At 34.3% G+C, this 114594-nt stretch overlaps 1 protein-coding gene across 1 annotated transcript; it reads right to left on the bottom strand.

Moving 5' to 3' along the window:
- Nucleotides 1-1649: 1649 nt before the first annotated feature.
- Nucleotides 1650-103055, bottom strand: LOC118189104 (uncharacterized). Its single transcript, XM_035359651.2, has 7 exons — nt 102853-103055; nt 64364-64430; nt 52888-52959; nt 50075-50140; nt 23342-23419; nt 6291-6374; nt 1650-2124 (listed from the first exon to the last, which is right to left on the bottom strand). The coding sequence occupies exons 2-7, from the start codon at nt 64428-64430 to the stop codon at nt 1919-1921; spliced, it is 573 nt and encodes a 190-aa protein (XP_035215542.1). The 5' UTR covers nt 102853-103055; the 3' UTR covers nt 1650-1918.
- Nucleotides 103056-114594: the final 11539 nt, after the last annotated feature.

The following is a 114594-nucleotide window of genomic DNA, read 5'->3' as shown; positions in this document are numbered from 1 at the left end:
AAAAAGAAGCGGAAAAGCAGATTCAGAAGATCCAGGAAGAAAATCGAAAGTCCTTGATAATAAAATTACCGACTCTGATGATTCGTGATTTAGACTTTTTCCCGACTTGACAAATTTCTCCCGATTTGACTAGTGGACTGTTGTGTTAAAAACGTTAACTATTTAAGAAAAATGAAGATGATGCCTATGGATGAAATGTATCAAGAAAGACAGCTTAAAAAAGACTATTTTAAGAAGATGGATTCGAATGATGGATCTTGAGGGCATCTAAGACGTATTCAGAAGACGTATCCAGACGATATCTAAGAAGATGCATTCAGAAGACGTATCCAGACCGTATTCACAGCTTTTTCGGATCCTTTTTCAGAACCACTTTGATTGCAATGATAATTTTTCTACTCTTCAAAATCACTCTCAGATTTCTTGTTTTCTTTGATAACTTAAATATTTGATCTAAATAATGAACCATAAATTTCGAATTCACCTTCAAATTTCCCTATAGGCTTAATTTTCTCATTGCCAAATCCTGTTAACTGTAGATTCGCCGGCTGAGGTTCAGGAGAACCTGTCTTCTTACGTACATCTTCTCTAATTAACATCACTTGACTACCAGTATCTATTAAAGCCTCAATTCGCAAGGTTTGAGAAGGCGTATGTACAGAGACAAATCCAGACAACATAGAAGAAGAGATTCCACGACGATGACGTTCTAAGATGACCATGACGACGACGACAGAGGCAAAACACAGCAAAAAACCCAATCCCCCCTTTTTTTTTTAAATTTTATTTTTCAGATCCGCAGTGATTGACGGTATTACCACCCGAATGCGAGGCCGCATTCCATAAGGATGGACGAGCAGATGTAGGATGGTATTTTCGGTAATAATCGGATGACGCGACAAGCTGTGAAAATAAATCTTTTCCTTCCGATGGAAAAACACAGACGATTCTGCAATTGTAAGACGATGACGCGATTAAAAGATGTTTGCATGTAAAAGGCGGTTACTTCTCTTCATCTCTAAATAATCTCATCTGTTTCCTTCTATGCATGTTATAATTTTGTGGCTTGTAGCAACTATTCATGTTTCCATTAAATATTCAAGTTATTTGTAAATCAGACTAGTTTATTAGCCCTTAGACAGCCACCTCAGACGTAAGTATACACACATCATATTCCTAGACAGTAAGTACCGATTCTACACATGTTATATTTTATAATTGTATGAACAAAACAAAGATCCACTCCTGTGCCACGTGTACAATTGTAACCAATGTTAAAAAACATCAGTTGTTCAAAACTTATGCTCAAAATAGATAAACACCTGAAGCAGCACTCTTAGCGCCTCTAGCTGGTGTTGCTGTGGATAGGACAGATTTTGTGACTTTCACCTGTTTATATATGTTAGACATCAGGTGTCCCCGCTTACCGTCACCACTCACCAGTTTCGGGTTAGCGGTTAAGAGTTTTCTAACAACGATAATGTTCAGCGCGATGGTTTATTATTAATTGACACAGCTGATAGCATGTGGAGTTTCTCCTCTTTTAATAAAACGTGAAATAATCCAGTGAAAAAAAGTTTAATTAAAGAAAGATATTAATTTGAAAGTGGTTGTGAATGAAGGTAATTTTTAGTACTGAACTATGAATTGCTGGAAAATTTTAAGAGAAAAATTTTATTCTTAAAAGAAATTTTAAGAAATCTGTAAATCATGACTGCCAGGCCCACAGGTTTCGTTTTCCATCAATATGTACCCTTCCAATGTGGCGTGCTTCTTCATTTTTGTTTCTTGACATATTTGTCTCGAGATCAGTAAATGTCTTCCTACTGTCACTGATAAGAAAAGAATAAGTCTTTATTCTTTGATTATCATAGTACAAACATTTATCGGTATTTCCATGTACGTAAAATTTCAAGTATTACACAAGCCTTGTTTGCGAACTGCAAGTTGCAACTTTCAGTTTGCTTACAGTTTGCTTGCAAACTACTTGTTTTATACATTTAACGAATATGAAAAGAATGACATTCAAAAATATTGGAAGTACTGCAACTAAAACGAAAACGAGTATCCTTCTTGTTAAGCTGTTTCTTGTTACAGTGATTTGAACATCAAAAATACTAGAATCTGGAAAAAAAAGTATAAATTACATGATTAGAAAAGATAAGACGAAAGCCGATATAAATATTTGTAAACTCTTAAAAACCAATAACAATTAAGTGCTCATATTTTTAATACGAGTTTTAAATCTTTCATAGTTAGGCAATAATTTCAAATCCTTGAGAATAGGCACACGTATACCTTGTTATTATTTTGTTAAATTACTCATCCTTTCTCACAGATCATGAACGGAACTTCTCTGGCGGCACATATTTGTAAATATCAACTTTCTAGAAACTAAGATGCGGCGTTTGTTTTTCCAGCAATGCTATAGTTCTTAAATTGCTCCTTTGCTCACCGTAGTCTAGATTCTTTACTGCTCACTTTTGGGGATAAAACATAATTATTACCAGAGCGCACCAAAAAACTCAAGAGAATCTCTGGAACAGAAAATTCTTTTGTTTTCATAACATTTTATAAGTAGACTAAGATACTAATTTCTGAACGCATGGCGTATCGTTATCTCAGAAATAAATCCATGGCTTGTAATAGAACATTTTTGTCAAGAAAAGCCTCTAGAGGCAAGAATATATATGAAAATTGTAAATTTCGAGCTCCCGAAAATACTTGTGGCCACGCCGGTGCATCCGCTGATTTGGTTTTTATCTTTTATGCTTTTAATGTGAGCCAAATAGCAACAAGACTCACATAGTGAAATACTAAGATAAACAGCTCAGACTTGTGCAACACTAATTACATCCACCCCCCCCCCAAAAAAAAAGAATCAACTGCGAGCTTTTCAGACAAATGTTACCAAATATTAGGGAACGGACTAAAAACTTGCTTGGAATAAGGACTGCTTGGAACAGTTGTTTATTTGATTATCAGAAAATATATAAAAGCTGCCTGCCAGAGAAGTATAATGCCTTTGTGAAAGATTCTCGAAAGAAACTGGTTCAAGCATTTACACATGAGAAAAAAGACGAAAACACTAATGCAACTGACTCATTGACCGGCATTTGAGATTGCGTATACGGCAGGATAATCCACTCCCCCACCTATATCGAATTCTCAATGGAAAGCCTCTGCTGCTACATCTAATAATATCTTTTCATTTGCGAAAGAATCGGTACATATCCTTTGGCACTCCTACCCAGAATAACAGCACTGTCTTTTTGAGTGGTTTTTGTAATTCCGTAATTTAAGATGCCAAATTTTAATACAGTTTGACCAAGGAAATTTTCTTACAATAACGGCAGAATAGTCACCTTTGACTTCACACTTAATATAAAATTTTGATATTTCGAATTCAGAATTTTTAATTCTAGCCGTATGCAAATTATTCTCACATTAAGGCAAAAGATTAGAGGCAATTGACTTAAAGATAGATAATAGCAACAACATCAAATTTTCTAAACAATGCATGCAAGTTATCAAATTTTGAAAACCGTGATATAAATTAGGTTAAATACTTAAACACGTTTCTCTATTAAGAGTAAGTTGAGACTTTATATTAAAAGCATGTATGCAAGGCATTCTTCCTAAGCGTTTGAACTCATACAACTATAATCTGTTATTAAGCTTAGTCCGCAGGTGCTTCAGAATTCCGTTCGGAAGAATGGAAGTTAATGATAACAGGTAGAGGCCTTAAAAACAGTAAAGATATAAACTGAATCGGAGCATCTGAAATTACGGGGATGTGATATATGTCTTGAAGTTCGCAAAATTAAGCAGATACATGTTGTTTCGGCCTTCGTCACATCTGTTAACTTGAACGACATTATTAATTCCACGCCTAAAGAATTCTCATGAAATTGCTGTGATTTCCAAGAATTCGTTAACTGCCTAACAGACACTGCTGTGATTTTGATAACTACGACAGGAAAATTCTTTAACAGTCGAAATAATTGGTAATCTCTTAGGGACTGGTCCGTCGAATATAGTTTGGAATGTAAGGAAAGATTTTGTAACCGAACTCTTATAATGTTAGAGGGTTTTCTTTGTGACAAGAGCTTGGCTGAGCGCTTTTACACAATACAAGGATATCATGTCTCTTCACAATTGTTTACTGCTTCAAGCGAAGTTACCCGTCCATACCGAGAGGAACGACGGTGGTCCGAATTCGTGGTTTGATGTCGCACGAAGAAAATGCAATGTACGATGATGATGAGTCATCAGTGCACACAGAAACAAAATCACGTTTAGAGAATCTGTACCACTTGCACAAAATTCCGAATGCCACGTTCAATACTTATATATTTCAAAAGTTGCGCTAATATTAGTTGCCACCGAATGTACGAAATGACCCAATGTGAACTCAGAAATCATTCTCAGTTCGCTGTAAGGTCGGTATATTTTAGCAGTCACATATCTATCGAACATATGATGGAATTCATGTGACGCGCCGATTATTTTCTATAGCTATTTAGCAGTGAATCCCAACATTATTTGAAACTGAAAATTTCAAATGCACTTTCCCAATATATAACATTATTAGCCCAAACGGGCGTTATCCCAGAAGGAGTATTAGGCTTAAAATGTAACTTTACGTCGAATCACTTTAAATGCCCAAACTACTTTTTAAGTGCTGCCACCAAAAATTATTGTCATGCATTATATTTAAAGAAACTAACAAAGAATAATGGGGAATCTGCACGAATGCGCGTATATTTCTTGCAATGTAAATAAACAGTGATAACTAGAGTCTTCGAATTTGCTTTGTTGTCTATTCAATATTTTGTAAAACTTTATTGAATATTTTGATTAAGAAACTCAGCACTTGCAAAGAAAGTAATGGCAACACTGCAGGGAATAAAACGTTTTTTTCTGCAGCGCGCGAAACTGCCTATTGGAAATTTTAAATATATGATGTTTTTCTATATTCCGTGATTTTGCTGTTGAGATGAATTTTATGTGGCGTTAGCGCCAAGGACGTGACATTTAATATATATACTAAACACATAAAACGATAATAATAAAAAGAGGAAAAAGTTTTGAAAAGCCCTCCTAAGAAAACTGAATACTGATAGGATGAACTAAGAAAAGCTTGGGAAAAAAAAGAGAGAGACAGACAGACAAATATATGCAAACACTTAACGCTTCATCGTAAATTCTAAACACTGCTCTACATTTTTGTAATTTTGCTGTTGAATTGCATACGGGGTAAGTACGAAGATAGTGGTGCTTGATCATAAACTAAAAATGACATAACGTTTAAAAATGATAAAAAAATTAACATAATGGTTTAATTTTAATAAATAAATCTGAAAGCTTTCAGATTTTACAAGTTTTTTAACGTTTTGTGTGTTACCTTCATTAAATATCATGTCCTTCGTTCTTAAACCATAAAATTCAGTTCAACAACAACATCGCAAAATAATTTTAAAATGAGCATATCTTTAGAATTTCTGATACACAGTCTCGCAAGCTGGAGATGAAAATGTTTTTTTATTTTCGTACAGTGTTGCCGTTGCTCGCTTTTAAATCGTTGAGTTCGTTAATCAAAAATTCGTTATAGTTTTACAAAAGATGAAATAGATAATAAAACAAATTTCAAATTCCAAATTTAGGCTTCCAGATGCCCATATTCGGTTGGAAATGCACGTTATTCAAAATTTGATGGCTCTAGGTACCGTTGTTTTATCATAATGCGAGAAACATACCTACATTTATGCATATTCTTAGATTATTTAATTTCTTTAAATATAATACAGAACTCTAATATTTGGTGGCAACAATTTCAAAAAAGTGAACCAACATTTATAGTTTTCAACACAAAATGTCAAAACGAAATTAATAGTCCTTCTGGGCTAACGCCCTTTGGACTAAAAATGGTTTAGTAGGGGAGAGTGTAACGGCAAATTCTAGACCACGAGCTCAGCGGCAATGTAAAAAACCTTACAAACCTTTTTGGACGATCGTTAAAATCAAAAAGACTTCAGATTTATTTTATTGCTTTAATTTCATTTCATCTTCTTGCAAGAGAAGATGTAATCCTTTGGCTCTGTATGAAATATTTGAAAAATACATGGAGACTATTTTCTAACAACCCTGAAGCACGTGACAAATTAAGCGTGTCGTCATAAATATTGGTTTTCTATGTTGATCAGTTTAAGTTTTCAAAACTACAAAACAGATGAAACAAAAGAAGATATTAATTGCGTGATAATTAACGGAAATTATGAATACTTTACCTGTCTCATTCATTCCATTGATGTACATTACAGAAATGTCAGTGATTCTGAAGTATCCGACGTATTCAGCGTTCGAATTTTTACCTTGAGGGAAGAAAAATTATAAAAACATAATAAGTGCAAGCTCTGGTTGGATTTTTTAAAATTAAGGTAAACAATATAGTATTACATTTTATGTTTCACTTTCAATTCAGTAACAACTAAAATTTAAAATGAAGATGTCATTATTTATAACAGAATATTTAGCATTTCAGGGGAGACAAATTAAGAAATAAAAACGTTATTATTATTTTTTTTTAATCTTTGCAAAGCAGTTTCCCTTAGAAAGTCCTCCACGAAGGCATCCCTCACCTTAGGCAGATAGCCCTCGAGGCTTTGCCATAATCACACACATAAAATAACATAACATAATCTTTGCAAAGCTGACACCTCAAGTTGGAATAACACCTATACTATAACTATCCTTAAAATAATCAAAGCGTTTACAAAAAAAAAAAAAAAAAAAAAAAAAAAAAAAAAAAAAAACCTCCTCACAGCGAAAGAAATTATTAAATAACAAATAGGATAGAATAAGTACAATGTATGCTTTAATATTCCGGCGGTTGATTTTTAAAACTGGCGAAATAATAAAAAAGAAAACTAATGTTGGAAGCAGTCATAATTCAAAATTTATATTTTCGAGTTTTCGCAGTACTGCAGGATACACTGTGTAGGAAAGAAATAATACGCTGTATAGGAGAAAGCCAGCGAAGGTTATTTGATGTTTTAAAATAGTTTATATCTACATAAAATTGCTGTGTTTGCAACTTCTCTACCTGCTTAGCTCAATGCTGAAGGAAATCTTCAGTATAATTACTGCTAAGCTTAGAATACATTTTTTATTTATTTTTTTATTTTTTGCTGTACTATTTAACAGGGCAATTAAAATTTCTTGCAGGAATTGTCTCAGTGCACAAGCAACACTGTTTCAGAGCAACACCAGGTGCTGGACCTAGTGAACGCTATAAGCCAGTAGAAAATTAATGCAATGGCCTGTAGTCTTAATCTATGTTTCTTAGAGAAGCCTTGGGAAAAAATATATTACTTTGCCATTTTTGTGCACGTAATGACAAACTGGCGATATAAGTATTTTTTAATTTTATTTTTGCTGTAAGTAAAATACATCCTTTGTCCTTTTCGACACCATAATAAACCAAAATCACAATAAAAACTTTACCAAATTCTACCTTACTTGAACTTTATGAAGCCTGTTATTATGGTGACCACCTCCAGTTAGAAATACTGGCGACAGCGGTTCTTGTAACAGCCAGTTTCATTATTTGTAATATCGGGCCCGCCAGCGGCCGAGTGGTAAAGTCGCTGAACACTGGTAGTTCGGTCCGTGGTTCGAATCCTACGAACGGGCTGGCTGCATGGGTGTTTTCGTGGTTTTCCCCATGTGTAGCGTGTATACGAGTCAGTTTCCCATAGAAAGTCCTCCACGAAGGCATCCCTCCCCTTACGCAGATAGCTCTCGAGGTTTTGCCGTATTTAAAATAACCTAACCTAACCATTATTTGTAACACTTTCGTGGATTAAAAAAAAAGACTAAAATATTTTTTAAATTTCATTTTTCACCATTCTTTGTAAAAGACTACAGATATCTTCCGCTTAATGAAAAATAAATTAATTGTGGCCACCCCTCTTATTGTATTTGCAACAAAACTCAAGATTATTAGATTGTTAAGCTGAATAAAGCTTCAACTTAGTTTAAAAATTTAGCATTTTGAAATCATAAATCATTTCTTTCAACCACGCTCAAAATTTCTTTACATTAAAAGCAAGCATAAAAACCTAGCTTACATAAAAAGAGACAAATTCTTGTATAATATTAACTATTAGGTTAAACTATGCAAAGCATACTTGCATAGTTTTTACCATGAATCTGCATAAAAATTGATATTACGGGTGCGACAAAGGAAACTAGATGAACATAAGCCATAATTATATGCATTAATGATTGTTATAATCTATGAGAATTTTATCTTGAATATTTATTTTATTGTTGATTATAAAAAAAGATCCGCAAGATATTGAAGTATTTCCTTATATTTAAATTTTATATTTGTGTTTTTCGTTTGAAATTAAAATTGTTAAAAGCAATTACAAAAATTTGTTAGTAGACGTTTTAAAGTTCTGAGTAAAAGCATAATACTAATTTTAAAATAGACATTTTTAGCATTATGTTTTTAGATATCTTCTGTACCCTTTTCAATTTAGTAATAAATATAATGCCAAGGGAAGATTGCCTTTCATTTAAATTATGTAATTTTAAAATACTATAAAATAATAAAATATTAAACACGAAGAAATTCAAAACTGATCTATCGCCTTCGTTGTTCATAGCTAAAGATTTGTTTACAGTCAGCATTTAAAAATCATAGCACTTTCAATCTTAGCAGAGTTAATATAAAATTTTAAACTATAGTTAGGCTTTAGTGTCTAAGTTACATAAATAATAATATTAAAGTTAGTTCTTTCTATGTATATTAGCTTAAATAATCTACAGTGTAGCGAGAAGGTCCTTTTACACTTGGACTAAATGCATATAAACAGAATAATATGGTAAAATATTTAAGATTTGAATCTTCGCTCCTGATCATTGATATCGCAACGAGTCTCCTCACTTGAATTACAGCGTGATTACCACGTGACAGCGCGGGGAGAAAAGTAGTCTGTGCGTTGACAAGTTCGTTATCTCTGTGAATTAGTGAAGAATATTGGTAGACACAGGAATTTCACTTTGGAGCTGCGCTTAGGAAAAGTGTGTGGGTCCACGACCGAAAGAAGAACAATAAAAATATGACCCAGGTGTTGAACACGTTCATGAAGGTTTCGATCAAGATCCATCAAGCCTTCAGACTTTGATCACGCGTTAGAAGAAAGATTTTGATTATTAGGGGTGGGAATGCCTGAACAACTCGTCTTTGGTACGTAGTTGTTTGAGGGTTTCATGACGCAAGTTACTTGCCTGAGGATGCTGAATAACTCGCTTCTTCCCCATTTGCAGAATTTGGGTATCAATGGTACGATTGCTGCACGATGCAGCTTCCGCCCACTTAGCACTTGCTATTCATGTACATCTCGATGAACTGTTCTCTAGCAGGTGGATAGGACATGGGTCCCCAAATTCATTAGCCACTTATCGCTGGCCGCCTCGAAATCCGGGTCTTAAAGACACCAGGGGAGATCATCAAACCATACGCCTTGTGGGGAGATCATCAAACCATACGCCTTGTGGGGAGATCATCAAACCATACGCCTTGTGGGGAGATCATCAAACCATACGCAAGAAGAAGAGGCACGTCGACAAAGATGTCCCGCCGACAAAAGTGTGCTTGAAGCCTTCCAGCAAGTGACACCGCAGATGCAAAAGCGTAAGAGTGGGACGATATTCATACCTATAAAACTATGCAGCAATAACGGTGGCGCATACTCGGACGTTTCGACTAAATAAATATACGTTTTATTGAAGTTACACTGAAATAATTGCACCTTTCTGACCACTTTGTACATAGAAGAAATTATGATTTTTTAATTGTAATTTCCAGAAATTTTTTTAGCAACGCAAAACAATAGTAGACAGGTGACAGGTGACAGCAGGACAGGGCACCCGGACGGCTTTCTATGACTACTCGGGTATTACCCTGGCCCTGCAACCATCTTGAGTCTTCACAGTTGTAAGATGCTTTTATGTTTATTGCAGGTGCCCTATTCCGGCCTGCAGAGGTCTATGCCCATTTTTTCTAGTTTGGCCATTATGCATTTAAGCTTTTGCCGCGTGCCTCGATGTTTTATGAGAAGGCGTTTGAAAGGCAGAACATTGGTAGTTGGGAATTTTATGTGCCATTCTGCTGTTAAGGGGCACTCCGTGACATAATGGTCTGGTGAGCCCACGTTGCCACAAACACACATATCAGTTGTTGCTAGACCCCTTTCTGCAAAGTACGTCGGAAAGGGGCCGTGGCCTGTTATATATCGCGTGAGGTAGGGCGATGAGATGAGCCGGTCCACCTCTACCTTGGGCAGGAACTCATATGCTCTGCGGCCTTGCGGGATTTGGTCCCATTCATTCTGCCAGTTTCCAATGGCGGACTCCTCTATTTGCCTCTTTAGGCATGACCGCGGCAGGGGCACCTGAATCTGCTCCGTTTCCTCATTTTGGGCAGCCTTCTTGGCAAGAGCGTCTGATGCTTCATTTCCCTGGATTCCGGCGTGCGCCTTCACCCAGGAAATTTGGATTCTCATTGACTTTTCTTGTAGACGGAGGACTTCTTGCAGGTGCGAGATTAGTGCGGAGCGCTGGAGAGGGTTGTTGATAGCATAAATGCTTGACAGGCTGTCAGTAAATATCGTAGCTCGACTCTGCCGTGTGTCAATTGCCCATTTCACTGCCTTTGTGAGGGCAACTACTTCCGCTTGGAACACTGAGTTCTGTGCTCCCAGACGGCCCTTCCATTCCTTTGCTATGTTTCCATTTATATAGGCTATATAGGCACTGCCTACAGCGTTATCAATTTTTGACCCGTCTGTATAAAGCACGGCCCCTGGTCCGTCTAAGCGCGGACGGACCAGGGTCTAGCGGCCCCTGGTCCGTCTAAGCTATTGTCTACTAACAATAGTAGACAATAGAATTATTCTTTAATACTCATTTCTATAAAACAAGAAGCAATAAAAACCTTACTAAACTTGCCCGTGTGTTTTGATTTAATTCCGCGTAGTATGTGTGGTAACTAGTCAGACGTTTTCACATGAAAGTTGCTAAAATTATAAAACGCATTTATTTTCATCTTTCTTTCAATGTTAAAATTTTCCAATTCCATTTTGTTTTACACTGAAAGGTATTAATGTAGATTTTACATAAGAGTGTAAGTTCGAAAATCGGTTGATAGCTTATTATCCATTTAATTATTTGAATTTAGGTATAGCTCTCGCAAAAAGTAGCTGGAGAAAATACATTTTACGGTGCTTCAAGATACTTTAAAATTTATTTAATGCTTTAAACAAGAAATGCAGACGGATAAGTTTCACACCCGTGTAAATAAGGCTTTCATTAATATAATCAAAACCGCATAGCAACGATAATATGCGGAATCGACTTACGCAGGAACCAGCATAAGACGTAAAATCGGTACCAGCAGAATTAAGCGTAAAATCGGTACCAGCATAAGACAGACCACAACCAATTACCGGCATACTAATTGATACCATGAAAACGAAATTTTAAGATAGAAAACTGATGGATATTTGAGGAAAAGGTGGGTAGGACACTAGAATTTTATCAAAACAAAGCTACCAATCTTTAAATATGTAATAATATGAAGAATTTTGCCACGTCGTTTTAAAACTACTCCATATTCCTTTAAATTCGCTTTATAATGTATGAAACAGTTTTTGTACATTTTAAACGCTGTTTGTCATCTAAAATGCACTGGATTAAAATTAGGCACTTTAAATTTTATATTTTTGGCAAATTTCGTGTTTTTACGCATTTATACTGAGAAAATCCTGAGCAAGAAAGCGAGGCTTTTGTTTATCGAGTTACTTGAACGACGATGAAAGGTAACAAACTCTGATAAATACGGTGAATATAAATGTAGTTAATAATGTACGTACTATTGCGCAGAAAAACTTAATAAACTATCATAGATTATTGTAAATTAAATTTTAATTTTAAGTTATAAATATCACTAAACAATTCTATATAAAACGTTCTACAAATAGGTTATCACGATTCAGATCAAATAAAATTTAATAATAAAAATAATGCTTGAGATCCCTTCACTATACGCCAGTAAATTCCTAATCACAAGGATTTGACAACGTATGGTAGAATATGAGTTAGTTGTTAGTAATTAAGAATTCCCATAAGGGGATTATTGTCGTGATTTACAGTGAGGAATATACACTCTTTTGCAAAACAATTGAAACACCATGAAGGATGTGGTTGTTTTTGATGAAACTGAAAGTGAATAGCTCATACACAGATAACAAAATGATTAAAAAATTAAGGTCATGGTACCTTTTCACGGCTTACAATCACCCATTAAGTGTTGAAATTAGTAGTTGGTCTAACCACCCCTGGCGGCAATTCATACTTGAATTCGTCGAGGCAAGGGGTGGTAGAGGTTCCTAATGTCATCCTGAGGCACATTCTTCCGAGCATTTATCAGTTGTCGCTCCAGATCTGCGATATTTTGTCGTGGCCAAATCTGGTGGCCTATCATGTTCCAGACAAAATTCGATTAGTGAAAGGTCTGGTGACCTTCCTGGCCAAGGAAGAGTATAAACTGCACAGAAACAGTCCAGAGACATGCGAGCGGTATGTGGCCTGGCATTAACTTTTTTGGAAAACGGCCCAACGATGACGTGCCATGAAGGGTAACGCAACCGGCTGCAGGATGATATCAACATATCGTTGAGCTGTTAAAGTTGTACCGAGGATGACTAAAGATGACCTGCTGCCATAAGAAATAGCGCCCCACACCATCACTTCAGGGGTTATAACTGTATGCCTTTGTAAAAGAAAGGCTGATTGGTACCCCGTTCTCTCCAGACAGGTGACAGGTGACGGAGGACGAGGGCGCCTGATGTTTAACATAGGTAAACAGGCATATGCCCCGCGTCCTCCACTATCTAGTGGCAACTTCCCTGGAGCCTCATCAGGCTGCCTCGGGAGTATATTTGAATCTTAATGAGAAAGTTACATGGCCATACAAGGGCGGTTGACATAGTCTACATTACAAGTGATGTGTATGACATTTGAAAGTTTTAGGATTACAGTGGTTACAGAAAATCTAAAAAAAAAAAAAAAAAAAAAAAAAAAAGGTGGGGGTGGAGGTGGCATAATAATGTAAGACATAATACACATAACAACACACTTAAAATACACAGAACATACTCACAGACTACTAAGTAGAGTACTAATAATGCATTCATGTGATGCTGTTAGAACATATAATGCTGGGCAGATGTAATACTATGTGACATATAAAAACGTGTAATAAAACTGGTAAGATCACAGGATGCAGAGCAGAGATAAAGCTGCGATACTAGTGAAAACACATGGTGCATGCCAGATATAAAGCACGCGTGTAACATTGCCAGATATAAAGCACGCGCGTATACTAATTAAAACACATGATGCAGGGCAGTTTTAAGACAGATAATAACATAAGTTGCAAATAATTATTAGCAATGAACTTTTGGTTTACATATGAAACAGATGGTAGTATATGAGTAATAATACTTATGGGGAGACAATGAACCTAGGCTAACACATGATAGGAGTACATGATGCAGAGCAAATATGTTAATAGTATATACACATTATGAAGAGCAAATATGGAGCTAAATAAAAGACATGATTCAGGACAACTATAATACTGATAAAAACACATGACTTTGGGCAGAGATGATGCTATTTAAAAGCACATGATGCAGGACAGAGATAATACTAATGAGAAACACATGATGCAAGCATGAATATGATACACATGGTACAGGGCATATGTTATACTAATAGAAACTCATGATGCAAAGCAGATATAATACAAATAGGAGCATATGATACAAATAAATATTAGGGTACTTTATGCAGACCAGGTATGATGCTGGTATATACACATGATGCAGAGCAAATATAGAGCTAATTAAAAACGTGACATAGGGCAGATATAATACTAATAGAAATACATGAAAATACATTATGCAGTGCAGTTTAAGTTCTAATGAACACGTATGATGCAAATCAGATATGAGAAAAAAAAAAAAAAAAAGGGCCACATGCCGCTTGAGCAGGTATAGTACGATTAAAATCATTTGATGCAGGACAGATATGATACCAATGAATATACATGATGCAGAACAAATATAGAGCTAATTAAATGATATGGTGCTGAGTAGATGCAGTACAGGTGAAGAACGAGTAAATACACTTGGTACAAAGTAAATATGATGCCAATAAATATACATGGTGCAGAGCTGATATGATACTAATAGCAAAGCAGATATAATACGAATAAAACACATTGTGCAAATAAATATTAAGGTAGACAAAGATACATATGATAGTATATGAGTAATAAGTGCTAATAGAAACATATGATACAGAGAGCTGATATGATGCTTATAGGAAGGCATGCTACAGAGTCGTTATAATACTGACAAAAGCACATAATACTGTGCTTGTATAGAACTAATAAGGACACATGACAGCGTTAAAGTTCATTAAATATTTGCTATTGTGCAAGATTTCTCAAACCAGTTTAAGTTCTGTTTAGGTATAAGATATAAGGTATGCGTGTGTAAATTGTAGTTTCCTGGATAAATGCAGTGGAAAACCTTATGTTGATTAAATGGGCTGGCAGATATCCTGACCTAGTGCCGCGATAAATTTTATAATTTTACATATTGCATTAATGCTTCCCTTGTGCTTAATTATCAGTCGGTGGTAGGCAGTTATGTTGCTCGTGGGCATGAAAAGATGCATGGTATCTGTCAGAGGGCACCTGAATAGGTAGTGGTCTGGCGTTCCGTCTTCTCCACAGACACAGATGTCTGTATTTGATATCCCATGTCGATGAAAATAAGACGGGAACGGCCCGTGACCTGTTATGTAGTTTACCAAAGGAGCAATGGCGATAAGGCGGTCAGTTGATACTTTTGAAATACGCTCATAGGTGCGCCTCCCTGTTTCCGCATTAGTCCATTCTTCTTGCCATTGTCGTATTGCTTGTCCCTGCAAATGACGCTTTAGATAGGATGGTGGGGCAGGAATATTTATTTCTTGTGCTTCGAGATTGCTTGCAGCATCCTTAGCCAAACGGTCAGCTGCTTCATTTCCCTGGTTGCCATCGTGGGCTTTGACCCAGACCATGGTAATTTTAGTGTGACGATTATGCTGCAGGATGTCTTGCAAGTTAATGATGCTCGGCGATACATGGTGTTGATTTTCTATTGCATTTATTGCTGAAAGGCTGTCCGTGTATATGGTAGCTGCCTGTATATTGTTGTTGAGTATATGTTGTACCGCTGCTTTGAGAGCAGTAACTTCCGCCTGAAAGACGCTGTTTTCCGGTTTCAGATGTCCTTTCCATGTGTATTCGGTGTTGGAACCATCATAGTGTATAAAGGCACTACCTACTCCATGTTCATGCTTCGAGCCATCCGTGTATATCTTCGTGAGGGTGTCTCGATGAAGGCAGTTGGATTTAACTGTGCGTATGCCTGTCCCTTTTATTGAGGGATGTGTACGCAATACGTCGCCCCGATGCTCATATTGGACTGGGCTATAGGTAGTGTTTCCAAATGTCGCATCTCGGCGCAAGTGGATCAGTTGGGCATATGCAGATTCCATTAAGGCTTTGATATGCAGTGGTATGATACCAGCTAGTACCTGTGCTGCATTTGTGGCTGTAGTTCGATATGCTTTGCATAGGTTTATCGCAAAAGGTCTTTGAAAGGCTGATAGTTGACGGATTTTCCTGGCTCCCATTGGGTTTGCCCAGATTGGGGCTGCATATAATGCGATTTTCTCTGCAACTGTGAGATATAACAGTTTCTGAAAATGGGGGCTCTGACCCCAATTCTTGCCCTGAAATTGGCGCGCTGTTCTCGCTATTCGAGATGTTTTAACACGAAGGTCTTGTATATGAGGAATAAAGGTTAGACCGGAGTCCCATGTTACTCCTAGATATTTAAGATTTTTAACGAACTTAATATTTCTCCCGTTTAATTTAATACAGGACCGTCGTGTTGGATTTTTTCCTGGCCTTGGAATGATCAACGCTGTTGACTTTTCTGTTGATATTTGAAGCTTAAGTCGAGTGCAGTAGTCAGCAAAAAGTGTGCAGACTTCTGTGCCGTTTTTCTCCAGTTCGTTGCGTGTGCGTCCTCGCACAAGGAGTGCAGCATCATCTGCGTAGGCGACAACTCGCGTGTGTGCGGGCCAGTCTGCAGCGAGCACTTCGTTAAATGTGATGTTCCATAGGAGGGGCCCCGCGCAAGAGCCTTGTGGGCAACCTCTCACTTGGGCTATGGATGAAACACCTGCATCGTGGGACATTATTAACATACGATCTTGTAAGTAGCTTGTGATTGTTAGATAAAGGTTGGTCGGGCATTTTGCATTGCGTAAAGCTTGTTTGATTGCTGGACACCACAGAGTATAAAATGCGCTGGCCAGGTCAATCGAAATGAAAGCCGTATGCATATTATCATTTCTATTCTTCTGGATGCAATCCTTGATTGTTGAAAGGGCTTGAACGGTGGAAGATCCTATGCGGAAACCGAATTGTCTGACACTTAGATATTTGGTCTTGTGCAGATGATGACGAAGTCGATTGATAATCAGCTTTTCATACACTTTGCCCAGTGCAGACAACAAGCAGATTGGCCTGTAAGACCGCGGTTCAGCTGGATTTTTGAATTTTTCAAGAACAAGACTACCTGTCCCTTCTTAAATACGGTTGGGAAGAGCTTTGCCTGAAGTAATTTATTGAAGAATTTAGTGAAGAAATCTGGATTGGCTTTATATGCAACTTTTAATTATTGAATAGTCCAGGCCATCCGGTCCTGGGGCTTTTTTCAGGGGTAGGTAGCGAAATACATGAGCGATTTCTTTTGCTGAGAAAGCATAATCATCTGGCGTATCTGGGATAGTTGTATTGTTTCGCACTGCACGTTGTTCCAGTGTATCTTCATGCGGATTGTCCTTTGCAAAAATTTCGTCAAGAAGGTAAACCCCGCTGGCAGCTGTAAACCCCGCTGGGTTTGTTGAAAGACTAGCTGTTGGAACCTTTGTGCTGGTTTGAATACCTTCTGTGTTGCAATCTTATGTAAGATCCCGTAGGGATTCGTATTGTTGTTACAGAAGGTGCGCCAGCTTGTCACTTTTGCAGCGAGAATATTCTTCTTATATTTAGCCCGCTCTTGCCGGTATGTAGTCAGAATCTGTGCTTTGGTCTCTCCGTCCACGTTGCCTCTTAGTCTGCGGCGCAAAGCTCTGCATTTTTGTCTTTGTTGCCTTAGTTCGCCGGTCCACCAAGAGATTCCTTGTAATTTCTTGGTTGTACGGAGGGGTAAAATTTGTTGACATATTTCATTAAGTTCCTCTAGAAGTCCTTGTGCAAGGGAATCAAGGTGTTCTGAGTTGTTGCAAGATTCTAGCTGCAATTCTTTTGCTTGCAGGAGACGAGTAAAGGCCTGGGTCAATTGTCTAACCTTGTTACCTGGCAGCCTATAGCGTTTAATTATAGAAATGGTGGTATCTGTTTGTATAGTAAATTCTACGTATTTATGATCTGAACAACTTTCAGAGTCTGAGACATGCCATGAATGTATGTTGTTAGCAATATCATAAGTTGAGATCGTTAAGTCTGGCCATCCTTGATTGTACGAATTATCGAATGTAGGTGGTGCATTCGTTGTATTGTGCAATTGTAAATTGTTTGCCGCAATATAATCTTCAAGCTCCTGCCCTTTTGGATTTGTGGTACTATACCCCCATATAATATGATGGGCATTAAAGTCGCCTCCTATGACTTGAGCTGTGTTTGGAAATTTTCTACTTGTTTCGCTTATGTGGGCGACAGTGCTGCCAATTGCATCTGTTGGTGGTGAATACACCGAAGTAAGGATAAATTGCATATTTTCAAAAATGATTAGAATGGCGACATAATCCCTATGCAGCTTGATGACTTGTGGTGTCCATGCGGGGTTGCAGCAGGCAATTGCTACTCTAGGAGCAAGATCTGCCGTCGGGGACTCCTTTTGGTATATTTTCCATGCAATAGGTAAGCTAGCGACGTGACCTTCTCTACAGTATGGTTCCTGCATGATTACGAGGTCTATGTCGTCGGAAATAACTTGCGTGAGGACATGAGATGTTGCTGCCTCAGCCCTTTGAAGATTGATTTGCAGGCATTTGATGATGCTTGTGCTTAGTGTACCTATGTTCCTGCTTGATGGAGGTATAGTATGTGGAGAGAGAATCTGCATATGATTATTGTTATTATTAGATTGGATTACAGGCGTGTTGTTGTTAGCATTAGTAGCAGATAGACTATTCATAGATAGTGCTGCGTTTGATCCGTTCGATGTATCTCGTGTATGTTGGACAGGCAACATCATATGCTGGATGGTCGCAAGCTTTATTGTCTCGGTTACGGTAGTTACTGTCTGCAAAGTTGATGCATGTGGCTCGTCTGGCTTGACAGTCTTTGATTGCATGATTCCCCGAGCAGTATGCACAATAGATTTTATTTTGGCATCCCTGCTGGGTATGGCCAAATGCTTGACAGCGGTAGCACCTCTTAGTGTTGAAGTACTCTGAGATTCGATGTGCCCGCCAGCCGATGAGTAGTTTTCTGGAGCGCATGAGTTGTTGGAAAGCATCGGTATTACATTCGACAATCCACTTGACTGTGTTACTTCTTTCTTTGAGCCTGTACAGGATTTTGGCATTATTCTTGTTAATATGGAGTTCTAAACTGATGACTCGTCTAAGTTCCTCCTGTGTAACGCTTAATGGGATATTGTGTATAGCAACCCTGGGAAGCCTTGTGCTTGGGATCTTGGTTTGCAAGAATTCTTTAGCCTTTTCAGTCTGCAGTTTTTCCGAGAGTGCGTGAATGTCCTCCTTTGTATGGCAATCCACTGCAAGTCCTTCCTGCGGGATGTATCTTAATGCTGCTACTTGAACTCCCAATGTGGGTAACGGAAATTCAGCAGTCAATTTTTCTTTTAACACTTTCCTGGATGTTGTGGACGGGTCTTTAGGGTAGATCAGCAAGGTGTGTTTAGGCTTTTGCGCCGTTACACTTGTGTAGGACTTTCGATTGTCTGTTGCCTTTTGCGCTAGATTAGGTGCAGCTGTGATGTGTTGCTGTTGACTTGCTAGTTCACACGCGAAAATACTGGATGTGTTGACTGCTTTATCGACGGTATCCGGAGGTGGGATATACTCAGATACTCCCAAAGCCAGAATTCGGAAGGCTTCAACCGTGTCTATCAGTTGCTTTCGCAAGCCTAGGGGTAGAATATTTTTGCCACCTCGAAAGGAAGTTGCGATCTTTTTAATTTCGTCAGTGAGTTTATCAATCTTCTCAGTATAGCTTATGTCCGAGGTAATGAATGTTTGCAAAGCAAATTCTCTCGAGTAAGTGGAGGAATCTGTGTCACTCATCGTATGGGAAAGGATCTAAGTTTTTCTGTACAGTACTGCGTTTGGTGCTGAATTTTTATATTTCTATCTGGAATACAGGAAAAAGTCAAATTTTCTTACCTTGGCAGCAGTAGTTCATCTGTCCTTCATCTGTATAAAGGTATTCCATAGTAATCCAAAGGCACATAGACACTGAAACACAACACTGCACTGTAATAGGAAGTCAAACTACGCAATTTTGCAGCTTGAAAATTCTAAGTTAATAAATGTCGAAAAAATTATATCTTTGGAACCAGTGGGCCGATCACGACCAAAATTTGAAACTTCTGCTTCTGAAGATAGATGATGAAGATTGCCGTTTATTCCAGCATGATACAGCAATTAGGAAATCAATTAGCAGGCAGCTAATAAAGTGTCCACTTCATAAAAGGAAAGCCGTTGCGAATGTCCTTGACGAAAACGCGCTACCCCGAGGGGGGGGGACGGTGGCACCTAACGGTCGAAAATGCAGCGTGAGCGAAAAAAGCGCTAAATGAAATGAGTAATTTCTGCATAATTATTCAACCAATTATCCAATCTTGATAAAACTTATATCAAAATACTGCTGAGATGATCCTCTATCCGGCTATGTAAAAATCCGGCTGCTACGACGTAGGTCGGTGTATCCACGGGCTGCGAAGTTGAGGAACACGGCGAAAATGGCTCCAAGTCGTGAATGATAGTGTTAAAAACTTTGAAGTTCCATTAAAAAAAACGACTAAATGTCGTAATGACACAATTTTTATATAAGTGTACTCCTGATGATGTTAGCTACACGTAGCAACTAATTTTACAGCGGTACGTTGAGAACTTCCGCTGATATTAGTCAAAACGGCGGAGCGACAAATACACGTCCTGACAGCACAGCACATAATGTAGAAACTCGTTCTCTCCAGACACGAACACGGTGGTCATCTGCTTCAAGAGTGATGAAGTCTAATGGCAGCCATGATGTTGGGCTGCGACACCACTTCAGACGTCTCCGCCGATGTTGTGTGGTCAAAGGCAAACGTCTTAAAGGCCTCTGTGAGCGTAACCCCGCCTCAGAACAAGCGCCGTGACATGGTGGGCGTTAGCACGGGAAGTATATACATGCCTTAAGTGTGTTGAATAATCGATGATGATATCGTTGGAACGGTTCGGCCCTGGCGAAGAATCATCCTATCTTTCCTCGCATTTGTGCTCATTGGCCTGCTTTCTACAACCTTCATTTCGTCGGCAATTTCCTTGTAGTAACCATTGCTGGTAACATCTTTCCACACCAGTGTCTGTACTCTGCAGTGGCGGCTTATTGTTCGGTATGGACCCAGCTTCAGGCAACCCTACAACGCGACCACGTTCGAAGTCGTGTAGTTGTCTGTAAGATCTTCGATATCATCGTAATGGCATCTTTAGTTGCTTCTTCATGGAATTACAGTGGCAGAAACAAAAAAGATTATTTTTCGGCCTCTGTTACTGGTTTTATACTTTAAACTAGAAATGCGCGCTGTGATCGCAATTCCTGTACATTTGTCTTGAAACTTTGATCATTTGCATGTTCGATCAAGATATTTTTGCGTACAAAATTTCGTCACGATCGCAAAATACAAAAGAGTGTATCAAACCACCCAAGTTGTATCTAAAGGAAGAGAGTACTACATAGTGTACTTTCTAAGGAAAACTAGATCGTAATTGAGGTTACGTATGCGGAAAACCACTAAAAATAATTATACAGCCAGACTGTTCGCTTGAAATCGAACACCCAGTATTCAGCGGTTCCAGCACTCGGCCACTTAGCATTAGGGCGACAATGTGATTCAGGAGTAAATATGTACTTGAAGCGGTTAACACATAGATAAATATTTTATTTGCAACTCTTTTTTTCTTCCAAACGTGTCGCAACACAAAATCTATCAAAGGAAGTACTTGCCACAAACAAAAGTTTAGAAGCTTGAATTATCATTAGAATAGAAAGTTTGAACAGTGATTTCTAAGGTTATTCAGAGCCCAGTGTTTTATTTTCAAACATGATATAGATTCTTTTCGAAATAAAATGATGGTTAAGCCCACATTTTAGATATTTTTTCCAATAAAATGCTTTTACAGTCTGTAGTTCAGTGCTCTTTAATTTAATTTTTCACATAATATTGTGAACTTTAAAAATAAAGCATAAAAAACATAAAAGCATTTCATTATTTCGAAATAAAATGTCATTCCCTTTTACAATCATGTGTAGATTTTCTTCGCATTAACAAAGAACACAATATTAGCTTATTTAACAGATGGATAATTGTCACCATATCAGCTGCTTCAAAAATAACGCGTGGAATTAGCTAATTTTCGAATACATAAAAAAGTGAACATATAATTTTTTTGCGTAGAATATATGCACAAAATTTGAAATTAGTCCATAACAGACAACAGCTGAAAGAAAGAAGGTAATTAATAACATATTAATTATGAGAAGTAATATAATTTTACCATCCACTTCAATAGAGCACTTCGCGATTTCTGAACCTCCCAGCATAGACAAAATTCCATTTCTACCTGAAATTTAAATAAAAAAAGGCCTCTGTGAGCGTAAAACCACGTCAGGGCAAGCGCCGTGAGATGGTGGACGTTAGCACGGCAGGTATACTCGTGGCTGTAGTGCGTTGAATAGTTAAAAATGATAAAGATAACATCTTTGCTCACAAGTGTCTGTACGCTGCAGGTGGCGGCCTATTGTTCGGTATGACTACCCAGCTTCACGCAACCCTACAATGTGACCACGTTCGAATCGTCATGTTGTCTGTAAGGTCTTCGATATCGTCGTAATGCCATCTTTAGTTACTTCTTCATGGAATTACAATGGCAGCAACCAAAATAAATAAATAAATAAATAAATAAGTAAATAAATAAATTTTCCGCCTCTGTTAATATTTTTATGCTTTGCGAACTGCGCACTAGAATTGGGCGCTGTGATCGCAATTCCTGTACATTCGCCTTGAATCTTTGATCATCTGCAAAAAAGAGGATCAAAGCACACAAGTTGTATCTAAAGGAAGAGAGGAGTACATAGAGTACTTTCTAAGGAAAACTAGATTTAATTTGAGGTTTCGTATGCGGAAAACCACTAAAACCAATTATACAGCCAGACTTGAAATCGAGCACCCAGTATTCAGCGGTCTCAACACTCGGCTACTTAGCATTAGAGGGACACTGTGATTCAGGAGTAAATACGAACTTGAAGCGGTTAGCCCATAGATAAATATTTTATTTGCCATTCGTTTTTGTTACAAACGTGTTGCTTGAAAGTTCGAATTATCATTAGAATAGAAAGTTTAAACAATGATTTCTGAGGTTATTCGGAGCCTAGTGTTTTATTTTCAAACATGACATAGAGTCTTTTCGATATAAAATGATGGTTAAGCCCAGATTTTAGATATTTTTTCCAATAAAATGCTTTTACAGTCAGTAGTTCAGTGCTCTTTAATTTAATTTTTCACGTAATATTGTGAACTTTAAAAATAAAGCATAAAAAACATAAAAACATTTCATTATTTCGAAATAAAATGTCATTCCCTTTTACAATCATGTGTAGATTTTCTTCGCATTAACAAAGAACACAATATTAGCTTATTTAACAGATGGATAATTGTCACCATATCAGCTGCTTCAAAAATAACGCGTATAATTAGCTAATTTTCGAATATATAATAAAAGTGAACATATAATTTTTTGCGTAGAATATATGCACAAAATTTGAAATTAATCCATAATAGACAACAGCTGAAAATAAGAAGCTAATTAAGAACATATTGATTATGAGAGGTTATTAGAATTTTACCATCCACTGGACTATTGACTCCAATGTAGTACACCGCGATGTTTGCGTATCCCAGCTTAGACAAGAATCCATTTCTAACTGAAATTTAAATAACAACTATAGTAAATTTTCAGAGCATAAATATAGTAAATTTTGAGTAAACTTTCTGAAAGACTGGATATAAAAATGTATAACATTTATTTCATAGTTAGTAGAAATTAATTTTGAATGATATAAGGATATATTTAATAAAATTTTTAAACGAAGGTAGCATACATATTTTCACATTTTTTGGTCTTCTCAGTTCAATAATTATTAAAATGTAAAGAGAGAATTTTAAATAACCCAGTAAGTAACGCATTTTTTAATCAGTTATACTGTGTCACCAAACAGTTTATAAATTCTTTTAGGTTTCTTTTAATACTGCCGCTTCGAATGAGTTTGTCTACCCACTGCAGCTAACATTACTGTCTGAGACCGAAGAGTTCTATTTTCTGTTAAAATGCAGTTGATTGTACTTGAGTACTGCAACACCTTCAGGTGCAGGTAAAAGTGTTGGGAGCACGAAAACTTCATTAAAGATTTCACAGGTACAGCTCCCAATCACTAACCGAATAGAGCAAGGGAAGAAGGACAAAAGAAGAATAAAGCTGATGATAGTTCTTTAGAGGGGCACTTAGAAGTTTATTATTAAGAGAGGAGGACAGAAAGGGAGAAAGATTTTTTGAAGAAAAAGAAGAAAACTAGAAAAAGGATGATTAGAAGGGTTACTGTGGAGTGGGTAAATGAACTATTAGCCCAACAGATGAGACCAGATCTCGAAACTTTGTAAAATTTTGAAGGGAGGGAAATCTAATAAAACACGTTTTACATTAAGCTAGAATAGAATACATTTTATGACAAATTTAGAATACTAATTCAGAAGTCAAACATCAAAAATCAGCGTTATATTTACAAAATTTTCACAGGACTAGTTTCGATGGTTTTACCGAACCACCATCCTCAGCTGCAAAACCGCACTGTGAAAATTTTGTAAATATAACGCTGATTTTTGTTGTTTGACTTCTGAATTAGTATTTATTCGGCGTGTTATTGTGTCTTAAATTTAGAATAGTTCTTAAAAAAAAAAAAAAAAAAACAAAAAAAAAAAAAAAAAAAAACATTCAATTACAACACATTCAATTGGTCGCCTATCAGAGTCGAGCAGGGTCATGCTGAATCATATTCATGACCCTCATGGTCGTAATCATGGTCATGATGGTCAGGGCCGACGAACATTATCTCGCTGAAAGTATTACGAATCTCCTAAATCAAAGCAGGCCGAACGGGCTAAAGGCGAGCAGTCTGTCAAATTTCAGGACATGGTTATCTTATTCCTTACGATTGAGGAAATGAACCCCGAAGAAAATAATTCCAGAAGAAGCAGCTACGGCAATATACTAGTTGGAGGGAAATCAAATCTTCTTAATTTATTTCGTACAAAAACAAAGAATCAAAATTTTTTCAACGAAAATCTTCTTCACCAGTTAATTTAAAGAGAATTCTAAGCCTGATTAGAGATTTCAAGATGCTAAACAAAACAGTAGAAAATTCGATCCAGCGATAAACTTTGTTAGGAAATCGCAAATTAAATCTAGCAGTGCAGAGAAAACGTCAACTGGAACAGATCATTTCCCCTTTCCGTCATTTTATCGCTCAGGACTGATGCAGTAGCACTCATGGTTTTCACTCTTTGTTTTATTTAAGAAACCAGAAGTATTGGATCCTAAACATACATAGCAGATAATTGCAAATTACCAAAGAAAAATTGTTCACAGAGTGTAGTTAAGTCCTCTCTTATTTGATTTGTTGCAATTTTTTTTAGCTTTAATGTTAAATTCAAGAAAACATTGCAAGTAGATTTTTTGCATTATATACAAATTACCAAACAAATCTTTTTGAAAACAAAGCACAAACATACCTAGCATTTTCGCGCATTAAGCTGTAGAAAAATTATCATTAAAGACATAAAGTAAGAATTTAGAAATAATATTTCACAAAGACCAAAAATTGAAATTCATAATTAATAAATTTCCAATAATCATATATATGCAACTAAGAATTTTAAAATGTTACAACCAAAATATTTCAAACAAGCAAAACCCAACTTCCAAGCAGACCAATTCAGTCAACCTCAATGTCACTTCATCGGGAGGGGGGCGGAGTTTGAAATTAATTGTAATCTCTCTTCTACAAAAATCCTTGCTTTTCTGTATCTAGAACTAGCCGATGAACCATTTCAATGTATTTGAACTATAATAATTCACACAAGAATTCTGGCCCTTTCCCAAAGCAAGAAAAAAAAACAAAGTAAATTCCAATTAGAATAATTAGAATACTCTTAAATAAAGATATTTCTACCCTTTTAAAGGAATTAAAAACGAAAGTGAAAAAAAATGTGAAAAATCAAAAAATAAAAGTTAAAATTTTTTTTTTTTTAAAATTTTTTTGGGGAAAAAATTTTAAATCAAAATGTTTACCTTTAAACAGATAATCCAATGAATTAAGATGTGAGTGAATTCATAAAACATAGTTGGAAAAAAACCTATTTATAACACTAAAAAGGTAATTAAGAAATTCCATCGCTTTCATTAGACACTAGTCTAAACATGAGATGCGAAATAGTTCAGGTTTACCATTTTGGCTTTATTGGCGAAACTAAAAAAAAAAAGTAATCGCTCAAAAGTCTAATATCTTGTACGTAATATGTAATTTTGAAACCAGAAGAAAAACTTTTAAATATTTCAATGAAATTTCTTTTAATTTTTATTCAAAGAAAAAGATTGCATATTAATTAAATTAAATTAAATTAAATTCTTATTCTTGTAAAAAAATGGGAATAAATAATACAATTTAGTGTCAAACTTTAATTAAATTTTAAAATCAATTAATCCTTAATAAAATCAAAATGTTGCCTCAAAACTGATCATATTGTTTATAATAATTGTTTTGTAGATATGAGTAATAAATCTATAAAGTTGAATTTTAGTTTTCAAATTTTGTACTTAAAAGTTACAGAAAAAAGTTGAAAAAGAAAGTAAAGGAACTATGTTAGAAAAGTAAAAAGTCTTCACGTCATGGGCTTCTCATGACGACTTTGAATATATATAAGGCCATACAAAAAATATGTAAATCAAAATTATAATTTAAACTAAAGGTAACCTCTTTTTATACTTAATATCAAAATCATACATAGATAATTTATGTATCAGAGACCATCTGAATAACCTATCTGTAGGATGTTTAACATTTTTAAGCCAAACTAGAGCAGCATGACCAGTACGTATAGTAAAATGATTACCATGTAAATATTAATAAAATTTATGGATATCGTCAATAATAGCTAAACACTCTTATTTAGTTATTGCATACTTTTGTTCATAAGACCTTAATATTCTAGAGTGAAAAGCAATTGGACGTAGGTTACCGTCTGGATATTATTGTTTTAAAACTGTTCCAACAGCTTCTTTAGAGGCATCAACAAGTACATGACATGGGTACTTTGGATTAAACAAAGTTAAGATAAGTCTTGAAATTAATGCATCTTTTAAATTTTGAAAAGCTACTTGGCATTTATTAGTCCACCTATAGGGAGTATCTTTTTTAAGTAAATTCGTTGAAGGAGCTGTAATTTTAGCATAATTTGGAATAAATTTGTGATATACATTAATACTTTTTAAAAAAATTTGTAATTCCTTTTAACATATTTAGGGGGGATGTAATTTTTAACGACTTCAATATTTGAATTACTTAGTTGATACTCTCCTGCTTGAACCTCATATCCTAGAAAATTTATTTTTTCTTTAGCAAAATTTCACTTTGACTGTTTTAATTTTATATTCTCTTTTTCACCTATTTCAAATATTATTTTAAGATGTTTATAAAAATTTGGGAAAATACTATGATATCATCAAAATAATATGAAGCAAATTGAATCTGATATTTATTTAAAATTCGTCAAAGGGCTCTTTGGAAAACAGCTGGGGAATTTTCCCAACCGAAAGGTAATCTATTAAATTCGTAAAGACCAAAATTTGTAGTAAATGCCCTTTTTTCAGTATCTTTTTCATTTATTTTGATATGCCAATAACCTGATGTCTTGCCTGTTCAATGTGAAAAAAATGTGTGCATTTGTCACTTGATCTAATACAGCATAAGTTCTAGGAATAGACCTAGAAGCAGTTTTAGTAATTTGATCAAGTTTCCGAAAATCAATACATAATCTAGATTTTTGTCTGTTCAGCTTTCTTATAAAGTAAAGATACACAGCTGCAGCATAAGGACTATAAGAAGGTTTTATGATACCAGCATTTAAGAGTTCATCTATTTGCTTTTAAATTTCACTATTATCTCTGGCAGCGGGTCTGTATGAAGCAATAGGTAATTCTCAGGTTAAAATTTCTCTTAGAGGTTCCGTATTAATACAACCTGTTTCATATTTATTTTTAGCAAATATATAATTACAGTTATTTAATACAATTTAAATTTGATCATTATCAAATTCACCATTTTCAACATGGTTATAAAAACGTTTAGAATTTGCATTATTTTGATATAGAAAATTACTCTGAAGAAATTTATTCAATTGAACACTTTTACTTACTATACGCTTAAATTGTTATACTTCATAATTATTAAAATTTAATTGTAATTTAAATAAGGAAACACAAGATAACGACAATAATAAATAAATTAGAATTTACAAAATAAAATTAGTATTTACAACTATAAAATAAAATACAGACAACATACATAAACAACATAAAATAGTATTATTAATTTATAAACAACATAACATGGTAATAATTAAGAAACAACATAAAATAGTAATAATTAAGAAACAAAATAAAATAGTATTACTAATTTTAAATAAGTTTTAAAAAATAATTTAGCATACCACAACAACTTAATTATTTCAGTTACAATAAGACCTCCTACCATGAACATAGTCTAGGATTAGAATTATTTTGTACTACTTCAATTTTTGCATCAATGGCAAAATTTTCTTATTACCTAGAATACTTTACCTTAAACCAAGTGCCCTTTTTTTTTCGAAATAGTTTGTTGCGAATTAGGAATATAATAACTATAATAACTTATAGAGGGAATTGGCTGATAATTAAGTGACCTATAAGGATATTGAATTTGTTGCGGCAGCACGTTTCTGAAATTTTGATACTGATTCGGTTGAAATACCCTGCGATAATACCTAGGTGGATTGGTGGATTTTGCCTAAAATTGCCTAAAAAGACCTCCTACCATGAACATAGACTAGGATTAGAATTATTTTGTACCTTTAATGTTAACCAATCGTCTGCTGTGGAGAAGTATGTATTAAATTTTTTCCTTAATGTTAACCAATCGTCCTTTTAACACTCCCGAATGAAATATGCGAGTGCCTCTTCGCGCAGGCACACGCAGAATAAAACTGGCTTATCGTTTTCGGTGATGTTTCTAATTTCACATTTTCGTTCACATAACAAAAAATACTGGCTTATGGTAAAATCCGAAGTTTGCGGATCTAAAACAGGACAATTGAGCTTATCCATATTGACCTTATTTGTTTCATCGTTATTTGTTGACATTTTCGTTTTTGAGAGCGTAAGCATAATCCACAACACAATTATGATGGAATCAATGGACAAAAGGACAATTTTTCATGCAAAATTTTTAAAGCATCGAAAAAAAACTAGCCGAAAGAAAAAACTCTTTAAGCACAGTACGAAGCGGATTCTGTCTGAGAATGATCAATGTTTTGATTCGAAATCAGGCTTTATTAGTTTATATCCAATTTGCTTCCCTTTACGAACACATACACTTAATAAGTGTCGCAACAACGAAAGTATTGTCCGAATAACTGTCCTTGGCCCACTTTACGGCATAGTAACGAAAGTTAGAAACTCTCCGCCTTGACACACATCGAATTTAGAAATAAATCCAGGGAGCTTTTCCCAGGCACAATGAAGATCCTACAGGCTGATAAATATACTGTAATATTTTGGCAGGCAGGCACAGGAATGGCAAAGCTTGACGATATAAATACATCACAGGCCAGGTGTTGTAGTGGCTGAGCAGAAGGCTTCAAAATGACGACAAAGAAGGATTTAACTTCTTCAGATTCCACATCTTTATTAAATTCTCACTGCAGACCATTTTCCCTTTTACATATTCAATAGTGATTTAAACTAATTAAGATTAAATTTAGACTTTCTACGTCATAACTGTTCTAATAAAGGGAAGAAAAAGATGGGATGAGTAGCAGCAAGGTCTTGTAGCAGCGGTAGGAGAAAGCAGTCTTGACGAAAAAATGGTGCGAACTCAGTATTTACACTAGAGGTTATATAACATGCCAGAATGTTCTCGAAAGTACTGGTCTAGCGGGAAGATCCTGAAATTGCAGAAAGTTAATTATAGGCTGCCAATCTAAATCATTTGGCAGATAGGGATATGAAAAATTTATTCCTAAACCTTAAAAGACGGTAGATGTTGGATGACTATCAGTTAAAAGATTTGTAAATAGCGTAATTACTGTAGTTATTGTATATAATGTGAAAATCATTATTTCTAGCATTTTCTTTGTTAGTTTTGTAGGATTTATATTTATTTTAACTAACATTTATTTTAAGTTTAAACTATCTTTCCTGTCAAGCCTTACTTTCCCCTGGAATTGCCAATGCCAGAGTATGTAAATTTTAGTAGAACGCGCAAATTATTCAAAATAGTCAGCGGAAGTATTCTGAGTTAAATAGAAAGGAAACGAGTTCGAAGGTGTGCTTCTTGCTTCACGAGCGGGGAGGTGGCTAGATAGAATTTGAAGAACCACGCGTTTCGGCCTGTGTGCTTGCCTCAGCAGATAGTAAAATCTTTCAACGTAATATTCAGAAGTTTGCTGAATTATCAGCGGTATTTTAGAACACGGTTAGGTTAGTTACGTTTTAGAGAGCCTCGTAGGTAGTCACTTGTTATTATTCATTTTTTAGTTTCTTATTTTTATTTTACCGCCGGGTCGGCGTAGTTTGTGAGCGTCAAGAGCACGCATCTGTAATTTCTAAAGTTGAATAAAAAGGGATTTAAACCCTTCTCAAGACTTTGTATACTTTCAAGTTCATAGCAGTCACCACTATTGTTGCGTGCAGGTTGGAAGCGCGCAACATTACATTGGCACCCGAACACTTGTCGAACTGAAACGGCCGAAAACTGGATGGAAGCTTCTGGACAACAACAAGAAAGGGCAAGCCAATTGGAAGGATTTGGATACCTGGTCCAGACGATAAGAGCGTGAATCAAGCCAAACGTCAATTTCGACGAAAAAAATTCGGTGGCGATATTTCTAGAAGGCCTCGAAAATCACTTCCAGCTCTACCCTGTGCCTGAAAGAGAAAAAGTTGCCATCGCCACATCTGCACTAAGAGGACAGGCCTCGCTATGGTGGAAGAATATAGGCAAATTTTTATTAGGGGAATTAAAAAGGCCAGACATATTCATTTGAAAATTTCAAAAAATCGTTATTAAAGGCCTTCCCCATAGTGAAAGACCGAGCAAGGCTAGAAGCCGAACTATATAGTTTTTATCAACGGAATATAGAACAGTTGACGGACTTTATTCTGCGAAAAATTAAGCTGACGGATATGCTGTATGGGAAGAACCCGACGCGGAGATTATTGAAATAATCTTACCAAGATTGCTACCTGCTTTTCAAGATTACTTCGAAATTAGAAACCTAAGCACATTGCAGGAGCTCTTCGAATTGGCGGTCAAGTTCCAAAATCGCAGAATAGCGGAAAAAGCTAGAGGGGCATCGTATTCTCAAAGTATCCGAAGGCAATCTTCAAATGAGCAGACGAGAAATGCAAACCGCTCTTATGGGGGAAAGAGCTATCAAGCTAACTCATCGAAGCTCGAAGGTCAAGGCCCAAAAAGGAAATTTGAAAACAACCGTCCGCGTACCCAGAAGGCAGAAGTTGAAAGGAAAGCTTTAAACGAGCAGAGGGGCCTGTGAAAGCAAGGGTCCAGACCCCGGAAGTTTTGAAAAAACCCTCAAGAAGATACTTAAATACGGTCATCGTAAAAAAAACTCACAATTACCAATTATACAAGTCTTGGTTGGCGATGTACCAGTAGAAGCCCTCATCGATACAGGAGCAGAAGGTAATTTTATGAGTGATATTTTTTTTAAGAAGAATTTTAATGGGTTACGATTATTTAAAAATAAAAACACAGAAATCATAGCATCACAAGGACAAACTTGTCACTGTATTGGAAAATTATCTTTAAAAATACAGGTTCAAAACGAAAGCCTTAAAGTATTAATTTTTGTAGTAAAAAACTTGCAAAGTCCACTTATTTTAGGTATGGAGTTTTTAAAAGCCGCGAAGGCCAAACTGAATTTTCAGGAAAGTTCTATTGCGCTGGAGATGGACCGGAGGGTGGTGGAACCAGAGGAACAACCGCAAGTCGACCTAAGCCATTTGAATGACCATGAAAGCCAAGCCATCCAGCAAGTGGTGAGTACTTTTTCAAACTTGTTTTCAGAACGGCTTGGTAGTTCTCAAATATATGCGCATGAGATACAGTTAACTGGCGACAAACCCTGTAGGACTAAACCTTACCGCTATGATAAACAGAAAGAGCAAATCATAGAAGAACATATTCAGGAAATGTTAAAGAACCAAATAATAACGCCCATAAATAGTGAGTACGCGAGTCCAGTCGTACTATGTAGGAAAAAGAACGAGTTTCCTCCTTCGGATAAAAGGGCTTGGAGGTTTGCTATCGATTACAGAAAACTTAATAGTGTTACTAAATTCCCAGTTTACCCTTTGCCGGTTATAGAGGAAATTATTAGAAAGACTAAATTTACAAGATACATCACTACGTTGGACTTAACGTCTGGCTACTATCAAATAGCTATGAGACCCGAAGACATACATAAAACCGCGTTTATAATAAAATCGGGCACTTATGCATTTTTACGCATGCCCTTTGAGTTGTGTGGGGCCCCGTCAACATTCCAGAGAGCTATGGACATTGTTCTAAAGCCTGTCCTAGGAAAATCGACTTCAATCTATCTAGATGATATAATTATAAAGAGTAGTACGTTGGAACAACATATTAAAGACTTAGAAGAAGTTTTTAAATTATTAAAAGAGGCCGGTTTTACAATTAACGCCTCAAAATGCAAGTTGGCAGCTAAAGAACTTAAATATCTGGGTTATAAAATTTCGCAAAAGGGTATAGAAACTCAAGATTCAAAAATAAAAGCCATCAAGAATTTCCCACCTCCCAACACCGCCAAGAAACTTTTATCTTTCCTTGGGTTATGTTCTTATTATCGGTCATTCATAAAAGATTTTGCTAATATTGTTGAACCCTTGTTAGTAATTAAAAGAAAGAAAAGTAAATTCACGTGGACAGCAGAAGCAAATACCGCATTTGTAAGGTTAAAAGAAGCGCTCATCAATGCCCCTGTTTTGAAATTCCCGGAGGGGGAAGAAAACCTGGAAATTGCAGGAGATGCGTCGGACTATGCTGTAGATGCTGTTCTCATGCACAATGGCCATCCTTTGGCATTTTTTAGTAAAACGTTGAACCCTACGCAAAGGAATTATACAGCTACAGAGAGAGAAACATTAGCTCTATTAATGGCTGTACACAAATTTCGAGTTTATTTCGGCAAAGCGCTAGTAACAGTCTTTTCGGATCATGCGGCTGTTGGTAGACTTTACTCGAGGAAAACCATAACGCCCAGGTTAATAAGATGGGCTTTAAAACTTCAAGTATATAATCTCATAATTAAATATAAACCGGGTAAGGAAAACAATGTAGCTGACGCACTTTCTCGTATAAAACTGGACGATGAAGGAAATGAACTCAAATGCGCTGTGTTGACTTCAAAAATTTTAGATTCTAGAGAAACAATTATTGCTGAATTGAAAGCTGATCCTGAATTTGGAAGTATCTATGGATATTTGAAAGACCCCGAAAGCTTTGAGCACACAGATGTCGATGCGATAAGAAATAGAGCAGAATGAAATAATAGATAATTTATTATTTTATACGAAAACAACAAACGAAAATCTTGAGTACAAACCAGTCATCCCAGCCTCGCTTCGATTAAGCATTTTGAAGGAATTACACGACGCGAAAACAACAGGTCATTTAGGGAACAGAAAGACTTTAAAAAGGTTACGCGAGGGGGTATATTTCCCGCAATTATACAAAATAGTAACTGCGTTTGTCAGGTCCTGCAATCAATGTCAGTTAATAAATAATATTAATTACAGCCCGGCCGGGTACTTAAATAGCATTCGCGCTACATCTCCGAATGAAATTTTAGGCATAGATCTTCTTGGTCCTTTCCCCCAGAGTGAGTTAAATAAAAATCGTTTTCTTTTAGTAATTGTAGATAATTTTTCAAATTGGACAGAAATTGTTCCACTTAAAAGCGCGTCAGCCAAAACAGTCGCAGATGCATTCTTACACAGACACATTTTAAAATACGGTGCAAGGATAAAAGTCATTAGCGATAACGGTAAACAATTCGTTAGCCAAATTTTTGAAAACCGTTGTTCTGGACTTGGCATACGCCATATCAAAATGGTTCCGTATAGACCACAGGCAAACATAGCAGAAAGAGTTAATAAAAATATTGTAAAAATAATTCGAAGTTATGTTAGCACACATCACAAGCGCTGGGATGGCTACATAAATGAGTTAGCTTATGCTTTAAGAACGGCAAATCACGATACTACGGGAAAAACTCCAGCAGAATTATTTTTAGGACGGAAGTTATTTACGCCATTAGATAAATTATTCTTTGTGCAACAAAGAGAGCAAGAATTTAAACAAAAAGATGTGCAAAAACTCATTGACCAGGCGGTTATAAGCTCGGATACGGCAAGAAATAGACAAAAATTATAGTATGATAGTAAACGCAGTGAAGCAGATTTTAAAGTTGGGGATAAAGTGTTGAAGCGGAAATTTTCGTTATCAAGTGCCCCAGACAATTTTACTGCAAATTTAGCTCCAAAATTTGAAGCCCCCCTATGTAATTCAGGAAATCAAGGGAGTCGTATTGTACCTTAAGAACGACAGAGGGTAAATCTGTAAAGCAAGTCCCGATCAGGTGAAAAAATATTATAATCAAAATGATTTTGAAATCCTTAAAAGTTTCTTGCAGGACTCAAGCATAAAAGAGGTAGAAGGTCCAGAAGTAACGTCACCCACTCCACCACCCAAGAAGCAGAGAACTGAAGAGAAACCTAGCCCTGCTACAAGTCATGCGACGGTACCGAAAAGAAGAAATGAAAACGTTCAGATTCCGGCATTTAAGAAATACAAGAAAGCAACGCAGCCGCATAAAGAAGCTTTGGTAAAGAGGAAAAGACCACTTACAACGTATCGCAGTAGAAATTCTGCATCGAGGAGAACGCTTCCAGGGCCAGAGTGTCAGGTGCAAACAAGGCCGCCGTTCCCGAGAACGAAAAGACCACCACCAACAGAAGAAATTCAACCATGATTCCAGAGCGGAGGACGCCAAGACCAGCCGTCCAGGGGCAAAACGGAAAAGGCAGCAACCCGACGACTACCACTCCAAGAGGCCAGCAGGCAGAGGGCGAAAAAGAAATATAAACATGGACGACACTCGAAGGACACAAAGGAGAGGACTGACGTCGATGAATTCCATATCGTGGGAGCAGTTCTGCCAGAAGAGGATGTCGGAGTTCCAATCATCGAAAACTCAAAGATAAGTTAAAATCTTCTATAATTTTTTTTTCTTTTGTTCCGAAATGTTATGCGTAAATACGAAGTTCTATGTTTTGACGGAAGTCAATGTGTCTCGGTTGAGACTTAGTTTTGTTTTACTTTATTTAGCTAAGGCAAAAGTATTATTTTCTTTAAGTATAAAATCTAAGAACAAGCAGTTTCTGTTGGTCGAAAGACTAATTCTGTTATGTTTAAGCCAAAATTTGGCCGAAGATAAAAATAACTTCTTATTCTTGTATTAATAAGAAATTTAATTTCAGTGCCGCCAGCTTGACGAAGAATGCGTAAAGTAAAAATTTATTTTTCTCTTATTCATTTTATGGTAAATTGTAAAAGTTATATGTATTAGAATTTTGTAAATATACGTAAATACTTGAAAGTTATGTAAAAGTAGAATTTAGTCTAGAAGCATAAAATTTTAGATGCTAAAAGTAAATGCTCAAAAGAAATGAATTCAAATTTAAGTATGAAACTGTAGATAAAATCATGCTTTAGAGCGAAAGCCTGCATGTCTAAAGATGAATGAGGGGGAAGTTAGAATGAATGTGTTTTGTAGGGTTCTCCGCCTACACTTGAATTTTAAGAATGTTAAAATAGCTCATCGAGTTTTAGAATGTCGTCTATTTGGTCGTTGAATTCTAACAAATCATTGTGGTTAGGGGAAGTGTTGCAATACTAAAACAGTGTTGCAGGAAAGGTTGCTGTAAAAAGAGAGGTTTAAATAAGTATCTACAGAAATTTATTCTACCTTTTGTCAGAAAACAGTTTTTTTATGTAAACGAGGCTCTTAAATTTTAGTTCAGAATTGTGGAAACTTTTCAACAGGTCGTTTCTAGGACCTGCTTCGATGTTTACCAAATTCTGGCAGCGGCAAATGTAGGGTTTATATTTATTTTAACTAAGATTTATTTTAAGTTTAAACTATCTTTCCTGTCAAGCCTTACTTTCCCCTGGAATTGTATACCAGAGTATGTAAATTTTAGTAGAACGCGCAAAGTATTCAAAATAGTCAGCGGAAGTATTTTGAGTTAAATAGAAGGGAAACGAGTTCGAAAGTGTGCTTTCTTGCTTCACGAGCGTGGAGGTGGCTAGGTAGAAATTGAAGAACCACGCGTTTCGGCCTGTGTGCTTGCCTCGGCAGATAGTTAAATCTTTCAACGTAATATTCAGAAGTTTACTGAATTATCATTGGTATGTTAGAACGCGGTTAGGTTAGTTACGTTTTAGAGAGCCTCGTAGGTAGTCACTTGTTATTATTCATTTTTTAATTTCTTATTTTTATTTTACCGCCGGGTCGGCGTAGTTTGTGAGCGTCAAGAGCACGCATCTGTAATTTCTAAAGTTGAATAAAAAGGGATTTAAACCCTTCTCAAGACTTTTTATACTTTCCAGTTCATAGCAGTCACCACTATTGTTGCGTGCAGGTTGGAAGCGCGCAACATTACAGTTTTACTAAAAAAAGTGAGTATATTTCAGATTTCCTCAGTCTGCTTAATAGCTCTGATTACTTGTACTTTGTTCCTCTTTCCACTACAACAATTGGCCAGAACCCCACATCAAAGCAGGTGGTCGCTGCCCATTTCTTTTCCAGAATTAGAAAGTGGACAAATAGAATCGCTTGAAATGCCTATGCCGTGCAGGTGGGCAGCAAGGCTATCGCGTCGTGTAGACAGACGGAAAGCCGCAACTACATTGCGCCTTGGGCTATCGGGGTTAAGAGAAGGACTTATTATTTTCCAACTTTTTAATGCTGTACTATAAGGATCTTAAGTTTTACTAACGTTTATTTTATTTTAAAACTTTACTGTCCTCTCTTATTTTCTACTTCCGGGGAGAAGAAACGCTTTAGTCGGTTTATGCAAATTGTGCTTGCAAACTATTAAGTATTTAAGTTGTGGCTTTTCGCCAAAAGAAAGAGAGAATGAGCCTTCTCGCCATTTTATTTCACGTGTGCTTTCAAGTTAATTGCTAACCGCCTTTAAGGACAGAAGTTTATTCCTCTTCATATTGAAGACGTATTGTAGTTAAACCGTAGTTTGCATACTATATACGTAAAAGTCTAAAAGGAGTGTCTTAGTGTTACTAATCTGTATAAAGTATTCGAGTTTAGTTCTGATTTAAATTTAGTTACCTTGTAGTTCTTATTTTTTTACCTTTAACCACAAGTGGTTGGTCTTTGTATCCCGAAGTGCGGGAACGTCTGTGAATCGTAAAGAATAAAGACTAGTTAATTCCTTCCTTTTCTTGTAATATCTTCTACAGGTCTACAGAACATAGTTTAGGTAAACTCACTGTTCTACTCAGGACACTTACATGTGTCCAAAACAGATAAGAAGAAGCAGTAGTTGTGATAGTACGAGTCTGAAGATCTCATAAGATAGTAAACGTAAATAAACCTTTTTTAAAAAGTTTAATTCTTTAATATTAAATGGCTGTATTAGAATGTTTTAGTAAGCTGGCACCTCTTTCTGCAATTAAGTCCACTTGTTCATTACCCCAAAAGCCACAATGGCCAGGCACCCACTGGAGAATGATTTGCTTCCCTTTTAAAGTGAGAGATGTGAGGAATTCTTGATATTGCAAAATTTCAGGTGCTAATGGATGTTCAACAGAGCTAATTGATTGAATGGCTGCATGAGAATCAGAAAAAACACACTGCCTTTGCAAACTTAAGACATTCAAACTGACAGTAAGTAAAAACATAAACTTATGCAGTCCCGGATCTAGAGGGGGGCAAGCCGGGGTCTGTGCCCCGGGCAGCAACTTCTGCGGGGCGGCAAATTCAATCGTATTTGGAATGTTTTGTAATTTTTGATACAATATTAGTAATTTTAAATACCACTTTTAAGAATATTTATAATTAATTACTAAGAAACATTTTAATGAAACAAACAGTTAAAAGAAAACTAAGTACATCCGAATACGACTGTAAAGATAAGATCAGAGAGAGGACAATAGAGGAACTGCAGGCGTCACTCACAAGGTCAGACGACCCTGTCCTCGACGCTCTCGCCTCTGCCAACTCAACACAGCCTAACTACACTCATGTCCATAAATTAAGGATAATTCGGAGTCACGCGGAAATCGAACTCTAAAATAAATATATCACCTGCAAAACCACTACACACATCTTCAAGAATCATATGCAAATTTCAGGAAGTAACCAGATGACACCGATGGTACTTCACAATGACGAGAGCGTAAGAGAGTGATATATAAGGAATACAGGCAAAGAACTAAAATTGTTCGCAGGCGCTTTATAAGCATTTCAGTGCAATAACCCAATAGTTATGACACAAACGACGCATTTGGATGATTTTTTACGTGGTAGAATTATGGGCCGTCTGGAATATGGGGGTACCCAACTGGAAGTATCAGACGAACTTGGAATTGCCCAGAGTGTCATCTCCAGGCTTTGGCAACGATTCCAAGATGATGGTAATGTGAGTAGACGTTACAGCACAGGTCGCCCCAGAGTTACAACGCCGAATGAGGACCGGTATTTGGCAGTTACTGCCAAAAGAAACAGGCGGAGCACAGCCTCAGACCTGTCTCGTCAGCTCTCTTCAGCCACTGGTAGGACAATTCCAAGGCAGACCGTGTACAGACGCTTAGGGCAGATTGGTCTATATGCTCGTAGACCTGTCAGATGCGTTCCACTTACTGCAACTCACTGTCGCCTGCGGTTAGCCTGGAGTAGAGAGCATGTATTGTGGACACCGCAACAGTGGAATTGTGTGATGTTTTCCGACGAGTCTAGGTTTAGCTTGCAGTCTGATTCTCGCCGAACTTTGATATGAAGAGCTCCAGGTACCCGTTACCACCAAGAAAACATCATTGAACGACACCGTTACGGTGGTGCAGGAGTGCTCGTTTTGGGTGGAATTATTCTGGGTTCCAGAACTGACCTGCATGTTCAAATTGGAACCATGACAAGCCAAATCTATCGGGACGTCATTCTGGAACAACATGTACGTTTGTTTAGGGGCGCCATGGGCGCACAATTTCTGTTTATGGATGACAACGCCCGTCCTCACCATGCAAACATCGTAAGCGAATGTCTTCAATCGAAGGATATCACCCGTATGAACTGGCCAGCATTCTCACGGGACTTGAATCCAGTAAAGCACGTGTGGGACATGCTTGGCGAACGAGTTGCAGCCCGTCAACGTCCTCCTACATGTCTACCGGAACTTCGGAGAGCATTGCTTTTTGAGTGGTGTAATATCCCCCAAGATCAGATCGATAATTTGATACTCAGCATGCCTAGGCGTTGTACGGACTGTATTGCACTGTCTGGGAGACATAGAATGTATTAACAATCATACTAACCATGTAATATTGGTTTTATGTGAATAGTTTTTTTTTTTTTTTTTTTTTTTTTTTTTTTTTTTGTAATTTGCTCCAGGGAGAAAAAATCGCTAATTTTTTTAATAATATCAAACATATAGCATCTTTTTTTGCTCTTTACCTTTTGTTTAATAAATAAGCTTTACAAATAAGTCAAATTTGTTTTGCTTCTAACTCTTCCTTTGCCTGATTTTGCATTATCCTTAATTTATGGACATGAGTGTATAATAGATCTGGGGGGGGGGAGGTGTTGACCAACCTCATTTGATTTTTCACTGGCGTTCGCATGCCTTCCCAAAAGGGATTATTGCCCCTTTTATGCAAGGTCACTTCAAAATGTCTTGCCGGTCCTATACCAACTTCGCGGAATTAATTGAAGCCCTCATCAATTCTCCATGGAGGTAAGAAAGGAGGTTACTTCCTACCTCCATGCAATTCTCCTGTACAACTAACAATGGTCAACTTTTCAGTCCCCCACTTTAATGTACAAAGGGTGACACAAAGAAGAAATTATGAATTACGAACGAATTACTTTCTTTTATACTCATATTATATTTTGATAATAAAGAATGATGAGTCAGAACTTGTTTATGCTCCACGGGAATTAAAAAATTTTCAAGTTGCAACTTTTAGCTGCTATATGTTATTTTTGACAATTATTATATAAAGAAGAAATTGGGACTTAAAGTTAGTCAAAATCTTGCAAAGCGATAGTTAATGTTCTAAAATATTATCTCCCAATTCTTGAAATTAAAAGTGGTCAATTAATGTCAAAAACTAAATAGGAAAAAATTGAAATTAAACTGAGTTATCGTGTTTCTTAAAATTACCATCCATATTTACTGATGGAATTTTAAGAAGTGTAATAACCGAGTTTAATTTGAATTTTCTCCTATTTAGTTTTACCATTACTTGTCCACTTTTAACTTCAATTTGGAGATAATGTTTAATATATCAGTTTTGACGTATGTAAACCAGATAAATTAATGAACCTACAAGAAATTGATATATATATCTACTATATATATTAAATCAACCTATCAAATATCGGATTTAAGAGAAGATACTACGATACTAATATTAATTTGTAGCGCAGTTTCATTTTTTTTGTTTGAATAAAAAGGGATTTAAACCCTTCTCAAGACTTTGTATACTTTTCAGTTCATAGCAGTCACCACTATTGTTGCGTGCAGATTGGGAGCGCGCAAAATTACAAAGTTCTGACTGTGAAGTTAGGGTACAGGAAATTGTGTGCGCGCTGGGTTCCAACAGGCGGCAACCTGCTATGACTGTGGGATATAAAAGCTTGTGCACCAACTTAACAAATGTTTGGATAACGGGGATGATTATGTCGAAAAATAATAAATAATCTAGTTAATAAGATGTAACTGACGTTTAATAAATAAATGTTTTTTTTTAAGGAATACAAGCCATTGTATCTGTACTTTTCGAAATGCCCTCTTTCTTAAAAAGAGAAAAATTCTTGTATAATATTAAATATTAGGTTAAATTATGCAAAATAAAATATACGTAGCTTTTACCATGAATCTGCATAAAAATTGAAATTACGGGTGCGACGAAGGAAACTATCTAAATATAAGCGATAATTATCTGCATAATAATTGTTATAATCTATGAGAATTTCACCTTGAATATTTATTGTTGATTATAAAAAGTTCCGCAAGATATTGAAGTATTTCCTTATATTTTATTTTTATATTTTTGTTCTTCGTTTGAAATTAAAATTGTTAAAAGCAATTGCAATAATTTTTGAGTGGACGTTCAAAAATTGAGTAAAATCATAATAATTTTAACATACATAATTTTAGCATATATGTTTTCAGATAACTTCTATGCCGGTTTCAATTTAGTAATAAATATACTGCCAAGGGAAGATTGCCCTTCATTTAAAATATGTAATTTAAAATAATATAAAATAATAAATTATTAAACACAAAGAAGTTTAAAACCGACAGGTTAAATATTTGTTTACGTTAAGTATTTAACAATCATAGTGCTTTCAAACTTAACAGAGTTAATATAAAATTTTAAACTATAGTTAGGGTTTAGTGTTTAAGTTACATAAATAATAATGTTAAAGTTAGTTCTTTCAATGTATATTAGGTAAATTAGTCTACAGTGTAGCGAGAAGGTCCTTTTACACTTGGACTAAATGCATATAAACAGAATAATATGGTAAAATATTTAAGATTTGAATCTTCCATCTTGATCAATGATATCGCAACGAGTCTCCTCACTTGACTTACAGCGTGATTACCACGTGACTGCGCGGGGAGAAAAGTAGTTTATGCGTTGACCAGTTCGTTATCTAGAGAAGAATATTGGTAGACACAGGAATTTCACTTTGGAGCAGCGCTTAGTGAGAAAGTATGACCGTGACCGTGAAGTATGACCGAAAGTACTACTTTACGTCTTTAGTACTTAGTTGTTTGAGGGTTTCATGTTAGTTACTTGTCTGAAGATGATGAATGACTGGCTTCTGTCCCTAGTTGCAGAATTTGGGCATCAGTGGCACGATTGTTGCACGATGCACCTTCCGCCCACTTGGCACTTGCTATTCATGAACATCTCAATGAACTGTTATCTCACAGGTGGATAGGACATGGGTCCCCAAATTTATTAGCCACTTCTCGCTGGCCGCCTCGAAATCCGGCTCTTAAGACCCCAGGCAGTGCCTTGTGGGTATCATCAAACCATACCCAGGAAGAACCGGCACGTCGACAAAGATGTTCTGCCGACAAGTGTGCCTGAAGCTTTCCAGCAAGTGATACCGCAGCTGCAAAAGCAGATGAGTGGGAGGATATTCAGACGTATAAAACTATGCAGCGATAACGGTGGCGCATACTCGGACGTTTCGGTCAAATAAATATACGTTTTATTAAACTTACAATGAAATAATTGCACACTTCTGATCACTTTGTACATAGAAGAAATTTTTGATTTTTTAATTGTACTTTTCCAGAAATTTATTTAATAACGTAAAACAACAATAGTGGACAACAGAATTATTCTTTAATACTCATTTCTGTAAAACAAGAAGCAATAAAAACCTTATTAAACTTGCCCGAGTGTTTTGGTTTAATTCCGTGTAGTATGTATGGTAACTAGTCAGACGTTTTTCACATGGCCCACCAGTGGCCGAGCGGTAAAGTCGCTGAACACTGGTAGTTCGGTCCGAGGTTCGAATCCCGCAAACGGGCTGGCTGCATGAGTGTTTTCGTGGTTTTCCTCATGTGTAACGTGTATACGAGCCAGTTTCCCTTAGAAAGTCCTCCACGAAGGCATCCCTCCTTATAGGCAGATAGCCCTCGAGGCTTTGCCGTAATTAAATAACCTAACCTAACGTTTTCACATGAAAGTTGCTAAAATTATAAAACGCATTTATTTTCATCTTTCTTTCAATGTTAAAATTTTCCGATTCTTTTTGTTTTACACTGAAAGATATTAATGTAGATTTTACATAAGAGTGTAAGTTCGAAAATCGGTTGACAGCTTATTATTTTTTTAATTATTTGAATTTAGGTATAGCTCTCGCAAAAAGTAGCTGTAGAAAAAATATTTTTACTGTGCTTCAACCCTGCTAAAAATGCCCTGTAGAAACCCATAAAGTGGCCTACGGGTACCCATACAGCTCTGCGGGTACCCGTAAGCCAAATCCCCGTAAAAACCCACACACAGAAGCACGTACAACTGTACGGGTACTCGTAGACCAAAGCCCCATAAAATCCCATAGAAAGAAACCTGTACAGCTGTGCGGTTACCCGTAGGCCAAATCCCCGTAAAAACCCATAAAAAGAAACCCGCACAGCCCTATGGGTACCCAAATACCCATAAAAACCCATAGAAAGAAACCTGCACAGTTGTACAGGTACCCGTAGGCCAAATACCCATAAAAAACTTGTAAACAGAAACCCCGTACGACTGTATGGATACGAGTAGGCCAAATCTCTGTAGAAACCTGTAGAACTGTAGACACTATAAACGAAATCCCAGTAAATACAAATAGCCAGAAAGCAGAACTTTATGCATATCCATTGACCAAATCTCCATTAAAAAAATGGATATTTCGTAGGTCTATGCCTCGTAAAAACCAGTAGACAAAAGCACGTACACCTATACAGGCATCCATAGGCCAAATCCTGTAAAAACCACTACATAAAAATCCACAGACTAATAAAAGTACCTCTTGGACAAATCGCTGCACAAAACAGTACACAAAAACCCATAAACAAAACCAATAGAATTATATCATAGTGGAGTAACCATACATAGAATCGTACATAGGACGGGTATCCACATGCAGAACCCTATTAAAAAATACACAAAAATAGAACTGTAGATCAAATTTCCATAAAAACATAAACCAGGGAGAAGTACATAATTAGCACTGATGAAAAGTACAGAACTAAATTGCAAAGAAAGCATGTAGAGTAATTTTAAATAAAATTTTTAAAATATATAGAAGCCTACAAGCTACAAATACAATTTACCTATATATATAAATAATTTATTATTACAAAAGGTTTTTCATATATCATCACAAAGGAACATAAATTTAATTAAAGCGATGCATTATTGGAATAAATTTGAGCCAGTGTTTTAGCTATAAGTTATTTAGATTTCTATTGTAGAAAGAATACTTTAGAAAGTGTATAGAAATATTATTTTGAACCATAAAAATTCTAGATAGTAAAATTTAAAGTACTGAAAAGGTAGATATTGTTTTTTACAGTAGATTATATAATATAAAAATACCTCATGCTGAGCATTTTCTGTATTTACAATGCCAAATAAAATTTATATAGTGCAGTATTTAGCAATATAAATAAATCTTCTGTACAGCCTTATACAAATGCAGTTAAAATTACTATCATTGCAATTAAGCGAATATAGTACATATAGTTATATTTGTTTTATTTACGTTAATATCTATACAAACAAATAAATTTAGTGCAGAAAATTGTAACTACCATTTCCGCAGTATAACTAATGAAAGAAAATAATGTTTAAATATTACTCTAACTATAATTGAAAGCAATGCTAAAACAGCGCCCTTACAAGACTCATAATCCGAAAAGCTTTGGTTTCAATTGTCTTGTAAAAACTTTCAATTACTTCTGCAAAATTCATACCCATGTAAAATTTACTACACCTAAATCAATTGATTATACAGTGAAACTTTCCTAAAACAATCAACTCCACAATTCCAGATAATGCCAGTTTCCTGTAGCCTAACAAAACTATGAGTGATTTTAAGTACTGCTATTTAATTATGTTTCTGATAAATGTATCACTGTCATTTAAGAAAATACCCTTTATATGAGGTTTCATTTAATGTAATTTTTTTCAAATCAATAATTCACTTTTTATACTCCCAAGATTAGTACATTTAATATTACATAAAGGTTATTCACAAATCTATTATTATTTCAAAAGTAATTTATGGAAAACAGATCTACAATTTTCTTCATCAAACTAATAATAATGAATATTAAAGTATGCATAAAATGAGTATATGTGTTTTAACAAAATAGCACAAAATATTTAATGTAAAAATGTGGTTCTGGTCTCATACTTGTAAAGAAAAATAGACCAAAAAGAAAAAACAATGTAAGTTTATGATCATCTAAATTTTCCCATAATTTTAGTAGTGGGAAAAAGTTTCCTTAAGCTTGTATGTCTTGTCTACCCCATTCAATAAGTAATAAACACATTAAATATTTCAATGTTTACTTCATTAATAGAACTTACCTTTTTTGCTCGCGAAATATAATTAGTACATTTTTTTAAGACATAAGAAAAATTCTTTTTGCTCGGCCATATCACATTAGTCGAAAAATTGAAAATTGAATCATGCAAGATCATTTTTAAGTAAGGTATGCTCAAATTTATTAGTATATAATATTCAAATGATAAAGCATCTACATGAACAAGCTTTAAAAAATATTTCTAAACTGTAATCAAAAAAGCAAATTTTCCAAAATACAGTTTCAGTAGAATGCAAAAACTATATTTCTGCATCTGATCTAAACACACTGAACCAAAATATCAAGTCTGAAATTATCACTTTTCAGTCTTTAAGCACATTGCTTTTCAGGATGAAAGTAAAGATGGAAAATCAATTTCACGCACAGAAATTCCATTTCACAACAAGTCAGCTATCAGCCAAGTTCTCTCAAACATTAGACACGATTACACGTGCATGGCTATAGTGGTATTTGCTTTCATATTCATAGTCAGTGCTGGTATTTTATTATTTATTACTAATTTATAAATAGTAAAATTTGTAACACAGTAAATCATAATAAATTATATATTGCATTACTACATCCACGAAGAAAATAACACCACCATCGCACAACAACTAGAACGGCGCCATATTGCTTGTTTGGGAAACGTCTGAGAGTGGGGGAAGGGAGCATGAGAGGGAGGGGGAATTTTTTTTCCTCATGTCAGCGTTAACACGGAGAAACGTTTTGCGATTGTGAACGAACTTAGTCCCGTTAAAGAGATGTTGGTTGATACCGGTGTTTATTTGTAATATCAGAAATGTAAGTGCTTATGTGTGTGTATTCAGAGGACCAACTCGTAGCAAAAACCACCTCGCTAAGACGACCGCCTGTGAAAGAGACCAGTATTTCTAAAAGCATAAGTATATTTTGGTATTGAACATTCCCTCTGTAAGGCGACCATTCACAAAAGAAATTCTGCAAGTGGGGCTGGTCGACTTAAAGAGATTCATTTCGTAGATGCAATCTCCCTAAGACGACCACCTCTAAAAGATAAACGTATTTCTGAGAACTTGAGAATATATTGGTATTCAGCATCACCTCTCTAAGGCGACCACTTGCAAAAATGAATTTTATATGCGACTGGTCGCCTTAGAGAGACCTCGTTGTGTGTGGTGTATATGATTACTGTTATTGTTTCCGGGAAAAAAATTAATCAAATAAATAAGCATATTTAGTAAAAACTCTCTCTCTCTAAAACGACCACCTGCGTTTCCAGGTTACTCTGATGATCTTAAAGAGATCATATTTTCATTCTGTTAATATTATTGTTTACAAGAAGTCTATTAACGCCAGAAAGAAAAAGAGCATAAACCCATATAAATCAACAGAAGATTTATTATTATATTGATACCAGTTAGAAAACCATTAAAAGTCAATATAAACCAATACAAACCAGTAAAAAGTTCTGAAATTGATGTTGGTTGTATGGGTGTCAATTGATACCAATAAGAAAAACCCACAGAGACCAATAGAAACCAGTAAAAGTCAATAGAGACCATCAAAAATTCTATAGGTACCAGTAGAAAGTTTAGTGGTTTCTATGGGTCATTTTGAAAACAGTAAGAAAAACCCATAGAGACCAACAGAAACCAGTAAAAGTCAATACAAACCCATAAAATCTTAAGGGTAACCATAAAACGTTTTACTGGTTTCTATGCGGCATTTTTTGCGGGGAAGATACTTTAAAAATTATTTAATGCTTCAAACAAGAAATGCAAACGGAATAGTTTCACTCTCGTGTAAATAAGGCTTTCATTCATATAATCAAAGCCGCATACAACGATGATATGCGGTATCGACTTACCGTAAAATCGGTATTAGCATATGACAGATACCAACAAATTACCGGCATACAAATCGATACTATGAAAACGAAATTTTTACATAGGTAACTGATGAATATTGAGCGAAAGTTGGGTAGGACACTAGAATTTTACCAATACAAAGCTACCAATCTTTAAATATGTAATAAAAAGAAGACTTTTGCCAAATCGATTTAAATCTTTTCCATATTCCTTTAAATTCGCTTTATAATGCATGAATCTGTTTTTGTACATTTTAAATTATGTTTGCCATCTAAAATGCATTAGATTATAATTAGATACTTAAAATATCCTTAAAATATTTTATATCCTTAAAAAATTTTCATTTTTAGGCATTTATACTGAGAAAATCCTGAGTAACAAAGCGAGGCAAACTCTGATAAATAGGTTGAATATATATGTAATTAATAATGTACGTACTATTGTGTAGAAAAACGTAATAAAGTACCATATATTACTGTAAATAAAATAAAATTCAAATATGAAGTTATTAAATATTATTAAACAATTCTATATAAAACGTTATGTATATGAGAGACTATCCCGATTTAGGTCAAATTAAATTTAATAACAAAAATAATGAAATCACTTCACTATCCGTCAGCAACTTCCGAGTCACAAGCATTTGACAGCAGCAAGAAGAATATGAGTTAGTTATTAGTAATTCAGAGTTCCCATAAAGGGATTATTGTCGTGATTTACAGTGAGGAATATACACTCTTTTGCAAAACAATTGAAACACCATGAAGGTAGTGACTGTTTTTGATGAAATAGAATATGTGGATAGCTTATACACAGATAATAAAAGGATTAAAAAATCAAGGTCATGGTACCTTTTCAAGGCTCACAATCACCCATTCGGTGTTTAAATTAGTAGTTGGTCGAATCATCCCTGGAGGCAATGCATGCTTAAATTCGTAAAGGCAAGGAGTGGTAGAAGTTCCTAATGTCATCCTGCGACACATTCTGCCAGACATTCATCAGTTTTCACTCCAGATCGGCGATATTTTGTGGTGCCAGAATCTGGCGGCCTACCATGTCAGAGACATACTCGATTTGTGAAAGGTCTGGTGACCTTGCTGGACAAGGAAGAGTATCACCTGCACGAAATCAGTCCAGAAATATGCGAGCGGTAAGTGGCCTGACATTAACTTTTTGAAAAATGACCCAACGATGACGTGCCATGAAGGGTAATGCAACCGGCCGCAGGATGGTATCAACATATCGTTGAGCTGTTAAAGTTGTACGGAGGATGACTAAAGATGACCTGCTGCCATAAGAAATAGCGCCCCACACCATCACACCAGGGGTTATGGCTGTATGCCTTTGTAAAAGAAAGGCTGATTGGTACCGCTGGCCCGTCTGTCCAGACACGAACACGGTGGTCATCTGCTTCAAGAGTGAAGCGGAATTCACCCCTGAACACTATACGATGCCAGTCTGATGGCAGCCATGATGATCGGCTGCGACACCACTCCAGACGACTCCGCCGATGTTGTGGGGTCAAAGGCAAACGTCTTAAAGGCCTCTGTGAGCGTAACCCCGCCTCAGAACAAGCGCCGTGACATGGTGGGCGTTAGCACGGGAAGTATATACATGCCTTAAGTGTGTTGAATAATCGATGATGATATCGTTGGAACGGTTCGGCCCTGGCGAAGAATCATCCTATCTTTCCTCGCATTTGTGCTCATTGGCCTGCTTTCTACAATCTTCATTTCGTCGGCAATTTCCTTGTAGTAACCATTGCTGGTAACATCTTTCCACACCAGTGTCTGTACTCTGCAGTGGCGGCTTATTGTTCGGTATGGACCCAGCTTCAGGCAACCCTACAACGCGACCACGTTCGAAGTCGTGTAGTTGTCTGTAAGATCTTCGATATCATCGTAATGGCATCTTTAGTTGCTTCTTCATGGAATTACAGTGGCAGAAACAAAAAAGATTATTTTTCGGCCTCTGTTACTGGTTTTATACTTTAAACTAGAAATGCGCGCTGTGATCGCAATTCCTGTACATTTGTCTTGAAACTTTGATCATTTGCATGTTCGATCAAGATATTTTTGCATACAAAATTTCGTCACGATCGCAAAATACAAAAGAGTGTATCAAACCACCCAAGTTGTATCTAAAGGAAGAGAGTACTACATAGTGTACTTTCTAAGGAAAACTAGATCGTAATTGAGGTTACGTATGCGGAAAACCACTAAAAATAATTATACAGCCAGACTGTTCGCTTGAAATCGAACACCCAGTATTCAGCGGTTCCAGCACTCGGCCACTTAGCATTAGGGCGACAATGTGATTCAGGAGTAAATATGTACTTGAAGCGGTTAACACATAGATAAATATTTTATTTGCAACTCTTTTTTTCTTCCAAACGTGTCGCAACACAAAATCTATCAAAGGAAGTACTTGCCACAAACAAAAGTTTAGAAGCTTGAATTATCATTAGAATAGAAAGTTTGAACAGTGATTTCTAAGGTTATTCAGAGCCCAGTGTTTTATTTTCAAACATGATATAGATTCTTTTCGAAATAAAATGATGGTTAAGCCCACATTTTAGATATTTTTTCCAATAAAATGCTTTTCAGTCTGTAGTTCAGTGCTCTTTAATTTAATTTTTCACATAATATTGTGAACTTTAAAAATAAAGCATAAAAAACATAAAAGCATTTCATTATTTCGAAATAAAATGTCATTCCCTTTTACAATCATGTGTAGATTTTCTTCGCATTAACAAAGAACACAATATTAGCTTATTTAACAGATGGATAATTGTCACCATATCAGCTGCTTCAAAAATAACGCGTGGAATTAGCTAATTTTCGAATACATAAAAAAGTGAACATATAATTTTTTTGCGTAGAATATATGCACAAAATTTGAAATTAGTCCATAACAGACAACAGCTGAAAGAAAGAAGGTAATTAATAACATATTAATTATGAGAAGTAATATAATTTTACCATCCACTTCAATAGAGCACTTCGCGATTTCTGAACCTCCCAGCATAGACAAAATTCCATTTCTACCTGAAATTTAAATAACAACTATAGTAAATTTTGAGTGAACTTTCTGAAATTCATAATATAAAAATCTGTAACATTTATTCCACAGTTAGTACAAATAAATTTTGAATCATATAAGGATGTATTTAATAATATTCTTTAAACGAAGTTAATTATACTTATTTTTACATTTTTTGGTCTTCTCAGTTCAATAATTATTAAAATGTCAAGAGAAAATTTTAATAAACCCAGTAAGTAACGCATTTTTAATTAGTGTGCCGCCAAACAGTTCATAAAATTTATTTTGTTTTCTTTTAATACTGCAGCTTCGAATGAGTTTGTCTACCCACTGCAGCCAACATTACTGTCTGAGACCGAAGAGTTCTATTTTCCGTTAAAATGCAGTTTATTGTTCTTGAGTACTGCAACATATTCAGGTGCAGGTAAAAGTATTGGGAGCACGAAATCTTCATTCAAGATTGCACAGGTATAGCTCCCAATCACTGACCGAACAGAGCAAGTTGGAAGGACGGAAGAAGAATAAAGCTGATGATAGTTCTTGAGAGGGAGATTCAGAAGTTTATTATTAAGAGAGGAGGACAGAAAGGGAGAAAGATTTTTTAGAAGAAAAAGGAGAAAACTAGAAAAAGGGTCATTAGGACGGTTACTGTGGAGTGGGTAAATTAATTATTAGCCACCAGAAGAGACCAAAGCTCGAAACTTTGTAAAATTGGGAAGGGATGGAAATCTAATTAAACACGTTTTACATTAAGCTAGTATAGAATACATTATATGACAAATTCAGAATAATTCTTAAAATAGAAAAAAAAAAGACATTCAATTGTTCGCCGGTGAGAGTCGGACAGGGTCATGCTGAATCATATCCATGACCCTCATGGTCGTAATCATGGTCATGATGGTCACGGCCGACGAACATTATCTCACTGACAGTAATACTGTCTCCTAAGCGAATCTCCTAAATCAAAGCAGCCAGAACAGTCTAAAGGTGTTCCTTACGACTGAGGAAATGAAACTCGAAGAAAATACTTCCATAAGAAGTAGCTACGGCGATGTGCTAAACAGAAAAGGAGAATCGATTTTTTTTTTCAATGATAATCTTCTTCAGTTTATTTAAAGACAATTCTAAGCCTGACCAAATGACCAAAAACTTCAAGATGGTAAATATAACTTAAGCAAAATTCTATCTAGCTATAAACTTTGTTAGGAAATCGCAAATTAAATCTAGCAGTGCAGGGAAAAATCTAACTGGAATAGGTCATTTCCCCTTTCTGTCATTTTATCGCTCAGGACTGATGCAGTAGCACTCATGGACTCCATTCTTTGTTTTATTTTAGGAACCTCGAGTCGTGGATCCTAAACCTACACAGTAGATGACTGCAAATTACCAAAGAAAATTTTTCACAGCGTGCAGTTACTTGATTTGTCGCAATTTTTTTTAGCTTTAAAGTTAAATTAAAGAAAGCATCAACTAATGCAAGTAGAATTTTTGCATTATATATAAATTACAAAATAATTCTTTTTGAAAACATAACGCAAACATGCCTAGTATTTTCGCGCATTAAACTGTAGAAAAATTATCATTAAATACATAAAGTACTAAATTTAGAAATAATATTTCACAATGACCAAACATTGAAATTCATAATTAATAAATTTCCAATAATTAAATTAATGCAACAAAGAATTTAAAAATGTTAGAACCAAAATATTTCAAACAAGCAAAACCCAACTTCCAAGCAAACCAATTCAATCAACCTCAATGTCACTTCATCGGAGGGGGGGGGGAGGTTGGAACTTGGAAATTAATTCTAATTTCTCTTCTACAACTAAACTAAAGATTTTGACTAAAGATGACCTGCTGTCATAAGAAATAGCGCCCCACACCATCACAACAGGGGTTATTGGCAGTATGCCTTTGTAAAACAAAGGCTGATTGGGACCGCTGGCCTCGTCCTCTCCAGACAAGAATATGGTACAACTCCGCCGATGTTCTGGGGTCAAAGGCAAACGTCTTAAAATCCTCTGTGAGCGTAACCCCCCTCAGACAAGCGCCGTCTGATGGTGGACAATACCACAGAAACTATACACGTGGTTGTAGTGCGTTGAATAATCGACAATAATACCGTTGTGGCGGTTTGGGCCTGGCGAACAATCATCCTATCTTGCCTCACATCTGTGCTCTTTGGCCTTTCAAAGCCTTCATTTCGTCGGCAATTTCCTTGTAGCAACATTGCTCTCAACATCTTTTCACAGCAGTCTCTGTAGATGACGTCCTATTGCTCGGTATGTCCACCCAGCTTTACGCAACCCTACAATAGGACCGCGTTCGTAGACGTTTAGTCGTCGAAACATCATCGTCGTTACGATGATATCCGAGTCCTTCTCGGATATTATCGTAATGGCATCTTTAGATGCTTCTTTACAGAATTACAATGGCAGCAAGAAAGATAAATTTTCCGCCTCTGTTATTGGTTTTATTGCGCGAATTGCGCAGTAGATATGCGCGCTGTGATCGCAATTCCTGTTCGCCTTGAAACTTTGATTATTTGCATGTTCGATGAAGAAGTTTTTGCATGTTCGATGAAGATGCTTTTGCATGTTCGATGAAGGTGTTTTTGCATGTTCGATGGAGATGTTTTTGCATATCAAATTTCTTCCCGATTGCAAAAGTCCTTCCTGTTGCTTCGATGCAACGGAAAATAAAATAGCAATTAACTGCATATTAATATTAGAAGTTAATAGCATTTTACCATTTTCCTTCATTCTATGTGTTAAAGAGCAGTTCATGGCGTCTGTCAGCAATTTGAATTTTGGATTTTCACCTGAAATAAAAATTACAGAAGGTAAAGTAATCAATTTTGAGAGAACGTTCTAAAATTCTAAGTATTTCAGCTATTTCATGCATTTACTATTTCTTAGAAATAAATTGGTAATGATTAAATAAGACTTTTATTAAAATACCTAAAACGTGGAAAAACAAATATTTTAAACCACAAATAATTATAGAGGAAATCTGAGGCCATATATCATACATCTTTATGAGCTTTCTGAATTCTAATTTCTACAGGAAAATAAAATTCAAAAAATAAAACTTTAAATACACAAAAATAATACATTTAATTATTCAAAAAGTACCTGCAATGCATTTATCAATTATTAATGTAAAGATTTATATGTAGCTCTGTATTGAAAATGTTTTTCTTATAACACATTTATTCATTTGCCTGCGTATTAATCTTTTCAATCAGTACTGCTTCAAGAGTTTTCATATTTAAATTTGGTCGAAATTCAGTCTGATAATTTTAATAATAGAAAAAATTCTTTCACAAGCTTCATTTGAATGAAATTTTGTTAAAGCAGCAAGCATTACATTAGGAAATATTTTGTATTTAAAGCACCCATTCATATCTTTCAGTTTTTCAATTTCTTCCCATGCTATATGAATTAGTCAATCTGCAAACTTTCAAATTATCTACTTCGTATGAACTTTCACTTGAGTAAGATATTTTTTCATCAATAACGGATGTGAAAGTATTCATCAGAATGGAGCAGATGAAAATGAAACTATAGTTTTCAAGTTAATGTCAGCAACTTCGTATGTTTTAGAAATGGATCCATTAGGAAAAAATTGTCAATTATATATATATATGAACATGCAAATACAAAAAAAAAAAAAAACTCTCACTAAATTCAAAACTACCTTCATTTCACTTTCATCCAACCAGCCCTTTATTAAATATAATCTGGTTTTTGCACCAATCATGAAATTTTCTAATAACTACATCTCGTTCAGAAATTACTGATGTCCTGACGAATCTAATAACAAATAAATTGATCAAAAGTTTAACAAGTCCTCTTTTCAATTTATATGTATAAGGAGCTTCTGGTTGCAAATTAAACTTTTCTGTTCTAAACAAAGTATTCTTTCAAAAATTATAACTTCAGTTTGTTGGCATTTGATGGTAACTTTCTTTAATGTTTTGCAATTTCGCTTCATCATTCTCACTGTTAACTGGTTCATCATCATCATCAATATCAATAATAATAATAATAATAAAAAAAGATAATAATAATAATAATAATAATAACAAGAATAAGAATAATAACAATAATAATAATAATAATAGTAATAATAACAATAATTATTATTATTATAATAGCATCCCATTGTTCTCTAATTCATAGACACTAAAAGAGACAGCCATCTTATACTGCAATATTTCAAAATTTTATGAGATTTTGCATTCTGTCCCAAATATTATAGTATTTCTGTTAGTCAGTATTTTGTAGCATATATTGCAGCATTTATGACAGATTCTGGGCATAGAGTTCACCAGTCTTTTTTTTCGGAAATGTTATGATATGACCGCTTTTAGACGTGGTCATTTTAGCATTGCATTTTTTTTTTTTTTTAGTTCACCAGCATTTTTTTTAGAATGAAAAGAGACTAAATCTGCCCTTTCAAGAATCGGAAGTCTGCATAAGATTTACTTTGCAATGTTTCATTACTTTATTTCACCTAAATATATTAAGCTAAGGTATATTAATCTAATGAAATGTAAATTTAATATAGATACTTTTGACTTATTAAATTTAATTAGTACTAAAAATACGTGCTAAATAATTGTTTAAAATTGTGTTAAAATAATACTTAAAATATTTTTTTAGAAATATTATAGCAAAATATTTAAAAATGAAACTAATCTATAAAGTAAGTTATTAAGTTATGCATTTTATATACTTTAAAAAATCATATTTCCGAAATCAATGCAAATCACATGTTAGCAATTATTTCACTACTGAAATATGACTTTATTTCTTATTTCTGAAGTAAGGACGAATTCACGGCTGTCCAATATTTATGACGGAAAATTCATCGAAGGAGAAGCAGACCAGTATATTATTTACTGGATGCTTATATAAACCAACATCTCGAGATTCGCGTGCTTTAGCTAGCTGCCAAATTCGAACAACTGCGCAATTAATTCAAATTCTAGCAGTTCTTTCAAGAGATGCCATGTGTAAGGCGTTTAAAAAGACTTTTACTTCATGTTTGAAATTTAATAAATGACTGATATAAATAATATTGCTTACATTAAAAGTAAATGTAATGCACTGTCAATCAAAGAACGCATTGTGAGTCTTCTCATTGTTCTGTATCTAGTTACTTCAACTATCTTCAGCGAGTGAAATTATCGTGAGAATGCTGAATTTGTGCTTATTTTGTGTGTGAATATCTGCTTTCCAAGAAATGCTACAATGCTAATGGTGAAACAAGTGTTCGTGAAATAGTATCTCTGTGGTCTATGGTGGTCTCTGGAATATAGTGTTCGTGAAATAGTGTGTGGTTCGCGAAATAGTGTCTGTCTCCAATCACTGTGGTTCCAGCGGTGCAATATTTGGATAAACTTACTAGCTTTGTGCTTCGGTTATAACGTCCTAAGCGCTATATCGCATATCACTCATATTAATCGATTATTGTGTTCATATTGAAAAGTTGGCTTTCAGAATTAATTCATATAAAACCAAAATAACATACAACGGTAAGGCACTTTCTGGTTTTGCTGAAAATCAATGCAATCAATACAGGAGCAACAACAATTCAAGCAGTTTTGGTATGTTCATTATTTTCAAACTACAAAGTAATTATTGGACTGGTTCCAGTACTTAATATGACTGCTGAAGATGAATTAGAGATGTGTATAATATAAGCAATTAATTAATTATTAAAATTAATAATAATGCACATTATATAGTATATTGTCTTTTGTACAGTATGCAGGAAAGCTTAATGATTTTAAACAGTGTATGAAATGTATGATCGAAAAACTAGCGTTAAGGAAACATTAGCATTTCTATGAAATATTGTAATCTATAATTATGTGATATTTAATTGTGTAATATTAAAAACACTAAATACTTTTTATTGATTGCAAATTGCAGCTTTATTACTTTTCGTTTGGTATCTATTCTTCCAAACACTGTAAATCGAGGTTTTTTTTTTTTTTTTTTTTTTTTTTTTTTTTTTTTTTTTTTTTAAATATTGCCGTTATCTATAATGCCGTTATAAATGAACTTTAGAAATCAGGTTTTATTTTTTTATTAAATTTAAGTATATTCTATTGCCGTTATGTATGTTTATTAGATTATATTAGATTATCTCAATAAATTAATGTTGGAAATTAGGTTTTATTTTTTATTAAATTTAAGTATATTCTATTTTCTTCGCTTACTTTTTATGTGCTTGTGATAAGAAAGAAATTCATAATAAAAAGAAACAAAAAGTTTCATCGTGTGCTATTTAACGAAGAGCTTACTTTGACGTACTTAGCTTACTATCGTATACTATATTATTTCAATTATTTCTGTACAGTAACAAAAAGGAAAATTGTTGATTATAAAAAGTGCATGAAATAATCATTGTAATCTACTACTATTCTAAAATGTAGAAACTAAAAATAAGTAAATACATTAACATATGATCGAAAGAAATGGTGTTAAGAAACATCATCATTACTAGTAAATACTGCAATCCATAATTATTGCACTTTTAATTGCTTACTATTTAAAAAACACAAATATTTTTTTTTAATTGAAAATTTTAGTTCTTGTACCTTCCTTCTGATATTTATACTTTCAAACGCTACTAGTTCATGTTTTTTCTTAAATAATGCTGTCATGTGTGTTGTTTGTTAGGTTATTATTTCATTTTAGATATGAATATGGGAAGTTATTAGATTTAGGTATATTTTTTATCACATTTATTAACTACTTTATACTGTGTTTCATTTGCATATCTTGGAGATATAGAAGTTAATGGTTATATTTTTTTACTGTGAAACGCGAATAAATTTATTCTTGAGTTAGGGTAAAATACTGATTATGTTACTTTAAGAACCACTTCCTAATTTATCATGAGAGGAGCAATTTTCAGTGTCTCTGAGATTTAACAGAAATAAATGTGATAATACTCTTATCAGAAACGCTCTTTTTTTTACGAACATATATATCTTTACTTTTATTTATGTCTCATTTAATTTTATTTACTTAAAACCTACTATTAATGTTATATATTTATAATAAACACTTTCATAATTATTCTCACTTAAGGGAAAAAATGATGAAATCTTAAATAATCGTAATTTAGAATTTAAGTTATTTAAATAATCGTAATTTAGAATTTAAGTTATTTAAATAATCGTAATTTAGAATTTAAGTTATTTAAAAAATATAGTTTAAAGTACTGAAAATAATTAAGGCTACTATTAATTATGCATATTTAGTCTAAAGAGAGAAAATTGTATTATCTTCTGGTTTTAAGGAAATGATAAAATATTTAAACTTTAGAAAAATACAAGGAATACAAAAATTTTAAAAAGGGGAAAAATATATTAATTATTAACCTTATTTTTCTGCATAAATCAATATTTAACACAAGGATATAATAACGACATTTTCACAACTGTTGCAAAAAGGTGGAATTTTGCGAACATTTAAGCATCTTTAAGACGTCGTGATACGATGCTTTCACAACAAAAATATAACCTGCGAAAGACGCAGTAACGACATCTATGCGACAAAAACCTCATATCCAAAGACGTAATAAAGACGTATTTGCAACGATTGCAAAACAGTGGATGTTCGCGGACATCTGGGCGCCTTAAAGATGACATATAGCAACGTTTTTGCAAAGAACATCCGCGACGAGTTTGCAACGTCGCCACGATGTTGCTGTGCTACTTGGGTACAGATATACCAAAGGCGAACGAACGTTGAGGGCCGTGTGAATAGGATCTTTATCCTGATAAAAAAATAAAGTTATTTCTAGCACCCAAATTTTGGCCGAATAATTTTAAATTATCGTTCAAAATATTTAAATAAAGAGCATGGTTCATTACGCCATCTATAAGTACAGTGAAATACGTTTAACGCGAAAACGCTTAAGACGAAATATCCGTAAACACGAAATAATACAACGGTTCTGAAAAAAACTACTATCATTTTCATGCATTTTTCTTTTCTCTGAACACGAAGAGAAAACCGCTTAACACGAAAAGATTTCCCTTCAGGGAATGAACAAAATACGGAAAACATCAGCCGCGCAGACGAGATTTAAGAGGGGTGTAAAATGAAAGAGAGGTGGTTTCACATATTTCCGTAGAAGGAGGCTAACTCGGCTTTGAATTAAACTCGGAATAGTCTGTGACACGAGCTAATTTTGTTTATCTAAGCTATTTTCATCCTCCACCCCTGCAAACGCCACACAAAAACATCTCATCTCTCATCAGTTGGGTTTGGAATTTGGTGATGAGTACATCGAAGTGTGTTTAAAAATCAGTGAGTTTGGTTCGCGCCAAAAGAAATAGAGAAGGAAGACTATTGAAACTGAACCGACACTTAATGAAATGATTGAGAAAATTTCTGTATTATTGGACTGTTCTTAGTGTATCCTTGGAAGAATTCGTTGCAGTAGTTGATGCTTATGTGTATACAGACCCAATTATGACAGACAAAGACATTTTGGAGCTTGTTCAAAGCACAAAAAATATCATTGGTATAGATTCCGACAACGAAAATGAAATGAATAATGCAGCTCTTGTTCCCAAATCATCCGAAATTAGGGAACGTCATGGAAAGTATGCGCATTTACTTAGACGCACATTTCAATGGTGAAATAAATAACAAAATGGACGTCATCGAACAATTTGATGCTAGAAAAGACAATGCAAAGTAAAATATCACATTATTTACCAAAAACTCAATAAATGTTTTGCTTTTCAAAAAACTTGAATATTTTGTAGTAAGTTCTTGTGGATGTTTTGTTTGATTGAGTTTTATTAAATATATGCATATGTACATATCTATGTAAATAAAATGTACTCTAATAAACTTAATATATATATGTTGGATATATATATATATATAAAGAAATTCTTTTCTTCACATGCTATTGCTTTAAAGCAAATGTGATACTGTGGTTCCCGTGAATAATTTTTAACACTAAGTTAAAATGAATTGCAATTAGAAGTTAAAATACAAGATAAATAAAATTACAACAGAAAACTGACAAATAAAAAGTGAATGTAAAACTCAGATCACATTTAAATGTTAAAAAACGTTGATTAAAGTTTAAACAATCCTAAAATCTTTAAACATAAACACAAAAGTTATTTAAGACACAATCAAAGTACAAAGAAGTGGTAAATGGTAAATTAGCCTAATTCGAATCTCATTACGGATCCTTCAGGGAAAATGCGCAATGATTTTCGAATCCAGCTAATTCCATATCGCTCTTTCTACAAATTCTAAAAGTGTACGAACGCTTTTGGGAAACCTCTGTAGCTTGTTATCCATGTTATCTGCACTTCCATCAGTACTCAGAGAAATCAAGTTTTCTACACTGACAACAGTAATTCCTGCAAGCGTTTTCTCAATTGCAGCAATTTTTGGCACCCGCAGCTGAATGTTTCTGCTGTGGCAGAATCTGGCAAACCATTGAATGTGTATTTCGAATGTCCCAAAACTTAAATCGGAAGATTATGTTCAACTAAAAATCGAGCAAAATAGTATTAAACTTTTATGGCATCCATTTCAGCATCTTTTATGAAGAAATTCGATATTTCTTTAGATTTTACAGCAGCGCTTTCTTTCTGCTTTTGAGAAAACATATGCCATACTTTTGTCCTTTCCGCTATTCGCAAGTGAGAAGTCTTTGCTGCACACAATGCAGTGTGCATGATTCATGGACATTTGGGATGCTTTGATGCATGGAAGTTCTATAGAATGTGAATCTTTGGATTTCTAGCTTCTTATCTTGAGGCGAAATAATTCACAAAAAAGCTTCCAGCTAAACCATAATTGACAAGTGCTACACACTCGCCGTAGTCTGCAAGAATGAAGCCGGAGCTAAGTCCTTCAAAGCAGTTGATTAAATTACAAATACAGACGAGAAGCTTGGGCCATGGAGTGGTGACATGCATGATATTTTTGAGGTGTGGAACATTTTACAACTGAAATATAGCCGTATACTGGACTATTCTTCTCTGTATTCTGTTAAGCAGAATGAGGTCATTATGTTAAAAAAAAATGGAAAGTGTTTCAAGCTACTATGGAAAAAATCTGTTTATGTAAAAATAGGTAAATATATTTTATTTGTTACTTTGGAATAAAGTCGCAGTTTTTTTTCTCTCTGTCCAGAACACATATGGTAAGTGGATTCTAAGTGAAGAACTCACAATGTTCAGATATGTATGTGACAGGAACATCACTAAACTATATCATAATCAGTCATTATTTTTCCCATAAAACAAATAATGTAATTTTAAAACTCTTTCGTTTTTCACTTTTCTTTGTGAAGGGAAAATCTTCCGATTTCTTTCTTAACTAATGAAAATATAAGTTTAGGTTTTTCATAAAAGGGTATTCGTAAACAAGGAGACAGTTAAATAATATTTTGAGTATTTTACATTACGTACTTTTCTTAAAAAAGGAACTTGATTTCTTCCGCAAATTGAAAAACTTATGCTCTCGCCAAAATTAAACATATTGATCTTAAATTAAAAAAATTAAGCATTAAATTAAACATAATACCTGCTACATGTTGGAAAATGACTGAAAATAATTTATGCAAAAAAATTATTTAACATGAAAATGAAAGGAATAAATATTTAACTGAAAATATTGAATTAAGAAGACATTTGTGAAAATTTAAAGATTTCTGAAAAATCGGCTTCCTTGTTTTGAAACAAATTTTTCTTTAATATAATGTAGGGTCAGATATGACAAAAAGGCAGTCCACATATCTTGATTGTATAGACTTTATTAAATTTTTAGAAGCTTATGAAATTATGCGCTGCTTTTCTGAATGTGCACTTTTTCAGACCCTGGATGACACTATAAGCATTTGGAGCACAGAATTTCGAAGGCCTAAGCCATCTCCTACATACCGAATTGAAGTAAAATAATTGAAGTTTGTGAAAGTTTAAAAATTTCTAAAAAATCATTTATATTTTACGACAATTTTTTCTTTTTCATGCTGTAAGGTCAGATACGACAAAAGTGCAATCCGCATATCTTTATTTTATAGACCTTATCAAATTCTTTAACAATTTACGAACTGCTTTCTGGAAGTACATTTTTCAGTAACAGAATATCGAAGGCCTAGTGCATCTCTTATTATGCTGAACTGGGGGAAATTCTAATAAGTAGGCCAGTCCATTTCAGAAATGTCTTATATTTTAAAAAATTCTGATACCATAGGTATCCAAACATTGTCATCTATGATCAAAATCTTTGGATCAACAGGACCCTTGTTTAGCCTCATATGGGGTTTAAAATCTCATTCACGTACGGCAAGTTATTGGATCTTTATAAAAGAATATGCAGCTGAAGCCATTTTCGATTTTTTATCCCTAAAGAATGACATCGCTTCCGAATCTGTCATTAACAAAGAAGGCAAATGAAATGGTCGTCACTGTCAACAGATCAAGACGCATCTAAATTCACAATTCAGGTTATATCTGGCCGAGATCAAAATTACCGTTTTTCCTCGCATTAAATCCAACTTCGTTAACCAGGATGGAGGAGAACTGCTTATCTCAGCTTATGAGTTCTTGTGGCAGCCTAAATATCTAAAACGAACTCGGTTGTAATGGTGTCCTAGTTTCTTGAAGCCGACTATGGAGGGGAAAAAGTTCTTTATTGATTCCAATAATTGAAACCAATCTCTCCTAGTCTGTCTGCTAACCAATTCGCATTTCAAAAGGAGGTTCTAAGTTCCTGATATCATACTGTAGGATAATGGAGGCTTCAATTTGTGTCTGCGACCCTTCGCATCTAACATTTTGACGACCATTTTTGTTCCGTATATAAATAGTGCGTTTTGAGTTGTAACTAATGTACACTGCTCGACATTAAAAATGGAACACCAAGGAGTGGTCAGAAATTTATGCAAATTTTAGAGTACACCCACGTCACTGACTTATGCGAATCATGTGAAATGTGCAACTCTCCGACACACGTGAAGTAAGATATAAGAGAAGAAACGTGCAGAATGGGCAATATTCGTGTCGTTATTTCTGCCGGACGAATTATCGAAGAAAGTTGGTTTTTCTCCCGGAGGATACGTGTAATATGAAAGAATGCCAGGCCGCCTTCAACGAAAGCACTTCCAGCAGATAGACGATTTTACGAGGATTATGGTAATCGGACTGAGAAGGGCGGGTTGGTCCTTACGTCAAAATCGCAGCTGATACCCACATGGGTGCGAGCACGGTGCATCGGCTATGGCGAACATGGTTGGAACAAAGAAATGTGGAAAGAAAGAGGGGTGCAGGTGCAGCCAGAGTGACGTCAGCACGCGTGGATCGACGCATCCGCCGATAAGCTGTGGCGGTCCCGCAAGTCACTTGTACCGCGATTCTGCAGATGTTCTGGATGTTCCCGTGTCGAACAGAACCATTTCCCGTCGATTGGTTGAACGTGGCCTGCACTCACGGCCGTTCGTTAAGAAGACTGTCATTGACCCCACAGCATAGACGAGAACATTTAGAATGGTGTCGGACTGGAGCGATGTGAATGACAGAATGGCGAAACGCCGTGTTCTCAGATAAGTCACGCTCCTGTTTATCCAGCGACAGTCACCGCATACGTGTGTGGCGTCGGCGTGGAGACAGATCTAATCCGGCAGTAACCATGGAACGCCCCACCCCGCGACAACGTGGCATAATGGTTTGAGGCGCTATTGCCTAGGATTCCAGGTCACCTCTAGTTCGCATTCAGGGCACTATGACGGACCAACGATACTTGGATAATGTACTGTGGCCGGTAGCAATCCCCTAAATTCAGGGGCTGCCTAATACAATTTTTCAGCAATATAACGCCCGACAACACAGTGCTCGTATCTGCCAACATGCTCTGCAAGGTATACAGATGCTTCCCTGGTCACCGTACTCTCCTGACCTGTCTTCAATCGAACATGTGTGGGATGTGATTGGACGCCGTTTTCAGACTCCCCCCTGCCTCGTTCAGAAGACGAACTGTGGCAAATGGTTGAAAGGGAATGGAGAGCCATCCCTCAGGACACCACCCGCAACTCTTATTGACTCTATGCCTAGATGTGTTTCTTCGTGCATCGCTGTCCGTGGTGCTCTTACATCCCACTGAGCCGACGCCGTTCTCGTTCTGCACTCTGGTTATCATTTTGAAATAAAGATCACTTATTGCTGCTTGCTGTCTCTGTCTTTTTCCAAATTTCATCACTTTCTGACCACTCCTTCTTGGTGTTGCATTTTCAATGTCGAGCAGTGTATAATGTTCCGGCTCAGAAGTCTCAAACACTACAGACCTGTATTCCAGCATGCGTTCCTTCACAGTGTACGTTGTCGGCCTTCAATTTGCCTATTTCATGTGCTTATCATAATAAAGAAGAGTAATTTTGAGTTCAAATGCAGATAATTAACAGAAATATTTAAACTAGTATACGTTGCTTGAAAATTTTAATCTTTGATCAAAAAGGGTTCCAGAAAAGAATACAGCCAGTAGCAATGTTGAAAGGTGTCTTGAGCTGTTCATCTGGAAAAAATAGGAACAAAAATGAGATCATCCTCTAATTTTCTCGAACAGAATACTAATTTAGATTTTCCAAAAATTCGAATATACGTAAGAAGAATAATTGTATATTCTTTTAATAATTTTTGTTTCGGTGCCGTTCTTGGGAAACGTAAGCGTAAAAATTAATGTGCACAATGATTCTTAACGTCCCAAGGGAATTAGTTGGCAATTTAAATTAGGAAAATAGAGTCAGATTACAGAGCCTCCTAAGTTTCTCGAAACATGAAAAAAATCAGTAAATGAAATAAAGAAAGCTTTCAACAAACGTTTAATGGTGAAACAGGAATTAAGAAGGACCACGAATAAATATTATCTGCTGTTTAGACTAGCTTTCCATGTACATAGAAATTAGCATGAGATTAAAAGTACACTAAAAAGTGGCAGTAAGTTTCTTCTTACGTCCCAAAACTATGAGGCGTAAGGAAAATAATAATAATAATGGCATAACTGTGGGTACTTGATTGCAGCTATGCAATTTAAATTCCATGCAAAGCTGAAACAGATTTTAGGTGTCATAATGCTATTTATAAAAATTCTACTCTTTGAACTACAACTCCTTTACAATAATGAATCCTTTTCGGGTAATAAAAGTTATCGAAAGGTTGTGAATCTTACCTCTGCAGAGGATTGCAGAAAATAATACAGCCTGTAGCAATGTCGAAAGGTGTCTTGAGCTGTTCATCTGGAAAAAATAGGAACAAAATTAATATAAAGCATTGTTGTACTCTTCATTTTACAATATATCTTCCGCTAAGGAAAATCTTAAGAAAAGTAAATTTTTTAACTATCTGCAAAATAAATCCCTTTTCAGGCAATCCTTCCCTTGTGAATTTTATTCAAAATCGATGCAATGTAAATTCCCTTTTTTGCGTAATATAAAAAATACACTGGCATGCTTCTATTCAATTTGATAACACACCCCCTGTTCATGAATTTCTAGATATTTTTAATTGCTAAAAATTACAAAATTTTATGGAAGCAATCAGTCGTATTGCGTATTTGTCAACCGCATTCATTTTGCCCTATTTTAAACATTAAGAAAAAGATTTGAGAACAGCATTAATCATCTTCTGTAAACAGACGGCGCTGATTGTTGCACTGGATTTGTGATATCAGGATTCAGAACGTGCTATATTTGGTTATATTATCTTCCAAAGCCACCGTGAAATCCACCACAAACAGACAGGTAAAAGCATAAATGTTGAGTCGGTCAAGCAAAGTTGCTGTCGTTAGCAGAGACCACCCATACCGTGATAATATGACTGCCGTACTGAAGAAGCCGGTTCGAAACCCGGAGAAAGCATGGGTGTTTATAAGTGTATAGTGGTCACTGCCGCAAGAGGGCACTCAAAATGCAAGCCTAACCGTAGGTCGCAGTGAGAAGAACTGTCTGATTGGTTTATTAGATTACGGCAAAGCACTCGGGGGCTATCTGCCTTAAGGGAGGGATGCCTTCGTGGAGGACTTTTTAAGGGAAAGTGGCTCGTATACACGTTACACATGGCGAAAACCCCGAAAACACCCATGCAGCCAGCCCGTTCGCGGGATTTGAACCTCGGACCGAACTACCAGTGTTCAGCGACGTTACCGCTCGGCCGCTGGTGGACCAGAACTGTCTGGAATTCTGTATAGTAAAGAAGTGCTCAATAAATTAACTATCCATATTAGTAACCTGACAGGTTTCAATGCTTCCAACAGGCAGGAAGGTATCAAATTCAATGCAGAATTTAAGCTTTTACCCAAAACTAATATGAGAAGAATTAGATTCAAAAGACCTAAAATCCCAAAGGCTAAATATTTGGACAAACTCGAAATAAGAAATCGCTACAGTCCATTAGAGCAAATTTCAAATGATGTACCGGGCAGAAAAGAATCCGATATTCCGGTTTTTCTGAATCTGATTCAAATACTAATATTACATTTATTAAATAACATTTATCAGTTCTTCCAAATTTGCCAAACAACCACCAGTGGCCGTCTGGGTAAGACTACTGATTACTGCTAGTTCGACTCGCATTCGAACCCAGGCGATTATGAGAAATTAGGCATAGTTGGAATTCGCAGTTTCGTCATGAGTAACGTAAATGTGAGTCAGTTTCATTTAGAAAATAGTCCTTGGTGGAATCAATTCCCTTAGGCAGATAGTCCTTGTTTGCTTTGACATATTCTAATAATCCACAATATCTGTCAAAAAAAAATCTAAATGCATTTAACGGAGGAAAAAAATAACTCATGAAATTACAGGAAAATTTTAATTATGTTTGAATACGTAAATACGTTTGAATTCGTTTACTCGTCAAATAACAAATGAGGGAGAAACCACAAAGTAAACAAAATTTTATCTCCCTCCTTTGGTGCTGTGTAAAACAAATTAAATGTACTGGCTATTAACTTTTTTTACTTTTGTATAAAAATAATTTAACATTATTTTCTTATATATATGAAAAATACCAAAATCTTGTTGTCAAGCTTAGAAGTATAAAGCTAATCTTTAGCACAAATGGCTCTGGAATTTTTTTAGGAAACTAGATTAGCATGATGGATAACAAAAAGCACTTAATTGCTTTTATCTTTGTTTTGACACACTAGTTGATCGGTTTCGACAGAGAAGTTTTGTCTTACACTCACAAGAAAACTGTCAGAATAATCGAATTTCCATCGAATGTAACTGTCCTCTCAGCTCTTCGGCTTCATGCGATAAATTCACAAGCTTACAAGCTAAAATCCTCACCTTAAATGCATCCGAACTATAATATGCATTCTGTCGGGGAAACAGAAGGAAGAAGTGACCGTAAAGATCCAAAATATAACTAGTTAATTAATATAAAATAACTTTACACTGTATCAAAAAATATGAAATGAAAATTTGACATTGATATTATAACATTGTTTAATTTCCAAATGCTTTGTTTTTCGTTTTTAAAAACAGACATGTTTAAAAATTAATATCACATATTTTGTATTAAAAGATCTCAAAATTATTCCTTAAGAAAAAGCAGAAACATAAATCTATTTATTCGAAATAAAAACATAATTACTTTAAAATTAATAATAAATTTCTAACGTAGATTTATCCATAAATATCATTCAAAAATAAGGGACGTTCAAACGAAAGTGGCATTACTGTCGGTTAAAGAAATGGTTTAATAATATAAATATGAATTAGTATACAAAAAAAAAGACGTAATATAGACGTAACAGATAAGCTTGACAAAGTCACTTTGTAGGTTGAAACAAGTGTCTCAATGGTCAATGAGACGATGTGTAGCCTGGGTGAGGAAGCTCCGAGGTTGGTCGTGGAGCCAATTTTCAATGGCAGCTTGGACCTCCTTATCGTCGGCATATCGTCGTCCCTTCAGAGATTTCTTGAGTGTGGTAGTCACACGGCGAGATGTCCAGACTGTAAGGGGGAAGTTTGAGATCCTCCCAGTGAAATTGCCATAACAATGTTTGGCACACCACAGCCACATGAGCATTATCATGCAAGAGGATAACCCCACATGACAGCATGTGACATCGACAGATCTAGATATTCTCTCTCAGTTTCTGCAATGTGGCACAGTACGTGGCAGCAGTGACAGTCGTGCCCGTAGGTAACTATTCTAACAGTAGTGAGCCTTCGACGTCAAAGAAGAACGTTAACAAGACTTTACCAGCTCTAGTGGACGTGCGAGCCTTCTTCGGGCGTGGAAATGAAGAGTGTCACCATTCCATGTTCATGCGTTTGGTGGCTGGATCAAAGTGATGAAACTATGTTTCATCAGCGGCAATGATCCTTGAAAGGAATTGGTTCCCCATTTCGTGGTACCGCATAAGGTGTTGCATAGAAACAGATATGCGATGAATCTTCTGCTCCTCTGTCAAATGTTTTGGCACCCATTACGCACAAATCTTACGTTACCGCAACCTTTCACGCACTGTTGTGTGTACACTTCCTTATGCGTGTAGACATTTCCTCTGCTATTTCTCAAGTAGTGATTCGCCGATTTATTTTCGCGAGGCTGTCCACATCTGCAATTGCTTCCATGGTCATCCAGGTGTTCCACATGCGCTTCACCAGGTCGTGGCCTGTCGTCAGTACTGCTTCTTCCACTACCAAAATCCCTACAACATCGGAATACCGATCTGCGTTTCATACATTATTAACTCTAAGTCGGGCAACATTACCTGGCATCTTCTGGAGCGCCTTAACATGATACAGAGGCCTTCCTCAGTTGACTGTGCCGGTGGGGCGCCAACCCACAAACAGCCCGCAGGGACTTCTCATGTTCATCTCCAGAATCCATCACACTGAGGGCTGCACGAGGAGCCGTCCCCCCCGGCACAGCGCTTAATATCTACATGAGCGTCCCCACAGCAAAGGCGACGGACACGACAGTAACAGTACGGTCCCTGCAAGCCCGCACCTACTATAGGATGGACCTATGGTTCTAGTCCTGTGAAGTCTGATTATATGCCCAACAAATCGAAGCTGGCAGGACTCAAGTCCAGCCAGTTGTCTGGGAGAACCTCGGGTCTCCTCCCATAAATGGTCGGTTCCGGAAATTCTCACCAGACGATCCCCTGGGATTGTTTGCTCAGCGTCATTAGCTTATACGAGCCAAGACCTGGACCAAGGCATCGTATAGTTTTCAGCGGGGCCACGAGGAGGATGACGCTGAGCTGTGGGAGACGCACGCAGGCAAGGCTGAAGCCATTCCCACAGTCCCAGCCCATCGATCAAAGTCTCCTGCCTTCCACCACTGCCTACGACGATCTCCCGCGCAAGGTTCACGCCGCCTACAGTGGTTTCCAGCCGGTTTCGGACATCCGATCCCCGGTTCAAGGACCGGCAGTTCGGTCCTCGAATCAAACGCCAGGTCTCCTCCCGCTACGCGGTCGGTTCTGGACGTTTGTCCTCCGGAGGCCAAACGCCCTCCCTGCCATACACATTTTGCATTCGAGGATAGATTTCTGAAGCACTCACACTTTCCACTGTTAAAAACTGTTTCCGCTGTTTTGCCCAAGAATTATCACAGATATATAAAGGTAAGTGTGAGATTTTTGGTGCAGACATTCTTGATTCTATTAAGTGTTACTGATATTACCAAAAATGTAATGGCTAGCAAACTGAAAATTGTTAAATCTAATGCTTGTAAAAATGTTGATGTTTATGTTGAAAATAAATGTTATTAATCCTGTTTCAAATGTTAATGATGATTCTGGTAATATTAATGCTAAGTCAAAGCGGCCATCAAAAAAGAATAAGAGGTCAGCTACCAAAATCACTGATACCGATGGCTTTACTTAGCCGAAAAGTTAATTAAGTGTAATGTAGATATTCCCGTAAGCAATCAGTTTAATGGATTAAATGCAAATGATAATGGAAATGATAATATGGACCTAAAATTACTAAAATTGAGAACCCGAGAATTAAAACCATTATGGTAAAACCTGTTGAAAAATTTTCTGATTTTGTTAAAAAACTAAAGAGTGATACTAAAATTTACAGTTAAAATGAATGACGAGTTTCCGAAAGTGTTCCCAAAGACAGAGAATGATCATAGGTTAATTACAATGTACTTAGATGATAAATAGATAGATCATTATTTAATAATCAGCAAGGTAGAAAAACTAATTAAAGTTGTCTTTAGAGGACTACCCATAGACTGTCCTAAAGATGAGATTCATGAAGAGCTTACAGCTCTTGGTTACAAGGTGCGTAAAGTCTCACAAATGCATAGATTAAAACTAAGGTGGTAAAGTCGCTGAACATTGGTAGTTCGGTCCGAGGTTCGAATCCCGCAAACGGGCTGGCTGCATGGGCGTTTTCGTGGTTTTCCCCATGTGTAGCATGTATACGAGTAAGTTTCCCTTATAAAGTCCTCTCCAAAGGCATCCCTTTCTTTAGGCAGATAGTTCTCGAGACTTTTCCATAATCACATACACACACACACACACAAAAAAAAAAAAAAAAAATAAAATAAAAAAAAAATAAGGTCCCTATGCCTCTTTTTCAAGTCCAGTTGGAGAATGTACCAGGCGTAGAAGATATTCATAACTTAACTTACTTCATGTGTTTTTATGTTACTGTTACCCCATATAATACTATCGGAAGTGTTGTGTAGTGTCACAACTGCCAACACTTCCACCAATCGTCAGAAAATTGCAAACTTAAGCCCTGCTGCGTGAAGTGCGCGGGGGCACATAAAACTGAAAACTGTAAGGCTAAACGAATTGACAATGTTATGAGCTGTAACTGCAGACAACCAGGGCACACGGCCAATTATCGTGGTTGTAATGTTAACAATTCACAAGGTAATATACAAAGTAAAGTTAATGTATCTGACAATGTAAATTTTGGTAATCGAAATAATGCAAAACCAGGCATTAGTTATGGTAATGCAAGTAATGGTAAAGCTGCACTTGAAAATGGCAAACTGTCTGATAAAAATGTAAAAAATGTAACTGATAACAATAATATTAAGAAGAAACCTACAGAAGTAGACCCGAATGTATTTGCTGATATGTTTAAATTTATTAAGGAACTTGTTGATACTTTTAAGGGATTCTCCTTTGCTGATATTATTAGAAAGATTACAGATAAAATTCCTGAGCTTCAAGCTGCAGAGCAAACTATTGACAAGATGTTTATTTTGTTTGAAATATTCAAAAATGCCTTTGGTTCTGAATGTATAATGTATAGTGTTCTTAACAATTGTGTAATCATTTATACATTGAATGCAAATGGTTTGTCTCGTAAAATTAATGAACTGAGAGATTTATAAATGAGCCCAGTCCCGATCTATGATTCCTACAAGAACACCCACTTGTCCCATCAAACCCAATCTATGTTGCAAATTACTGTGTATATCGATTCAATAGAGACATAACTGCTGTTAGAAGGAGAGGACCTGGTACTGCTCTCCTTTTTAAGCGCTTTATTCCTCACTATCAAATAACAATCCCACACTTTCAGCCATTGAGGCCACAGCCATCTCCATCATAACAAACACAACATACACGTTTGTCTCCACTTATATTCCACCATCAAAACTCCGCACAGCTGTTGAGGCAGATCTCAACACATTACTCACACTTGGTACACACTTAATTATAGATGGAGACCTGAACGCTAAACACCGCGCATGGAACTGCTATAATTCTAACACTATCGGCAATGTCATATTCAACTTGGCTCACAGGGTCCCATTTTAGATAGCGGCTACCCCAACACGATATACTATTGGTTCCTCTAGTATCTTAGACTTCTGAGAAACACCAGTGTTGCTCTGGATGTTTCTGTGTTGGACGAATTATCAATCCGGTCCGTATGATACTGGACATCAGTAGTTATACTACACCAGTCAAAAGAGCCTTTAAAATTGATTGACAGACTTTTGCCAACTATGTACAACATTTAGTATGTATTGACAACATTCAGTATACTATCCGAACAACACATTCAGGCAATAAAATTGATAGTTTACTCGAGGAGTTTACCTGTGCAGTACAAAATGCTTGTAAAAGTGCTCAGAGAGAGAAATGAAACGGCCTAAACTTGTCAGATCCAAGGAACTTAGTCAGCTCATCGAAAAACTCAATGCTCCCAGGAGGCAATTTCGGAGAATCAGATCCATACAGGACAAAACTATTTTAATAGGCTGTGTGATGCAGTCAATTCTCGCACTAATTATTACTCACAACTCCGCTGGGCTAACGACCTGCAGTCCCTCTCCAGAGATGATAACTCCATATGGACAGCAGTCAAAAGGTATATAAAATGCCACAACAACATTCCGTACCTTAAAGGCCCCCAAAGGATCCATTACACAGATACTGAGAAAGCAGAACTTTTAGCACAGCATCTGTAATCTCAGTTTCGCACTAACAACATTCGCGACCCCATTACAGAAAGATTAATTACTGACTTTCACAACAACTATATGCAAGCCCACATACTGACAACACGATCCTAGTCATGCCGTCGGAGGTTTGCTCCTACATTAAAAAGCTGAAGAACAACAACAGCCCTGGTTGTGACGCCATAAGCAATAGAATGATCAAGAGATTTCCAGTTAAAATCCTACTGTTCTTCACAAAAGTTGTCAACCTTATACTCAGATGGCAGCATTTCCCGGAAAGTTGGAAACTGGCTCAAATCACACCAATTCTGAAACCCAAAAAGTCTGCAAGTTCACCAGAGTCATACCGCCAGATAAATCTGCTATCCTCACTTAGCAAACTTATGGAGGCTGTGCTATTAACCAGGATTAATCAACACATGGAACAGAATAGCAGCATCATTTCTCACCAATTCGGATTCCGAAGCAGACATTCTACAGTCAACCAGCTATACCGTGTTGTGGAACTTATCAATGAAGGGCTACAGAAAAAGAAAGTTAAAGGAGAACTGTTCTTAGACATAGCAAAAGTTTTCGACCGTGTATGGCTGGACGTACTCATTTAAAAACTACACAACCTGGGCTTCCCAGGTTACATTACAAACATAGTTAAATCCTACCTAACCCGGTAGACACTTTGCCGTTCGCGTCTCAAATACACACTCAACACATAGGGTAGTCCTTGCTGGGGTCCCCCAGGGCAGTTTGCTTAGACCTACCTTTTTCAATATCTACGTGAACGACATTCCCACCACACAGAACACAACACTCTGATGACACTGCGATCTTCTCACAAAGTGTATTTGTTAGCCCAGCAGTACAACGACTACAAGACTACATAAACATACTCGAGACTTGGCTGACAAAATAGAAAATCAAGGTTACTGTGAACAAGTCTTAAGCAGTTCTGTTTACCAAGAAGATTAAATTCAACCAAAACTTGCAACTCTTTGGAGAAGTCATCCCATGGGCCAAGCAAGTCCTTTATCTTGGGATGATCCTCTGTAAAACTCTACCCCACACATAACATCTATCCTTAATAAGTTTCAAGTTAGTAAAGCCAAACTTCACCCCTTAATTTCTCGAAACAATGTACTTTCAATAGACAACAAGTTGCTTATTTATAAAACCGTATTGCGTCTCGGTCTATGCCATGCCTGCCCGGTCTCGGCATAAAAATGCAAATCTTACGGAAAAAATTGCAACAGGCACAGAGTTGTGTCCTAAGACAGATTACCAATTCGCCCTGGTATGTTCGAAATCAAAAGTTACATGAAGGATTGGGTATAGAACAAATTACCAATTTTTAAGGTATTTACATGAAGGATCGGGTATAGAATAACATACCAATTTTTTTATATATTTCGATTCTACAACTCAAATTACGCCTAAAAATGAACTTTTGTAAAATTTGGAGCGAAATTTACGGAGAAATTCCCAAATTTATGTTGGCACTTTTTTTCACTTTGTGCCAAGAATAGTTCACTTGGCGAACTTCTTAATATATGGCAACCTAGTTTCCTTTCCCGTGAGAGGAAAAAAAGTCACCATCGTTCCTTTTTTCAAAATAATATTCTTTATATTATATTTTTAATTCTAACTGTTATTATTTTAAGTAATTTTTTCTTTTTCGAATTTTATTTTAATTGTTTAAGTTGCATTTTTTTTTTTTTTTTTTTTTTCGAATAACTGTTTTAAAAATTTCTATTTACCTATTCAAACTGCTTAATAAAAGTGTAGCGTTTTTTTTTAATAGTTTTTATATTATATTATTGTCATAGTTATTATTTTAGGTAATTTTTAAATTTTTATACTTTTATTTTAATTGCTTGTATTGCATTGTCTCTTCAGATAATTCTTTTAAAATTTTCTATTTATTCCTTCGAACTGAGCATTTTAAATACATTTATTAATATAAATTTTTCAGAATTTGATTTTATTTATTTGAATTGCGTTTTTTTCGGAAGAATACTTAGTAACCCAGACTACGATGCATTTGAAAACTGCATATATTAAAAGAGAAAATACACTAAAGCACAGTTAACACGCTTTTCAATGTTCCGTTCAGAAAAGATATATATAAATAAGAGAGATGTATAACCGACATTTTAACTTAGGATGACTTGCATACACTGCATTAAACAGTTTTATCATTGTGCCCATTGCTTTACCCAATTTTATCCTACATTTGGTTTCTTAAGATGTTATTCATATTTTAGTCAAATATTTTATTTTTGAAATCGCAAGAATCAAATATCATAAAAGGTTTTAAATTAAAAAAAAAAAAAAAATACAAATATTAGATTTTACGCAAAAATTTATTTTTTCTTCTCACTCCGGGGTTCGAATCCCGGTAAACGGGCTGTTTGCATGGGAGTTTTCGTGGATTTTCTCATGTGTACTGTGTATGCCAGATGGTTTCCCTTAGAAAGTTCTTCATGAAGTATTTGGTCAGAGCCTTTATCAGTCTTTAGAGCCTAAACATTTTGAAGGTATAAGACGAAAGGAAAGACTGGTTTCATCAAGAGGTTTTGGTTTATTGAATTATGACAAAGCACACTAGGGCTATTTGCCTAAGGGGAGGGATGCCTTCGTGGAGGACTTTCTAAGGAAACTGCCTCGCATACACGTTACACATGGGGAAAACCACGAAAACGCCCATGCACCCAGCCCGTTCGCGGGATTCGAACCTCGGACTGAACTACCAGTGTTCAGCGACTTACCCCTCGGCCGCTGTTTCATCAGGAGAGGAAAAAAACATCTTTAGGTGACATCCACATACATCACTGGATAAATTCCTGAATCTTCAAATAATTCGACTGAGAAAATCATAGGATTCTCCATTTATGATACGATATGATGTTCTTTAACGTAATTTAAATTTATACAACCATATAGTGTAAAACCAGTTGCTCTTCACTTCTTCACAATCTGCAATGATATCGTTTTTGTCTTCTCTGTTAACACAAGTTGAATTGATGGTATTTGCTGGTGTACACGTCCAAGTGTTTTCTCTTTGAACACCTAAATTCTTTGAAGTATCCCGAAAGTGTATTCAAAAGCGTCCAACTTTTTGAAACAACTTGGTATGTCTGACAGCCAAATTTCCCTGCAAATTTTTGCTTACTTTTCTCCCTAATTTTCTTCTTTCCTTCTACCGTTATTTTCAGTGCTCACACAAGAAAATTAAGATTTTTCGATTGCTAGACTTCCATAAATTTTGCATTCTTGTCATTTTTTAAAAAATATCAATTACATGAATTGCGTTTCAGGTGAAGACAGCTTTTCATTTTCTACTGATTTTAACTATAAATAAAGTTTAAAGCGAAGTTCAAAGGATAAATATTTTAATTAAAAATTTTTTGCTAAATGACAAAGAAATAAAACAGTCCAGCAATGTTTATTCTGTTTCACCAAGTAACCAAATTCTTATATCGGCTGAAACAATCTAAATCATATTAAAGATCATATTTTTCTTTACAATCTATAACGCGAGAGAAAATTAGCTTCTTAAAACATTCTTTCTAAAAGGATTAATATTAAAATTTACATTTATATATATATTTTTAAAGCTGGGACTTGAACCAAACTTTTAAAGTTTAATTTACATGGTGGTTATAATTAAAGTTCCACTTTGAAATGGTCATAAAAGTAAAACTCCCGGACCAAATGGTTATCAAACTTGGGAATCGTGTAAAGGAGGTTATGGAAATTTATTTTCCGCGAGAAAAAAAAGAGTTCAAAAACTCCCCACCAGTGAAAAAATGGCGCTGTACGCAATACTGTTAAATGAAATAAGACTTGAAGACATCGGTTTAAGATGTGTTTAATCGTTTCTGAAACGTGTTACAAAGCATGTTCAATGTAGCGTCCAGCATTTTCCGAAAGCAAGTTAAATCCTGTTACATTCTCAACATCAGCTCTTAGCATATCAGGAGGAATGTTACGGGCATATCGGTGTATCACATTTTTCATATCTGCCAAATTGTTTAGATTATCGTCATGAACAGTGCTTTTAAGATAACCCCATAGCCAAAAGTCACAGAGATTGAGGTCTGGCGGGAAGAGGGTAAGTGTTGGCTTATAAGACGTTCATTCGTGAAATGTGTCCTAAGTAACTGTGCGACACATGTGAGGTGGCGCCCAGACCTGCATAAAATTGTAGTATCTAAAATGCATGTTACTGCAGTTCATGTATAACGAAACATTGACTCTAAGCGAGCTGCAATCACAGTGGTCCCGCTGTCGACTGCTCTCCAGAGAAAAATGGTTCAATTATGAAACTAGCTGTCATTCCATACCAAACGTAGGAGAATGCAATGGAACTAGATAGATAACATGAGGGATTTCTTTGGCCCAAATCTATTAAAAGCGTTTTGAATCAGTATCTTCATGTTTTAGGGACGAATTCAGGCTTCAAAAATTACAAATTAGCGATATGTAAGAAACGATTTCCAGATTGTACGCACTTATGCGAGTGATTTGATATCTCACATTTTCTAATCGCTAATTCGTGGTTTTCGCGGAAGAATTTCTCCCTTACGAGGATGACGCACTCGACTTTTATCGAATTTAACGTCTTTAAATGGTAATTTGCTTACGTCAAAGTTTCTTAAGGGTCTACAACATATTAAACTCGTGTAACAAAAGGTTAAGCTAGATTCCGACCCATATTTCGTTTAACAATATTGCATACAGCGCCATTTCCCCCCTGGTGGTAAGGTTTCGAACTTCCTTTTTTTCTCGGAAAATAAATTCCCTTGACCTCCTTTACACGATTACCAAATTTGATTACATTTGATCCAGTAGTTTTCCTTTTATGACCGTTTCAATGTGGAACTTTAATTATAACCACTCTGTGTATTATTAAATTTTTATTTGAAGCTATGTATACCATGCGTAAATTTCTCGCTTGTATGGAAAAATAAAGAATCGAAGCAAATATACTTAGGATAATGGGCCAAAACTGAAAAAATTTCCCCTCCCTCCGAAAATAAAATATTGAAACTTCGACCTTGAATTTATTGGGTTATCGAAATATTTAATTTGACTTATCTTCTAAGTCCTAGTTCCGACAACAATTCCGTCAAAAATTCCGAATTACTTAAGCTGAAGTAAAAGATTTAGTATATATTCACTGTATGTTAATAAAGTAATCAGAGTGTAATAAAAATATATTATAGAATTTACGCTGAAGCAAATTTTGGTCTGACTGCACAACATGTAATGGAAGAGAAGGCTTGAAGAGATCTGTTTTTGACATGCCTCTAAAGTAGATGTCATACTCCTTTTGTCTCTTCAATGTCAAAAAAACTTTCCTTTGAGAGGCAACTTTAGTTTTGGGGACAGAAAAAAATCACAAGAAGACAAATTTGAAGAACATGCAGGACGATTGAGTACACATACTTATTTTCGGAACACAAGCGGTTCTCCGACTGGTTATTGAATAATGAAAAGATGCATTGTCATGCAAAACAAAACATTTGGAATACGTTTTCTGACTGAAAACGTAAGATTAAAAGTCATCTGCTTAATTCACAGCCATTTACAGGTCAACTACTCGAGCAGTTGCTGAACCGTTTTGATCCTGAGCTTGTAAGACAAACCTAATATAACTGGATTTTAACACTTCTTTAATCTTCCGAGAACGTTCCTTCTTTAGCTCATATTCCAAGAATATTAAGTGAATACAATTATTGCAAAAGAAATTGAATATTCATTTGCACTACGGCTTGGTAGTTTACTAACGAGTTAACAAAACTTAAATTCTGCTTTCTGTTTCTAAAAATGCAACAATATTTCAAATATTTACAAATAAAATATTAAATTGGAGATTTAATTGGAGCCTCACCAGTTGCCTAGCATTTGAAGATTGTTAAATTCTAATTGTTTGTTGCGAAGTCTAACACAGGCTTTGCATGGTTGGTTTTCGTAGTTTTCTAGGTTCTCTATGAAAGCATCTTAACCAAATAGCTCCCGTGTTCTTTCTATGCTCAAATAACCAACTAACCTAGTTTAAGCACGATGTCTAAGTGAAGTTACTAGCAAAACCCGAATAAAACTCATTAAAAATCATGTAGCTTGCCAATCGGGAGTAACATGAAAGATACGGCGCCAATAATTGAATTGCTGTTACGGTACGCTGTTTCTAAACTTAGATGGTCATTCCCTAATTAAATAGACCACTAACGGCTGCGCGGTAAAGACGCTGAACACTGGTAGTTCGGCCTGAGGTTCGAGTCCAGCGAACGGGCTGGCTGGATGGGCATTTTCGTGGTTTTCCCTATGTGTAACGTGTATACGAGCCAGTTTCCCTTAGAAAGTCCTCCACGAAGGCATCCCTCCCCTTAGGCAGATAGCCCTCGTGTGCTTTGCCATAATTAAATAATCCAATCCAATACAATCCTTAATTAAATATAATTGATTTGTAACTTCTACTAGAGCTGACGGTAAGAATCGAAGTGTAAATAAATAATATCGTGTGCAATCTTGATTAATATAAAATTAAAAACATTTGCATAGAAAAATATTTGCATTCAGACACAAAGTTTTTTGAAATATTTGCAATTATTTTATAAGAAGGATTTATTAATAACCGTAATAATTACTTATTATATTACTGATGATTAGGATTCAGTTCTTGACAAATACATTCTAAATTAGAATTTTAAGGATGTAATGAAAATACCCTACCCACAAAAATACATTTTAGGATAAAAAATGAGTTAATTTTTTATGTTTTAAAACTTCTTAAATTTATTTAATAAACATCGTATCCTCGTTGTTAATTGAATCCAGAATGTTGGATGTCGTTTACATAATTATTCTTACTTGTCAACAGAACCTGCTGACTTATCCAGCCATTAAGTAGCTGCAGATCATTTCTACATAACCATTGAACTTCCATTAATTCAGTCTCTAGAGGGTTGTATGTTTATATCATAATTTGACTTTTATAAAATTGATTATTCTAAATCTTATGTTTCTATAAAAGTATACTGTGCTTTAAAAATATGGATGATAGCATCAGCCGCTCTTTCAGCCACTTCATAAGCAACAGTTTGTTTAGAAATAAATTATGCAGTTAATGTCATAAAATATTTTCATAAAATTCTCAGTTTTAGACAATTCGATTTAAATGAAGTACGATAAAGACGCAGACGATAAAACGAAGGTAAAAATTTACTCTTACAAAAATTTACTCTTATTTTTTTAAAAAAAAGGAAGAAAGAGAGAAATTAAAGAAATAGTTACAAATTTGAATAATATCATCTATAATTAAAAAAATAGCTTTTCATATAGTATTAATAAATATTTATTACGTATCATTAAGGGAAAAAATTTCATATAATTAATTTTCCTTAAAATTTTACTTGAAATTTAAGGTTAAAAATAGCTGTGGCAATTCACTGTAACAAAAATCCTTAGATCACATTTGGCGTTATTATCGCTCAAAAAAAAAAAGATGCCAAATTTCAAAACGCGAAAATATGTAAATTCGTGTATATCTTAGAAAATTTTGAATAAAAAAGTCTAATTTTTTGCAGATATGCTTAAAAATACATCTACTTTAAGATGATGGTAAAAATTTTATAGGTTATAATTCAAAATTTTTTTCGAAAAATTTATAAAATTTATTTAAAAATAGAAATTAAAAATATAAAACACAAAAAATGGGTAAATTTTATTTGAAATGAACCTAAATTTCGAAATGTGAAAGGAAAAATAATAAAAATTTAATAAAAAAAAGAGATATTAATAAATATTTACCAAATTCAATTAACATTGAGGAGCTAAAATTTTGAGAGCGAATATTTTAAAAACTACTCCTACGATTTTTACAAAACTTGGTATACTGGCATAATTTGAGTCGTAGAATCGAAATATGGAAAAATATTGATATGTTATTTCAGAAAAAGTCCGATTTTGTGTCAAAATACCTATGTTAGAATAGTGCTATAGATAAATCTAATATATATCCTAAGTCGCGCTTTCGAGACATGAAAAACGCAGTTTGAATTTTGTCAATCGGCCCAGTAGAACGGAAGATATAGCACTGTCCCTTTTTTTTTTTTTTTTTTTTTTTTTTTGAGCAGTGTACATGAAACATGGTACATGAAAAGACTACTTTACTGCTTTGAATTGCTTTTGCTACAACTATGATTAGAGTGAAGCTGAAAAAATTAATTATTTATTTTTAAATAAGTGTTAGAAAGATAGAAAAAAGCTGAAGAAGTTTAAAATGGCATTGCTGCTCAAAGAATACACATAATTGTATACCTGCTGCAAAGCAAAAATATTAGTAGACAGTTAATTGTGCTATAATCATACAAATTCATATTCACGATGGGAAATTTTTGTCAAAAAATTCTTAAAGAAAAGCAGGACCCACCAGCAGTCAAACGAAAAAATCGCTGAACACTAAGACTCGGATTCGAATCCCAGAAAATGGGCTCCTCGACAGATAAACATCGCAATGCTTTGCCATAATCCAAAATGTTAGGCAACAAAGGATTCTCATCCCAAACACAGAAACTAGTTAGAATGAAGCTAATGAACCTTGCCTCGAACTAGTATATAGGTAAAATAGCGTTCTATATTTATTGTTTTGAGGTAATAAATCGTTAACTAAGGCATACAGAAACGTATTGTGCCGCTGAATATATCAGTATAAATGGATCAAAGCAAGAAGAGATTCTTTCTCCGTTTACATAAATCAGCTAATGAAGTGCATATTAGCATATCGCAGTTAATCACAGATACAAGATTAAGTAACATCCATACAATAGCAAATAGAAATGAAAGCGTGTTAAAGAAAATCACAACTGAAAGTCTTGAAATGAATATCAACTAAAGTGAATTAAAAATTTTTTGCCTAATCAAGACTAAATTTTCGTGAAAACATTTTTGCACAGCGATAAGTCCAAAAGGGATTTAGCACGGAGGTTTGGTGTCTTTTTATTCGGTGGAAGTTTAACCGCAAGAGAAAATCGTGGACTTAGAGCCGAAATTTCTTTCCTCCACATAGAAAAGAAAATGAAGTAGGTTGCAAGTAGATAAACGCTCCTCACTTAGCCAAGACCTCGCAACTTCGCTCGCTTTATTCCGTCGTTAACTTTTTCTTAAATCCAATGTCTTTGACTGGCTGAAATTTGGCGACCCATGTGCCAAATTAGCATACTAATTAATAGCACTAACCTCCATAGAGCGGATTACTTAACTTTTTTTTTTTTTCCGTTCGATCATAATTTAAACGAAATTACTGAGCATACTATACAATTTATTTTGATTTAATTGTGTTCAAGAACTAAGTACTGAGGAAAACTTTAATTGGAAAGACTAAAAATGCTCTTATTTGTAATTCTGATATTTTAAAAAAAAAAAAAAAAAAAAAAAATCCAGACAAATTAAATTAAGGAAAAATAAAGTACTGGGATTTATAAATAATTCTTTTTCTTAACAAGTATTAAAAGTAATTAGTTTATTCAGCTAGATTGATATTTCTGTTTTTGACATTCTGTTTTAAAAAAAGGGTAAAACAACGGTAAGCATATTTCACAAGAGCACATCAGCGTAGCCACTGAGGGAGGGGTTTCGAAAATGGACGAATGAGCTTCTATTGCTCTTGTGATGCTAAATCTTCGTGTATGTGAGCTTATGTTGTTTACGTTTTAATTTGCATTTGTTTCGCAGTTATAAATGTATGGCGTAATAGTAGAAAACCTCATACTGCTTTCGTTTTATGAGTTTAATTAATCGTTGACATTTTACTTTCGCGATTTTTATCACCCATTAATATTTGGACTGATGTTCACGGCATATTACCGCTCTTTACATCGAGAAAATGACTCAAGCTACAATTATAGCCTCAAATATTATGCATTTACTAACACCTGTGGATTAAAAGAATTCAAGTGTATAATTTTTCTTTAATTGAGCTGAGGACTGGAAGTATTACAATGAATCTAGAGTTTTCTTATTTCAGTGCTTGCATTCTTTTGAATTTTAAAGTGTAAGATTCAGAATATATATTGTGTATAACCTGATTATATGCATTGTTAACCTTAAAAGTTATATGTTAATAAATTGAATATATTCGTTGTGAATAAGATATATTTATTCTGTTTGATGAGTATTTCTTGTGTAGACAGTGTAGACAGGCATTTAAGAGTGAGCAGTTATTAAATGTGAAATTTAACACACTAACGAATGCAAATTAGTATAGTTCACTTTAAATAAAATTCTGCATTGGCTATTATTATACAGCATCTTTTTCATATAGACTGCAATAAAAAGTGCTAACTTCTATTTACATATATAATTGGTGTAAATATTTTTCTAATATACATAGTTTTATGTAAAGATAGCATTTGGACTCAGATGTTTATCACATATTTCTTTCTTCATTTTATTAACCACTTATTAAGTCATATTTCACATGGATATTTTTGAGGAGTGTCCAACATGTGTTTTTATTTATTTCAAATTCTTTCAACCAGGTAGTGAAATCTTCACAATTGCTTATATTTGATATAACTTCGCAATGAAATTCATAAGAAATCGACGATGCTTTAATTATTTTGTACAGAAAATTGCGTAACAAAATATTTTCAACCATCTTTCTTAAATCTTAAAGCACGCGAAAGGTCATGTGGCATGACAGAAATATTACTGGATGCCCATTGGACAATCCTAGAAGCCATTCCCTCGGTAGCTACACAGATGTGCACTTGTGAAATATGCCAACGGTAAAGCTTTCAAATTTTGACCTTGGAAGACGGTTCTTTCATTTTAATTTACGGTTATTTAATTTAATTAAATTTCATAGCACAATGTATGAAAATTGTTTCATGGATATGTGTTATGACATCTAATTGTTATTGAAAAAGGAAATGAATCCAAAAGCTTAACATGTATGACAAATGGCTGCATTCTGACCTTTTAGTTCAATCTTATATTTTAGATTTCCGCGTTCCGCACAAAAATTGCAATCAGCTCAAAATCAGTTTAAAAAAAAAAAAAAAAAAAAAAAAAAAAGATTTCTAAAACTAAACTTTGGAAGATTGATTCGAACTAATTATCTCGGAAAAAGGAAATTACATGTAACACACACACACACACACACACCAAAAACAAAATCAATCTTTTAATTAATTATCCAAAGGTTTCCAATAAAATTAGAAAGCCATTCAAAAGATTGAGTAATTTTAATAAGTTAATAAAAATATGTCTCTAAGGGATAAGATCGACTTTCTACACATTTTTCAACAGCAATGTTGCGAAAATTGAATTTCAGTTTGTTAAAATTTTCACCAGTTCAGAAAATGCGAAACTCTCGAATTAGTTGCTTACATAGGAATTTTCTTACTTTTAACTCCATTCGTGACGTTGATTGCGAACGAGTTTCCCTTAAAAGTTCCCTCACTAAGGCATTCTCCCTTTAGGCAGACAGTTCTTTGCCATAAGCTATTAAACAAACGAAATGAAAATGCGAGGCACTGATAAGTTTTTATCATATTTTTTTGTGGTGTGGTCGAAAATTTTATAACTCATCAAAATTCGCTCCAGCAAACTAGAGAGCTGCATGCAGCGCGATTCATAACAAACGGTAGTTTTATTTATGAAACAGATAATTAAAATTTAACGAAAACATCTCGGCGCTAAGACGCTTGTTTTTATGTATTAGTAACTTAATTTTTAATAACATTATGATGCGTATAATAATTTCAAAATGCGTACATTGCATTAAATTGCCGAAATAATAAACAAAAGAGAGAATATTTTGTTTCTAGACATTAGAGAAATTGTTTTTTGGAAGAGACATTATCTAGCTAGACAGCATAAAAGACATATACGTTGGGAATACACTCTACCAATGTATTTTATTAAATGACATAATAGATGTTATATAGTTACAGACTGCAGTGGGCGAAACAAACTGTATCTGATAATCGAATTTTTTGTACGTTATGAAGTAATCAAATGATTTAGAGTTAGGTGATGCTAACCCTCTGTATTTTGGACACCATGTAGTTCTATGTAAAAAATTAAACGATAGATTTTTATGCAAACCCGTGCTAAGGTGATAACATTTTTAACATATTTCCAGTAAGCAATATGAAATTTCTCTGTCCGTGTCCCCTTCTGTATTCTTTCTCTAGCACTGTGCATGGATTGAGAGTAGAAAAAAAAAGAAATTGCTGTTCTAATTTTCAAAATTCTTAACTTGAGTTAAAAGCTATTTTTGTTATTATAAAGATTATAACATCAATTTTTGAACTCTGTTTACTCTTTTTAAAATCAATTGGAAATTATGCAATTATAAACAGATAAAAATGGGTGTTCATGAAAAATAGATTTTGTAACCGAATGTTTAAAAACTGTATAGCGCAGAAACGTACTTCTCTGAATATAGAATAACAGCAAAAGGAATGATTTATTTTTGTTTACAAACAGCAGCATTAATTAAAAATCCTTCTTAGTTCATTTGAATGTTTCTCTTTTAATCAAAAGCTGCTGTTTTGCCTTTAAAATTTCTTGTTGCGGTAATATACAATTATTTAACGATACTATTCGTTGCTACAGAGAAATGACTAAGTGAGATTTAAATTTATAAACTGCGTTTAGTGTTTGAAAAACTGGAAGAAGAAAAGACTTTTTTTCGGAGGTGGAGGATTTACAATCATGTTTTGTATGCATTTAGTTTTTCAATTATTCCCATTTCAAAGAATGTGGGATAATAGCGGAACCGGTTAGCCAGGCTGTGCAGAGTATTCTTTTAAGTGAATCTCTGTGAAAGATTTTTGTTTTCAATTTAAGTTACAGTTTATTGTTAATCAATCTCAAATCCATGTGTTTTTATTTTATAATTATTGCGTAATTTCGTGCTTGAAAGAGTATAACAAAACTAACTCGTATCTTTTATTTTAATTTAAAATTATAATTAATTTTAAACATGATCAAATTAATATGAATTTTACTTCTCCGTTGTTCGAATGTTTCATCAAAGGAAGAAGTACACTTTATTAATACGACAACTATAGCAAGTTATTGCCAAATGTGCAACCAATCTAAGGAAATCGAGCATTCCTTGAGCTCTTTAAGAGGAGGGAGAATTTTCGGCTAAAAATCCACTATTTTCCTTTTCGGCTCAACTATCACGACTAAAAGTGGACATCACCAGCACGAATGGGCTGTTAGTCTCGAAACGCAATTTTAAGTCATCTACTATATACCCGCAAATACTTTTCAAATTATTGCCACCAAATACTTTCGCCTGCATCACGTTTAAGGAAATTAAATGAAGAATTTACAGGTATGTATGTATATTCCTCTGATCACGAAAAAATAACGGTACCTGGAGCGAGTGTTGCCAGATCGTGCAATTTTTCGCGAATTTGCGACTTTTGACAAACTTGTGCTACTAAAATTTCAGTATTTCCGATTTTGCGAAATTTTTGCGACATCCATCATTTTCTTATGCTACTTTTTGCGACTTCAAACATTTTTTTAATATATCGTAAAATGTTTTTATGTTAAAATAATGTATTATTTAAATATAATTTATATTAAAAAAAAAAGTTTATTTAGGCTTGAATATAAGTTGGCATCTGGCATTCTTGTTTACAGGTGAGCTGCATAGCCTGCGCCAGTATAACGAGAAGGGGGTTGCGCAAGGGGGAAAAGTGGAAAAGAAAAGAAAAACAACTGCTTTCAGACCTCCCACCTTCCTTCTCTTCCCCGTGTGTTTTGTTTTTAATTCCTCCCTAGTTCTATAGTAATAACGAATTGAACAAATTGCAGCTTGAGCGCCATATATTGGGTACCCAAACAGAGAAAGAAATGAAATTCATTCTCCTGATTAATAATATTGTTATGAACTAAGCAATGGAAATGACTTAAAAATCAAAGCAACGGCATTTTGCTAAATAACAGAAATAAATTTAACAGTGAAAGAACAAGGGTTTCTTAAGTAATCAGCATCTAAAATAAATCCACCACGCAGATTGGAAATCTCACTGAAAAGTATTCCTCAATTTAAATGTTCACAATTAAGGGAAGAAAAAATGAATAAAATAAACTTAACTGCTAACTCAAAAAGTTTAGCACAAAAGCACTAACAGCATATGCCAAAATTGGACAAACTTTATTAATGTACCATAAAAAAATTAAACAAAATTAAATACATATATTGACTAAAATCACTTTCGTTACAAGCGCATTTGAGTTTAATAAGCGTCTGGTTATAATGGAAGGAGGTTTGTCTATTTCAAACCGGATATCAGTTTTAAACCTCACAATTAAAATAAGTGAAATCCTTCCCCTCTGAAGGAAAAAGAGCATTACGAACAGTGTCCCATATGTACAGCAACCGGGGATAGGAAAATGTCGATCAAAACCGTTTTATACGCAAAATACCTGAGTGATACTCTACAATGGCACTCCACAATGTGCTAAATGGATGAACCAAGATAAGCTTTGTTAAATACCAGTGGAATATTCTGGCACGGACATGTGCCAATCTTATCACTTTCCCAATCTATGTACTTTTCCTAATCTGAGTTTAAGAAGCGGAGTTGCTGTGTTATATAAACGCGGTTTTCTTATTAATTAGTGTGCATTTGTTTTGCTTCCTGGTCATTTGAACGTAATAAGCGGCTGAGTTTATTAACCAGTGAGTTTAATAAGCGGCGGGTACCGTACTGCCTTGGAATTCATTGTTTATATGTAGCGAGTACTGCTTTTCAAATGAGAATTTAAACAGTGTTGCTATGTTATTTGTCCGTCTAAAAACTGGTATACTTAGACAATAGCATTTAAATAGACATTACCGAGAAATTGTCATGATTTATTAATTAGATTTAGGGCATAGTAAAATGTAAAAATTTTAGGAATTAGACGGTTCATGTTTCATTAAACATTCATTAAATTTAAGATTAGTCTTTAAAAAAAAAAAAAAAGTATAGGTCTGTGCAAATTTTGCCAGTATAGAAATTATTAAAGTAAAATTAATGCTCTAAGAAAAGATTCTAAATAAGGAAGATAAAATTTTAATTTTTATATTTAGTGCCTTCTCATTCACAGCGTGGCAGATTTCTCAATGAAATTCCCTGTTTTAAGAAAATTTTGCAGTTAAAATCACTTATTTAATAACTAATATAATAGAGCCACTATGCTCTTTTAAAATGTTTTTGGCCAATACAACCAACATAAATACCATTAACGTCTGGAATGGAATTAATGGTGAGAAATTTCAGTGATTTTCTCGATTATGCTTTAGTTAATGTCTTTTTGCCTGATTGTACGATAAAGGAAACTAACAGAATATAAACAACAACAACATTTATACCTGCCATCTGTGCAGTTAAAGGCAAATATATAAATTAACTATATTTTTATTTCTAGAAATCATAAAGCAGCTCTACATGAAAAGAATTTTTAAAAAAATAAGGTAACAAGTTGACTTTTGGAATTATCTGCGCAGTAGCAGCAAACTTAAGGAATTAGAGCGATTAATTTACTTAACACCGTGCTTCTTTTTGCCCCCCCCCCTTTCCTTAAGTTTTCTTTCCACGCTGATCGGTGAACCTTTTAGCAGAATATTGAAAGTACTTTCCTTTTTCTCCTCCTCATCACAAGGGAAATTTCTGGGCGGCGGAGGTCAAGGGGATTTTTCTGAACGGCTCTAGGTAGAATTGCACCGTATCCAACAAAGACTTCACCTGGCCTTATATTTGTAGTCGTTGGCCACAGACATAACACAGTTACGCAAAGTTTTGAATGACCCAAATATTCATGTTTTCACATTTTTAATTTAAGAAAATCAATTTTATAAAAATTAATAAACTGAAATTTGTATGCGGTCTCCTAGGATCTAATACTTGCGTTCAGGACTTTGACAAGTGTACGACAAAAGCGACTCAGATATTAATTTTCAAAAATTGTTGTTTGACGAAATTTTTCTCTTGCCTTGAAAAGCTAGTTAATAAATAAAATTAGAATAATTCGATGTTCATTTTTCCATTAATTTAAGTGCCGTTCAATGATATTCTTTCATGATTTCTTGATGGTAAATTTTTTAATTTATAATTTTGTTACAATTGGTATACCGAAAACGTTTCAGAAAGTAATTTATAAGTTTTCAAATGCTTAATATACGTTATTAATAATAGCATGAAGTTTTACACCTTTAGAGTCATATTCTGACCAGAAATATTTTTTTATGGATATGATCTTACGAATTGGCTGTATGCCAAAACTAAAGCCTGCCAGTGTTTTCCAAGTTTCTGGGTATAAGAGCCCGTTTTTGAAAACTTTCAGACTGGTGAATGCTTTTCACTACAGTCTCCAAATGCATGCTACCCTTTTTTGTTAACAAATATTTTAATTTTAGACACGTAGAAAAGCAAAAATTTCGCTTAAGAATTAGTGCACGGTCTTTGAATATTATTTCCAACTTTAAAAATGAAACATCTGGGTGATTTTTTTGTCTAACGGTAGCCCATATTTTGTATTTTCTTGTTTTTTATATTGCGTACAAAATTTTCCTAAATACAGTTACAGGGAACAGTGGAACATATAAAATATTACATTTGATAATTTTTGCAAAATATATATTTTTTAAATTTAAAAGTACAGAAATATGAATATCAGTGTCTTTTAACGCATTTTTTAAGTATGCGTGTATCACCAACGGTTGCAAAAGTAAAATCTGCGTTAGGACTTTTGTGATGACAGTGTAAGAAAAAATTTCAAATTAAGTTTATTAATAATAAAACTTGCGCAGTGTGCTGCGAAATTGATATTGCATCTCAATTTAATTCAGTGTAATTTTTTAACTTAATTATATCATGGTGGTAATTAAATAATATTCAAATGAATTTCCGTTAAGATTTTTCTCGAGATTTATGCGTATGCAAATGAAATATGATGTCTCTTTAACAAGAATTATCTTTAAAATATATCATGAGATATCAAACCAAAGAATTTACACTATTCTACAAGCAAACATTCATACTTCTCTCAGCTACGATTCTTATAATTTTAATACCTTCTACAAAGAAAAAGAAGCATCATAGTTTTTTTCCATACAATATTTTTCGTCATCTTTAATTCAAAACATAAAAATTGTTTTTCATTTGTTTCGAAAAACAGAGAAAGGAGAAATTTGTGTTTTCAAAATGTTGTTTGAAATTTGAAAATTTCGACAAACAGAGAAAGAGAAGTTTCTATAAATCTTTCGTTGGACGCTCTTAGAAGCCAAGTACATTATATTTTAACACTATATCTATCTCATATTTCTTGCAATTAATTAGTTACTGGCATATAAATTCTAATGTTATATCTTCTCAAACCCATGAATAACAGTACGTTTAAAAGTAGACATTTTATTGAATTTTTGAATGCGTACTTGACGAAATTTAGCCTTATTTTGGCAGTAGTAGCATTTAGATCTAACATGGCAACATTATTTGTACTCTTTGCCCACCGGCAGATGATATGATGCTAGTCATTCTTCTTCGAGACAAAGAAGTCTTCGTTAGGGACAAAGAATTTCTATGCATTATATCTTGTCTCCAAAACTCACTAAGGCATTTCTGTTCCTGCATCCCTGCATGAAGCAACCTAATGAAGATATTCGATATACAGCCTGCAGCTTTGAAAGGTAGACGCGGCGGCAACAGCTATCGGAACGAAACAAAGAATTTCTGGGATTCATGCACTTTGTTAGAGAGCAGCAGGTGACTTCACTTCGGGATGTTCGTAACATTCCTCCTGCTATGCTAAGAGCTGCTGCTGAGAATGCAGTAATATGATTTAACTTGCTTTCGAAAAATGGTGGACGTCCCTTTGAACAACATTTCAGAAACGATTAAACACATTCTAAACCGATGTCTTCCCATCTTATTTTGTTTAACAATACTGCATACAGCGGCATTTTCCCTCTGGTTGTGAGTTTTTGAACTTTTTATTTCGCGGAAAATAAATTCCCATGATCTCCTTTGCACGAATACCAAGTTTGATAACATTTGGTCCACTAATTGACCATTTCAAAGTGGAACTTCAATTATAACCACTCTGTATATTAAATTGTATTTTAATAACCTATATAAAATTTTGATTAAAATATCCAGTGGTGAGGTAAGAAAATATTAACAAAGAGCTCACACTTTATTTTATAAAAACAAAATACCAAATTATAAGTAATTTGTAATACCTATAAGACAATTTCACTGGCACGTTGATCTCTAGAGCCAGAGTAGTTTTGTTTCGCAGATCAGATATACTATGACACAAATACTTTGTTCTTCATTTGATATTTTATGAAGATCATCTGACAGATATAATATATAATACATTATAAAGAAGATTTTCATACATTACATTTCACGTTATGATATGTTTTCCTAAAAATCTATTGCATACATGTATTAATTCTTCACATACTCGTTATGTTTGTAAAAGTATGTATACATAGTCTTTTGTGAGAGAACATTATTAAGAAAATCAAACATAAATCCAGTACTTTAATTATACTAGGATTCAAATATAAACATTGGAAGGCATTTTCTGACATATTATGTATGTTTCTTATGTGTTGAAATTGGGAGAGATGTTATTACACTGCTGGCCACCCAACTTGCAACACCAAGAAAGACAAGAGATGTCACAACAAAATTTATTTATTAGATAACATGTTGACTAAGTATCAAATGATTAAATTTATAAACTTCTGTGAAGCGTGGTTCCTTCCAGAATCAGTAGCCAGAGTAGCCGCCATTGTTGGAGATCACCGCTGCCACACGCCTCGGCATTGATTCAAAGAGACTTTGGATCTGTTCTTGGGGTACACAGACCAAGCAGCTTCCACACGTTGCCAAAGTTGATCTGGTGTGGCAGCTTGGGATGTAATCTTCGTCAACCATGGACCACATGTTTTCTATCGGTGAACGATCCAGAGAGCGAGCCGGCCAGGGAAGCAATTCAATCTGGCGATTGACGAAGAACCCCTGGACAATGCGTGCCACGTATGGTCGCGCATTATCCTGTTAAAATATAGCTGTGGGCAAGCCCTCAAGGTAAGGAAGGACAACTGGCTCCAACATCTCGGAGATGTAGCGCTGGTTGTTTAAAGTACCGACAACGCGTACTAGAGGAGTGCGAGAGTGATATCCAATACCACCCCATACCATAATACCCGGTGCAGGACCAGTGTGGCTGTGCACAGCGCAGCTGTTCAGCATCCTCTCTCCACGGTGTCTCCAGACTCGAGTCCCACCATCGTGGTGTTGCAGACAGAAGCGTGACTCGTCAGTAAAGACAATTTCATTCCATTCTACCGTCCACATCCTTCTTTCATCGCACCATAGGCGGCGGAGACGTCTGTGGTTCTGCGTCAAGGGTAGACGAAGCAATGGACGACTTGCGGACAGACCACTCTGCTGTAAACGGCGTCGAATGGTACGCACAGACACTGGATGATGCGTTACAGACTGAATGAGCTGTGCTATGGTTCGTGATGTGACTGAACGATCCGTCACTGCCATGCGCACAATGTTCCTGTCATCACGTGAAGTGGTGCACTGAGGTGGATGCGATCGAACACGTCGGTCCGTCGTACCCTCCTGCATCCAACGGTCATATATCCGCATTACAGCTGTTTGGTTTCGTCCAACACGACTACCGATTTTCCTGAAAGATAATCCACACTCTCGGTAGGTAACTATCCTTCCTCTGTCGAATTCGGATACTTGATCAAACGATGATCGCTGTTTAGTATGAAGCAAAACTGATCGTTTTTTTTTTTTTTTTTTTTTTTTTTGAAAAAACCACAAGAAAACATATTTGCTGTACTTGAAATCGTCGAAAACTCCAAGCCTTAAATAGCGCTTTGATGTGGCGCCACAGGCGTATGCGCTGAAATTCTAATCATTTGCATATCTCACATCCGCTAATGCATGTTGTAAATTTCATGTTATTTGCATGCTTCCTTCAGGGTGTTGCATTTACGGTGGCCAACAGTGTAGATAAATAACAAAAATAATATAAAAAATATATATTACTGCCCTTTTCAAAAATACAGTATACTTGAGATTTTGCAATCAATTTTATTCAATGTGTTAAGTTTCTTCAAAACCAAACAACACATGAAAATGCAATATATTTTAGAAAACGTTAAACAATAAATTTATAATTTGTTAGTATTTAGGAATTGTCTGAAAAAAAAACTAACTTGTGGGCTTTGATTAAAGGTGTGCGAAAAAAAAAAAGGGAAACTGAAAGAAAGGGATTGAAAATTAAGGAACGGAAGAGGGCACCGGAAAAATTCATTGACTCACTAAGTTTTACCTAATATTAAAAAAAGTAGAGAAAAAAATAAAAGCAACATATCTTCTACATAGTAAAACTTTCGGTGCGTTTGTTACTTCGTAATCAGAAAATAAATGCTTCCCGTAATTTTTAGTTTTGCAGAATGAAGTGAAACGTTAGTAAAAGGCATACCAATGAATAATTTAAAGAAAAAAAAAATATATATATTATACATTTCACATGAGAAATCCTCCGAATTTTCCATACTCACTCCGTTGCCTTTTATAAAAGTTAGAAAAATGTTACAAATCTAAACGAGTATTACGAAAACAGGTATACCCATGGAGGTAGGAGGTAAGGAGAGGCCCTAACAGGTTTCCCCCATACACTGCTTTGAAGCACTGGCGATCCCTTCGTGGTGACCAAAGCATTCAGTGTTTTGCCATTAAGGGGATTAATGGGTTTTGACGCTATCGGATGTAAATATTTTGTAATTACGTCGTAAACATACATATAAAATGTATATATTTTTCTACGGTATTTCAGAGTCTTAAGTATGTGAAAAGAATACATTTTTAAACAACATTTCATTCTGAACGGAATTAAATGCTATACTTTTCACAGAACAGTTTGCTTCGAACGGTTTAATCTGAATGAAATATTTTCACAAGTTTTCGTTAATTACCTTAGAAAAAATTTTAAGGTAATTCGATTTTATTCGGTTAAGGATTACGAAAATTAAGATCAAAGTTTATTATATTATTAATATTAAAATTATGCATTATTTCTTTGCTATTTATAGAGCTTCTTCCTAAAATACTTTTTCAAATATGTCATGATTTTTTAGCTTCTGAGCCATCTTTTCAATCGAAAAATCGAAGTCAATTTATAATTAATGGTCTGGTCCATTTCTTATTAGATCACCTTTTATTTTAATAGTCAAGTACGTCAAATATTGGTGATCATTTCTATGTACTTGAGTTTGTTTGAAAATTTTCGAAATCGAATTAAAAAAAAAAAAAGGATTTTTTTTTCTAAATATTATTTAAAACTTGTAACTGAGTTATTTTAAAATGCAAGCGAATAATTCTTTTAATTATACTTATCAAATTTTCTTTACCCTTAATTTCAACAATACATATTCTAAACTTTATTACTTAATTAAGAACGCACTCACAGAATTTGCTTTACAATACCTTTAACGAAATTGCTTTCCAGTACGAACAATTCTTGCTTAAATAGTTTTATAAATGTATTTGTCAACAGGATTTCAATTTATGTTTACAATTCAATGTTGAGGTTATTATATATTTAGATAATATTTCTAATCATTATAAATTAAGATGCATTTAATAATTAGATTTCTTCACTGTAACTTTCACAGGAGTTCGTGAATGAATCAATCCTTCAATTCAAATGCATTTATATATAATTTAATAAATATTTAGGTATTTTCTTAAAGGGAGATACATGCTTTTTGCAAGCATATGCATAAATACGCATATTTTTCATTTCGGGCATGTGCAAATCTTTAACTCCTGTGCATTCATTATATTTTTCGAGTAAAGTAATTTACAATAATTTAGTATATACCCGAAATTTTTACATAAAAATATGTATAAATATAATATGAATGAAAATTACATGCATTATTTTTAATACCCACTCAAAGGTCAGTTTTTCTTCGAAATTCCTCCACGATGGCATCTCTCCCTTTAGGCAGATAGCTTTTGCATGCCTTACTCTATTTAATAAAAACTTAACCTGACCTATGTGACTAATTGCAGATATTTTAACATGCATACTTTTATATTTACATTTAGCCATCAAGTTTCAAACTTTTGACTTAAGACAAGTTTTAGGATACATTCATTATCAAATTCAAATCTTCTAGTAAATATATTTCGACAGAGCACTCAATACCCCTTTTAGCGATTTTACCCAGTTTAATAATTCTCTGGTAACATAATGAATAATAACTATCCATTTCCCATTTAAACATTAACTGCATTATCTTCAGATCGCAATCTTGATTGCCTTACTCTGCATAATATTGCTTCACACGCCGAGTTCGCAAATGCATCCGTCTTCTGTTCGACATTTACGTAAAACTGTACATAATTTTACACAAACGAAATGATGTCGCCACAGTGTGGTTACAAATCAAGGAAAAGTTAACTTATCGGCATATCTGTGTGCATATTTATTAAGTTTGACGAGGATTTAGCAGTTTTCGTATAACCCGGACCCTGGCGACCCGGCGGCGATAACTGCCAAGCTCGGCTACCAACCCCAACAGCGTTCTGTTGATGTTTAGGTTACTGTAGAAGCCGGAGTAACGAGGGGGACTTTATGAGAATTTAGGGAAAACCAAAACCTCCTTGGGGAAAACCTTCTTAGGGTGCGTACTGACGAGGTTAGTAGTTTGTCTCCTACTAGAGCGGAGCGTTAAAGAAAAAAATAATACATAAAAAAATTAAAATTAAATAAATACTAGATAAAATTTAATTATATTAAATAATAATTAAATAAATACACATAAAATAATTTAAATAAGAGCACATAATTATGTGATTATTTAAACTAATGATTTTTAGTAATTAATTGTTTCATCGAATCGAAAAATTAAAAAATTATTTCATTATTATTACAATATTTAATAGTAATTAAATGTTTCATCAAAGCGGATAATTAAATAAATACCAGTATACAAAATATACACATAATTATGAAATTAAATATTTCATTGCAGTGGATAATTAAATACTCGTAAATACTAGTATAAAATTAATGATTTTATTAATGTAATTAATTATTTATTATATAATAAGCGATTATTTTATAATATAGCGACCATGCTCACACATACACATATAATTTAACTAGTATTTGTGTAATGAGTATGTGTACTGTGTATATGTGCAATGTGTGTATGTGTAACGAGTATCGATGATTGCACTATCATTATGTATTATTTATTATATATAATATTTCTATAATTATTTCCATTATTTAAATGATATGATTTATTAGTGTAATTAATTAGTTATCTTTCTAAGGGATACTGGTTTGTATAAACATGAGGAAAACCACGAAAACACCCATGCAGCTAGTGCATTAGCAGGATTCGAACTTTGGACCAAACTACCGGTGCGCAGACACTTTACCACTCGGCCACTGGTGAGCTCTTCATTACTAATCCCATAATTACACAAAGCCATGCATTTAGACAGAACTCGTGGATATAACAACCAACCCTGTTATTCTACACTTATATAATTTTTCTATAATTATTCACATTATTTAAGTGATATGATTCATTAGTAGTGTGTAATTAAGGAGTTATTTTTCTAAGGGAAACTGGCTCGTATACACATCAAGAGAAACCCCAAAAACACCATGCAGCCAGCACATTAGCGGGATACAAACTTCGGCCCGAACTACCAGTGCGCAGACACTTTACCGATCAGCCGCTGGTGAGCCCTTCATTAATAATCATACAAAGCCATGCATTTAGACAGAACTCGTGAACATAACAACCAACCCAATTATTCTACACTTATATAATATTTCTATAATTATTCACATTATTTAAGTGACATGATTCATTAGTAGTGTGTAATTAATGAGTTATTTTTCTACGGAAAACTGGCTCATATACACATGAGGAAAAACACAAAAACAGCTATGCAGCCAGCACACTAGCGAATTCGAACTTCAGACTGACCTGCCACTGCACAGACACTTTACCACTTGGCTACTGGTGAGCATTTCATTAATAATCACATAATGACACAAAGCCATGCATTTAGACAGAACTTGTGGACATAACAACCAAACCAATTATTCTACACTTATATATAGTAGTGTAATTAATGAGTTACGAGGGCAATCCCAAAAAAAGGTTTCCTATATTTTTAGATATACAAAGAACCGTTTATTTTCTATAATTGCTACATCACTTTAATGATTGAAGAATGCTTTATTTTTCAACATAATCGCCATTTCGGTCAATACATTTTTGCAGACGCTGTGACAGTTTTACAATGCCCATGTCTTACCAGCTTGCCGCCATGCCCTTCAGGAAGCGTTAAACCTCATCTTTCACCTGAGGAACCAAAATGCAGACAGCATCCAGAGTGATCCTCCGATCTTTACGCATGAGTTCCTCAACTTTCGTGATTGTCTCGTCGGCAATTGACAGCCTCCCGCTCCTTTCTTCGTCATGAATTTCAGTACGACTGGCTGTAAACTCTCTACACCACTTGCGAACGTTTTTGGACATCCATGCACTTCCGTCAATAGGCGGTGAATTTCAACCGGTTTAACGCCTTTTGCGTTCAAAAATTGAATAAATGCCCGCACTTCGCACTTGGCAGTAACGTTTATCGGGAACTCCATTTCGAATGGCTGCCAAGCCAAGACTGAACATCCAAGCGAAGTGCCTGCGTGCTTATATGGTAGCGGAGAAGGCACCACTCACAACAGTGTTGCCAACAACCATATTCAGAGTCGTAGCTAGGGTTTTCAGCGCCCAGGGACAACTGAAGATTTCGCACCCCCTACTGCTTGTCAAGGATGGAAAACATTTAATTCTAAAATGTTGTAACATCAGTTTGGCACTCCTTGGATTCTGCACCTGGGGACAGATGCCCCCCTTTAGCTACGCCCCTGACCGTATTAAAACTTTCTCCACATCCCAAAAATAGGAGACCTTTTTTTGGGGATTGCCCTCATATCTTTCTAAGGGATAAATTCTAATAATTAGTATATGTGTACAATTATTATACTAGCATTTAATCAATACCCCCCAGGCGGCCTTCTTCCTAAAACAGCTGCCCATTAAAGTAAGATACAAAGCCACAGATTTAGACATAACTCAGGGACATCTAAACCAACCCAATTATTACAGCGAAATAGCAACTAAGTTTGCGACCTCACTAGACGATGATCTCCCCAAATTCCAAACTAGTTTTCAGCTAATAAGGGAAATGTTTAATTTTTAAACCCTTGAGCATCAAAGCATAGGTATTATGGCAGCTGTACCTTTTAGTATATTTATATCGTTATAAATTTGACATTAAAAATATTAAAAATAAAAATATATATTATATTGTTATAAATTTGACATTAAAAATATCTTTGCTGGCATCTTTGATAATGCCAAGCATTATCAAAGATGCCAGCAAAGATAAAAAAAGTAAAAAATAACCAACAATAATTAAAAGGTACCAATGATAGCGTATGATAGAGACATATAAACATCTCTCACCAACTGAAAACAATTCTTACATTCTATGGAAATGAAATTTCAAAATCAACAGACATGCTGTCTTTAAATTTTGAACATACGAACTGTCTGTTATCTCTTAAGCAGCAATCACAAAATATTTAAAAGAGCATATCTTCAGAATTTCTGATAGACAGTCTTGCACCAAACAGTGTTGCCATTGCTCACTTTGAAATCGTCGTGTTTCTTAATCAAAAACACATAAATGCTTTACAAAATCTGAAATAGTTAATACAACAAATTCCAAATTTGGGCTTCCAGATTCCCATATTCAGGTGGTGACGTACATTATTCAAAATTTCATAGCTCTAGGTAACGTTGTTTTATTCACAGTCTTTGCATTTATACTGATTTTTCATTATTTAATTTCTTTAAATATAACACATGGCAATAATATTTGGAGGAAACAGTTTTAAAAATGAATTAAGGCAAAGTGCCAAAACAAAATTAATGGCCATTCGGGCTACAAACACAAAAATAGAACATAACAGCTTTTATTGTCAATGCTTAAAAAAAAATTGATAGGCTTAATTAATTTAACAAAAATGAAAAAATGAGTAATTTCCATATTTTTTAGAGGATAAATATGCCACAAAACCTGAAAAATCATTCTTTAGTTTTAGAATATCTGGAGATATTTGTGCGTGATGTATTGTTATTGCACGAATATCTCCAGATATTCGTGCAATATCAATACCTATTATTCTTCTCCATTTCTTGTTTAAAGATGTTTTAAAAAACATGTGCACTGAAAAACATTTATTTGTAAAGTAAAATATAATTTTTTTTCAAGATATTTTCAATAAATTAAAAAAAGGAGCAGAAATTATCACAACCGCAATCAGATTTTGCAGCAGTTAATTCTCCAGGTACTGAAAGATGTCAATACCTCAGTACTTACTTGAAAATGTGGTTTGGACTTTGCCAAAGCTAAGTTTACTTTTAATCTATTTTCATCCATTAGATTTTTTTATATTGTTTTTCACTTGAAATTTGTTTTTATATTTTGTTCTCATAGATCAGTATCACCACTATTATTTTTATTTTCCTTAATTTTTTAAAAGTACTTTCTAGTTTTAACTTTTCACTTTTCTATCTTCCTAGAATTAACTAATATTGCTTCATTTAACTTATAACTACTTTTCATCTTTATTAAGCTTTCCTAGGTCTGACTTTTGCATAATTCACCTTTTTTGAAGGAATGAAAAATCCCAACTCAAGAGGCCTTAGTAATAATCGTGTACTTTGTTTTAGGTCAGTTTCAGCTATATAAATCAGCAATTAAAACTGTGGTGTGAAAAACAAGGATTATCACTCATTGCAAATGAGACTATTGTTGACTTCCTATTGTACTGTCGAGAAATCTGCGAGTTTTTTGCATCTCATCATAGCAGAATGTTAGGTGGTCCAGGAAAATTGTTTGATGAAAATTTTTTGACCCATCGCAAGTACAACCATGGTAGAGTAACCAAAAATATGACACTTGTAGTTTTAGGCATTTACTGTTGGGAAGACAAAGAAGGTTTATTTTTTAAAGTGAATGGAAAAAGTAAAAAAAAAAAAAACATTTGTGGCCTTATATAAAAGGTCATGTTCGCCCAGAAACTACCTTCGTTTATACAGATTCTGCTGCAGAATGTAAAAGGATAGAAAATTTATTTCCAGCAGCAACGCATAAAACTACGAATAACAAGAATGATAAATATTTGTCTTTTTTTTTTTTTTTTTTAATTAGAGACTTTTTATCCTTAACATTCATTAATTCTTTATTTACAGGTGTATTTGTAGATCCTGGTGACAAAAGAAATAACATCAATGATCTTAAAGGAGAAAACAAACATTTTAAGAGATCTATAAAGAGCAAGAGGACAGATGATATTTGCACACAGTACATGGCTGTACATTATTACAGGTGGTTCTGCTTGAAGCCTTTTGTTTATGATGGACAAAGACTTGCTCAGTTTCTAGAGGAAATTAAAGCTGTGTATCCAGGTCATGGAAAAGTCGGCCTTGAACTTAAAACGTTGGACGAATCAACACCTGAAAGCGAATTGAGCACCTGATGCCTCCAAAGAAATCTGCCTAACAAGATGATGATATACCATTCATTCAGGAAGAGGATGATAAATGGGGTAAAACCAATAAATATAACTTTATTTTTGACATAAAATATTTATTTACACACACACACACATATATATATTTACATATACATCTAAAAATTGCATTTAAATATTAAACTACATACCATTATAATCTATATGCTTATTTTTCAGAGTAAGGAAGCATAGACTAAGTTCTAAAATTGGAATAAATGACAAGAAAAGCATACAAGTAAATTGAATACTATAATTTGTGTAATAATGTTCAGATGGTCCACACATTTTGTTTTAAATACCTTTTTGTTTGTGACTGCATGGAATTGTTATTTTCATTTGCTTTTAGAATTCAACAACAAAAAAAAAAAAAAAAAAAAAAAAGAGCCCAGAAAATGAAAGGATGGAAAATGTTGCATATATTTTACAGAAATAGGTAAATGTGTATTTCAGTTATTTTCAACTTTTATTTTGATATAAGGGCTCTTCTTTATATATTTTGTTACTCTTTCATTAAAAATCAACTTTCTATCACAGCAGCAGATCCAAAATGTCATGAAATATTATGACAGGGGTAAGATGAAATTTTAATCATTCATAGCTTATGTTTCAAATCAGTGCTTCACTTTATTGTAACACTACTCCTTCAGTAAAAGCAATTGTATAAATTTATTTAGTTACTATTAGTATATGTTTAACTACTTATTTTTAAGTAAAAGAAATTTTATTGCAAATTAGGTAATCTAAAAAATAAATAAAAGAAAGAAGAAAACTATTTTTAACAGATATAGATAAATATAGAGGTGAGTTGATTACTTTGAAGATTTTCATCCTACTTCTTACCACAGAACATTTTATCGTTACGGATAATTTTTTTCCTCTTTTAGCGTAAAGAATATTTATTGCAGAAATGAGGCTACCATGGAAAGGAATCAATCTTCAATCAAAAAATATGCAGGTGAATTTATTAATTTTAATGCTTTCAGTCTGTTTGTTTTAATTATGTATTTTCATACTATGTTTATTATTTTAATTATAATGTTTATTTATTATTTCGAAGATAAGAATTCAATATTACATTATTAACTTCTTAAACTCCCCATCTGTTTGTTGTAATAGTGTATTTTTGTACTATGTTCATTTATTATTTTCTAGTCAAAGGAATATGTAATTAAGACAAGATTAAAAACTAAACAGCAAAAAGAACATTCTTAGAAAAAGCATAAGTAAGTGGGAAATCAGAAATCCTTTCTAAACTTTTAACATAAGTGTTTATATACATGCTAACTTGTGTTTTCATTAGCGTAATACAAGGTAACTCAATGTATTGCTCACATGAGACACCATTTAGTAACTTGCCTACAAAACATTACTTGCCAAACCTAACACTCACAAACCACCACCTGTTCCATTTTCTGGACAGCTGCTAGCAGCTGGAGATTATTTTGAGACTATGATGAGTTTAGTATGATGTGTTGCATGTTTGCCTATTTCTCAGAATCATGAATAGCATGACCTTGTTTAGTTATCTTGCATTATGGAACATATGAAACATAGTATGGATAATATGGAACATAGTATGGATATTTTCTTTAGGAACTTAAAAAATTAGAGTTTTCTGCCACTTAGTCAAGGAAAGATGCACATCGATAAATTAACTCGCAGGGAACACCCAGTGCCTGGGGGTATAGCCAGATTTTTCTTTCAGGAAACATATCCAAGTTAAAACAACTGATGGGGACACGAAGGAACTGATGAAAGCGAAGGAACTGAGCAATTGATGCCGCCACAGAAATCTCGCTGATCATGAAATCTAAAATACTGTTTAGTTATCATGTATTATGAATATGTATAATATGGACATTTTCTTTAGGAACTTCAAAAATTAAGAGTTTGCTGCCATTTAGTCAAGGGAAGATGCACATCGATAAATTAACTTAGATGAACACCCAGTGCCTGGGGGTATAGGCAGGTTTTTCTTTCAGGAAACACATCTGAGTTTTTGCTATGCATAATCATTATTTAGTGCTAGAAAACATGATATTACAAAACTATACAGGATTATTTTGCTCTACAAGAAACTGCAAATAATGAACTGCCAAGTAATACTGCTGAAAAGTGCAAAATATGGTGCTCAATGGTAAGTAATGGAAAATATATGTACATATTAAAAATTAAGAGTATTATGGCACATAGCGAAACCTCTTAGAAAATGCATCAGGATTCTTACATCTTGGTCATGTACTAGCTAAAAAATTGGGATTATTTGTAACTATTTTATTTAACTAATATCATCAATCACATTCCTTATTGTTTCCCTTTTTTTTTATCAAATTTAGATTTAATTAAAAATCACCTGAACCTGCACTTAACATCAAGTAATTTGAAAATATATAGTCCCTATTTTTTTAAGGAAATTATATGATACTAGCCAGATAAATATTTTTTATAAACAAATTCATCTAAATCTTATATATAAAAACTCTAATTTACAAAATTTGGCAATGCTTCAAAAAAAAAAAAAAAAAAAAAAAAAAAGGTATGAAAACTCAATAGGCAAATAGCAAAAGAAATGATTTTCCTTTTTTTAAGTGCATGTAAGTCTCTAAGGTGATGTGGAAATGGAATCATTTGTAACATCCAAATGCAAAATCCTTGTAAAAATTGTTCTTTTTCAGATCTGATAAACAGGCATCAATCTATAACAGTTAAGTGAAACAAAATATTGAATACATTAACAAGGAATGAATCTATAACAGTTTTTCTTGAGAAAAAATTAAATTTTATGAGTGATTGGATACACATTTTCTTGTGAAAATGTTAAATTTTGAGAGCACCTGGATACACATTTTCTTGTGTAAAAGTGAAACTTTCATACTCATGGGATACACATGTATGAATTAAGAAGACAAAAATTGTACAAGAAATGTTATCTAGATTTAAGTACCTTCATTTTGCAATGTATGTTTAAATTGATTAATTAAAAAAGAAAGATGAAATTCTTGCATATTGAAAAATAAGTTAAGAAATATATGTTTAAATTGATTAATTAAAAAAATTTAAATTTTTATATTCTGAAAAATAAGTTTCTTAAAAAGAACTTAGTATATTTTACAAATAGCTTAATAAATGTTACAATTTTTACATTTCTCATCCATATATATCATGTTTAACTATTATACACTTACCTGCATACATGTGTAAAAAATATTATGAAATTTAGAAAACATGGCATATAATTCCATTTTGAATTTAAATGACAAATAATATAATGCCTAAATTACATGTGAATTAAGTTTTCAGGTTGGAATTTTCTTTATAGATGGATTGTTTACAGTTTGAGCCATCAGTACTTATTTGCCCTACAGCGTTTCATGCAAAAAAATTTACTCGCTAAAGTCCTCATTAATTGAAATTTCTCGTTAAGTATACTAAAAAGTCTATACATTTAGAATGAATTAAAATTACTAAGTTCTCTTATCATGCTTAACGATATACAACACTGAAAAAAATTGCAATGAGTACCGTCAGAATGTCTTGAGATTTCTCGTTAAATATCTTAAAAGTCGATAAAGTTTAGGATGAATTAAAATTACTAAGTTCTCGTATCCTGCTTAGTGAAACACAGCGAATGTAAACATGAACAGAGGTACACTAAATTTTTCTTTTTGGCAGTTCAGAGTTGTTTTCCCTGCCCATTTCCCTCAGATCCGGGAAACAATTTTTGGCCGCCATATTGGATTTCAAAATGCGCTTTTTGGCAAGGAGGTTTTTTGGCGCATTTCTGAAAACAAAGATAACGGCCAAAAAATCGCCAAATTCAGCCAAGAGCCGGGTATCCGAAATTAACCGTACTTTTATTTTTTAATTAACCCAAATAAGTAAAAAGTGTTACCAAAGTGTTTTTCAATTATATAAAAACAAAATGATGAATTTAAAATGATCAACTATAAAGCTTCTCCTCTAAAAATTTTTAAAAAGTACATGTTGCAATAATATGTGGATGACAACTTTTTTTTTTTTTTTATTTAAAACATTTTGGTGTTTGGAGCATAAAATAAAAGTAGCGAATGCTCTAGCAAGAGTATCGAAAGACGGGTACCTTAAGGTATTTTTTATTCTTTAAGCATAACATTTTTGCTAACATCTATATTTTTGTAGTTCAACAGCTCAGAATTTTATAAAACAAATTAATAATTAAAATCGCTGTTGTTATTTTTCACCCAACATTATTAATCAAGCAGTTAAAAAATTCTCATCTCAACACACTAAAAGGCACGCTCTTGTTTTAGGAGATTATAAAAATTCTGTTGTCATTCCCTTCTTTCCATCAATTAGCTATAAAGTTGCACATATTTTACAGAAATTTAACTTTCGGGTTGTTTATTCTCCCATCAAAAAATTTCCGAGTTCCATACTCAAGGACCCCATTCCAGATATGAATTCCTGGGGTATTTATAGGATTCCTTGCCAGTGTGGTTTAATTTACATTGGCCAAACTAAGAGAGCCTTAAAATTTCGCGTCAAGGAACATGAAGCATATGTTAGAACAAAGGAAACACAGAAGTCTTCTGTTGCTCAACATTGTTGGTCCGAAAATCACACTTTCAATTTTTCTGCTGCCAAAATTATTCAAAAAACATCTTCCATTGGAGAACTGGATTTTCTAGAGGCATTTCACATTCATAAAAATCTTCCTGTTCTAGTTAACGATCCTAATTCTAATCCAAATTTGCCTTCGGCCTTTAAAGAAATTATGTTTTAGTTCTGGTTTCACCAACAGATGGCGCCACTTGCTTATTCTTGTCCAGGCTTTCTTATCTAATCATTACTTCCTATCTTGTTCATTTGCGGTTTTGCAGCTGAGGATGGTGGTTCGGTAAAACCATCGAAACTGTGAAAATTTGGTAAATTAAACGCTGATTTTTGTTGTTAATGTTGTTTGCCTTCTGAATTCGCTTAGTTATCGAAAAATAACGAAAATGGGATTTTTGCGTAAATGTCATTAAACTATACAAACTGCTCTATTATCCATCACACAACGAATGTTTCTTTTATGCGGAAGTGTCCCGTTTTTCGATTTGTATGGAAATGTTGTCCGTTGAAATACTATCAAAGCGCTGTCAAATAATTAGATTTCTTCACAGTAACTTTCACAGGTGTTTATAAATGAATAAATCCTTCAATTCAAATGCATTTATATATAATTTAATAAATATTCACGTATTTTGTTAAAGGCAGATACATGCTTTTTGCAAACATGTGCATTAATACGCATATATATTTCATATTTTTCATTTCGGGTATACAATAATTTAGCAATTTACAATAGTTTAGCATATACCCGAAATTTTTACATAAGAAATATGTATAAATATAATATGAATGAAAATTACATGCATTATTTTTAATACCCACTCAAAGGTCAGTTTTTCTTCGAAATTCCTTCACGATGGCATCTCTTCCTTTAGGCAGATAGCCCTCTCTTGCCTTACTCTATTTAATAAAAACTTAACGTGACCTATGTGCCTAATTACAAATATTTTAACATGCATAATTTTATATTTACATTTAGCCATCAAATTTCAAACTAAAAAAAAAAGAAAAAAAGAAAAAAAGAAAGAAAGAAAGAAAGACTTGCGTGGGAAACATTTAACAATCTGGAATCAATAAGAGATCATTCATGATCTGACCTCCTTTGGCAGGATACACAAATGTTTTCACCTCCATGGATTACTCTATTTTTAAATTCGTATTAAGCTGTCTTGATAATGTGGCACGTTCACACCATCTTAACCGCACATGGTACTTCCTCCGAATTCGCAAATGTATCCGTCTTCTATTCCAGACATTTGTATAAAACTGTACATAATTTTACACAAATGTGTGGTTACAATTCAAGGAAAAGTTAACTTATTGGCAATATCTGGGTGTATATTTATTAATTTTGACGAGGATTGCAGCATTTGGTGGTAATTTTATTTTTTAATTAACCCAAATAAGTAAAACGTGTAAATTTTACTTATTTGGGTTAAATGATTATTCTATAGTTATATAACATAAAATGATAAGGGATCAAAAAGATAAGATAAGGGATAAATGATAAGGGAGGTTTAAAAGGAGCAACTATAAAGCCTCTCCTCTAAAAAGTTTTAAAAAGTCCATGTCACAATAATATGTGGATAACAAAACAAATTTAAAACAATTTGGCGTTTGGAACATAAAATAAAAATGGCAAATACTCTATTAAGGGTATCAAAAGACGTATACAATTTTAAAGGTACCGTAAGGTATTTTTCATTCTTTAAGCATAACATTTTTACTAAAATCTATATTTTTGTAGTTAAACAGCTTCGAATTTTATAAAACAAATTCATAATCAAAATCGCTGTTGTTAGTTATCGAAAAATAATCGATATATGATTTTTGCGTAAATGTCACTAAACTATACAAACTGCTATTATCCATCACATAATGAATGTTTCTTTTATGCGGAAATGTCCCGTTTTTCGATTTGTATAGAATGTCGTGGGTCGAAATACTATCGAAGCGCTGTCAAGAGAGCTTCTGAATGTAAACAAAAAACACCCCATCTGGAGACCGAAGCTTTGGAGCAGTGGTTCACTCTCAGTGCCAAGCTGGCTACTCCGTCCTTTCTTACCTCCATAGAAATGTGACAATTTGCGATAAAAGATGGAAAATACTTTATCTTTTTTTGAAAGTTTTAGCATAATTCTTAAAACACCTGCAGTTAAACTCTCATGGCACTCCCTAGTTTATGTGAAACTATATATATATATCCTTTGAAAGAGAATGGAGTATGTTCTAAAAATTGGTAAAATGTTTCGTGTGAAACGATAAAACATCCAGCATGGAGTTCAGTATATTATCACTCTTATTATCGTAAATTGTTTCCTATCTTCTGAAATAGTTTCTACTCTTTCTTTTTTCAATATTTCTTATTTTATAAAATAAAAAATTGGAAAAATGTGCTAAATTTTAGAAAATTTTTAAATACATTGGTTAAAATAATTTGTTGTTGATAAATTAACGATCGGGAATTAGGTTAAACCTTTAAAATTGTATGGGATATTATGGGTTTATATAAACATTTTGGAGTACTTTTCTATTTTGAAACAGTGTTTGAAGCTATAAAACTCGTTAAAATTTTATTTTGAGTTCTTAGCGAGTAATAACATGCATTTGTTTAGTTTTAATTGATAGACCATTCCTCCCGTCCGCTTGTTTAACCTTAACTGAGTAATTTTGCTAAGGTTATTGATGTCATCCACAAAACAGGCTGTTATCGAAATAGATCTGATAAGATAATTACAGAAGGATGAAATCACATGATAACGAATGTTCTAGAATGTTCCATTCGTATTAGTAAGTGGATAACATTTATCTCGTTAAAGAACATTGAGTATTGATGCATAGTATCTTATTGGTGATTTCTTAATCCGTAATATAATATATATAAATTCATATCTTTCAAAGTCATTATTACAGTGCCTTGTAAACTAGTTTTACGATTGTGCGTTGTATGCTTGCTTCCGTTTTTATTTTCAGAATGGATAATACTTCAGTTCCTTCAATCTCCAATGATACTATTGCTGATATATTTATACATAGAAAGCTAGGTTTTACTATATTTTATGAAATGTATTTTTAATCTCTTTAAGGTTTATTACATGTTTAATGGTTATGTTATTGGGGTATGATGTTCTTAGTGGAAATAAAGTGATGAAAAATGGCTAATATTAAATGCCAGGGTAGCCTTTACAGCCTAAGATATGCGTATATCCGTATAAATTATCAATATTCTAATAAATTTCATTTTTGGTACGCGAGTGTTTGTGTATGAGATAAGTTTATATATATGTTATTAAGCTGCTCGAATACTTACGAGTTTTCTCATGTTTTCTCTTAGGTATGTCCCACCTGTGGTAAAATGTTCACTTTAACTCGACATCTAAAGATCCATTCCGGAGAGAAATTCTTTCATTGTGTAGAATGTGAAATGTTTTTTGCTCGACAAAGTGATTTGAATAGGCATATAGAAATACATATTGAAAAAACACCTCTTTGATATGGTATATGTTTCAAGCGATTCACTCGCATTGATAACTTAAAGAGTTCATGAGGCGATTCATCTTCGAAATTTTACTTGTGCGATATGTTTACAAGTTTTCCCGAAAACACGTGATTTGAATAGACACATGAAATCTCATGAAAGGAGCTACAAATGTAGTAAATATCCTAAGAAATTTATTTAAATTGATCATTTGGAACGTCATGAAGCTTCCCATCTTAAAAACTATACTGAACTTTCAGAAGTTTTTACAAGTCAGAGGGATTTTAGGAGACATATGAAAATTCATAAAGCTTCTTTTAAATGTAAATCCTGCTCAAAGGTATTTGGTGAACATGATAATTTAAAACAGCATGAAGTTTTCCACCTTAAAAGTTGCATTGCGTGTTCGGAAGTTTTTGCAAACCAAAGGGATTTAAGAAGACATATGAAAACACACAAAGTTGTTTTTAAATGCAGTAGTTGTTGCTTAAAGAGTTTCACTATAGTGATGATGCTTTGGCACAGCATGAAGCTTCCCATGTTAGAAATTGCACCCAATGTTCACGAGCTTTCAAAAGAAAAAGCGATGTTTTACATCATATGGCCTAACGCGAACTTTAGAAAAACGAAGAAATGCTGACGCTGTCAATGCATCTACGGGTGCTAAAATTACAAGTCTCAAGGGTATGTTCGTTACTGAGTCGATTTTCTCTAATATACAGAATGAGCAAGATCTAGATGTGTTTCTCGAGTTCATCAAATCGCAACTTGTGGCAACATATCGGTGTCTGAAATGGTATGCGGTTCTTACTGTTAAAATGAGTCGGGAGTGTGAAAATGGGGAAACTGAGTACATTTACCCGCATTTCCGTAGCAAATGTTTGCAGTTACTTAAAGCCTATGATATAGAAAGAGAAATTACAGAAGTTTTCGAAAAAAGAGTTATGATGAATTTATTGAAAATGGCTCAGGATGGGTTCTGGAAAAAGTTATTAAATGTGAACTAAATATGGTCAGATACGGAGCCTTTTCATATAACAGTAAATTAGTCGGTAACAGTAAAAATATTAACTTGGAAATAAATTTAAAGCAAATTAATAAAAGTAAAATGTAAAATAGAATGTATGCATGCATTGAATGATGATATTACATTGATTAATGTAAATAACTGATGATGCATGTATTAACATAATGAAATCTTGACTTTTATGTAGTCTTAAGTATTACCGAAAATATCTTTCATAAAACTTTTTAATTAATTTTATTTGATATAATTATAATTTTAATACTACCTAGTAGGTTTTTTCCACAGTAAAAGACTAATTCTAAGAGTATTAGTGTTTAGTTATTTCATTAGATAGGTAATACAAAAAGCGAAGGTAGAAATGTCCGTAATTAGTACAGCAGCATTAATCTGTGTGTGCACTTCTCGTATGAATGTTAGCACGTCCAGCTAATCCTTATACCAAGACTCCTTCCATGGACAATGCGGATGATTCGTGGTTTGAATCACGGCGAGGGCATTTTACATATTTAAGTTTTCTTCATCTTTAAATTTAAATTTTTGTTTTAGTTATTTATTTTTTACACTGTAAACAGTTAGTCATTCAAATACGAAAACAGATCTCTTTTCATGACAAAAGTATTTCTTGCTTTTTACTTTGAATTTATCTCCTCTTTTTTATAAGCAGGTTTCTCTTTCTTTAACCCCATGTATAGATGTACGCATATATATATATATATATATTTAAAGTAACTATGTCTGCAATTTCCAAATACGTTAAAATTTCTTTAGGATATGTTTTGAAAATGTAACTTTCAGTCAAATAAAATAATTGCTTTACATCATGACTCTTCTTTTGCCTATCGAGGAGTAATTTGTAATATCTCATGCAAACTAGAATTCCCTCGAAGCTAGAATACTGCAGAACTGTGTAGCGACTTTGCGTTGAGTTCTTGAAAGCCACAACTTCAAAGAGGAGTTAAATTACCTTGTATTCCAACCCAAAATAGATTAACAGATGGTCCCTCTCGGGCATTAATAAGCCTCCACTTGGGCTTTAAATCAAAATAGAAAACTATCCTAATGCTAATTAAATCTAATTAGCCGAAGTTGCACAAAATCAACAAGGGAGCTGCTTTTTATTTAAAGATAACTGGCGTATAGTAGCAGAAGCATATAGGTACGGCTGAAGAAAAGCAAGCTTAGACTAATAGCATCAACGTACCAGAAAGGCAGAATACAGGCTATTGAAGTGACCCAAGCTTCAGCTTAAATTCTCGTTTCTACCTCATTAACATTGAAAATGCATTTTCAATGCTAATGAAATTTGAAAATTTCATTCTGTTATTTTTAGTTTTGAAAATTTAAAAATTTCGAATTCTGTTATTTTTAGTGTCTTTGAATAAATAGAAGTTAAACCTATTTTCTGTATCCAATAATTCGTTTGGAATCTATCAACTATTTATACGAGCAATTTTCCAAGCATATACTCCAAACAAGGTTATATTGAGAAGAACCAAATTTTGTTCATCTATATGTTTTTTTAGCACAAATGATTTTTAATTAAAACTAAATTTTTTCCTCTTGGGGGAAGAGGGGGGAAATGTGAATCTATTAGTATACATAAGTATACAGCTAGATAAAAACTGAAAAAAAAAAATATTATCGTGCATAAATATTATAATCATTGTATTTATGCACGATAATATTTTTTTTAAAGAAAAAAAAAAGAATTCTTTGTGCATAAATATTATACTTAAATTACGTTAAGTAAGGAGGATTGTTAGCTTCCATTCTGGAAAAAAAAAAAAAAAAAAAAAAAAAATGCAGGTAAATAGGAATTACACAATTACTAACAAAAGTCATTGTTAGATTATATTTTACACAAAAAATAAATAGTGCGTTTAATAATTACTAACAATCTATCATATTTTATTATAAGGCAAAAATATTAATACTGGGGATAATTCTTTTCGGAGTATATTTCCTAAGGTTAGTTTTTTTAGAAGTATATTTTCTGTGACAGACTTTTCTAAGAGATATTGGCTCATATTCCCCTTTGATATGAGGATACCACGAAAAATTAGAATGCAGAGAGCCAGTTCGCAAAGCCAAGGTTGAACTACTAGCATTCAGCGGTCTTAACCTCTTGGCCAATGGTGAGGCCATCGGAATAGAAAATACAGGTTTTAGCTGATCTTTGCCTTTTCTCTTTGCTATTAAAATAAATTAGTAATGAAAAGTAAAATTTTACTCTGCGATGTTTTGTTCTGCAAATAAGTCTATGTAAATAATCCTAATGAATTTGATGTGTGGTATCATTTTCGTTTGTCAGAATCCTTTAGAAGTTACTTTAGTTTCTTTTTTTAATTAACTTAATATTTAAAAACAATATCAAAATAATAGTATATAAAAGATGTTGAAAAATTTTCATTCGAGGAATTTTAATTCGAAATTTTTTAGCCATAAATTTTTTTTTTTTTTTTCAGGCAGTTTAAACGAAACTTGCTTAGAAAAAGGAATGTTTTTTTTTTTTCCTATCATAAGTCTAATTAATCGTGCACATTTCAGCAAGATCAAAATGAACCAAATGGAAGTGCTTATTTTGTTCAATACTTACGTTCATAATTAACATAAAAAACCTTAATGTGGATACAAGGTAATTTTCGAATTCAATTTTCATTAATTTATTAATTAAGATGGCATACAGTACAGTCTAGCAATATTTATTATTATATTACGACACTTATCATGCACCTAACATAAGTATATTGCAATATAATAATTTCCTTACATGCTAACGAACTAATTGTACAGGAACAAAGAAATATAAATCTCAGTCTACGGATTTAGATTTCATTATTTGCTTAAATTTTATGATTTTTAAATAATACTTTCCATTCGCTCATAAAACTTCAAATGAAAAATAGAAAAATCAGAATATGGGTGTAATAAAGTGGTTGCGAAAGGATTTTTTTTTTTTTTTTAAAAAAATTTAGAAAAGAAAAAGAGCAGACTTTTAAAGAAGTGCAGATTCACAGAAGAATATGATTTGAACACCACATGACTTCCTTGTACGGGCAATTAAATTAAACATATATTTTTGCTGCACTAAACCCTGCTAAAAATGTGCCATAAAAAGCAGTAAAACTTTGTACTTATTTTTACTGGCTTCTATTGGTCTTTACTGGTTTTGCTAAATCAGTAAAAGAATTTTGTTGGTTTCTACTGACTTTTCAGTTGTTTCTATTGATCTCTGTTGGCTTTTCTTACTGGCCTCAACTGACACTCATACAACCAACATCAGTGTCAAAACATTTTACTGGTTTATATTGGTTAGCTTTTCTTTATTTCTGCTTTTGTCAACATCCAACAAAATGCAAATTAATGTATAAATGAGAATAAATTTTCAAAATCTATCGCAAAGCGTGTGACAAATTAAGGTTCGATGTTCCCATTCTTTGAAATTATTACGTTTACATTAACTTGAGAACAAAGATTTGCTTGCTGTAATTCATCACAAGTGATGAGTCAGAAAAACCCAATGTTTATGTTAGGTTTTGCTGATATTATGAATTATATTAAGTTTAACTTCAATTTATGTTCAAAAGTTATGATGCCCAAAATTTAGCCGCGGTTCTACTTGTATTAATTCAGCATTTTGGTCGACTTGCTAGTAAACAAAGGTTAGAAGGAAAGATCATCCGACAGTCTTTTACGGCTATCTTTTCCCATTTATTAAGGTAAACATAATCTGAGCTCTTCAAGGCTTTGAAGAAAGCTTGATGTACGGCACTTCAACACATGCCAAGGATTCCGAGGTGAGCTTTCGTACGTGAAGGTTGTACATCTTGAACTCTTGTAAGTATCCTTTACTTTTTGCATTATGTCAGCCAAAAAACCACCTGACCGTCTTTGGAGTAGGCCTGATAGCGATAGTGAAATGGAACATGAATCTGATTATTCGACCTCCTCTAAGAATAGTGCGAAATTCAAACTTAAAAACTTTCTAAAAACTAGTCCAGCCAAAAGTAGCAAAACCTAGCAGAAAAAAAGAACTAAAACCAGCTCAGAGACAATCGAAACAGACACTCCCAAGACTAAAAAATTTGAAGCCATTATGGAAAGATATAAAGACATCTTCCTTAACTTAATTCAAGCAATAATGGAAGACGGGAATCACGAAATCAATGAAGAAAAATGCGAGGCAATTTTTGAGGAAATATTAATTAGCTCTAATGACCGAATGGTTGAATTGAGTAATCTCTATTGCTTCAACGAGGAAAAAGAGCATTTACATACAGATAGCGTAGCAGACCATAACAGACTTGTTAAAATCATCAACGAAGCCAGGAAAGAACTTAGACAGAAAATAGCCATAGCGGCAGCAAAAAATAATAAGGAACCTGACTGGAAAATCCCTTACAAGACTGTAAACCTGATGCTAACTCTATAAAAAGTAAAAGAACTAGAACAGACAAATCGGTTCAAACCCCTAAATAACGAAGCAGAAAATACTATGCAAGCAGAAGAGAATGAAAAATTCTTAAGAAAATTCCCCCAATAGTAATCACCCAGGTAAGATCTAGACTGGATCGATTTACAAAAAGTTTTAAGTGCTCGAATACTAAAGAATGAGTACGAAACCCAGATGAAAGCGCGCAAAGTTTACCTAGTTATTTATACTGGAGAGGATCATTCAAGCGCAGCTGAATTTCTAAAAAAGGCTAGCATCAAATTTCATACTTATCAAATTAATTCCCAGTCCACAATCAAAGTCATTCTCAAAAATATGCCAAGAAATATTCCTGAAAATGAAATCCTTAAAGATTTGAAAAATATGAAATTCCCCGTGATACAAGTTAAACAGTTTACGAAGAAAATAGAGCCGGATTACATCAAATTACCTATTTATTTCATAGAACTCAAAAGAAGTAAAGCAGGAGAAGAGATCCATAATGTTAACAATATTTTTAACTTTAATGTGACAATAGAAAAATACGCTCCGAAAACTAGAAGACCGATACAGTGTTTTAAATATCAAGCTTTTGGACATTCTCAAACCAATTGTTTCAAGAAAGATATTTGCTGCAAGTGTTCTAAGAATCATCGTTCAAATATGTGCCCACTAAAACCAGAAGAAAAGCCCGTCTGCTATTTTTGCCGAGGCGAACATGTAAGTTCTTATCGTGGATGTGCGGTATATAAAAAGAGGTTCCAAGTTCCTAAAATAACAGAAAAAACTCAGCAACTTCCCACTCAAGAAGATTTCCCAGCCCTAAAATTTAAAACTGAAGCATAAATTCAAAACATCCAAAGAAATATCCTATTCAGCGCAGTTTTTCATAAGCAGAAAATTCCATTTAAAGAAGCAGAAGATATCTTCCAAATCTTTCAAGACCCGAAAGTTTTTAATTTCATTCGTGAGATGAACAACATAGCCGAAAGGATCAAGCATTCGAAAACCAGCACTGAAAAATTAGCCATAGCCTTCGAAGCAGTAAAGTTAATACTGGAATTTGCCTTAATTCATTTCTACGCTGAAGTTCTCATGGCACTCACTATATGGCGGCACAGGTAATCTACTCTCCAGAATTTTTATACATACGTCTTGTCTCGTACTTCGTCATTTTTCGTCCTCATTTTTCCCAAGTTCTACCTTTCACCCCTGTTAATTCCCTACAGTCATTCGAACTTCTACTGTCTTCAACTTCCTTACAAGTTTTTATTACTTCTACCATTCCCATGCTACACTCAACGATTGAAAATTAGAGTAATAAGTTCCATTGGGATAGTGGTCTGACCCAGACGCCCGGATTCATTGAGCTTCGCTCAACGAGACAACAACACATGCCGAGGTATTCTAGCTATGTTAAGAAAAATTTGGTTGCGAAACGAAAATACCGAACTATATCTTCAAGTTACTTCAAGTACAGTTCGAACTATATCTTCAAGTTAATGCAGGAGAAAAAGTCCTACTACTTTAAAATTTCATTCATCCAAAATCAAAGACTACAAAGAATAAATGCATTATATTGGAAAGCTGAACTCATTCTTCCTCAGATAAGTAGATCACAGACATAAAAGTTGAGTTTATTACAGAGAGCTAATTGATATTTAGTGCATCAATTTTTTTAATGAAATTTAAATTGACTATTTGTATTTAGAACCACAACTCCAATAAATCAAA

Source organism: Stegodyphus dumicola, chromosome 2 (genome assembly GCF_044657685.1).
Source record: "Stegodyphus dumicola isolate Sdum_Otavi_A_Nest chromosome 2, ASM4465768v1".
Lineage (NCBI taxonomy): Eukaryota > Metazoa > Arthropoda > Arachnida > Araneae > Eresidae > Stegodyphus > Stegodyphus dumicola.
The sequence above is the reverse complement of the archived record's forward strand: the minus strand, read 5'-3'. Positions and strand labels throughout refer to the sequence as shown.

What these genes read in the sequence shown, in the direction of transcription:
- LOC118189104 (XM_035359651.2), bottom strand. Translation starts at nt 64,430, where the DNA reads ATGAACAGCTCAAGACACCTTTCGACATTGCTACAGGCTGTATTATTT. An exon ending in TTCTGCAATCCTCTGCAGAG is followed by an intron (nt 52,960 to 64,363) that starts GTAAGATTCACA and finishes TTTTTATTTCAG; the next exon opens with GTGAAAATCCAAAATTCAAA. An exon ending in GTGCTCTATTGAAGTGGATG is followed by an intron (nt 23,420 to 50,074) that starts GTAAAATTATAT and finishes TTTAAATTTCAG; the next exon opens with TTAGAAATGGATTCTTGTCT.